The 144,179-nt window shown below is 40.5% G+C and overlaps 1 pseudogene; it reads left to right on the top strand.

Moving 5' to 3' along the window:
* The first annotated feature begins 25,838 nt into the window (after positions 1 to 25,838).
* Positions 25,839 to 121,076, top strand: LOC116537871 (annotated as a pseudogene).
* Positions 121,077 to 144,179: the final 23,103 nt, after the last annotated feature.

The following is a 144,179-nucleotide window of genomic DNA, read 5'->3' as shown; positions in this document are numbered from 1 at the left end:
GTATTAGCACAGAAACAGTCTGAAAAGACACTAAAAACACTAATAACAGTGGTTCCTGAGATTAGGGAACTGGGAAGGGGCTAAAGGTAGAAAAGGAGAATTTTGACTTGTTTATATATTTTATTTTATCTTAGAATGGAATCTTAGAACTATTCAAAACATTAAATTAAAAAATAGATGTGACTGCAGCCAATAAAAGTAACCTTAGCATTGCCTCCCCATATAAATAATACCCCATTCTTTCTGTTTTTTCTATCACACCCCAGTGCTGAGTTCCTGAAAAATGATCATCAACAGTGGTGGGGAGATAGCAGATAACAGGGATCCTGCCATTTGCCTTGAAGGTCAGACTCCCATCCACCTGACACCCCTCAGCAGCTGTCTGCCAGCTCCCTCAAAACCATCCCTGCACTCCTCTTCATTAAACTCCTGCCCTCATCAACAGCGTAAGTGGGTGATTTCAAAGCAAACCCTAAGCCCACTGAACTCTCAAAGGAAGTGGAGGACTCTGAAGGCCACGCTCAGCTAAATGTTTTTGCTTCTTGCCTCTCTCCTCTTTAATTACAGTATAATTTGCATTTATATGATTTCATTCTGCCATTGGGTTGTGAATAGCATTGATGATGATCCACATTCCTTAACTTCCCATCATAGCTGGAGAGCAGGAGGATGACTGCCATCTCAGATAAAATTCTATCCAATTAAACAGTTCATTGGATATGTCATGGTTTGAGGTTCTCATTATCCTCTGTGTGCATGTCTCATGGATATTTCTTTATACCCATCATCGTAATAAGGTCTTAGTGTATATGCTCCCCCACTGAGTGACTATAATGACATTGACTTGAAAATGGATCTCCTTAGACTTGCATGAGAAGCTGAGCTTTTCCATTTAACTGACTCGTTCTGGACTTTATTTTTCCAGGTCTTTTGTCTAAATGGTATCAGATGCTCCACATGATGAAACATGTCATAGACACTGACAAAATAATGTTGGATCCCTAACAGGGTTCATCTACTGAGGGCAAATATGTATAAAGTTTTCTCCAATCAACACCCCAGCACATGCTCCTTGCTCTGGATGGTGTGGCTTATTTGGCAGCTGTGGTTCACCTGGCCAGATCCCCTGTTTGAAAATACAATGTCAGCAATTAAAAGCACATGTAGCCTGTGTAAGTGTTCACCCATCTGAGGTGATTTTAGAGACCATGGCTGCCCCAAAGCCATGCCCTACTCTGCTTCCAGGTACCTACCCAAAATATTGATCAAGTAACCAGGAATACAGCCTGGTTATTTGAAAATATCAAAGGCTTTGAGCAAGATGGGTCTGAGTGGGAACTCTGGCTCTACCACTTACAGGGGCATAAGGCAAGTTCACCAGAGTTTCACTGTCCACATCTGTAAAGTGGAAACAATAATGTTGACCTGGTTACTTTGTCATGAAAATTAACTGGAATAATTTCATCAATTATTGATGAGTCTCAACAAATGACCATTCCAATCCTTCTTCTGTTTTCCTTAGCAGAGCATTCAAGGGCCCTCTGGACTTTTTCAGCCTCACCTCCCAGCATCTCTCCAACCATACCCAAAATTACTCAGCATTCCACTAAAAACATTTACTTCAGTTCTCTTGATTTTGTTCAAATTTTTCCTTCTTGAAATGTTCTTCCTCTCTCTCTTTCTCTATCTGGGAAATAGCATATCATCCACAAACCACAGCTCAGAAAAAACCTCTCACACAGCACAGTCCTCCTCCCCGCACACTCCATACGTGGCTACGTGGCCTGTCTGCAGCATTTGCACAGCTGATCACCCTGCTGTCCCACCTCCTTCGACATGCCTTCACTTGGCTTCCTGGACACCAGGTGCCCTTGGTGTCCTCCTACCTCACGAACTGTTTTGCTGATTCCTCATCTACCTGACCTCTTAGCTCTGGCCCACCCCATGGTTCAGTTCTTGGACCATTTCACTTCTCTAATGGAACTGAATCCTTTAATGATCTGATCTGATCTCATGGCTTTCATGTCATCTGCATGCAGATGATGACTCACAAAATTATGTCAACCTTTACCCTCTTACCTAAACTCCACACTCAACGTATCGAACTGCCTGCTCAGCATCTCTACTTGGAAACTTAATAGGAATCTCAAAATTTAACAGGTTCAAAATCAGCTCCCCAAAACCCTGCTTCTCCCAAAGTCTTTCCCACCACAGTTAGTGGTAACTCCATGTCTCCAACTGCTCAGGCCAAACATCTCTAGTCACTCTGAATTCCTCTTTCATATCCCATCACCAAGCCCTGCCATTTCTGCCTCCAAATCCAACCCCCCTCACCACCTCCAGTGCTATCACCCACATGGAGCTACCATCATCTCCCCCTGGATTATCACAAGGGCCTCCTCTCTGTTCTACCCACTTCCTCCTCTGCTCCCCTGCACTGCAGCCTGTCAGCCAGGGAAATTCTAGTAAACGTAAGTCAAATCATATCCTTCCTCTGTTGAAAACACTCCATGGGCTTCTCATCATGCTCAGGATTAAAGCCAATGTCATTTCAGTCACTTCTGCCCTGACCTCATCTCCTGCCAGTCTCCTGCACCCTCTCACACCAGGCACATTGGACTGCTCGACACTTCTCACACAGCCCAGGGACACACCCACCTCAGGGCCTTTGCACCTGCTATTCCCTATTCTTCAGGATGTGCACATGGCTTCTTCACTACCTTAGGTATCCACTCAAATGTCCCCTTCTTACTAATACCTTCTCTAATGACACTTTTTAAAACTGTAATTCTTTCAGACACCAAGAGCCCTCTGCCTCTCCTACATCTTATTTTCTATATTTAGCTTGTTTTGCTCATGTTTGTCCCCTCACCCCTAACTCTCACCAGCATATCAGCAAGAGAAGACAAAGATTTTGTCAACTTCGTTCCTACCATATGTAATAGTGCTTAGAACAGTATCGGGCAAAGAGAAGGGCCTCATTACATATTTTTAGAATAAATGAATCTAGACAATATTGAGGGGGTCACTTTTTAGTTTAGAAAAGGAAGACTATAAGGAAATTCATCAAAATACCAGGTACAAAATTCATCTAAATACCAACGGTAGTTACCGCTGTGTGTTCTGGTTACTGGTGCAATTTTAGTTTTTTCTCAACTCTTTTTGTGATTTCCAAGTTTGTGTTTGATTTTTGTTGTTGCTGTTGTTTACCATTTAGCACATTTAATGTTATAATGAAATGTTTTAAAATAATACGTATACCTATAAAAAGGGAAAATTAACAAATTTTAAAATGTTTATTTAAAACTGAGTCTATAGCCACAACTCTGACAAAGAGAGAGGGAAATAAGTACCAAAGAGACCTCTTCCGCAGTGGCTGACTGGATCCTGTGCCTTCAGAGCCCTCTAACAGGCCCGCCTACATCAGCCACTCACCCCACCCCGTTGCGCTCTACCCTAATAAATGTGAACTGCAAGTGCACCAGTGCCAGAAACCACACAGAACCACCCCCACTTTATTCCTGAGCCACCTTTGTTTCCTCCACTTTCAGCCTGACTCCTGATTTCTATTCAGGCTCTCTTTCACACCCCTCCCCTGTGCCACAGTCTTTGCATTGACTTTGACTTTGCCTCAGACACTGGTCTCTGGTTCTTTCTACACCAGACCACAGTAAGAAGTCTACTCCAACTACGGGTCCCCCCATGTTAGCCCTCTGGTCCTTGTTGGGGAGGGGAAGATTTAATCTATAGGTGAGATTATGACAGGTAGCTTGAGCCAGATTCTCTGGGGACCCTCATAAATGAGCTGCTTAGGGAAAAAAATTGTGACTGCAGCTTTCTTAAACTTCCTCCTCCAAACACTTATGTCTCATCTTTAAACTTGGGGTCCCAGGCAAAAGGATTACCACAAGAAAGTATTGCTTCAGGAGGAATTCTGGGGAGGAGATGAAATGTTTGTGAGGATTAGACCTGTCTCATGCATTAGAGCCCATCAACCCTGAGGTTACCCCTCTCCCTGGACTAAATGGTACTTTAATAATAATTGTAAGTGTTATTATTATTATTATTATTATTATTATTATTGAGACAGAGTCTCCCTCTGTCTCCCAGGCTGGAGTACAGTGGTACAATCTCAGCTCACTGCAACCTCTGCCTGCCAAGTTCAAGCCATTCTCCTGCCTCTGCCTCCCAAACAGCTGGGACTACAGGCATGCACCACCATGCCTGGCTAATTTTTTTTTTATTTTTAGTAGATACAGGGTTTCACCATGTTGGCCAGGCTGGCTTCAAACTCCTAACCTCATGATCTGCCCACCTCAGCCTCCCAAAGTGCTGAGATTACAGACATGAGTCACCATGCCTCGCTTCAATTATTTTTAATTAGGATAAAATGAAAGTTTTCAAAACCTGTCAACCTAGTCTCCTAGGTGACAGAGTCTGGCCAAAAGGTTTCACATGCCTTTTAATTCTATCAAATACAAGATTCAAGCAATATCTTGTTATAACTTGCATTCTTCCCAACCATTTCCCTAAATAGTAGAATATTTCCTGATCTAAAAGCTTTTAACCTGATCTGATATTTCTCTCTCAGTGTCTGAAGCCAAAGGCAAAGACAAGCAAACTGTCCCAGGAAAAGGAGGGACTTGAATGTCATGACCCTTTGTACTACTTTGCTGGGCAAAACTTTGGGGTTCAGTTTTTAAAGCAAACTCCAATTGCAACTTCTTTTTGACTTATTTGGGAGTCAAAGGAAGAAATTTCTCCTTAATTTCAGTTTGTTTCTGCAGAGCAAATATTGTGTGTCTTCAGTAAAAGCCAAATTTCTTTTCATATAAACTACATATGTATCAAAAGATTAAATAAATGGGATTGCTAAACAAAAGAGGCTTTAAATAAGAATACGAGAATAATGTTCCCCCTCCCCCAGTGCAAACCATTTAAGGTAGGGTACATGGTTTTGGCTTACCTACTTAAAAACAGGTATCACCATCCTGGCCAACATGGTGAAACCCCGTCTCTACTAAAAAAAATACAAAAATTAACTCAAAAATCTATAGTCCAAAATCTCATTAAAGAAAATAAGTCCCTCCCACCTATGACCCAGGAGGCGGAGATTGCAGTGAGCCAAGATTGTGCCACTGCACTCCAGCCTGGTGTCTGGCAGCAGAACAAGACTCTGTCTCAAAAAAAGAAAAAAACAAGATCTCATTCAAGGACTCAACTAGAGACCCTATATGACATTAATGATAGCCCTTAGTCACTTCAGACACCAATCAATATTTCTGCCTCAGCATACATCATATTTTAGGCAAAAATTTCCTTTTTTCAAAGTATCTTGCAGTAAATAGCTTACAATCGTATGTTCACCCAAAATTAGAAATTTGCTCATAGATGATAAAGGAGGTCATTTCTGGTCCTTTTTTTGTAGAAACCAAGATCCTTTTTTGTAGAAATTAGGATCCTTCTCTGTGGTACTGTATTAGTCCATTTTCACACTGCTGATAACCAAGACATATCTGAGACTGGGCAATTTACAAAAGAAAGAGGATTATTGGGCATACAGTTCTATGTGGCTAAGAAGGCCTCATAATCATGGCAGAAGGTGAAAGGCAAGGTGGAGTAAGTCACGTCTTACATGGATGGTGGCAGGCGAAAAGAGAGAGCTTTGGCCGAGAAACTCCCATTTATAAAACCATCAGATCTCGTGAAACCCATTCACTATCACAAGAACCACAAGGGAAAGACCCATCCCCATGATTCAATCATCTTCCACTTGGTCCCTCCCACAACATGTGGGAATTATGGGAGCTACAAGATGAGATTTGGGTGAAGACACAGAGACAAACCATATCATTCCACCCTCGGCCCCTCCCAAATCTCATATCTGCACATTTCAAAACTAATCATGCCTTCCCAACAGTCCCCAAAATCTCAACTCATTTTAGCATTAACTCAAAAATCTACAGTCCAAAATCTCATTCAAGAAAATAAGTCCCTCTCACCTATGAGCCAGTAAAATCAAAAGCAAGTTGGTTACTTCCTATATACAACGGGGGTACAGGTATTGGGTAAATACAGCCATTCCAAAAGGGGGAAATTGGTCAAAACAATGGGGCTACAGGCCCCATGCAAGTCTGAAATCAGTGGTGCAGTCAAATCGTAAAGCTCCGAAATAACCTCCTTTGTCTCACATCCAGGTCACACTGATGCAAGAGGTAGGTTCCCATAGTCTTGGGCAGCTCCAGCCCTGGGGCTTTGCAGGGTACAGCCTCCCTCCCAGCTGTTTTCATGGCTGGCATTGAATGTCTGTGGCTTTTCCAGGTGCACAGCGCAAGCTGTCAGTGAATCTACCATTCTGGGGTCTGAAAAATGGTGGCCCTCTTCTCACAGCTCCACTAGGTGGTACTCCAGCAGGGACTCTGTCAGAGGCTCCAACCCACATTTGCCTTCTGCATTGCCCTACCAGAGGTTCCCCATGAGTGCCCCACCCCTGCAGCAAGCTTCTTCCTGGGCTCCCAGGCATTGCCATTCATCCTCTGAAATCTATGTGGAGGTTCCCAAACCTCAATTCTTGACTTCTGTGCACCTCCGTGCTCAACACCACATGGAAGATGCCAAGGCTTGGGACTTGCCCCCTCTGAAGCCGTGGCCAGGACTGTATCTTGGCCTCTTTTAGTCACAGGTGGAGCAGCCGGGATGCAGGGCGCCAAATCCCTAGACTGCACACAGAACAGGGACCCTCAGCCCAGCTCATGAAACCATGTTTTCCTCCTAGGCCTCCAGGCCTGCGATGGGAGGGCCTGCCCTGAAAACCTGTCACATGTCCTAGAGACATGTTCCCCATTGTCTTGGGATTAACATTATGCTCCTCGTTACTTATACAAATTTCTGCAGCCAGCTTGAATTCTCCTCAGAAAATGGGATTTGCTTTTCTATCACATTGTCAGGCTGCAAATTTTCCAAACTGTTATGCTGTGCTTCCCTCATAAGATTCAATGGGTTTAGCAGCATCCAAATTACCTCTTGAATGCTTTGATTCTTAAAAATTTCTTCCACCAGATACCCTAAATCATCTCTCTCAAGTTCAAAATTTTACAAAATTCTAGGGCAGGGGCAAAATGCCAATAGTCTCTTTGCTAAACCATAATAAGAGTCACCTTTGCTCCGGTTCTTAACAAGTTTCTCCATCTGAGACCAACTCAGCCTGGACCTTATTGTTCATATCACTGTCAGCATTTTGGTCAAAGCCATTCAACAATCTCTAGGAAGTTCCAAACTTTCCCACATTTTCCTGTCTTCTTCTGAGCCCTCCAAACTGTTCCAACCTCTGCCTGTTACTCAGTTCCAAAGTTGCTCTCACATTTTTGGGTATCTTTCAGCAGCACCCCACTCTACTGGTACCAATTTGCTGTATCAGTTTGTTTTCATGCTGCTGATAAATACATACCTGAGACTGGGCAATTTACAAAAGAAAGAGGTTTCTTGGACTTAACAGTTTCTTGCGGCTGGCAAGGCCTCGCAATCATGGCAGAAGGTAAAAGGCAAGGAGGAGCAAGTCATGTCTTAATGGATAGTGACAGCAAAAAGAGAGAGCTTGTGCAGAGAAACTCCTGTTTTTAAAACCATCATGATCTCATGAGACCCATTCACTATCACGAGAACAGCACAGGAAAGACCCGCCCCCATGATTCAATCATCTCCCACCTGGCCCCACCTATAACACATGGGAATTATGGGAGCTGCAAGATGAGATTGAGGTGGGGACACAGAGCCAACCATATCAGGTACACTGTAGTCAAGATCCGACCCACCAGCATGTTCTATTCACTTGTGTAAAATCATGAATAAAAGTATTCAATTCTTAGGCAGCATACTCCAAAGTCATAGCAACATTTCTAAGAATATAGTTGTTTAAAAATTCTAGTGCTAGTCAAAATGAAGTAAGCCTATTTCAACTTTTCTCCCACTGGTTACACCTAGAAACTAGACAAAATACAAAAAGCAAATACTTGCTGACTCTAAAAAAGTAACAATAGTGGGTAGATTAGGGAAAGGAGGGAACATAAAGAGTGATTTATTTCAAGTAATGTGTTTCCTAGTTTTTTCATTCTTTCATCTTCTGAATTTGACCCAATGGTGGACCACTGAAGAACTATGCTGCAGACAGGGATTTCTAAATACTGAGAAAATCAGCAAGGCATGCATGGTAGCTCACACCTGTAATTTCAGCACTTTAGGATTATAAGGCAGTCAGATTGCTTGAGCCCAGGAGTTCAAGACAAGCCTGGGCAACATGGTGATACCCCGTCTCTATAAAAAATATTTAAAAATTAGGCAGGTATGATGGCATGTACCTGTAGTCCCAGCTATAGGATGCTGAGGTGGGAGGATCACCTAAGCCCAGGAGGTCAAGGCTTCAATGAGCTGTGATTGCTCCACTGTACTCCAGCCTGGGCAACCGAGCGAGGCCCAGTTTCAAAAAATAAATTAATTAATACTGAGAAGATTAGGGCAGAGGATCTGGAAAAAGGAACCCTGTGAGCTAAAGAATGTGGATAAAATCTTAAAGATAAGATAGCTGGAGAAAGGGATCCCCTAATTCTGCCACAAGTTCCAAGATAATTTCTAAGCTGTGCTTACACAAGATAAACAAAATGCATCATAGCAAAAACTTTGAAATCTAAAATACAATATCCACAACCCATGTCTCAGAATGGCACATGCATGGACTTCACCCCTAAACAGTATAATAAAACTAGGCTAGCATTGGAACCACTGCCCACAGATGGCAAGAGAGAACTTGTGCTTTAAACTTAATCAATTGATTATCTGCTAAAACAATAAAATTAACATTCTCCAGCAAATTAATGGGACAGAGATTTTTTACACAATGTTTAAAATGTTCAGAATAAAATTTAAAAGGACTCAATTTTTTTGTTTGTTTGTTTTTGAGATGGAGTCTCGCTCTGTTGTCCAGGCTGGAGTGCAGTGGTGTGATCTCTGCTCACTACAACCTCCACCTCCCGGGTTCAAGCAATTCACCTGCCTCAGCCTCCAAGTGTCTGGGATTAAAGGCATGCACCACAAATCCTGACTAATTTTTTTTTTTTTTTTTTGAGACGGAGTTTTGTTCATGTTACCCAGGCTGGAGTGCAATGGCGCGATCTCGGCTCACCACAACCTCCGCCTCCTGGGTTCAGGCAATTCTCCTGCCTCAGCCTCCTGAGTAGCTGGGATTACAGGCACGCGCCACCATGCCCAGCTAATTTTTTGTATTTTTAGTAGAGACGGGGTTTCACCATGTTGACCAGGATGGTCTCGATCTCTTGACCTCGTGATCCACCCGCCTCGGCCTCCCAAAGTGCTGGGATTACAGGCATGAGCCACCGCGCCCGGCCTAATTTTTATATTTTTAGTAGAGGTGGAGTTTTGCCATGTTGGCCAGTCTGGTCTCAAAATCCTGACCTCAAGTGATCTGACTGGCTTGGCCCCCCAAAGTACTGGGATTACAGGCCTGAGCCACTGCACCTGGCCCAAAAGTACTCAATATTTAAAGAACCAGTACAATCTGATCGACTTTCAAGGAAAAATATTCAACCAATGTCAATTCTAAGATAAAATATATTTTGGAATCATCAAATACTTCAAAGAGCTGTTATAAACAGGCGTCATCAAGCAAGGACAAACACCGTTTAAATGGATGAAAGGTAAACAATTTCATCCAGAGAAATTAAAAAAAAATTAAGTGACATTTGGGAACTGAAAAAGAGAATATGAACATGTAAAATATATAATTCACTGAATGGGCTCAATAGCTCAATAGTATGGAGATGTCAGAGGAAAGAAATAGCAAGCTTGTAAACATATCAGTACAAATTATCTATTTTAAACAACAGGAGACTTTAAAAAGTAAATACAGCCTCAGGAACCTATGGAATAATAGCAAAAGGTCTGACATTTGTGACTGATATTGGAGTACCAAAATTAGAAGAGAAGCTTGATTCAGAAAATGTTTTGAAGAAATAATGACCAAAAACTTACTAAATTTTCTGAAAAATGTGGAAACGAACCTCTATGAATGGACACAGAATAGAAAGGTATTTATGTTCCAATGAATGCTCACCAAAGTAAATCCACTGCAGAGGATGCTCTTCATAACATAAACAAGGCAGAATGTTCTATGGATACAAATCACCCCAATATGTGTTTGGCAGATCATGTACAAAGTGGGCATGGTGGCAGGGCATCAGCTATACATGGGCTTAACAACATAGATTTCCCCTCACCAAGGCGGACTTTACTACTGCTATTACCAAGTCTCCAACTTGCCTACAGCAGAGCCCAACCCAGCATCCCAAAATGCCCAAGGTGGACTAGGCAGACACCTACCCACAAGTTGATTATAATACATCCATTTCATCATGGAGGGGAAAACAATATGTCCTCACTTGACGAGGCATTACTTTTAGATATGAATTTGTTTTATTTAACTATGCTTCTCCCAGCACAGCATTCCATAGAATTGCAAAATGCTGCATCATCATAGTGGTTTTCTATACACATTGATTCTGATCAAGGAACTCTCTTCACAGCAAAAGAAGTATAACCATGGGCTCATGCCTATGGTATTGCATGCCTTATCACTCTAAAATAGCAGAACTGATAGAATGATGAAGTGATATGCTAAAGATTGAGTTACAGAACCAGCTGGCAGACAATACCATGAATTGATAGGTTCTATGATACAGGATGAAGTACACAGTTTGCATTGGTGACAAATCTATGGTGCTGCTTCACTCATTACCAAAATACAGCAATCCAGGAATCAAAGGGTAGAAGTGAAAATGGTTCTTCTCACTATAATACCTAAATTACACTAGCATACTTTTAATTCCTGTCTCCACCACCATTAGTTCTGATGGTTTGAAGATCTTTGTTCCTTAGAACAAAGGAATGCTTTCACCAAGGCACACAATAATGGTTCTGTTGGATTGGAGGTTGAGACAAGTCACATGGTCATTTGGGCTCCTCATGATGTTGGAATAATTGATACTGATTACTAAGGGTTAGGTTACTGCCACTAAATGAGAGCACAGAGGACTATGTCTAAAACAAAGAGGATTCTCTGGGCTGGCTCTTAGTACTTCCCTGATTAATAGCGAAAAATCAATGGAAAACTACAGAAGACCAAAAATGACAAGACCACTAAATACTTAGGCCCTTCAGCAACAAAGGTTTCAGTCACTCCAAGTCATAAAGAACACATACTGGCTGAGGTTTTCTAAAAGCAAAGGAAACATAGACATTAAAAGAAATACATTATAAATGCCAGCTACGGACTTGTTATTAATTATAAAAACAGAGACTGTAGAGCTGTGCATACTTTTTTCCTTGCTTATTTTTGCGTGTGCTCTGACTCTCTCCTAGTTCCTCTTATTATTTTTACAAGTATTAGTGGAGATGGCTAATTATACAACATGAAGATAACAATGTTCAGAGAAGGTCATGATTGAATTTGATGAGATGGATACAAGAGCTATCTTCCAATGTTTCCTGGAACTGTATTATCTCCTCATATTGCTCAGATGAGATCGGGTGCATCCAGGGTGGTATGGCTGTAGACTCCTCGTGTTGATAAAAGAGTGAGAGAATCTTTGTTTGTACGAAGTATAGTTGAATCGTTTCAGGTGAATATGCATAGCAACCTTACTAACGATAGTAAAAAATGAGGAACAGTCTGGCATGGTGACTCACACCTGTGAGCCCAGCACTTTGGGATCCTGAGAAGGGTGGATCACCTGAGGTCAGGAGTTCGAGACAAGCCTGACCAACATGGTGAAACCCCCATCTCTACTAAAAATACAAATATTAGCCAAGTATGGTGCCATACACCCATAGTCCCAGCAACTCAGGAGGCTAAGGCAGAAGGATTGCTTGAACCCAGGAGGAAGAAGCTGCAGTGTGCCAAGACTGCACCTCTGCACCCCAGCTTGGGCAACAGGGCAAGATTCCATCTCAAAAAAATATGAGGAACAACCTAAATATTCATCAGTAAATATAATGTGGTACGTTCATACAATAAAATACTACCTGATATGGTTTGGATCTGTGTCCCCACCAAACCTCCTGTTAAACTGTAATCCTCGTGTTGGAGGTGGGGCCTGGTGGAAGATGATTGGATCTTGGGACTGAAGTTCTCATGAATGGTTTGGGGTCATCCCCTTGGTGCTGTTCTTGTGATAGTGAGGGAGTGAGTTATCATGAGATCTAGTTGTTTAAAAGTGTGTAGCACCTCCCCCTCTCTCTTCTTCCTGCTCCTGCCATGTAAGATGCCTTGCTCATCCTTTGCTGTCTACCATGATTAAAAGCCCCCCTGAGGCCTCCCCAGAAGCAGATGTCACTAAGCTTCCTGTACAGCCTGAAGAACCATGAGCCAATTAAACATCTTTTCTTTATAAATTACCCAGTCTAGGTATTTATTTATAGCAGTGTGAGAACAGCCTAATACTTTACCTAATAATATAAAGGAATGGCTTGGGACTTGCACTTCCAGGAGATGGAGTAGATGTACTTTTCCCTATTGCTTCCTCTAAATACAACTTAAAGCACCCTACATTTTATACAGAAGATAAATATAAGAAGACTGAAAGTGCAAATAAGAAAACAGACAAGCTAGGAAGCTCAGCACCCAAGGTGTCAGAGGTGAAGTCAGAGAAGACCTAAGGAAGCGTTACCTGTGTTACATAAATGAGCCAAATATGACCTCTTGTTTACGACTTGTTGACGACTTCACAGTAGGCTGTTTACGACCTCACAGTAGGCTGAGATGAATTCGCTCAAAAGCTGACTAGTATCAAACTCAAATTTTACAAATCCAGCTCAAATAAGCAGCCATTTAGAGCCTGTCTGCTTTGCATAGCCTATGAAACTACACCAAACATCTACTAATCATAGATAAGATAAATCCAGCAGTGATAAATATCCCAAGCCTGTGCTACTTTTCTCTCTGACCCAAAGATTCTTAATCAGTTATATGTGTTAAGTTCCCTCTCTGATCCACCTCTCTCCTTCTCTGACAAGACCCAGAGAAGATAAAGCCAACAAAATCCACACCTACGAACTTTATACTCAAACCGTGGAAAACTAAAGACAAACAAAACATCTTAAAAGCCCCACAACTATTAAGGAAATTGAATTAATAATTTTTTAAACCCACCAACAGAAACTTCCCAGGCCAAGAAAGCTTCACTGGTAATTCTATCCAACATTTAAAGAAGAATTAATGCCCATTCTATACAATCTTTTTCCGGAAAATAAGAGTGGATACTTTTTTGTTCATTTTATGAAGCTACTATTACCTGGATTCTAAAACATAACAAAAACAGCACAAAAAAAAGGAAAGATCAAAATTCCTGATAAACACAGAAATAAAAATTCTCAACAAAATATTAGCAAATAGAATCTAGCAATATATGAAAAATATTATATACCGTGGCCAAGTAGAGATTATACTAAGGATGTAAATCTGCTTCAGTATTCAAAAATCAATCAATGTAATCCACCATTTGAACAGACTAAAGAAGAAAAATCACATGCATATATAAATTGATGCAAAGAGATTATTTTATATAATTCACACCTATTACTGATATTTTTTAAAAATCTCCCAGCAAAGAATAGAGGAAAACATTCTTAACTCGATAAAGAGCATCTATCAAAACATCTTAGAGTTAACATTATACTTAATGATGAATAACTGGATGATTTTTCTTAATATTTGGAGCAAAATATCACTTTTATTCAGTATAAAAGTTCTAGCCAGTGCAACAAAGTAAGTAAAAGAAATAAAAGATACACAAAATAGAAAGGAAGAAATTGGGGGGCTGGGCCAAGATACCCAAATAGGAACAGCTCCAGGGTGCAGTTCCCAGTGAGAATGACGCAGAAGGCTAGTGACCTCTGCATTTCTAACTGAGGTACCAGGTTCATTTCAATGGTACTGGTTGGACAGTGGGTGTAGCCCAAAGAGGGCAAACTGAGGCAGGGTGGGGTGCTTCCTTATCCAGGAAGTGCAACTGGCCAGAGGTTCTGGGGCTTTTCCCCTCCAGCACTCCAGTTCAGATACTGCACTTCTCCCATGGCCTTTGCAACCCACAGACTAGGAGATCCCCACAGGGCTGAAAAGCACCATTACTAGCACAGATCTGTGCAGCAGCTCCACCTGGTGCTGCAGGTTGTCAGCAAAGATCTGGGCAGACATTTTGACTAGCACCAAGAACGCCTATGGAACAGTTTCCCACTCCTCAGAAAGAGGGGGAGCTGAAAGCAGGCAGACACATATTGGCTTGGTGAGACCCACCCCGACAAAGATCAGCAAACTGAAGCCCTCTTGCTTGAAAGTTTTGCAGCGAGCACATCAGTTCAAGCTCAACCTGCGACGATCAAATTCAGCGGGGGAGAGGGCGTCTGCCATTGCTGAGGTGGTTCTAATTTTACCTGTGTAAACAAAAGCCAGAGGAAGCTTACATAGCAGCTGGACTGAGTCTGTGGCAGACCAGCAATGCCTCTGCAGGAAAACAAGGGACAGACTGCCTCCTCAAGTGGCTCCTTGACCCCTGTATAACCAAAAAGTTGCCTCATACAGGAGAGCTCTTGTTGACACCTGGTGGGTACCTTTCTGTTATGAAGCTACCAGAGGAAAGATCAGGCAGCAATTCTTGCTGTTCTACAGCCCCCGTGGATGATTCCTAGGCAAGCTAGTTCTGGAGGGGACCTCCAGCCATCTGACAGCAGAGGGGCCTGATTGTTAGAAGGAAAACTAAAGAACATAAAGAAATACCTTCAACATCAACAGAAAGGATGTTCACTCAGAGACCCTATCCGAAATCACCAACTTCAAAAATAAAAAGCAGATAAATCCACGAAGATAGGAAGAAATCAGCACAAAAAGGATGAAATCATCAAAGACTAGAATGCCTCTCCTCCTCCAAGGGATTACAACTTCTCAACAGCAAGAGAAGAAAACTGGATGGCGAATGAGTTTGACAAATTGACAGAAGCAGGCTTCAGAAAGTGAGTAATAACAAACTTCTCTGAGCTAAAGGAACATGTCCTAACCCAATGCAAAGAAACTAAAAACCTTGAAAAAGGGGCTAGATGAAATGCTAACTAAAATAGCCCACTTAGAGAAGAACATAAACAATTTGATGGAGCTGAAAAACACATCGCAAGAACTTCACAAAGCATACACAAGTTTCAATAGCCAAATCGATCAAGCAGAAGAAAGGATATCAGAGAATGAAGATCAATTCAATGAAATAAAACAAGAAGGCAAGATTAGAGAAAAAAGAGTGAAAAGAAATGAACAAACCCTCCAAGAAATATGGGATTATGTGAAAAGACCTAATCTATGCTTGATTGGTGTACCTGAATGTGATGGGGAGAATGAATCCAAGCTGAAAAACACTCTTCAGGATATTATCCAGGAGAACTTCCCCAACCTAGCAAGGCAGGCCAACATTCAAATCCAGAAAATACAGAGAACACCACAAAGATATTCCTCAAGAAGAACAACCCCAAGGCACATAATTATCCGATTCACCAGGGTTGAAATGAAGGGAAAAAATGCTACGGGCAGCCAGAGAGAAAGGACAGGTTACCCAAAAAGGGAAGCCCATGAGACTAACAGCAAATATCTTGGCAGGTACCCTACAAGCCGGAAGAGAGTAGGGGCCAATATTCAACATTCTTAAAGAAAAGAATTTTCAATCCAGAATTTCATATCCAGTCAATAAGCTTCATAAGCAAAGGAGAAATAAAATCCTTTATGGACAAGCAACTGCTCAGAGATTTTTGTCACCACCAGGCCTGCCTTATAAGAGCTCCTGAAAGAAGCACTAAACATGGAAAGGAACAATCAGTACCAGCCACTGCAAAAACACACCAAACTGTAAAGACCATCAGCACCATGAAGAAACTGCATCATCAACTAATGGACAAAACAACCAGCTAGGATCAAAATGGCAGGATCAAATGCACACATAACAACATTAACCACAAATGTAAATGGGTTAAATGCTCCAGTCAAAAGACACAGACACACAAATTGGATAAAGAGTCAAGACCCATTGGTGTGCTGTATTCAGGAAACCCATCTCATGTGCAAAGATACACATGGGCTCAAAATAAATGGATGGAGGAAGATATACCAAGCAAATGGAAAGAAAAAAAAAAAAAAGCAGGGGTTGCGATCCTAGTCTCTGGTAAAACAGACTTTAAACCAACAAACATCAAAAGAGACAAAGAAAGGCATTGCATAATGGTAAAGGAATCAATGCAACAAGAAGAGCTAATGATCCTAAATATATATGCACCCAATACAGGAGCACCCAAAGCATCAAAAGCTAGTTCTTAATGACCTACAAAGAGACTTATATTCCCTCACAATAATAGTGTGAGACTTTAACACCCCACTGTCAATATTAGACAGGTCAACAAGACAGCAAATTAAGAAGGATATCCAGGACTTGAATTCAGATCTGGACCAAGCAGACCTAATAGACATCTACAGAACTCTCCAAACCCCAATCCGCAGAACATACATTCTTCTCAGCACCACATCACACTTACTCTAAAATTGACCACATAATTGGAAGTAAATCACTCCTCAGCAAATGTAAAAGAAAGGAAATTATAACAAATAGTCTCTCAGACCACAGTGCAACCAAATTAAAACTCAGGATTAAGAAACTCACTAAAAACCACACAACTACATGGAAACTGGACAACCTGCTCCCGAATGACTACTGGATAAATAATGAAGTGAAGGTAGAAATAAAGATGTTCTTTTAAACCAATGAGAACGAAGACACAATGTACCAGAATCTCTGGGAAACTATTTATTTATTTATTTATCTATTTATTTATTTTAAGACAGAGTTTCACCATATTGGCCAGGCTGGTCTTGAAATCCTGACCTCAGGTGATCCACCCACCTTGGCCTCCCAAAGTGCTGGGATTACAGGCGTGAGCTACCGCACCCAGCCCTCTGGGAAACATTTAAAGCAATGTCTAGAAGGAAATTTACAGCACTAAATGCACACATAAGAAGCAAGGAAAGATCTAAAATTGACAACCTAATGTCACAATTAAAAGAACTAGAGGAGCAAGATCAAAAAAGTTCAAAAGCTAGCAGAAGACAAGAAATAACTAAGATCAGAGTAGAACTGAAGAAGATTGAGAAAGAAAAGACTCTTAAACAAATCAATAAATGCAGGAGTTGGTTTATTTGAAAAGATCAACAAAATAGCTAGACCACTAGCCAGATTAACAAAGAAGAAAAGAGAGAAGAATCAGATAAATGCAATAAAAAATGATAAAGGGGATATCACCATCAATCCCACTGACATACAAACTACCATCCGCAATTACTACAAACACCTCTCTGCAAATAAACCAGTAAATCTAGAAGAAATGGACAAACTCCTGGACACTTACACCCACCCAAGACTAAATCAGGAAGAAACTGAATCCCTGAATAGACCAATAACAAGGTCTGAAATTGAGGCAGCAATTAATAGCCTACCAACCAAAAAACGTCCAGGACCAGATGAGTTCACAACTAAATTCTACCAGAGGTAAAAAGAGAAGCTAGTACTATTCCTTCTGAAACTATTCCAAACAATAGAAAAAGAGGGAATTCTCCCTAACTCATTTTATGAGATCAACATCATCCTAATACCAAAACCATATTGGATATAATACCAATATCCATGGTGAACATTGATGCAAAAATCTTCAATACAATACTGGCAAACCGAATCCAACAGCACATCAAAAAGCTTAACCATCATGATCAAGTAGGCTTTATCACTGACATGCAAGGCTTGTTCAACATACACAAATCCATAAATGTAATCCATCACATAAACAGAACCAAAGACAGAAACCACATGATTATCTCAATAGATGCAGAGAGGGCCTTCAACAAAATTCAACAGCCCTTTATGCTAACAACTCTCAATAAACTAGGTATCTATGGAATGTATCTCAAAATAATACAAGCTATCTAGGGCAAACCCACAGCCGATATCATACTAAATGGTCAAAAACTGGAAGCATTCCCTTTGAAAATAGGCACAAGACCAGGATGCCCTCTCATGACTCCTATTCAACATAGTATTGGAGGTTCTGGCCAGGGCAATCAGGAAAGAAAAAGAAATAAAGTGTATTCAATTAGGAAAAGATAAGGTCAAATTGTCTCTATTTGCAGACAACATGATTGTATATTTAGAAGACCCCATCGTCTCAGCACAAAATGTCCTTAAGCTGATAAGCAACTTCAGCGAAGTCTCAGGATACAAAATAAATGTGCAAACATCACAAGCATTCCTATACACCAATAGCAGACAAACAGAGAGCCAAATCATGAGGGAACTCCCATTCAAAATTGCTACAAAGAGAATAAAATACCTAGGAATACAACTAACAAGGGATGTGAAGGACCTCTTCAAGGAGAACTAAAAACCACTGCTCAAGGAAATAAGAGAGAATACAAACAGATGGAAAAACATTCCATGCCCATGGTTAGGAAGAATCAATTTTGTGAAAATGGCCATACTGCCCAATGTAATTTATAGATTCAATGCTATCCCATCAAGCTACCATTGGCTATCTTCACAGAATTGGATAAAAACACCTGGAACTGTATATGAAACCAAAAACAGAGCCCACATAGCCAAGACAATCCTAAGTTTGAAAACAACAACAACAAAAAAAAAAAACTAAGCTGAAGGCATCATGCTACCTGACTTCAAACTATACTACAAGTCTACGGTAATCAAAACAGCATGGTACTGATATTAAATTAGAGATATAGACCAATGGAACAGAACAGAGGTCTCAGAAATAATGCCACACATCTACAACCATCTGATCTTTGACAAAACTGACAAAAACAAGAAATGGGGAAAGGATTCCCTATTTAATAAATGATGTTGGGAAAACTGGCTAGTCATATGCAAAAAGCCAAAACTGGATCCCTTTCTTACACCTTATACAAAAGTTAACTCCAGATGGATTAAAAATTTAAACATAAGACCTAACACCATAAAAACCCTAGAAAAAAACCTAGGCATTACCATTCAGGACATAGGCATGGGCAAGGACTTCATGACTAAAACACCAAAGGCAATGGCAACAAAAGCCAAAATAGACAAATGGTATATAATTAAACTTAAGAGCTTTTGCACAGCACACGCACACACACACACATACACACACACACACAAACTATTATTAGAGTGAACTGGCAACAACATAATGGGAAAATTTCTTGCAATATACCCATCTGACAAAGGCATACAGAATCTACAAAGAACTTAAACAAATCTACAAGAAAAAAACAAACTACCCCATCAAAAAGTGGGCAAAGCATATGAACAGATATTTCTCAAAAGAAGACATTTAAGCAGCCAACAAACATATGAAAATAAGCTCATTATCACTGGTCATTAGAGAAATGCAAATTGATACCACACTGAGATACTATCTCATGCCAGTTAGAATGGTGATCATTAAAAAATCAGAAGACAACAGATGCTGGAGAGGATGTGGAGAGAAATAGTAACACTTTTACACTGTTGGTGGGAGTATAAATTAGTTCAACCATTGTGGAAGACAGTGTCGCATTTCCTTAAGGATCTAGAAATAGAAATACCATTTGACGCAGCAATCCCATTACTGGGTATAGGCCCAAAGGATTATAAATCATTCTATTCTAAAGACACATGCACACTTATGACTATTGCAGCACTGTTCACAGTAGCAAAGGCTTGAAACCAACCCAAATGCCCATCAATGATAGACTGGATAAAGAAAATGTGGCACATATACACCATGGAATACTATGCAGCCATAAAAAAGGATGAGTTCATGTCCTTTGCAGGAACATGGATGAAGTTGGAAACCATCATTCTCAGCAAACTGACATAAGAACAGAAAACCAAACACCTCATGTTCCCACCCATAAGTAGGTGTTGAACAATGAGAACACATGGACACAGGGAGGGGAATATCACACATTAGGGCATGTTGAGGGGTGGGAAACTCGGGGTGGGATGGCAGGGGGTGGGGGCACTGGGGAGGGATAGCATTAGGAGAAATATCTAATGTAGGTGACAGGGTGATGGATGCAGCAAACCACCATAGCACGTGTATACCTTTGTAACAAACCTGTACATTCCGCACATGTACCCCAGAACTTAAAAGTACAATAAATATAAAATAAAACTAAAAATGGACATGGAATAGTTGTAAACAGATATTGTAAACTCTAGGGCAATAACTTAAGATACAAAAAGGGAAGTAAACTGACGTGCTAAAAAGAAAAAAAATTGGAATTATACAAAATGTTTAATTAACTCTTTTCTTATTTAGGAAAAAAAACCGTGCAGCAGCTCATTGCCAGTTCTCGTTTTATTTGATATAAACATGCTCTTTGAGGCTGAAGCAAATATGACTGATTTTCAATGTGAAAATAAAATATAAAAACTGTTCATGTAGTTATTTCTGAATAGAACTTCTATCAGTCTAAATTATCAGAACCATCTATTTCAGAAAAATCAGATTTATCAAATCAATCTTTGACCAATAATTGTTCAAAAACAATATTGACATCATGCATAGGAATGCAACATCTTCCAGGATCGGACATTGTCAATAATAGAGAATTACTACCTTTTATAAATGGAAATATCACTACTAAAACCAGAGTGCTATAAAGAGAATAATGTCTTTTGTTTCCAAAGTTGATACACTACAATGATGCAAAAATAATAATAAAGTGAGATATTTTAAGGCAAGGTTATCAGGTTAAATGCTGCATCCACAAGCACCACCACCAAGTATTCTCGGGGCAAATGGGAAAAGGATTAAAACTACAAAATACAGGAAGACAGTGAAAGACAAAAATAAGAGTAAAGTAGGACAACAAATAGAAAACAGTAACAAGTATGTTAGATATTAATCCAACTAATCAGTAATGATTTTTAACGTCAATTGTTTAAATGCACCAATCAAAAGACAGAGATTGTCATTTTGGATCAAAAAACAAGACCAAAGTATATGTTCTCTGCAAGAAACTTACTTGAAATGTAAATAAACATATAGATTAAAAGTAAATGGATGGCTGGGCACAGTGGCTCATGCCTGTAATCCCACCACTTTTAGAGGCTGAGATAGGAGGATCGCTTTAGTGCAGGAATTTGAGAACACCCTGGAAAACATGGCAAGACCTTGTCTCTACAAAAAAATGAGCTGGATGTGGTAGTGTGCACCTGTGGTCCAAGCTGCTCTCAAGTCAGAGGCAGGAGGATCACTTGAACCCAGGAGTTTAAGGCTGCCATGAGCTATGATTGCTCTACTGTACTCCAGCCTGCATGACAGAGTGAGATGCTGTCTCAAACAAAAAGAGAAAGAAAAAGTAAATGGATGAAGAAATATATACCATGCTAACACTAATCAGAAGAAAGCTAAATTAATTTCAGACAGTGAACTTCAGAGAAAGGAAAATAATCCGGGATAAAAAGAGGCATTGCATAATGATAAAGGGTCAATTATTCAAGAAGATATAACAATTCTCAGTATGTATGACCTAACAACAGAACATCAAAATATGTGAGGCAAAACTGATAGAACTGCAAGCCTAAACTGATGAATCCATTATTATTAGCTATTTTAACACCCCTGTATCAGGAATGGTCAGGACCAGGCACAGTAGCTCACACTAGCACTTTGGGAGGCCAAGATGAGAAGATTGCTTGAGCCCAGGAGTTTGAGACCAACTTAGGCAATACAGCAAGACCCCATCTCTAAAAAAATTTAAAACTTAGCTAGCCATGGTGTTGTGCACCTATAATTACAGCTACTCAGCAGGCTGAAATGGAAGGATCACTTGCGCCCAGGAGGTCAAGGCTGCAGTGAACTGTGATTGCACCACTGCACTCCAGCCTGGATGACAGAGCGAGATCTTGTCTCAAAAACATTGAAAAAGAAGACTGGGTGCAGTGATTCATGCCTGTAATCCCAGCACTTTGGGAGGATGAGGTGGGTGGATCGTGAGGTGAGGAGTTCAAGACCAGTCTGGCCAACATAATGAAACCCTATCTCTATTAAAAATACAAAAATTAGTTGGGTGTGCTGGCATGCACCTATAATCCCAGCTACTCAGGAGGCTGAGACAGGAGAACTGCTTGAACCTGGGAGGCAGAAGTTGCAGTGAGCTGAGATCATACCACTGCACTCCAGCCTGGATGACAGAGCAACACCTTTTATTGGAAAAAAAAAAAAAAGAAATGGTCAGATTCAGCAGGTGAAAAATTAGTGAGGACATAATTGAACTCAACTACACAATTAGTTAATTGTATATAGTGGATACCTATAGACTATTTTATCCAACAATATCAGAAGCACGTTCTTCCAAGTTCATATGGAACATTCAAGATAGACTATATTCTAGACCATATAGCACACTTCAACAAATTTTTAAAAATAAAAATTATACAATGTCTGTCCTTTGGCCACAATGGAATTGAATAAGAAATCAATAACAGAAATATATTTTAGAATGTAAAATATTAAATACTAAAATATTTGGAGATTAAATAACACACTTCTAAATAACACATGGCGCAAATAAGAGATCAAGAGAAATTTTAAAATATTTTTAACTAAATGAAAAACATTTATCAAAATTTCTGAAATGTTGCAAAGCAGTGCTTAAAAAGAATTTACAGCTTTTTTTTTAGATGGAGTTTCACTCTTATCACCCAGCTGGAGTGCAATCGCACTAATCTCAGCTCACTGCAACCTCTGCTTCCTGGATTCAAGCCATTCTCCTGCTTCAGCCTCCTGAGTAGCTGGAATTACAGGTGTGCGCCACCATGCCCGGCTAATTTTTGTATTTTTTGTAGAGACAGATTTTCACCATGTTGTCCAGGCTGGTCTCAAACTCCTGGCTTCAGGTGATACACCCACCTCAGCCTCCCAAAGTGCTGAGATTATAGGCATGAGCCACCACACCCGTCATTGATTGCATATATTAAAAGAGTAAAGATCTAAAATTAATCATTAAAGCTTCCACCTTAAGAAAGTACAAAGAAAGGACAAATTAAATTTAAAGTAAGGAAAAGAAAAGAAATAATACAAATTAGAGCATAAATCAATAGAATTGAAAACAGAATTCCAATAGAAAAGATCAATAAAATTGATAAGCCTCCAGTCAGGCTAACTAAGGAACTAAAGAAAGAACAAAATTATTCATATCACAAATGAAAAAGGGACAACACTACAGATCCTGTGGAAATTAAAAAGATAAGCAAGAAATACTATGCACAACTCCATGCCCACAAATTTGATTACCTAGATGAAATAAACCAATTTCTTGAAAAACGCAATCTACCAAAACTCACACAAGTAGAAACAGACAATTCAAATAGGCCTATATCTACTGAAGAAATTGAATCAATAATTAATAAGCTTTCAAAACATCAAGTACCAAGCCCAGATGTGTTCACTTGTGAATCCTCCCAAACATTTAAGAAATATCTTATACCAATTATTTACAATCTCTTCCAGAAGATAGAAAGAAAAGGGAATGCTTTCTAACTCATTTGATGGGTCCAGTATTACCATAATACCAAAACCAGAAAAGGTATGGTTTTGGTATTATGGTAATACTGGACAAATGACAGATCAATATCTCTTATGAAAATAGATGCAATAATCCTCAACAAAATATTAATAAATTAAATCCAACAATGTGTAAAAACAATTATATACCACGACCAAGTTGTATTTATCCCAAGTATGCAAAGGTATTTCAAGCCTCAAAAATCAATTAATGTATTCTATCACATGAATAGACTAAAAAAGAAAAGTCACATGAACATATGAATAAATGCAAAAAAAGCATTTCACACAATCCAACACTCATCCATGGTTAAAAAGAAAAACCTTCAGTAAACTAGGAACAGAGGAGAACTTCCTCAATTGATAAAGAGTACCTACAAAAATCCACAGTCAATTTCAAACTTAATGGAGAGAAACTGGAAGCTTCCCCACTAAGATGAAAAACAAGTCAGGGTTGTCCCCTGTCACCACTGATTTTCAGCATTGTACTAGAAGTACTAGCTAATGCAATAAGACAAGAAGAGAAAGAAAAGGTATACAGATGAGGAAAATAGAAAACATTCTTTGGTCACAGATGACATGATTGTCTATGCAGAATAGCCAAAAGAATCAACACCAAATACCCCTAAATATAATAAGTAATTATAGTAACGTTGCAGGATATGAGGTTAATACACAAAAGTCAATCACTTTTCCACATCCCAGCAATGAACAAGTGTAACTTAAAATTTAAAACATTATTATTATTTACATTGGCACCCCCAAAATTGAAATACTTAGGTATAAATCTAACAAAATATAAACAAGATCTATGTAACAGAAACTATAAATCTCTATTGAGTGAAAGTAAACAATAAATAAATGTAAATATATTTCATGTTCACAAATAGGAAGACTCCATATTGTTGTATTAGTAAGTTCAGGCTACTGTAACAAATTATCATAGACTGGGTGGCTAAAACAACATATATTGCTCACAATTTTGGAGGCTGGGAAGTCCAAGATCAAGGTGTCAGGAGACCCAGCGTCTGATGAGAGCCCACTTTCTGGTTTGCAGATTGATGTCTTCTGCTTGTATCCTCATGTGCTGGAGAGCAGAGACAGGAAGCAATCACTCATGTTTCTTCTTATAAGGGCACTAATCCCACTTCTGAAGGCTCCACCCTCAGATCTAATTACCTCCCAAAGTCTCCACCTTCTAAAATTATCACATTGGGGTTAGGATTTCAACATACAAATTCTGGGGGCACATAACCAATCCAAAAAAATTATCAAGATGTCTGTTCTTCCCAACTTGATCTATAGATTCGGTGCAATCCCAATAAAAATCCAAGTGAGTTATTTTGTAAACATTGACAAAGTGATTCTGAAGTTTATATAGAGAGGCAAAAAACAAAACAAAACAACAACAACAAAAAAAAAACAGAATAGCCACACAATATTGAAAAAGAACGAAGCTGAAGAACTGAAACTACCCAACATCAATACTTTTTGTAAAGCCAACAGTAATCAAGACAGTGTAGAACTGGTAAAAGAATAGAAAAATAGATCAATGGAGCAAAACAGAGAGCCCAGAAATAAGTCCACATAGTCAACTGATCTTTGACAAAGGAACAAAGGAAATACAAGAAAAAAAATTGTCTTCCCAACAAACTGTATTGCTGCAAATGGACATCCACATGCAAACAAATATTAATCCAGACACAGAGCTTACATCCTTCACAAAAGTTAACTCAAAATAGATCACAGACTTAAATGTAAAACACAAAACGATAAAACCCCTAGAGAATAATGTACAAGAATCTTCAATGAGGCATTATTTATAATACTGAAATATTTAAGGCAAACTAAATGAATAAACGTAAGTATTCATAAAGTACTGTACAATGATGAAAATTATGTTAATAATATTGAAAGACATATTTAAATGCTTAAGATATATTAAGTGGAAAATACACATTATAAAAGAATAATTATAGACTGTCCAATTTTAAAAAACAAATATCTGGGGGATCGATCCAATATGGCTGTTTAGGAACAGCTCAGGATTGCAGCTCCCAGTGAAAGCGCAGAGGGTGAGTGGACGCCGCATTTTTTATTGCCCACAGACTAGGAAATTCCCAGGCAGAGGAGCTCCATGGGTTGCCGGCATGGCTGTTTCAGCCAGCGCAGCTGTGCCCATCGGCACAGCTGCTTTGCCTCGCATGGCTGCTTTGTCGGTGCCCAGAGCAGCGGTTCTCCATACAAAATACACCAGTCCGGGTGCCCTTTTGGCTGGCGATTGGAGTCACAGGAAGTCGCCCATTCGTCTGTTTAAAAAGGGGACAGAGCAGGGAACCAGGACAGTAGATTCCAGGGCAAATAAAGCACCACGAATCTCAGTACCGCTGTTTAAGCCAGCGCAGTGGGTCAATGCATGGGAAAAAACACAGACCCCGGTACCTCTTCAACAGGCGACTGCAACACCAACTTAAAAAAAAAAAAAAAAAAAAAAAAGGCTCTGAGACAGGGAGCCAGGCGATCAGGCTCCGCTGGTCCCACCCCACAAAAGAACAACAATCAGAAACTCTCTGGATTGAGAGTTTCACAACAAAGCGCAGATGAACCCGGGATGGTCCAGCTCTGTGGGGGAGGGGCGTCCGCCATTACCGAGGCAGCCAGCCACGACGGAGGTAGTCGACCAATGCTGAGGCAGCCCGCCACGGCAGAGAGACTCCGCCTTAATAGAGGCAGGCCACCATTAGCCAGGCAGTTCTAACTACACCCATATAAACAGGACTGCAGGGAAGTTCACACGGCAGCTGGGCGGAGCCCACAGCAGCACAGCAAAGCCTTTATGGGCAGACAATGACTAGGCTGCCTCCTTGCTGGGCAGGGCAGCTCTCAAGGAAAAAAAAAAGGCAGCAGCATAACGGAAACTCATAAAGCCCTAAATCCCTGGGACAGAGCACCTGGGAACAAAAAGCGGTTTATGAGTTCTTCTGCAGCAGGCCTAAACGTACCTGCCCAGCAGCTTTGAATGAACAAAGGAACTCATAGCTCAGCATTTGAGCTCCTATAAAGAAGAGACTGTCTCCTCAAGCAGCTCCCTGACCCCTGTATATCCAAACAGCCACCTCATAAAGGAGAGATCAGATTGACACTTGGCAGGTATCCTTCTGGGACAAAGATAGGAGAAGAAGAAAACTGGTAACAACTCTTACTGTTCAGCAGCTGCTGCAGGTGATCCCCAGGCAAGCAGGGCCTGGAGTGGACCTCAGCAGAGGGGCCAGACTGTCAGAAGGAAAACCAAGAAACAGAAATAACCTCATCATCAACGAACAGAACGTCCACTCAGAGACCCAATCTGAAAGCCAGCAACTACAAAGATGCCAGGTGGATAAATCCATAAAGATGGGAAGAAACCAGCACAAAAAGGATGAAAACACCCGAAACCAGAACACCTCTCCTCCTACAAGGGATCACAACTCCTCACCAGCAAGGGAACAAGGTTGGAGGGAGAGCGAGTGTGATGAAATGACAGAATCAGACTTCAGAAGGTGGGTAGTAAGAAACTTCTGTGAACTTAAAGAACATGTTCTAACCAAATGCAAAGAAACTAAGAACCTTGAAAAAAGATTTGACGAGATGCTAACAAGAATGGACAAAATAGAAAGGAATATAAGTGAATTGATGGAGCTGAAAAACACAACACGAGAACTTTGGGAAGCATGCACAAGTATCAACAGCCGAATTGACCAAGCAGAAGAAAGGATATCAGAAGTCGAAGATCAACTCAATGAAATAAAACGGGAAGACAAGAATAGAGAAAAAAGGGTAAAAAGGAATGAACAAAGTCTCCAAGATGTGGGATTATGTGAAAAGACCTAATCTACGTTTGATAGGCGTACCTGAAAGCGACGAAGAGAATGAATCCAAGCTGGAAAATACTCTTCAGGATGTTATCCAGGAAAACTTCCCCAACCTAGCAAGGCAGACAAATATTCAAGTCCAGGAAATACAGAGAACACCACAAAGACATTCATCAAGAAGAGCAACCCCAAGGCACATAATCCTCAGATTCACCAGGGTAGAAATGAAGGAGAAAATACTAAGGGCAGCCAGAGAGAAAGGTCGGGTTACCCACACAGGGAAGCCCATCAGACTCACAGCAGATCTCTCAGCAGAAACCCTACAAGCCAGAAGAGAGTGGGGGCCAATATTCAACATTCTTAAAGAAAAGAACATTCAACCCAGAATCTCCTATCCAGCCAAACTAAGCTTCATAAGTGAAGGAAAAATAAAATCCTTTGTGAACATACAAGTACTCAGAGATTTCATCACCACCAGGCCAGCTTTACAAGAGCTCCTGAAAGAGGCTCTACACATATAAAACAATAACCAGCACCAGCCACTCCACAAACATGCCAAATGGTAAAGAGAATCAACACAATGAAGAATCTACATCAATTAATGGGCAAAACAGCCAGCTAGTACCAAAATGGCAGTATCAAATTCACACATAACAATATTAACCCTAAATGTAAATGGACTAAATGCCCCAATCAAAAGACACAGACTGGCAAATTGGATAAAAAGCCAAAACCCATCGGTGTGCTGTTTCCAGGAAACCCATCTCACATGCAAGGATACACAAAGGCTCAAAATAAAGGGATGGAGGAAGATTTACCAAGCAAATGGAGAGCAAAAAAAAGCAGGAGTTGCAATTCTCATCTCTGATAAATTAGACTTCAAAGCAACAAAGATCAAAAGAGACAAAGAAGGACATTACATAATGGTAAAAGGATCAATGCAACAAGAAGAGCTAATGATCCTAAATATATACGCACGAAATACAGGAGCACCCAGATACATAAGGCAGGCTCTTAATGACTTACAAAGAGAGTTAGACTCCCACGCAATTATAGTGGGGGACTTTAACACCCCATTGTCAATATTAGACAGATCAACCAGACAGAAAATTAACAAGGATATCCAGGACTTGAACTCAGACCTAGACCAAGCAAACCTAATAGACATTTACAGAACTCTCCACCCCAAATCCACAGAATATACATTCTTCTCAGCACCACATCACACGTACCCTAAAATTGACCACATAATTTGGAGTAAATCACTCCTCAGCAAATGCAAAAGAACGGAAATCATAACAGTCTCTCAGACCACAGCGCAATCAAGTTAGAACTCAGAACTCAAAAACTAACCCAGAACTGCACAGCTTCACGGAAACTGAACAACTTGCTCTTGAATGTTGACTGGATAAACAATGAAATGAAGACAGAAATAAAGATGTTCTTCCAAACCAACGAGAATGAAGACACAACATACCAGAATCTCTGGGACACATTTAAAGCAGTCTCTAGAGGAAAATATATAGCAATAAGTGCCCACATGACAAGCAAGGAGAGATGAAAAATTGACACCCTATCATCAAAAATGAAAGAGCTAGAGGAGCAACATCAAAAAAACTCAAAGTCCAGCAGAAGACAAGAAATAGCTAAGATCAGAGCAGAACTAAAGGAGATAGAGACACAAAAAAACCCTTCAAAAAATCAATAAATCCAGGAGCTGGTTTTTTGAAAAGATCAACAAAATAGACAGACCACTAGCCAGATTAATAAAAAAGAATAGAGAGAATAACCAAATTGATATAATAAAAAATGATAAAGGGGATATCACCACAGATTCCACAGAAATTCAAGCCATCATCAGAGATTATTACAAACAACTCTATGTACATAAAATAGTAAACCTGGAAGAAATGAATAAATTCCTGGACACTTGCCTCCTCCCAAGCCTAAACCAGGAAGAAGCTGAAACCCTGAACAGACCCATAACAAGGTCTGAAGTTGAGGCAGCAATTAAGAGCTTACCACCCAAAAAAAGCCCAGGTCCAGACGGGTTCACAGCCGAATTCTACCAGACATATAAAGAGGAGCTGGTACCATTCCTTCTGAAACTATTCCAAACAATACAAAAAGAGGGAATTCTTCAAAAATCATTTTATGAGACCAACATCATCCTGATTCCAAAACCCGGCAGAGACTCGACAAGAAAAGAAAACTTCAGACCAATATCCATGATGAACATAGATGCAAAAATCTTCAATAAAATACTGACAAGCGGATTGCAACAGCACATCAAAAAGCTTATCCACCATGATCAAGGAGGCTTCATCCCGGGGATGCAAGGCTGGTTCAACATACACAAGTCTATAAATGTAATTCACCACATAAATAGAACCAAAGACAAAAACCACGATTATCTCAATTGATGCAGAGAATGCCTTTGACAAAATTCAACAGCCCTTTATGCTAAAAACCCTCAATAAGCTAGGTATTGACGGAACGTATCTCAAAATAATAAAAGCTATTTACGACAAACCAACAGCCAATATCATACTGAATGGGCAAAAACTGGAAGCATTCCCCTTGAAATGTGGCACCAGACAAGGATGCCCTCTCTCACCACTGCTATTCCATATAGTATTAGAAGTTCTAGCCAGAGCAATTGGGCAAGAAAAAGAAATAAAGAGTATTCAAATAGGAAAGGAGGAAGTCAAATTGTCTCTATTTGCAGACAAAATGATTGTATATCTAGAAGACCCCATCGTCTCAGCCCAAAATCTCCTGAAACTGATAAGGAACTTCAGCAAAGTCTCAGGATACAAAATCAGTGTGCAAAAATCACATGCATTCCTATACACCAATAACAGACTTAAAGAGAGCCAAATCAAGAACAAACTTCCATTCACAATTGCCACAAAGAGAATAAAATACCTAGGAATACAACTAACAAGGAACGTAAAGGACCTCTTCAAGGAGAACTACAAGCCACTGCTCAACGAAATAAGAGAGGACACAAACAGATGGAGAAACATTCCATGTTTATGGTTAGGAAGAATCAATATCATGAAAATGGCCATACCGCCCAAAGTAATTTACAGATTCAATGCTATCCCCATCAAGCTACCAATGACCTTCTTCAAAGAACTGGAAAAAACCACCTTAAACTTCATATGGAACCAAAAGAGAGCCCGCATAGCCAAGTCAATTCTAAGCAAAAAGAACAAAGCGGGAGGCATCACACTACCGGACTTCAAACTATACTACAAGGCTACAGTAATCAAAACAGCATGGTACTGGTACCAAAGCAGAGATATAGACCAATGGAACAGAACAGAGGTCTCAGAGGCAACACAACAGATCTACAACCATCTGGTCTTTGACAAACCAGACAAAAACAAGCAATGGGGAAAGGATTCCCTGCTTAATAAATGGTGTTGGGAAAACTGGCTAGCCAAGTGCAGAAAGCAGAAACTGGACCCCTTCCTGACACCTTACACTAAAATTAACTCCAGATGGATTAAAGACTTAAACATAAGACCGAACACCATAAAAACCCTAGAAGAAAAATCTAGGCAAAACCATTCAGGACATAGGTGTAGGCAAGGACTTCCATGACCAAAACACCAAAAGCATTGACAACAAAAGCCAAAATAGACAAATGGGACCTAATCAAACTCCACAGCTTCTGCACAGCAAAAGAAACAGTCATTAGAGTGAATCGGCAACCAACAGAATGGGAAAAAATTTTTGCAGTTTACCCATCTGACAAAGGGCTGATATCCAGAATTTACAAAGAACTAAAACAGATTTACAAGAAAACAACTAACAAGCCCATTCAAAAGTGGGCAAAGGATATGAACAGATACTTTATAAAAGATGACATACATGAGGCCAACAAACATATGAAAAAATGCTCATCATCACTGGTCATCAGAGAAATGCAAATCAAAACAACATTGAGATACCATCTCATGCCAGTTAGAATGGCGATCATTAAAAAATCTGGAGACAACAGATGCTGGAGAGGATGTGGAGAAATAGGGACACTTCTGCACTGTTGGTGGGAGTGTAAATTAGTTTAACCATTGTGGAAGACAGTGTGGCGATTCCTCAAGGACCTAGAAACAGAAATTCCATTTGACCCAGCAATCCCATTACTGGGTGTATATCCAAAGGATTACAAATCGTTCTACTATGAGGACACGTGCACACGAATGTTCATTGCAGCACTGTTTACAATAGCAAAGACCTGGAACCAACCCAAATGCCCATCGATGATACACCGGACAGGGAAAATGTGGCACATATACACCATGGAATATGCAGCTATCAAAAACAATGAGTTTGGATCCTTTGTAGGGACATGAATGAACTTGGAAACCATCATTCTTAGCAAACTGACAAGAGCAGAACATCAAACACCGCATGTTCTCACTCATAGGCGGGTGTTGAACAATGAGAACACATGGACACAGGGAGGAGAGCACTACACACTGGGGAGGAGACCACTGTCCCAGCACTTGCCATTAACTAGCGATTAACCTCCAGTTGTTTGGTTGGAAAATGGGGCCTTGATCCCACAGAGAGCTGACTTTATGTGAATACTCCTGGTCTGTCCTCCCTATGCAGCCAGCGCTGGGATCGAAGTGGAGACCGCCGCAGTGTGTGAACGTCGCCTCCCTGGGAGGGCTCAGTGTGTTTATCTTGGGCTGAAGGTGAATTATGATTTAGGGGAATGCCACTTTATAATGTCATTTTCTTCTTTTCACGTAAATTAAGTTCCTGGTGTGCATGGGAATGCATGTGTCTTTATTCCTAAGGGGAGCTGGAGAATTGTCTGGGAAGTGTTCTGCAAATAAAAAGCTCTCCAGAAAAAAAAAAAAAAAATATATATATATATATATATATATATATATATATTATTTTTACAGACCTAGTATCTTTGATCTTTGTAGGAATCATGTTAGAGATTGCAAATGATTTGTATTTTTCTATATTACCTAAATTTAGTAAAATATTATAAACTCTATTTTAGAAAATAATTACATAGGAGAAAATCTAGGTATGACCTTGAGTTTCATAATAACTTGTTAGATACAACACCAAAAGCACAATCCATAAAAGAAAGAATTGATAAGCTGGACTTCATTAAAATTAAAAATGTTTTGTGAAAGGTAGTAACTTCTGGGTTGTCAGATCGTTGACATGGAAAGGGGCGGTAACTCCCAGTTGTTAGAATGAGAAGACAACAAATTGGGAGAAAATATTTGCTAAACAAATACCTGATAAAGAACTGTAATTCCAAATATGCAAATTATACAATGAGCCAAAGACCTTAACAAACACCTCACCAAAGAAAATATACAGATGTCAAACAAGCATACTGCAGAGAGGATTCACATTGTTATGTCATAATGGAAATGCAAATTAAAGCAACAATGACATACCACTACACACCTATTAAACTGGCCAAATCCAGAACACTGACAACAACAAATGCTGATGAGAACACAAACAAACTCACTTATTGCTGGTGGGAATGCAAAATGGTACAACCACTCTGGAAGACAGTTTGGCAGTTTCTGCTAAGTAAATATACTCTCACCATATGATTCAGCAGTGGTTCTCCTTGGTATTTATCCAAAAGAATTGAAAACATGTCTACACAAAAACTTGCATATGAATGCTTACAGCAGTTTTATTCATAAATGACACAACTTGCAAGCAATCAAGATATCCTTCAGTAGGAGAGTAGATGAATAAACTATGGTACTTCTAGACAATAAAATGTTATTCAGCACTAAAAAGAAATAAGCTATCCAAAAAAAAAAGAATAAAAATTGTTCTCTAGTGGGAAAACAAGCATAAAACATAATAATAATAAAAGAAATAAGGTAAGCCATGAAAAGATCTGGAGGAAACTTAAATGCATATTATTAAGTGAAAAAAAGTCAATCTGAAAAGGCTACATACTCTATGATTCCAACTATATAACATCATAGAAAAGCAAAATTATGGAGATAATGAAATGGTCAGTAGTTGCCAGGGGTTTGAAGTAGGGGAGAGAAAGGGATGAACTGGCAGAACACAGAAGTTTTTCAGGGAAGCGAAGCTACTCTGTATGATGCTATAATGGTAAAGTCCAAACCCATAGAATATACTGATACAGGATAGGTGAACCCCAAACTGGGGCTTAGCCCACGAGGGTTCTTGGCTTTGCCCAGGAAAGAATTCAAGGGCAAGCTGGTGATAGGTTAGGAAAAAAACCAGCTTTATTGAAGCAGCAGTGTTACAGCACTGGCAGTGTTACAGCTCTGTGACTGCTCCTACAAAGCAGGGATATTCCATAGGTAGTGTACAGAGGGTAGCAGCTCAGGGAGCTATGCAATCATATTTATATCTACTTTTAATTACATTGTAGACTGAGAAGTGATTTATGCAAAAATTTCTAGGAAAAGGGCAGTAACTTCTGGGTTGTCAAGTCATTGCCATGGAAAGGGGCAGTAAGTAACTCCCAGATGTTGCCATGACAATGGCAAACTAATATGGCATACCAGTGAGCATGTCTTCTGGAAAGCTGCTTTTGCCCAGTCCCTGTTTTAGCTAGTCCCCAATTTGGTCCAGTCTCCAAACCTCTCCTCTGGAGTCAAGTCCCACCTTCTACTTCCATACAACACCAAGAATAAACCCTAAAGTAAATTCCAAACTTTGTGTGATAATGAGGTAACAATATAGCTTCTTCAGTTGTAGCAAATGTACCACTCTGGTGGGGGTTGTTAATGATGGGGGAGGCTGTGCACGTCGATGGGGGCAGGCGGGCGTATGGGAAATTGACCATCTGCTCAATTTCGCTGTGAATCTAAAACTGCTCTAAAAAATAAAGTCTATTTTCTGAAAAGAGGCAGTGAGTGTGATGAAAGTGAATGTGGCTAGAAAAGAGCAACTGAGCGGTTTCCTTCCTTGCAGTGATTGGCTGTACCATTGTCCGTATCCTGGTTGTCATAGTGTGCCGTATTTTTACAAGATGTACTCATTGGAGGAAACTGGGTAAAATGTACACAAGGGCTCTTTGTATTATTTCTTACAACAGTATTTGAATCTAAAATTATGTCAAAATGAAAATTTTAATTTAAAAAAAGGAATGGACTACTAATGCTATGAATACGCTTAATGTGAGTGAATCTCTAAATCATCACGCTGAGTGAAAGAAGCCAAGCACAAAACAATACATAATGGATGATTCCGTTTTCATAAAATGCAACTTATTTAAGTTTTGGAAAATACAAACCATTTACAATGACAAAAAAAAAAAAAAAAAAAAAAGACAGTGGTTGTGTGGGCCCGGGGGTAAGGTGGAATGGAATGCAAAGAGGCAAAAAAATAATCCAAGCAGTTTTGTATGCTTTAAATAGCTGTGGTTTATGTCACAGAAATTATTTCTCAATAAAGTTGATAAGCAAAAGAAATAACTTCATGGTCCAGAAACTAAGGTCTGCAGGTAATGACATTATATATAACTGTAAAGCCCTCAGCCCAGTCAGAGAGAACTTGTTATGGTTCACCGGTATTCCGCAGAAGCTTTAAGAGGCAATAAAGTAATTAATCAACAAACTTTTTTTATTTTTATTTTAATTTTTAGTTCTGGGGCACACAAGAAGGACATTCAGGTTTGTTATATAGTTAGACATGCAATTTAAGTATTGATAGGTGGTTTGCTGCACCTATCGACCCATCACCTAGGTATGAAGCTCAGCATGCATTAATTATTTTTCCCAATGCTCTCCCTCCCCAAAAGCAACACCCCCAGCAGGGCCAAGTATGTGTTGTTCCCCTCCCTGTGTCCATGTGTTCTGACCGTTCAGCTCCCACTTATAAGTGAGAACATGCAGGGTTTGGTTTTCTGTTCCTGAATTAGTTTGCTGAGGGTAATAGCTTCCAACTTCATCCATGTCCCTGCAAAGGACATGATCTCATTCCTTTTTATGGCTACATAGTATTTCAGGTGTATATGTACCACATTTTCTTTATCCAGTCTTTTATTGATGGGCATTTGAGTTGGTTCCACATCTTTGCTATTGTGAATAGTGTCGCAGTGAACATACGTGTACACATATCTTTGTAATAAAATAATTTATATTCCTTTGGGTATGTACCCAGTAGCGGGATTACTGGGTCAAATAATATTTCTGGTTGTAGATGTTAGAGGAATCTCCACACTGTCTTTCACGATGGTTGAATTTCACTTCCACCAACAGTGTAAAGCACTCCTATTTATCTCTGACAAACATTTTAAAATTCCCTTTACATACAAAAAACACACATGGAGCTCTATACAGTAAAGAATACAGCACAGTCCTTGGAGACATGTAAACCATCTGATTGGAGAGACGCAGCACACGTGAGGAATGGAGACTCTGCCAGACAGGGAACAAGTATGACCCCAAAACCAGCCAGGGAGGAGAGAGAAGCAGGAGCAGGAGCCCAGAGGCAGGCCCAGGGAGGACAGGAGAAGTGAGCTAGAGGTGGTTGCCATTTGCAGACAGAAAAGTAAAAAGTGAAGATTCCTCCTTCCCGTTAATATGAGGATCATCACATGTGCCATCCTCACCTCTACCTAAAACATCAGTCGTATGTGCTTCCTCCTTCAGCCCATACCCAGTCAGATATGGAGTCCTGGAAGATCCCCCCATTCTGACGTCTCTGGCACCTCTCTCATTCTTCCTCTTCTCACTGCCACTTCCCCAGATCATAGCCTTGTTGTGTGCCTGAACCATGGCAGAGTCTCCTACCCTGTCTCCTTAGCACTAGGTCCTCACGTTTCTGTGCATAATGACGGTTTTAGGTTGGGCTTCCTAGAAGCAGAACCTAAGGTAGTGATTCTGGCTCAAGTGATTTACTGGAGAATACCCTTAAAGAAGGGAGATAAGAAAAGAAGGGACTGTGTGGAAGAGGAAAAAATCTAAGCCAAACTGTGGTCTGAATTTGATCCATCAGGTAAGTTCAGGGGCACTAATTGTACCAAAACTGGTCCCACTTTGAGATCAGGTAAATTACCTTCCTGTGACTATCAGCCATCATTGACTGGGTGGTCGGTTGGGGGTGAGACATGGCATTTATCAGGCAGGGCAGCTCAATGTGTCCAATAACAATGTTTTGTTTTGTTTGTTTTAAAGGACAACTCTGAGCCATTTGCAGCAAAAACTCACAGCAGCTGGGAGGTGGAGACACCAACATAAAAAAGGGATTTGGGAAGGACACCAACAACATCCACTACAATGACCCTCCCAACAAACATATCTGATTGTATCACATCTTTGATAAAAACTGTCAGATGATTCCAACTGCACTGAGCTGGGGTAGGAGGTGCATAGGCCAAATTCTCTCCATCTAAATGTAAGACCACCAGACAATCAGATCCAAGTCAAATCAACTTTCCTAATGTCTCTCTGCCCCTCCCACTTACTCCTTCTTTCCTTCTCATCCACAGGGATGAAGCAGGCTACTGAGTAGAAGCAATCATCCAGATAATTCCCTTTCCTAATTCATTTATTTTAGAGTGTTAGAGGTAGCATGTTCCAGATTGCCTGTTATGGGTTGATCAAACAAAGCTGACAAGAGCGTCCCCTCCTCTGTCACTTTGGCTCTGAAGATGCTGTCACTGAGGCCCTGTTTTCTTGCCTCCAGCTCTGAGGAGCTTGGAGAAGGTGACCTGGCACGTGAGTAGACTGTCAGGCTGCCAAGCGTGAGATCCCAGCCCAATGCTCTTTTATCCCACGTTTAATTGGGCTTTTTCATGATCACAGTCTTCTTAGCAGAGTGAGAGTTAATGCAGTCTGTGGAAATTAGAAGGTGCTGTCAGTTCTGTCTCTGGGGGTCTCAGGACCATGTCAACATGCTAATCTCAGACAAAGCCACAGCCTCAAATGGGGATGTCAGACTAGAAACAGAGACAGGGTCAACCAAGCAGAGCTACCATAAAGACGACAGCATATACACACAAAAGTGTCTGTGCCCTGTGTCAGGAGGAAAGACCTATCCCCAGGGAGTGACAGAGTGGGCCACTTGGCCCAGCACCCCTAGTATCAGATGCCCACTGCCCAAACTGTAACAAGCACAGCTTCCCTTTCATAGAGTGTGTTTCATGAATTCTTATGCCACACCATGCCGACAGTATTGTTATCTCCATTCACAGGACACAAACCTGAGACTTGAAGAGATGAAGTCTCCTGCCCAAAGCTGCATCCATAGGAGCTGGAGAGATGAAGCCCCCTGCCAGGCTCCACAGGACCTAAGATTCAAATTCAAACCCATTTTTCCCTCCTAAACACTAAACTCCAGAGAAAAGAAAACATGACAGAAGATACAGGAAGACCTAGATGAGAAAGACTAGGTTTATGTGGTTCTCCTTAGCTCCGGTGAGAAAGCATTGAAACAGTTTGGATGCCGCCATTCCTGCCCTTTCCATGTTGTTCTTCAGGAAGGGTAGAAGAGAAAGGGGCCTCTTTGTGGAGCTTCAGGGTACAGAGAAGGAAGTTCAGAAGGGGGCCATAGAGGGCAAAATGTACCTTGTGATATTATTCATAGGGTGGAAAACAGCAGAGCCGAGCAGATAGGCTGGCTAGCAGAAGAAATGCAGGGAGCCAAGAGGGGGTGCCAGGTGGAAAGGAGCTTTGAAAGAAAGGCAGGAGTCTGATGGCATCCAGAATCTTTGAAGGGGGAGACATTTACCACTGTTATTTTTCCGTCACTTAGCACAGTACGTAGTATCCAGAATACAGTATAAATGAACACATTAACAGAAAGTGTTGGAAATATAGATAAAGGCATGGCAGCCATAAGTCATCCTGCTCAGAGCCAAACTCACTTATTACACCACTGACAGGAGAAAATTCTACTCCAAACAGGGCAGAATCAGGCTGTCACTCCCCGAAACCATCAGGGCTGTTCTCAGTCAGAGCCTAGGCCAGCTGCTGGGCGTCCAGTAGGCTGGCTCCTACCTCCCTTAATGAGGTGTGATTGCTAAAGGGAAGCAGCTAATTGCATAATGTTTTATGAATCCTTTCTCCATGAAATATTAATTGTGAGGCTTCACAAATACAAAGATCTGTCTGCTTTTTAATGGCGTGGGCTGTGGTCTCTCCAAATGAATAGTTGAGAGTTTCCTGTTGAGGGACCAAGATGACAAGCATGATACCAGATCTTGTCAAAGGAAGAGAAGCTGACAGCCCAAAATACACCAGCATGTCAAAAATGTCTCCCTCAGTTGGCTGCTCTGCCCAGAAGTCAGGAATATATACATCAAATGTTTTATTTTATCCAACTATACCTGTGATTCTCAAACTTTAATGTACTTATGAATCACCAGGGGATTCTGTTCAAATGCAGATGCTAACTCAGCAGGTCTGGGCGGAGGGCACAGATTCTGCTTTTCTGACAAGCCAAGGCCACACTAGCAGTAGCAAGAAAATCTGCCTTGTGGGATCCCCTGCTCTCCTTTGTGGTTCTGTAAACATGATCTTTGTCCTATAGTTAGAAAGTTCATAACTTTCTAACGCTTTCAGGTTCTACTCCTTCAGGAAGTCAAAGCTTGTTCCTGTTCATTACTGTTTGGAACAATTCTTCTTCTCTAGTGCAGGCTAGAGCTGCCTTTTAGATTAAGGAGGGACTTTGTAGTCTTGTCCTGAGATATACCCCCTACCCTAAGTGCATTTTCTCATTAGGGGTTTGGGGACAGGGAAGAGAAATGGGGAAGGTGAAGGCTTGTGATCAAAAATCTTAAACAGAAAAACAATAGAAATAACATGTTTTCCAGGATCAGCCTTTCTCAAATTGATAAGGGGAAACACGTTGGTCTTAGGGAATGCTCAACTTGCCTGGGAGCCTTCCCTTTACTCGGTGCTTTCACCCTGCTCCTCCCAGCAGAGGCTGCCCTGCACCAAACCCCCACAGAGCCACCAGATGGTCACAAGGGTGTATTCTGCACAACTTTGGAGTACCATGGTCTGAATCAACATAGCAGCCCTGCTTCACCCTCCTGGTGAAGCCTATGCTCCCCTAACACTCACCCTTGTAAAAACCAAAGAGCAAAATTAGTAACAGAATAAGAGCACTAAACTGTATTTCTCAGCTCAGGTTTTGCACGCATAAAAAACAGCAGACACTTCAGCCTCCCTTCACAGCACCCAGCAAGGGTGTCTCACGCATGTGGATGAATAGTCTTCTCAGTCCGCCAGAGTCAGTCGTGTTGTTCCTCTCTGTTGTTCCCACAGTGCTCCCTGCAAACACAGAGCACAGCAGTCCCCCGCGTTCACTGGAACTGCAATGGAGGTTTTGACTGACACTGTAACCCGGGCACAGACCTGCCAGGAAGAGGTCAAAGGACAATCAAGAGTGCAGATCCTGGGGTATTCCTCAATCACTTCAACCAGAAATTTCTTCTCAAAAGATGCAATGCTTTCCGTGTGTGTGTGTGTGTGTGTGTCCATGTACGTATATATTATATACATACACAGTTCACCCTTGAACAACATGGGTTCAAATTGCATGGGTCCACTTATACTCGAATATTTTTTAACAAGTTACACTTGTGCGCCCGCCTATCCTGCCTCCCCTTCCACTTCCTCATCTCTTCATCAACAAAATATGTGTTGACTGTTCTTTGTGGTTTGTTTGTTTTTGTTTTTGTGAGACAGAGTCTCACTCTGTCACCTAGACTGGAGTGCAGTGGCGCCATCTCAGCTCACTGCAATCTCCACCTCCCAGGTTCAAGAGATTCTCCTGCTTCAACCTCCCAAGTAGCTAGGACTACAGGTGCACACCACCACTCCCAACTAGTTTTTGTATTTTTAGTAGAGACAGGGTTTTGCCATGTTGGCCAGGCTGGTCTTGAACTCCTGAGCTCAAGTGATCTGCCCACCTCAGCCTCCCAAAGTGGTGGGATTACAAGTGTGAGCCACCATGCCCAGCTGTTAATTGACTGTTGATGTTATCAGTAAGGCTTCTGGTCAACAGTAGGCAATTAGTAGCTGAGCTTTGGGGGAGTCAAAACAGATTTTCAACAGTGCAGGGCATTGGTACCCCTAATTCCCACATACTTCAAGGATCAACTGTATATGTATGCCCACACAGACATATATACATATATATTTGGTTAATGTTCATCTCCATGACTAGATGGCAAACTCTAAAAGAGCAAGACTACTTTTCTTTGGTACATTATTGTTATTCAGCACCAAGCACATTGCCTGACACAGGACAGGTGCTTAACCAATTCTTGAGTGAATAAACAGACAAGTGAATTTGTTGAATAAGTAACTTTCCACATTCAGCAAGTCTCACCTACTCTGAACCTCTGTTTTTCCTTAACCAGAAAGAGATCAGAGTTTCTACTTCAGATGGTTGCCAGGAAGCTAACTTCTGTCTATAAAAATGTCTAGCATGAGACTTTGTACTGAGTAGACTTTCAAAAAATATTTGTTTTCCTGTTATCTATATAATGATAGTAAAGTGACATTAATTGCAAATCTTACATATTGTTTATTAAATGCTGACTAGAACCAAAACAAGCAGTACTTTCTCTTAGTCTGCACAATTCAGCAAGTGTCACCTCCTCTGCGATGCCTTCCCCAGCCACTGCCCCATTCTTAGGCACCATTATTTTCACATCCTCAGTGATACCTGGGAGCTTGATGAGCACCTCTGCTACAGCACTTACCTATACCCAGATCTTCATGACTAGGAACTCCCTGAGGACAGGGCCTTGCCCTTTGTATCTCTGCAGGCCCCATAACTTGAGTAAATGAATGGATGACTAGATAAATAGTCTCATGCCTCTTCTCTGCTCTCTTTTCTACTAACTTTTCAGGTTGAGAAACATGCTTACTCATTTTGAGTGAGGGTTTTGATATCCTACAGTCCTGAACTTGAACCTAGGACCAAATCATTCCTATTTAAGTGACTTTAGACAGTTTCTTAACCACTCTACACCACCACTTTCTTATATGTAATGTGGGATGAATAACACCTCTTAGAGAGGCTTGGGAAATTCAGTTTGATAATGGATAAGTGGTAAAAAACAATGTTGGTCACTTACTAAATACTCCATCATATGTAAAAACAATATTTTTACCTCAAATACTAATGCATACTAAGATGTGAATGGTAACTGAGTTGTCATTTTGCTTTTACTCCCAGAGTATTTATGAAGTTCACCTAAGCTATCCTGATGTGTTTATCCTGAATTAAATGTTTGCCTTAATCTTTAAAAATAACCCAAGAATAGTAAAATTAAAGACATTTAAAGTATTTTGGAACTCAGTGACCTTGGGGAAACATTCATGAATGTCACTAACACTTTTTATGCTGCCGATAGTGTTAATGTACCCCTCCACAAGTGTTGTGAAAGCCCATACTTCACCAGCACAGAAGGAGTTGAGCAGGGCTGAAGGATGGATACAAAGATTCAGGCAATGGGATTCTCACCTTCAAGGATGTTTAAGGGAAAATATAAGACCACCACCAATAGAGTCATTTCACATCCCAGGCATACTGACCCAGCCACTTGCCTAGCCACTTCCCCCTCTGAGCTCCCACAGTGCTAGTACATACATCAATTACAGCATATGTTTAAAATTAATTTTTAAAATGAATTAGCCAGCCTGGTGAGGTGGCTCATGCCTGTAATTCCAGCACTTTGGGAGGCTGAGACAAGCAGATCACCTGAGGTCAGGAGTTTGAGACCAGCCTGGCCAACATGGTGAAACCCCTAGTCTCTACTAAAAATACAAAAATTAACCGGGTGTGGTCCCAGCTATCTGGGAGGCTGAGGCAGGAGAATTGCTTGAACCTAGAAGGCAAAGGTTGCAGTGAGCCAATGTCATGCCATTGCACTCCAGCCTGGGCAACAAGAGCAAAACTCCATCTCAAAAAAAAAAAAAGGAAAAGAAAAAGAAACTGTATTAGCCTACACTTATCTTAGCACTTACCCGGTGCCAAGCACTATTCTAAAAACTTCAAATGTTTTAACTCTTTAACCTTTTCACCAATTAATATATTATGAATATACTTTATTTTATAGATGGGAGAACTGCAGCACAGAGAGATTAGGTAGCTTCCCAAGACTGCACAGTTAGCAAATGATACTGTCAGGATGCAAGCGCTCACCACTGCACCATCCTGCCTTGCCTACACAGCTGTGACTCCTGATCAATGTTGATGACAATGGTGATGATAATATTAATAACACATAACAAACTCCTCATAGGCAACAAGTCTTAATGGAGACTTTTAGATGTTCTCAGCATTGAAAAGATAATGATGTCTCCATCTCCAGCCATCATTAAAATTAAAAATGACAGTACTTAATGAAAATAAATCACAAACATTTCATGTATACTGAAATTAAAATCGCTTTTCTCCAGATGCTATGATTGCAAAATTCTGGAGGAGTTTCTCCAAGCTGAATCTTTTGCAACATTTTCCACACTACTGTTTGGCTAATGACCTAAATATTTGTTTTATCTAAGATGCCTCTCATCCCTGAGGACAGGAGTCTACTTTTTAGGGTCCAGGAAAGGCTCTCACATATTCCTTCTCTATAAAGGTTTGTTGGATGGATGCTTAACTATTTCTTTCTCTATTTGGCTTACCAGATAAAATTCAGACTTCCTAATTAAATTAGAATTTCAGGTAAACAATGAATAATCTTTTATTATGTGTTCTGTGTAATATTTAACTGGGTATCCTGTATTTGTATTAGCTAAATATGGCAACTCTATCCTCTAGTTATAAGAGGAATTCGGAGAAGGGAGAGAAAGTGTGGCTTGGAACAGAAAAAAAAAAAGGCTGTCACAGAAGGCAGAGAAACCAACTCAAGAAGGGAACGTGAAATACATGCTAATGCACTCCCTGGAATTGTGCAACCCAACGGCCTAGCAGATGGAGGACACTCCTAGCAGGAGAGCCAGCATCACTAAAGGCCTAGAGGCTGAAGTGAGGTGGTAGAGTAAAAGACAGTGAGAAGGACAGCTGCCCAGATGTATATAATCCAATATTTCCCAACATTTTCCATTTCCTCAACAGTCATATCCCTCCGTGCTCTCATGACTGTTGAGACTTTATGCATTCAGGTCCCTCTGCCTGGAACTCCTCCCCCTCCTCTCTGCCTAGCTACCTCCTTGTGAACTAGAGTTCTGGCATTTCAGTGACTCGCCTCTACACCAAATCCTTATGTGTTGATCTTAACAAACCTTTAAATGCTTGTGTGTCTTTCCTATAACCTTCCAGCATGTGTCCACTGGTAGTTAAAGGAAGTTGAAGATGAATTTGTGATCAATACATTTGGCCATCCTTTGGGGTCCTGCCCACCTATGTGAAGTCCCCTGACCCCGTGTGTGCCTTGTAGAGCTGTAGTCAGAAGTGATCTACTTGGGGGATAACCCTGTTCTCCAGACATGAAACAGAGCAATGGGCTTCAGTATCATCCTGGGAATTCTTCTTCAAAAATGTCTCCTCCCGTGTGGATTTAATAAGCCCAAGATCTGATTCACCCAGGTAAATGCTATCCTGAAGCATTCTAACTGAGCTATTTTTAAATTCATGCCCACTTCCTTCAAGAGGCCCTTCTTGCTACCCCACAGTCATACCTCCAATCCAAGCTGGTCTCTCTCTCACTTCATCCCTTCTCTCCATCCATAACTTCATTACCTCCTCCCCATCCCCATACTCAGCTGAGGACCCAGCTGCTCACTTCACTGAGAAACATGAAGCTATCAGAGGAGAACTCCTTCACTGCACACCCCAAAGCCACTCACCCACCTGCCTTCCTGTTGCAGGAATGAGCTATCCCTACTCCTGTCCACTTGGCTGTGGGTTTTCACACCTCTCACCTGCTAAGGCCATCATCTGTTCAGTTGTCGCCCTTTCTGGCATCATTGCTTTCCCTCTCTACTAAATCATACCCATAAACATGTTGTTTTTCTCTCATCTAGGAAATGTTCTCCCTTGACTCTTCTTTCCCTACCAACTACAGGCTCATTTCTCTGCCCCTCTTTATGCCAAAACTCCTCGGAAGAGGTGACTCCATAGCCATTCTCCACTTCCCCTCCTCTCTTCCTCTCTGGGCCCATTCTATCAGCCTTTGGACCCACCACTCCATCAAACCTGCTGTGGCGGGGTTATGAATGACCTCCGGTCTTTGCATCTTTGACCTCTCAGCAGCATTTGACAGAAGTGAAATGCTTGCTTGGCTCTCAGGGCAGCACACACTGCCTATTTTTTCTACTTCTCTGGCTGCACCCTGTCAGCCTTCTTTGCAGGATCCTTGCATCTCCCCAACTTCTAAGCAAGGAGGCCCCTCGGCCTCACCCCTCAGCCCTCATCTATTCTGTCTCTAGACTCCTCGACCTGGTGATCAATCTGTCTCATGGCTTTAAATGGCAACTCCCAAACTCTCTCTTGAAATCCAGGCTTGTATGATGATCTGCCTACATGAAATCTCTACTTGAATGATAGCCAGGCATAACAAACTTAACATATTTTTGCTCCTCAAAACCTGTTTTTTTTGAAGTTTTTCCCATCTCAGTTAATGACAAATCTGTTTTATGAGTGACTTAGAACATATCCTTTGACTTGACATCATTAACCCCTTTCTTCTCTCACACCCACATCCAAATCATCAGCAAACCTATCCATTCCACCTTTTAAGTATATTCAGAATCCAGCTTCTCATGCTTCAGGAATCTGATGCTTCCAGCCTAGCACGCCAGCACTATCTCTTGCGTGGACCATCACAATAGCCTCCTTATTGACCTCCTTCGTTACTGATCTTGCTGTTCTACTGTCATATCTCAACACAGCAGCCAAAGGACCCTCTTAAATGTAAACCTTGCCATGGGGACCGAAACTCCACAGTCTTATCCACTTCTGCGCTCCTCCTTGAGCTCTCACCACCTGGCCTTTCTGCAGTTCCTTGAACATACCCAGATCACTTCTTCCAAGGAACCTTTGCTCTAGTTGTGCCCTTTGCCTAGGATGCTGCTCCCCTCCCCAGAAAGCCACATCTCACTCTTTCAATTCATAAGTTCTTGCTCTAAGGTCACCTCAGCAGAGAAACCCAGACCACCCTATTGAAGATAGTGCATACTCACACATACATGCAAGAACATATATTCTATCACCTTACTCTGCTATTTTTTTCCATAGCACCCAACATATTATCTACTTTTGTTTATTTATTTATTCTCTGCCCGTCCCTACTAGAATGTAAGCTCCATGACAGAAAGTGTTTTGCCTATTTGGCTCACAGCTGAATCGCCACAGCCCAGAACACTGTTTGGATAATAGGACTTCTCAAGGAATATTTCTTGATTAAACAAATATATTAATTGCTTGTATAGTTGGCAGTGGCAGCCAAAGTCAGCCAAGAACCTTAAAGTGCCTGACAGCTTCTCAGAGCAAACAGAGTTACCCTCAACAGGCTTGGGAAGGATTCAGAACATCTCCACTGATACTTCTGGTCTCAGCTTGTATGTCATTTCTTTTCTGACACCCTCCTCCCCTCAATAAGATAAGAAACTTCTCTGTGAGAAAGAGAAGATTCTATGCTCACATTTATTGCAATTTCTTCTTAAGTGTCCTCCTTATAGGTCTGCACATTTTCTGAGGATACACATGGAATTCTCAATAATTCCTGTTGAATGAATAAATGAATGAAGTTGAGTGAGCAGTGTATGGTCACTAAGCTGTAACTAGGGTGGTGCTGAGCTTGGCGTCAAGGAAGAGGATGAATTAAAAGGAGAAGCACTGGGCTAATACATTTATAATATCATTTCATAATAAGAAAGAAGGAAGAGGAAAGGGAGGTGGAAGCTTGGTTTTATCTCCCTGACAAATGTTGGCAAACTAACTTCGGTCCTAGCTGTGTCTACACACATACAACCTAGCTGGCACAATCTAGTCAAATGACTACTGGCGTAGCGTATAGGACCTGCCTGTCCAGCTCTATTGCATTATTCACTTTTCACCCTCCATTGTAATGAGTTCCCATGGGAATTCTCTTCCTCCAGGAAAGGTGCTCCCAAAGAGGAATGGAATTGATTCTGATATCAGATGGAGCCTGGAAGAGTGAATAAATGCACAGTAAGAGACTCTTGCCTGTTCTGTGGCTCTGTTAGCTACTTCCAAGCCTATTTTCTTATGTTCATTCACTGCTTATCTAACCTCTTTTTTCTCATGCAGTCTATACCCCACATTGGGAAATGTACCCTGCCCCACCTCTTTAAAGCCTTCCCACCAATAAGATTCAACACAGGCCCAACTGCTATAGGCACTTTACTCCGGCCAGCACATATCTTGTCTTTCTCTCACCTTGTGGGCATTTATTTTGAAATACATTCTATGAATACTTTCTTAGTACATTCTGTTGGTATGTATATAGTAAATGCTAGATAAACAATAGCTATTAGCATCAAAATCATGTTGTTAGAATTAGTATTCTGACAAACAGTAGGCTCATCAAGAGTAGGGATCATAAGTTTTCTTCCTTTTACATACCCTACAGAACTTACCCCAGGGCTGTACAGGTACTAAGTGTCCAGAAAAAAATTCTCTAAATGTTTATTGTCTATAAAAGTTATTGTTGTAGAATGAAACCAAGGAGCCACAGAAATGGTTTCCCTGTTGCAAGAGCTATCTCAAAGATGTCTTTAAAATGCTGTCCATTGCCCTGGCCCTATCTGAGGAGCACTGGTTTATTCCAGGAGAGATGTTGTAATGGATGGAAGGTATGTTTCTGCTGAGTTAGGGGTTATCATGTTCCCTGCATTGAGGCACCAGATTGATGGGATATGCCTCTATGATTTATAATACACTAATCTCACTGGAGAGCAAAGCACAATTAATCTTAGAATCTTGCAGCTTGCACTTAACAACTTTCGAACCTTCCCTATGTACTCAGCCTGCATAGCAAATGTCTGTGCCTCCCCCAGACACTAGGACAACTGGGCACTGAGAACATAAAAACACCCTTCTCTGCAATAGGATGCTATGGCAAATGTTTTCTTCAGACTTTCTATTATATTTATGAGAAAAGAAATTAGGGATATTTTAAATTACAGTCACAATGTTACAAGTCCAATAATATCATTAAACATATATAAAATCAAAACTAAATAAACACTTGATGTGTCAGAAATGTAAGTATTCAGCTTCCTTTCCTAATCAGAGTGCTGCTGAGATCCAAGAAGCAGCAGATCCCCAAGCAACTAAAACAGATATTACAAGGTCTGAGCACTGATTATTATCCATTTGTAGGAGAGTCCCTCAGAGCATATTTGCTTTTACTTTACATATAATTCCAGCAATCTTTGTTGTCTAAATTCTGAGCCTTCACTAAATTCAAACAGGGACTACAATAAGCAAGCACAGTAACAGCAATAATAAAGTGTGACCAGGGAAAACCTACTCACAAGGAAAAAGAAAGAAAAAAAACTATGTGTGACCAAAAAAAAAAAAAAAATGATGCTTCACAGCCTCTTCATATGAAAGTCAAAACCCTCCACCCCTTCAATGGAATAACCATATTTAAGTGCAATATGGTCATAATAACCCCTATTCTCCTACCTTCCACACACGGTCTTTTCCTTAAGCACCAAGAAAGCAAGAAATATGTTAATGTTTAGGATTTTCCTCTAAAATGGTTCAAGTGGAAAAGTCTGGTACTTAAAGTTTTAACTCAGGGCGAGCTAAAATAATTTAACTTTCTGCATAGCCCTAAAGTCATGTGGGGTTTGTTTATTTTTGTAATCTGTAATCTATTTTAAGTGGGGGAAGAACTCTTCTAAGAACTCTCAAACCCCAATTATTCAGTATTTCACAACAGTAAAAACCCAATATGACAGATAACCTTAATATCATCCTAGGGGCTTCTGGTATGTACATGGCTATGGCTGTGCATATCAGCTTATTTACCCATTTTCTCTATAAAAACACATGAAAGGAGCAAAAAGAAATGAAAAAAAAAATCCAGAAACTGTATTTTCAGTGAAATAAGAAGAAAAATATGGTCTACAACCTCCAAAATATGCTTAAGAATTTATTTTTTTTTTAAAAATAAAGCAACTGAAATCAAACAGAAACCACACGGAAAGAAAAAGAAAGGAAGTAAGAGAACTTAGTGATGGCAGAGCTGAAAAGCTGGGTTGGGCGGGAACTCCTAAAGGCAAGTGGCTCACCCTGACCTGCATAAATTACATTTGCAATTATCCTATTTGCAGTAAGGTACAGGAGCTGAAGGAAGCAGAACCCGCAGGTGGAGCCCCTGGAGTTCAGAAAAGCAGAGGAGGAAGGGATACAGATAAACCATATTTCCAGCAACCAGTCTTTTTCATGAACAGCAAGAAAGAGAGTGCTTTGAGCTGAGATACACTCCATCAGAAACCATATTTAAATAGCTGGAACTAAAACTTTAAGTTAATGATAAGTGGTTTTTTAAATGAACTAACATAGTCTATATACAAAGTAACTGTTAGCTGAAAATTCAAAAAGAGCTACAAAATTTACCAAAATATGTACAACATTTATTTCAAAAAATGCTGCTAAAAGCAAATATACACACACACACACACACACACACACACACACACACACATACACGCACGCGCGCGCACACACACACACATTAACATTTTGCCATGAATTTTTTTAAATAATAATGTTGCCATTTCTTTAAAAGAATAGCACAAAATAAAAATGCCAGGATTCAGGAAATTTGTAGCAAGAAAATAGAAGGAAATTAACCGTGAACCAACAAAACTCTAGTAAAAAGTAGAAAACCATCAGAGAAATAAAGACAAAACTGGAAAGTATATAAGGTAGCCTATATACTGTAGAAAGACAGTGATGGATATTAAGGACAGATAAAGAAATACAATCAAAAGAAAATGAAATAAAGATAGAATTAAAGTGAATTAGAGAGGAAATGACAGCTACAATAAGCAAAGGGGAGCCAACATAATTAGAGAAGAAAACAGAAACCATGAAACAGAGTTGATTCTACATTTTTTTGTTTTGTTTATCTGTTTGTTTTGTTCTGTTTTGTTTTGTTTTGTTTTGAGACAGGGTCTCTCTCTGTCACCCAGGCTGGAGTGCAGTAGTGTGAGCTCAGCTCACTGCAACCCCCATCTCCCTGGTTCAAGCAATCCTCCCACCTCAGCTAAGTAGCTGGGGCTATAGACATGCCCCACCATGCCCCACTAATTTTTGTATTTTTTATAGAGACAGGGTTTTGCCATGTTGACCAGGCTGGCCTCAAACTCCTGGGCTCAACTGATCTGCCCTCCTTGACTTCCCAAAGTGCTGGGATTATAGGCATGAGCCACCATGCCCAGTAGACTCTACATATTAAAAGGGCATAACATGGGCCAGAGAAAATTGAATCAGAATAGTCAACAATGAGACATATCAAGTGAAGCTGGAGACGAACAGAAAGAGAGAGAGAGAGAGAGAGAGCACGCGCACAGGGAAGAGAGAGAGTGAGGGTGGGAGGGATGAAAGAAGGGAGCAAGAGAAAGAATTCTCTCTGGGAATTGAAGCCAGTGCAGTGGTGGCACATGCCTGTAATCCCAGCTAACTAAATGGATGAGATGGGAGGATCGCCTGAGCCCAGGAGTTTGAAGCTGCAGTGAACTGTAATGGTGCCACTATACTCCAGCCTTGGCAATGAAGCAAGACCCTGTCTCATGAAAACAAAAAAAAAAAAGGGTGAGAGAGAGAAGAAGGAAGGGAGGGAGGGAGGGAGGGAGGGAGGGATGGAGGGATGGAGGGATGGAGGGAGAGAGGGACTGATTTTCTTTGAGCATCCAAACAAAGAGATAAGCCATTAAATAAGGAAAAGATTCAAACATGTCTTATATTTTTCCAAAGCAGCATTCAAAATAAGAAGATTATGTAATTTACATCCACAAGATAGCCCCCAGAAAAGAGACTTGTGAGGCAAGGATTTTGTAGTCAGCAAAAAAAATTTCATTTCAAAAGCAAACTAACAATTGTGAAATGTCTGAGCTTAAGAAATATGGTCCCATGATCCTTTCCTGGAGAATCTGTAAGAGGTCAAACAATAGCCAACCAGGAGACAATAGTAGAAACAAACTATAGCAAAATAAGAGGTGGTGAGTACTGTATACCACAACTGCAAAATTAAGATTAAACGAAGCTGGAGATTGGGATGACAGATAGAACGTAAATGTTACATGCTCTGACAATGTATACATGACATTACTAATGAAAAATGGAAAAGGGTAGAGAAGATGAGTAGGTTTGCAGATTATTATAGGAGAAGCAAGAGATAAGATCTGAGTCAAAGCTGTCACACCAAGTGAGAAGTATATGTAAACATCTTTAAAAAAGATATTGGTAAACACTAAGGTAACTAAAATTGGGTGGTGGAAAGAGAGGTAAGGTTAGCAAAATAAAGCACATTCGTTGTACAATTATTCATACCAAAGAATTAGTCAACACTGTCTAGAAAAAGAGCACTAGCAATATTATACAAAGTTATAAATATTGTCATGAGAACAAAAATATAAAACTTTCTAAATATCAGAACTGCACTTGTTTTCAAAGGCAAAGAAAACTCATTATGTAAATAACGGCTTGCTAAAACACAGTAAAAGAGAAAACATAAAATATTATGCCATACTGTGATCAAATATATCTGTTATCTTAACAACTGTAAATGGGCTTTATGTACCTATTATAAATATATTTCAGGTTAAATCACAAACCAAAACTAAACTCTCAGATATATACAAGAGAAATGCAAAACATGAAGTAATTCAGAAAAGCTGTAAATAAAATAATGGGCAAAGGTAACAGGAAAATGCAAACAAATAGCAAAAATAAATAAATAAAAAGCAGAGGGCATGATTGAAATATCACACAAGGTTAAATTCAGAGCACACAGCATTAAACAATACAAAGGAAAAGCCTCTACAGGCAGACAGTGACTAGGCTGCCTCCTTGCTGGGCAGGACAGCTCTGAAGAAAAAAAAAAAAAAAAAAAATGAGAAGGCAGCAGCATAACTGAAACTTATAAAGCCCTAAATCCCTGGGACAGAGCACCTGGTAACAAAAAGCAGTTTATGAGTTACGCTGCAGCAGACCTAAACATACCCGCCCAGCAGCTCTGAATGAACAACAGAGCTCACAGCTCACCATTTGAGCTCCTATAAAGAAGAGGCCGTCTCCTCAAGCAGCTCCCTGACCCCTATATATCCAAAGAGCCACCTCATAAAGGAGAAATGAGATTGACACTAGGCGGGTATCCTTCTGGGACAAAGATAGCAGAACAAGAAAACGGGTAACAACCCTTACTGTTCAGCAGCTGCTGCAGGTGAACCACAGGCAAGCAGGGCCTGGAGTGAACCTCAGCAGACCTATAGCAGAGGGGCCAGACTGTCAGAAGGAAAACCAAGACACAGAAATAACCTCATCATCAACAAACAGAACGTCCACTCAGAGACCCAATATGAAAGCCAGCAACTACAAAGATGCCAGGTGGATAAATCCATAAAGATGGGAAGAAACCAGCACAAAAAGGATGAAAACACCCGAAGCCAGAACACCTCTCCTCCTACAAGGGATCACAACTCCTCACCAGCAAGGGAACAAGGTTGGAGGGAGAACGAGTGTTATGAAATGACAGAATCAGACTTCAGAAGGTGGGTAGTAAGAAACTTCTGTGAACTTAAAGAACATGTTCTAACCAAATGCAAAGAAACTAAGAACCTTGAAAAAAGATTTGACGAGATGCTAACAAGAATGGACAAAATAGAAAGGAATATAAGTGAATTGATGGAGCTGAAAAACGCAACACGAGAACTTCGCGAAGAATGCACAAGTATCAACAGCCGAATTGACCAAGCAGAGGAAAGGATATCAGAGGTCGAAGATCAACTCAATGAAATAAAACGGGAAAGCAAGACTGGAGAAAAAAGGGTAAAAAGGAATGAACAAAATCTCCAAGAAATGTGGGACTATGTGAAAAGACCTAATCTACGTTTGATAGGCGTACCTGAATGCGACGAAGAGAATGAATCGAAGCTGGAAAATACTCTTCAGGATATTATCCAGGAAAACTTCCCCAACCTAGCAAGGCAGACAAATATTCAAGTCCAGGAAATACAGAGAACACCACAAAGATATTCATCAAGAAGAGCACCCCAAGGCACATAATCGTCAGATTCACCAGGGTCGAAATGAAGGAGAAAATACTAAGGGCAGCCAGAGAGAAAGGTCGGGTTACCCACAAAGGGAAGCCCATCAGACTCACAGCAGATCTCTCAGCAGAAACCCTACAAGCCAGAAGAGAGTGGGGGCCAATATTCAACATTCTTAAAGAAAAGAACTTTCAACCCAGAATCTCCTATCCAGCCAAACTAAGCTTCATAAGTGAAGGAAAAACAAAATCCTTTGGGAACATGCAAGTACTCAGAGATTTCGTCACCACCAGGCCAGCTCTACAAGAGCTCCTGAAAAAGGCTCTACACATATAAAGGAACAACAAGTACCTGCTCAACTAAAGGGCAAAACACCCAGCTAGCACCAAAATGGCAGTATCAAATTTGTACATAACAATATTAACCCTAAATGTAAATGACTAAATGCCCCAATCAAAAGACACAGACTGGCAAATTGGATAAAAAGCCAAAACCTATCAGTGTGCTCTATCCAGGAAACCCATCTCACATGCAAGGATACACAAAGGCTCAAAATAAAGGGATGGAGGAAGATTTACCAAGCAAATGGAGAGCAAAAAAAAGCAGGAGTTGCAATTCTCATCTCTGATAAATTAGACTTCAAAGCAACAAAGATCAAAAGAGACAAAGAAGGACATTACATAATGGTAAAAGGATCAATGCAACAAGAAGAGCCAATGATCCTAAATACATACGCACCCAATACAGGAGCACCCAGATATATAAGGCAAGTTCTTAATGACTTACAAAGAGAGTTAGACTCCCACACAATAATAGTGGGAGACTTTAACACCCCATTGTCAATATTAGACAGATCAACCAGACAGAAAATTAACAAGGATATCCAGGACTTGAACTCAGACCTGGACCAAGCAAACCTAATAGACATTTACAGAACTCTCCACTCCAAATCCACAGAATATACATTCTTCTCAGCACCACATCACACCTACTCTAAAATTGACCACATAATTGGGAGCAAATCATTCCTCAGCAAATGCAAAAGAACGGAAATCATAACAAACAATCTCTCAGACCACAGTGCAATCAAGTTAGAACTCAGAACTCAAAAACTAACCCAGAAGCGCACAGCTTCATGGAAACTGAACAACTTGCTCTTGAATGTTGACTGGATAAACAATGAAATGAAGACAGAAATAAAGATGTTCTTCCAAACCAACGAGAATGAAGACACAACATACCAGAATCTCTGGGACACATTTAAAGCAGCCTCTAGAGGAAAATATATAGCAATAAGTGCCCACATGAGAAGCAAGGAGAGATCAAAAATTGACACCCTATCGTCAAAACTGAAAGAGCTAGAGAAGCAAGATCAAAAAACCTCAAAGTCTAGCAGAAGACAAGAAATAGCTAAGATCAGAGCAGAACTGAAGGAGATAGAGACACAAAAAAACCCTTCAAAAAAATCAATAAATCCAGGAGCTGGTTTTTTGAAAAGATCAACAAAATAGACAGACCACCAGCCAGATTAATAAAAAAGAAAAGAGAGAATAACCAAATAGATGCAATAAAAAACAATAAAGGGGATATCACCACAGATTCCACAGAAATTCAAACCATCATCAGAGATTATTACAAACAACTCTATGAACATAAACTAATAAAACTGGAAGAAATGGATAAATTCCTGGACACTTGCCTCCTCCCAAGCCTAAACCAGGAAGAAGCCGAAACCCTGAACAGACCCATAACAAGGTCTGAAGTTGAGGCAGCAATTAAGAGCTTACCATCAAAAAAAAGCCCAGGTCCAGACGGGTTCACAGCCGAATTCTACCAGACATACAAAGAGGAGCTGGTACCATTCCTTCTGAAACTATTCCAAACAATATAAAAAGAGGGAATTCTTACCAAATCATTTTATGAGACCAACATCATCCTGATTCCAAAACCCGGCAGAGACTCGACAAGAAAAGAAAACTTCAGGCCAATATCCATGATGAACATAGATGCAAAAATCTTCAATAAAATACTGACAAGCGGATTGCAACAGCACATCAAAAAGCTTATCCACCATGATCAAATAGGCTTCATCCCGGGGATGCAAGGCTGGTTCAACATACGCAAGTCTATAAACGTAATTCACCACCTAAACAGAACCAAAGACAAAAACCACGATTATTTCAATTGATGCAGAGAAGGCCTTTGACAAAATTCAACAGCCCTTTATGCTAAAAACCCTCAATAAGCTAGGTATTGACGGAACGTATCTCAAAATAATAAAAGCTATTTATGACAAACCAACAGCCAACATCATACTGAATGGGCAAAAACTGGAAGCATTCCCCTTGAAATGTGGCACCAGACAAGGATGCCCTCTCTCACCACTGCTATTCAATATAGTATTAGAAGTTCTACCCAGAGCAATCAGGCAAGAAAAAGAAATAAAGGGCATTCAAATAGGAAAGGAGGAAGTCAAATTGTCTCTATTTGCAGACGACATGATTGTATATCTAGAAGACACCATCGTCTCAGCCCCAAATCTCCTGAAACTGATAAGCAACTTCAGCAAAGTCTCAGGATACAAAATCAATGTGCAAAAATCACATGCATTCCTATACACCAATAACAGACTTAAAGAGAGCCAAATCAAGAACAAACTTCCATTCACAATTGCCACAAAGAGAATAAAATACCTAGGAATACAACTAACAAGGAACGTAAAGGACCTCTTCAAGGAGAACTACAAGCCACTGCTCAACGAAATAAGAGAGGACACAAACAGATGGAGAAACATTCCATGTTCATGGTTAGGAAAAATCAATATCATGAAAATGGCCATACTGCCCAAAGTAATTTACAGATTCAATTCTATCCCCATCAAGCTACCAATGACCTTCTTCGCAGAACTGGAAAAAATCACCTTAAACTTCATATGGAACCAAAACAGAGCCCGCATAGCCAAGTCAATTCTAAGCAAAAAGAACAAAGCGGGAAGCATCACACTACCGAACTTCAAACTATACTACAAGGCTACAGTAATCAAAACAGCATGGTACTGGTACCAAAACAGAGATATAGACCAATGGAACAGAACAGAGGTCTCAGAGGCAACACAACAGATCTACAACCATCTGATCTTTGACAAACCAGACAAAAACAAGCAATGGGGAAAGGATTCCCTGTTCAATAAATGGTGTTCGGAAAGATGGCTAGCCATATGCAGAAAGCAGAAACTGGACCCCTTCCTGACACCTTACACTAAAATTAACTCCAGATGGATTAAAGACTTAAACATAAAACCTAATGCCATAAAAACCCTAGAAGAAAATCTAGGCAAAACCATTCAGGACATAGGTGTAGGCAAGGACTTCTTGACCAAAACACCAAAAGCATTGACAACAAAAGCCAAAATAGACAAATGGGACCTAATCACACTCCACAGCTTCTGCATGGCAAAAGAAACAGTCATTAGAGTGAATCGGCAACCAACAGAATGGGAAAAAATTTTTGCAGTTTACCCATCTGACAAAGGGCTGATATCCAGAATTTACAAAGAACTAAAGCAGATTTACAAGAAAAAAACTAACAAGCCCATTCAAAAGTGGGCAAAGGATATGAACAGACACTTTACAAAAGAAGACATACACGAAGCCAACAAACATATGAAAAAATGCTCATCATCACTGGTCATCAGAGAAATGCGAATCAAAACAATATTGAGATACCATCTCATGCCAGTTAGAATGGCGATCATTAAAAAATCTGGAGACAACAGATGCTGGAGAAGATGTGGAGAAATAGGAACAATTTTGCACTGTTGGTGGGAGTGTAAATTAGTTCAACCATTGTGGAAGACAGTGTGGCAATTCCTCAAGGACCTAGAAATAGAAATTCCATTTGACCCTGCAATCCCATTACTGGGTATATATCCAAAGGATTACAAATCGTTCTACTATAAGGACACGTGCACACGAATGTTCATTGCAGCACTGTTTACAATAGCAAAGACCTGGAACCAACCCAAATGCCCATCGACGATAGACTGGATAGGGAAAATGTGGCACATATACACCATGGAATATTATGCAGCCATCAAAAACGATGAGTTTGGGTCCTTTGTAGGGACATGGATGAACCTGTAAACCATCATTCTCAGCAAACTGACAGAAGAGCAGAAGATCAAACACTGCATGTTCTCACTCATAGGCGGGTGTTGAACAATGAGAACACACGGACACAGGGAGGGGAGCACTACACACTGGGGTCAGTTGGGGGGAAATAGGGGAGGGACGGTGGGGGGTGGGGAGCTGGGGAGAGATAGCAAGGGGAGAAATGCCAGATGTAGGTGATGGGGAGGAAGGCAGCAAATCACACTGCCACGTGTGTACCTATGCAACAATTTTGCATGTTCTTCACATGTACCCCAAAACCTAAAATGCAATAAAATAAATAAATGGGGGAAAAAAAACAATACAAAGGGCAATTTTTATAAGGCAAAAGGGTGCAACTCTCAATGAATATAAGTAGTTCTATATACCTATGCAACAAGACATAGAAGTAACGGTCAAAAAACAGTAATTCTAACAGGTATAAAGAGAAATCCCTTTTTAAAAAACAGATTGGCAGTAGGGAGATTTTAATTCCTCTCTCCCAATCTATGACAGATAAAGTAGATAAAATTATTAAGTCAGGGCATAGATTATCTAAATAAAATAGATATGCAGTAGATTTTATTGATATCTGTTAAGCACTCTGCCCTGAAATGCTGTTGGAATACACGTAAAAACAGTAATTTAAGTCACAAAGGAAATTGCACCAGATTTTAACACATAGAAATGAACAAACAATACGATAGAACTAGAAATAACAAAATCAGAAAACAAGAGATTGAGATTTTTTAAATTAACTCTTAATCCCTCGTTCAAAGAGGGAATTAATGCTCATTTTGTTTCTAAAAAACAAAATGTAAAAAATCTTTAAGGCTGGGTGCAGTGGCTCACACCTGTAATCCCAGCACTTTGGGAGGCCGTGAAGGGCAGATCACCTGAGGTTAGGCGTTCAAGACCAGCCTGGCCAATCTGGTGAAACCCCATCTCTACTAAAAATACAAAAATTAGCTGGGCGTAGTGGCATGCAACTGTAGTCCCAGCTACACAGGATGCTGAAGCAGGGGAATCGCTTGAACCTGGGAGGCAGAGGTTGCAGTGACCCGAGATAGCGCCACTTTACTCCAGCCTATTGTCAAACCAAGACTCCAACTAAAAAAAAAAAAAAAAACCTTTACATATCAGCACCTATGGGATAGAATAAAACAGTACTCAGAAGTATATTCAAATATTTAAATTTGTATGCAAATAAAATATTTAAAAGTCAAAATATATAAATTAAGGATCTCACTTAGATACTTTGAAAATGAAAAATAAAATAAATATAAAAAAGCAAAAAGGTGAGATTAATAGAAATAAGCTAAAATTAAATTTATAAAGAAGGCCAGGTACAGTGGCTGAAGCATGTAATTTCAGCACTTTGGAAGGCCAAGGAAGGAGGATTGCTTGAGTCTAGAATATAGTAAGACTCCATTTTTATAAAAAATAAAATAAAATAATTTTTAAAATGAAACCAAAAAACCAGATCCAAGAAATAAATTCAAAAGCTATATATTTTGACACTACTCACATTATATATAAAAATTAACATTAAAGACTTACATGCAAGAGCTAAAACTATTAAAGAATTTGAAGAAAACAAAGGAATAAATCTTCATGACCTTGAATTCGGCAATGATTTCTTCATTATGACACCAAAAGCACAAGCAACAAAGAAAAGATAGATTAGTTGGATGCCACCAAAATTTAAAAGTTTTGTACTTTAAAGAACTGTCTGTGGGAGTGTAAATTAGTTCAACCATTGTGGAAGACAGTGTGGTGATTTCTCAAGGACCTAGAAATAGAAATTGCATTTGACCCAGAAATCCCATTACTGGGTATATACCCAAATGTTTATAAATTGTTCTATTATAACGACACATGCCCATGTATGTTCATTGTGGCACTGTTTACAATAGCAAAGAACTAGAACCAACCCAAATGCCCATTAATGACAGGCTGGACAAACAAAATGTGGCACATATGGCCAGGCATGGTGGCTCATGCCTGTAATCCCAGCATTTTGAGAGGCCAAGGCAGGCAGATCACAAGATCAAGAGATCAAGACCAACCCCATCTTTACTAAAAATGCAAAAATTAGCTGGCCATGGTGGTGGGTGTCTGTAGTCCCAGCTACTCGGGAGGGAGGCCGAGGCAGGAGAATCACTCGAACCCAGGAGGCATCTGGGCAACAGAGCAAGACTCCATCTCAAAAAAAAAAAAAAAAAAAAAAAAAGAAAGAAAGAAAAGGAAATGTGGCACATATACACCATGGAATACTATACAGCCATAAAAAAGGATGAGTTCATGTCTTTGGAGGGACATGGGTGAATCTGGAAATCATCATTCTCAGCAAACTGACACAAGAACAGAAAACAAAACACCACATGTTCTCACTCATAGGCAGGTATTGAACAATGAGAACAGACAGGCACAGGGAAGGGAACATCACACACTGGGGTCTGCTGGGGGGTGGGGGGCTAGGGGAGGGACAGCAGGAGGTGGGGTGGTTGGGGAGGGATAACATTGGGAGAAATGCCTGATGTAGGTGATGGGGGGTGGATGGAGGCAGCAAAGCACCATGGCATGTGTGTACCTATGCAACAATCTTGCAAGATCTGCACATGTACACCAGAACTTAAAGTAAATTTTTAAAAAAAACAAAAACAAAAACACCGTTCTCCAATTCCTGGGCCACAGACTGGTACTGGTCCTTGGCCTGTTAGGAACTGGGGCACACAACAGGAGGTAAGTAGTCAACAAGTGAACATTACTGCCTGAGTTCCCACTGGTTCTACCTCCTGTCACATCAACAGCATCATTAGATTCTCACAGAAGCACAAACCCTATTGTGAACTGCACATTCAATGGATCTAGGTTGTGTGCTCCTTATGAGAATCTAATACCTGATGATCTGTCACTGTCTTCCATTCCCCGAGATAGGACTGTCTAACTGCAGGAAAACAAGCTCAGGGCTCCCATTGATTCTACATTATGATGAATTGTATTATTATTTCATTATATGTTACAAAGTAATATAATAAAGTGCACAATAAATTTTTTAAAAAACACTATCAAGAAAGTGAAAAGATAGCTCACAGAATGGGAGAAAAGCTTTGCAAATCATATATCTGGTAAGAGACTTGTATATAGAACATATATATTCACATATATATTGAATATATATGTGAATATATATATGTGAATACATATGTGAATATATATATGTGTGTATATATATTTGTACTTAAATGTGATATACTTACGTGAATATATATGTATATGTATATATATACATATAAGTATATATATATACACACATAAGTATATGTATATACATAAGTATATGTTTATATATACACATACAGACACATATATATTCACATAAGTATATTCACATTCAAGTACGCGTATATATATTTACTTAAAACTCAACAACAAAAAGACAAATAACCGAATTTTAAAATGGGCAAAGGGTATGAACAGACAGTAATCTAAAGAAGATATACCAATGGTCAATAAGCACAAGAAAATATACTCAACATTATTAGCCATCAGAGAAAGTCAAATGTAAACCACAATGAGATAATCACTTCGCACTCACTAAACAGCAAAAATTAAAAGACAAATAATTACAAAGTGATGATAAAGATATGGAGAAATTAGAACCCCCATACACACAAATGTGAAATTATATAACTACTTTGAAAAACAGTTAAAGGTTAAAGGTTTATCTTCACAGAATTGGGAAAAAACACCTTAAACTTCATATGAAATCAAAAAAGAATGCATATACTGAAGACAATCCAAAGCAAAAAAACAAAACAAAACAAAACTGGAGACATCACACTAGCTGACTTCAAACTATACTGCAAGGCTACGGTAATCAAAACTGCATGGTAATGGTACCAAAACAGAGATATAGACTAATGGAATAGAACAGAAGCCTCAGAAATAATGCCACACATCTACAACCATCTGATCTTTGACAAATCTGACAAAAACAAGCAATGGGGAAAGGATTCCCTATTTAGTAAATGATGTTGGCAAAACTGGCTAGACATATGCAGAAAGCTGAAACTGGATCCCTTCCTACACCTTATACAAAAATTAACTCCAGATGGATTAAAGATTTAAACCTAAGACCCAACACCATAAAAACCCTAGAAGAAAACCTAGGCAATATCACTCAGGACATAGGCATGGTCAAGGACTTCATGACTAAAACACCAAAAGCAGCAGCAACAAAAGCCAAAATAGGCAAATGGGATCTAATTAAACTAAAGAGCTTCTGCACTATCATTAGCGTGAACCAGCAGCAACAGAATGGAAAAATTTTTACAATCTATCCATCTGACAAAGGGCCAATATCCAGAATCTACAAAGAACTTAAGCAAATTTACAAGAAAAAAAAAAAAAAACATCCAAAAGTGGGTGGGTGAACAATATGAACAGACACTTCTCAAAAGAAGACATTTATGCAACCAACAAACATATGAAAAAAAGCTCATCATCACTGGTCATTAGATAAATGCAAGTCAAAACCACATTGAGATACCATCTCGTGCCAGTTAGAATGGCAATCATTAAAAAATCTGGAGACAGATGCTGGAGAGGATTTGGAGAAACAGGAGTGCACACATATGCTTACTGCGGCACTGTTTACAATAGCAAAGACTTGGAACCAACCCAAATGCCCACCAATGATAGAGTGGATTAAAAAAATGTGGTACATATACACCATGGAATACTATGCAGCCATAAAAAAAAAGAATGAGTTCATGTCCTTTGCAGGGACACGGGTAAAGCTGAAAACCATCACTCAGCAAACTGACGCAAGAACGGAAAACCAAACATCACATTTTCTCACTCATAAATGGGTTTTGAACAATGAGAACACATGGACACAGGGAGGGGAACATCACACATCAGGGCCTATTAGGGGATTGGGGGCTAAGGGAGGTACAGCAGGGTGTGGGGGGATAGGGGAGGGACAGCATTAGGAGAAACACCTAATGCAGATGACGGGGTGATGGATGCAGTAAACCACTATGGCACGTGTATACCTATGTAACAAATCTGCATTTTCTGCACATGTACCCCAGAACTTAAAGTATAATTTTAAAAATGTTTTAAGTAAAGAAAAAAAAAAGTTAAAGGTTTAGTCAGTTAAAGTCAAAAGGGTAAAGTCACCACATGATCAGGAATTCCACTCCTAGGTATATGTATACAAAAGAATAAAAAACATACATATGTTCATATACCAGCTTGTACACAAATATTCATTGCAGCTTTATTCAAACTAGCCAAAAAGTGGAAGCAACCAAACAACAACCATTTATCAACTGATAAATGGATTAACAGAATGTGGCATAGTCATATAATGCAATAGTATTGGACAATAAAAAGAAACTAATTCCAGTACTGATATATACTGATACATGGAGAAACCTTGAAAACATTAAAGTGAAAAAGCTAGTCATAAAAGACCACATATTATGTGATTCCACTCATATGAAATGTCCAGAATAGACAAATCCATACAGACAGAAAGCAGATTTGTGGTTGCCTGGGGATGAGGGACTTGAGGGAAAATGGGTAGTCACTGCTAATGGTAATGGGTTTGTTTTTGTGTGTCTGCACAGTGAGAAAAATGTTCTAAAACAGATTATCATGACAGTTGCACAACTCGGTGAATATACTGAAAACCCTGAATTGCAGACTTTGAATGAATGAATTATTTGGTATATGAATTATATCTCAGTGAAGCTGTCACTAAAAAGAACAATAGTATGGAGCTTGGAAGTAGAATACTGTGGCATTATTTTCCAGCCCAATAAGACTACTTTTTTTTTCTTTTCTTTGAGACAGAGTCTCACTCTGTTACCCAGGCTGGAGTGATGAAGCGCTATCTCAGCTCACTGCATCCTCCACCTCCTGGATTCCAGCAATTCTCATGTCTCGGCCTCTTGAGTAGCTGAGACTATAGGAATGTGCCACCACAGCTGGCTAATTTTTTTGTATTGCAGTAGAGATGGTGTCTCACTATGTTGCCCAGGCTGGTCTCGAACTCCTGAGCTCAGGCAATCCTCCCACCTCAGACTCCCAACATGCTGGGATTACAGGCATAAGCCACGGCCCACAGCCTTCAATGAGACTTCTTTTAGATGCTTTGTAAATTGTTTCAAGTCAACAAAACATTACAAAAATAGTGGAATCACTAACATTGGCTAACATTCTATCAGCCAGGTAGAGATTTAATAAAGGAATGTGAGAAGTCAGGGGAATGGGAACAACTATTTTTAGCCTGATGATGAACATGGGATATTATTGTACAACTTACATTGCTCTCCAAAACTTTGGAAGTATCCCCACTTCCAAGCTCCATACTGTTGTTATTTTTAGTGACAGCCTCATTCAGATATAATTCATATACCAAAGAACTCACTCATTCAAAGTATACAGCTCAGGGTTTTGAGTATATTCACAGAGTTGTGTAACCGTCACGATAGTTATCTTACATTCTCAATTACTTGACTCTAACATTAAAATAATTTTGGTGCCCTGTCACAGTAACTGGCCCAATAACTGAGCTTAGATTTGACACTGTCTGGAGATAATCCTCAGAGAATGTGATTGAAAATTCACTCAACAATCAAGTTAAAATCATTGGAGGACAAAGATGGTGGAATTTAGTCACCAGTCAGGAGGCCTGGGTGAACCCACATCAAGTATTGTTTTCAAGAAATGACCTCCTTTGGTGGAAAAGCTTTGTTAATCAAGCTTGGGAGAAAGAACAAAAAGAGAGAGGGAGGGGTGGAGAGAAAACCATCTCACCCAGACGTGTAGGTGTTCCAGCAAGACGGGCAACACAGCGTGTTTTCCTGTCTCTGACCTCCCCGCTGTGCCCTACCCCAGCCCCAGCCCCTCTTCACTGCTCCCTTCCCCCTGCTGCTTCTGAATATTCACCTACTGGTTGGCGGCTGGGGAAAAAAAAGTAAAATGTCCCTTTCTACAGCATTTGCATTTTCCCAGATGTCTTTGAAAGACACCAAAGTTTTGGAGAGCCAGAGTAATGAATTCCCAATATACATTTCCAACCCCTTGGCCAACAGTTGGGAGAAGACGGTTCCTAAGCCTGTGTCTCATGCCCAGATTATCACTCAGAGGCCCCATGCCCTCTTCCTTCTCCCTGGGCTGGGCTCAGTAAATTCACAAAATGTTTGGCCAATGCTGTGTGCATGTCTGTTACCTGTTCCCTGAGGAAGGGGAACACATCTTTCATCTCTATATTCCTAGTACCAAGAACAGAGGTCTTAACAATTGCCTTATAAATGCATGTGTTAGTTAATGCATGCAAGTTTTAGGTCACTGGAGGTTTTTTGTGCTTCATGCTCAAGAGTCATTTACTGGATCTCAGGGAAGTATGGTAGCCAAAGTGCAGGGCTGCTATTCAGGCGGTGCACTGCGGGCCATCCAGCCTGTTGATGAGATAGAGAAAGGCCTGGAGCCCAGCTCTCCTAATGTCCAGTGTAAAGCTTTTCCCATGTCACTGTGCCATTTGCCCAGGTGACAAAGATCAAATGAAATGTAGAAACAGGACACGGTGCAACAGGTCAGAGGGGGCCAAGAGATCCTTCCGTGAGCCAACAACTTCTACAGGGAGCCAGTGAGCACCTGCCTGAGCCCTGGCTCCAGCCCTTTTTGAGGAACTCTCCCTTATGCAAGTCACATCCCCTCCCTAAACCTCAGTTTCTCCATCTGTACAACGTGTGTATAGGAACAGAGGATCTCAGAGATTTCTATCTGTTCTAATTGTTTCTAATACAGAGACTGACCAGAAAAAAGCAATTATAATCAACAGGACCACCTCTCATTAGCCCCTGTAGATAATTCAAAATGCTTGGTGCAAGTGGTTGGCTAGGTAAGATACTACAGGGGAACCTACTTAGCAAAAAGAAGAGAGAAATGTGTCACTGGTTGGCACTGCCTGATGCCATATCATTTTTGTCACAAATGCAAAAGAATAAGGGAGGAAAAGTTGCATTCAGTTAACTATAAAGCTGCTTGCCCCTGACTGCACAACTATCCATTCCTGGGAGGTATGCTGCAGAGGAGCTCACGCCAACACAGCAGGCCAGGACCTTGGTGGTAAGGTAAATTCAAGGATTAATTCTAATCGAGGGTTCTTTGAATACACATCACCTGTCAAAACTGAGAGTCTGCCCTGCGGTCAGAAAAAGGGAAAAGGCCCTGCAAACCTACTTGAGTAACTCCTGGAGATACCATGGTCCACCACAATCAGGAATTCCTCCATCATTTTTAGAGGCAATTGGCCACCGGACACTGAGTCATTCCACACATCTCCTCCTAGCTCTGCCCAGGATCTCCACAGACAATTAAAGATGTCCCAAGCACAGGAACCCCAAATCCTCTGGGCCTATGGAGATAGATGGGGCCACAGAAGGAGGAATGCTTCAAAGTTCACTGGCTCCTGTCTCCCCCTAGCCTACTCACACCCAAACCCCAGCGAAGTTACCCTTGAGTGGGTCTGGTGCTCTCAGGGGCTGTAGTCTACATGTTCTCCAACATCAGGTAGCCGAACACAGGCACGTGTCACTGCTGCCCCGCAGGCATCCACCAGACACATGCTAGCTACCCACCAGCTAGCATAGCACAAGCAGGGAAACCAAGGGTCCAGCTCATGACTGATTGCTGCTTTTCTTAAATTCATTCTGGCTAATTTCTCCATTATGCACATGGGCAGAGTGCAACCCACAACAAATGGATCTTAACTAGATACTCTTCTCAAGCTCACATGTCATGGGATTCCACAGTCAGTCCCCTTCCAGTGCCAAGTCTACCCAACCAGGGCTTTCATGATTTTGCTGTCCTCTTCCTATGTCGTATCCAGTGGGGAATGGCAGAAGGGAAACAATAGGACAAAGAGACGTGGACACCATGGATATGGCATTACGCAGGACTCCTGAGGCCCGCAGGACTCCTGCACCTGCAGGACTTCAGGAGTACGTTCCTGGTGCTGACTCTTACATCCATTGACCTAGTCCCTCACACCTCTCTGAACCTCCACTTCCTTGTTGGTAACTGATAAATGATACCACACTGCATCTGCCCATTGTGAGGATGACATGAGATAATATATGTTAAGTCCTTAGGAGTCAGATTATGGAAAACCTCATGTTCTAGATGTGTGCTGACCGTGGAAACGTAATGCAAGCCATATATGTAATTCTAGATTTTCTGATAATCATGTGTAATGGTTAATTTTATGTGTCAACTTGGCTGCGTTAAGGGATACCCAGATAGCTGCTGAAACATTATTTCTGGGAGTGTCTGTGAGAGTGTTTCCAGAAGAAATTAGCAGTTGAATCAGTAGACCGAGTAAAAACGATACATCCTCACCAATGTGGGCAGCATCACCCAATTCACAGAAGGCCCAGAGAGAACAAAAGAGGCAAAGGAATAATTCATTCCCTCTTCTGGAGCTGGGACATCCATCTTCTTCTGCCAGACATCAGAACTCCGGGCTAAGAGGCCTTCAGATGCTGGAACTTACACGAGCAGCCCCCAGTTTCTTAGGCCTTTGAGCTTGGATTGAGATACCATTGACTCTCCTGCTTCCCGGGCTTTCGGATTTGGACCGAATTACTCCACCAGCTTCCCTGGTGCTTCAGCTTACAGATGGTGTATCATGAGACTTCTCCAACCCCATAATCATGTAAGACAATTCCACCAAAATAAATCCCCCAATAAATCTATATCTATCGATCGATCCTATTGATTCTGTTTCTCTGGAAAACCTTTATACACCATGTTAAATTTTTAATTAAAAACTATTAATTTTAATAATATTTTCTTTAACCCAATATATAAATTATGATTTTGACATGCAATTAAATAAAATCGAAATTTTTTTCTCTTTTGTGCTAGCTCTTAGAAATCCTGTATTTATTGTACACTTGCCAAACATCTCAATTCAGACTGGCCACATTTCAGACACTCAGTAGCCACTTGTGACTAGAGGCTGTTGTATTAGACAGCTTTATACTAAAGTTGGACTTCATTCTGTGAACAATGGGGAGCCATGATGGATTTTTTCCCAGAGGAGTGAAATGTACAACAAGGCAGTTTAAGAAGCATTCCTCTGGCCTTGGGCTAGGGGCAGAGCCGTTCTGCCTCAGTGGTCCAATCACTAGACCGAGAGACAGTAGCTCTATTTTCTGTCTCCCTGGCACCTACACAGGGCCTGACAGAGAGTCCTTGGTAATATGATTGGATGAAACAATCAATCAACAAATCAGCAGACACTGCCTGAATCTGTAAGGCAAGTTAAAGTGAAGGGTCAAGAGGAGTCTGAAGCTCAGAGCCCGCGATAGGGGAAGAAAGACAAGGTGGAAGGAAGGGAAATAAACAGGCTGGATGAGGAACCCAGAGTAGAGGGCAGGATGACTTTCAATTTAGACCTGTAGTGCTAACTCAGACCTCCTCATGACAGGAGGCCACTGAGACTAAATGACTGGTATAGGAAGAATGCAGAACTGGAGCTCAGAAGATGTAAGTCACTCAGCAATCTCCAAGTAGCTGGGAGGCACCAGGCATGCTCTGAGTCACAGAGAATGAAGCAGACATAGTGAAGTAATGAGATTGAAAGTGAAGTTTTAAATGCATGTGACAGCTAGAGAAAAAATGCAAATTCACATGAACACTCTAGGCCTCAGACATTTGGACTGGCTGGGAGGGGGCAGCTGAAGATGGGAAAGACCGTTTGGAGAAGCTGTGAGGAGCCAGGCTTTAAATGGCCCCATATTTGCTGAAGCAGCACAGCATCCTCGACCAGCAGAGCCCTGGTCAAACAGTGTGCACTTCATTACCCAGTTGCATTCTCGGGGGATCTGGGGGTGAGACTGCTCAGCAAAAGCAGCTGCTTTCACTTTAAACAGTTTTAGATCAAAGCCTGTGGCATGCAAGCTCTCTGTGTGACACTATTAATGAAGAAGAAAGCCTCCCAGGAGCTCAAGAAAATAAAAATAATGAAAATAAAAGGCTTTGACTCTTACAAAAAAGCCTTGCTGTTCAATATTTGCAACATCTAAGAGAAAAAGGGTCGAGGACAGGAAAGATCAGGACAATGAGTGAAAGGAGAATGGCCATTCCAAGATTCAAGCATGCTCAGGGAGCCACCGACGACAGGCACCATGGCCTTCCAACTCAAACTAACAATTTCCTAAATTATGCAGCCCAGCTGCTCACGCTAACTCCAGAAATCCTCCTTGGGGAAAAGCAGAAGGAAACTGCATATTGCCATGACTAAGAGATAAAAGGTGCACGTTCTCATGACCACAAAGATGGACCTCAAAGAAGTTCTGTGGACATTCTCTCCTTTGAGTCTCATAAGAACATCTTAAATCAAACCGGTTAAACATCACTAACCGGATTGGACAGGTGAGAAAATGGAGGCTCAGAGGGGTTAAATAACTTGCTCAAAGGCAACATATTTGTTCTGCTGCAAGTGAAGTAAACCAAGCCCCCAGAAAGAAGAAATAAATTAACAGGCATAATCAGGAAAAGCAGGGAGGACTGGGCTTAAGAGCAACTGAACTTCGGGATTCTAACACCATCAGGACTTCCTCATTCTCTGCCTCTTGTTTCTGCTTTTCTGGCTTTGGTATCTCAGGCCAGCTGCCTCAGAAGCTCCAAGCTAAAAGCCTTTGTATTAGTGTGTTTTCACATAGCTATAAAAAACTACCCTAGACTGGGTAATTTATAAAGAAAAGAGTTTAATTGACTTGCAGTTCTGCATGGCTAGGAGGCCTCAGGAAACTAACAACTGTGGTGGAAGGGGAAGCAGGCACCTCTTACATGGGGCAGGCGAGGAGAGAAGCCCAGGGAAACTGCCATTTATAAAACCATCAGATCTAGTGAGAACTCACTAACTATCCTGAGAACATCATGGGGGAACCTGCCCCTATAATCCAATCACTTTCTTCCCTTGGCATGTGGGGATTACAATTTGAGATGAGATTTGGATAAAGACACAGAATCAAACCATATCACCCTTATAGCCTCTCAAATAGCAGGAAAAGAAAGTCTTTTCTGCCAGCTCCAGGTAGCAAAACCTTGGAGAACATTCTAGTTGGCCAGACTGGGCTACCACTGTGGCTATAGGCATGGGAAACCATCACCACCACTGGCCCTGCCTGGGTCAACAGGCTTCATCTCCCACCTGAATATGTCTCCAGACTAAATAAGAGGAAAGGGGACCAGGCAACCAAAAACAGTAGCCTCTATAGTCACTGTTAGGAAGGCCACGACAAACAGACCGGGAGGCAGACCTTCCAACTTGCACCTCATCCATTATTACTGTCTCAACGAGTGCATGTATATTGCAGTAGGTACCTAGCAAGGACCGAAACAGATGTGGTTCCTGCAATTATATCACAAAATGTAATGAGAGGCAGAAGATAAACCGGTAAAGAGACAGAATAATAACTGCTAATTGTAACAAGTGCCATGAAGGAAGGCAAGAGGGTGAAGTGATAAAATTAGGCAGCTATTCAAATGGGATGTTTAGAAAAGCTCAGAAGAGGAGGCATTTAGGATCTAAGACTGAAAAGAAGCCAGCCAAAGAGAGTGAGGGGAAAGCTGTTCCGGGCTCAGTGATGGAGCTCTGTGTGCAGAGGCCTTGAAATAGGAAAGACCCTGGCCCCATGTGGGTAAATAAACAGAAAAATAGGATGCAACATAGCAGTGAGAAGGGAGTGGGAAGATCAGCATGTGAGGAGTGGCCAAGGTCCAATCACGCCATGCATGGCATGCCCGGGAAAGGAGCTGACATTTTACTCTAAGGCAATGCAAAGCCACCTGCAGATCCTTAAGCTTCAGAGTACTATGAAATTATTTGTATTTTTTAACATTTATATGTGGAGAATAATTTGGAGGGGAACAAGAGTGGGAAGAGAGAGACTGGATAAGAGGCTGTGATTGCTGTAATCCAGCAGGAGTTGATGTGGCTAAGACTACAGTAGTGGCTGTGGAAGTGGAAAGACTGGGAAGATGAGAAGTACATTCAGCAGGAGGAAAGAGACAGGGCTTGTAGAATCAGATGCTTGGTTTGAGGGAGAGAAAAGAATAAGAGAGGACTCTCTGTACTAAGCAGGTGGCTGAATGGTGAGGTCATTTCCTGAGAGAGAGAACATTAAAGTTAAACAGTTTGAATAGGGAAGAGATGGAGATCTCAGCCTGGGATAACTAATTCTGAATTGACTGTGAGATATGAAAGTGGTAAGCATATATTTGCATCTTAAAATTTGGAGATCATCCAAACTTTGAGCTGGACACAGAAATTTAGAAGATATCAAAATATAAATGATACTCAAAGCTGAAGGCATCAATGAGATTACTTACGGAGTAACTATGGAGAGAAATAAGAGTAAGGCCTACGGCTGAATTATAAGAAACTGCAAAACACAAAGGTAAAAGAGGAGAACCAACAGAAGAGACTGAAGATAATCAGAGTGAGAGAGAAGGGAAACAAAGAGAGAATGATTCCATGGAGATCAAAGAGGACTGTGTCTCACAGAAGAGGAAATAGCTATGTCAAACTTCTGAGAAGTCAAGAACGATGAGAACAGAGGAGCGCCATTGAACTTGTCAATACAGAAGCCCTTGAGAACTTTACCAAAAGCAATTTCAATAGAGGATAGGAATGACACCCAGACAGAAGTGGGTTGGAGAAGAAGCAAGGAGTGTAGAGAATAAAGACAGCGTGTGACACACCCTTTCCAGTTTTGTGAGAGAAGCAGAGAAGTGAAATGGTAGCTGGAAAAACTTGGGGATTGAGAAAACTTTGTAAAGAACTGGAGATAGTTATAAAGACGCCATTACTGTGTCGGCTATGTAAACTGGATGACTGTAGTAAGCTCTCAGTTGAACGGTATTCCCAGGATTTAAAATGTTCATTCTGTGGGACTAGATGTTTCCCAAGGTTCCTTCTGTATCTGTCCTTCTAAAATTCTACAAGTACTCTTTTTCCAAAAGTCAGAAAGAAAATATCCAGGACTGATATTCAAGCAGCTCCTCCTCCCTGTCTTCTCAATTCATTTGATCATTAATTTATTCATTCATTTCCCTAGAAGGTGAGTGCCACAAAGGCAGGATTTTTGTTGTATGTAGATAGGCACATAGCAGGTGGTCAATAAATGTTCAACTAATTAACAAGTGGACAGAGTCAATCAGTAGGCATAGAGTACCTACACATGGGGAGCTCTCTCAAATCCACTCAACAAACATTGAGCACCCAACAAATGCCAGGCTCTATGCTAAGCACACCTCAGTCAGCGCCTCCTTAAAGCAGAAAAAATCAGAATTGCTTCTACCTGCTTCACAAGACCATTATGAGAATCAGATGGGAAATATAGGCTTCAAAGAAAGCTTTGCAACTAGCAGGGGGTGTAACAAAGATTTTGCAAATACCATAGTACCTTAGAAAGATAAAATGTTATTAATAAACATGGCTCTGCCCTCAAAGAGTTTGTAGTGAAATTCATGAGAAAAAAAAAACATGAGAGGAATACAATCGCTGTTTCGTGGGTACCTAAGTAAGCGTCAGGCAATGGAATGCTTTCCATGCCTTCTCTCACCCCACCATTATACCCACACCTGAGATGGGTAGCAACACCTTCATCATGTAGATGCAGAGACCAGTGTCTGACGGTTTAAATCATTCAGCTAGTAGGAGACAAAAGTGGATGAAAAGTTAAGTTTGTTTCCAAAACTCTTACTCTTTCTAAAATATTTTCTTTCACACAAAATTAAATCTTAGGAAGCATTTAAAGCCATTGTCCCTGAATACTAGCAATGAGTAGGTCAGGGAAGCAGGAACTATCATTTACTGCATGCTTACAGGACACTAAACTCTCTATTATATCATTTAATTCTTATTCGTGACATAAGGCCTGTACCCATTTTGTACACTAACACAAATTTCAACTGAGGTCTCCAATTCACTGATATTAACTAAAGCTGGCTTCGGCCGCACCTGTTATTTTGTGGAAAAAACCAATGCTATTTTCAAGATTTTGGGAAATTCCCAGGGAGTTCATGTTCTTGAGGTAAATTCTAGTTCCAAACACACTCACCTCACCACACGCCGTGCTCACAGCGGATCTCCCCCTTCTGCTGGGCACGAGTGCAGATCTAAGACGCAGAGCCTTTGATTTCGCACAGAGACCACTCGCACAAGGCATTAAAAAGCATATGGTAGGCTTTGCATTATATTTTGGGAGACAGAATAACTTTACATCCCAGCAAAGTAAACAGCGTCAGATTGACTAGCAGACAACCTTGCCCACATATCCTTTGTTAGGTAGCCTCTGGGAGTTTCTCACCGTGAATTTTGCTGCAGACACTCCAGCCTCTCCTGAAGACGCTCCTCACAGGTGAATCCCCCTCGTGAGCACTTAGGAATTGCCTATCTAGAAGGACTTATTTTAAATCCTGTCCCTTCCACATCCATAAGAATCCTGCGGGTTTACAGGGTTCTTACATGACCCAGGTGACTGGTCAAGGTGTGACCATCTAAGCCATGTTCAGCCAGTGAGGCCCCACCCTGGGCATTTTGGAATCGGGACCAGAGAAGCAACTGGATCAGCCCCTTTCTGACGGCATTCAGCACCTCTAGTGATTGATACATTTCAGCTGAATAACAGGTGCTGCTTAAGCCAACTTAAGCAGCTGCTTAAGCATCAGCTGAAATGTGTCAGTCTCTAGAGGTGCTGAATGCCTTGCTTCAGCAGGAAAAGAAAGCAGTTTTCAGAAAGAGAATGAAACATATTTACAAAAAGTAGCCAAGAGGAGAAAAAATAAGAGATGAAAAAAGATAGTCATGACAGTACCCATGAGACTCATTTTGGAGTTCCCAGAGCCCAGACACATCCCTGTTCTTCAGCTCCATGTCTTTGGCTGTCACCTTCTAGCAACAGGAACACTGAAAGATTTGAAATGTGATCTTCCTTTTCTTCTCTGCCACTCTTTGTATGTAAATGAAAGCAATAGAGAATTATCTCCCTCCACCACATGAATTATGTCAATCGTGTTAGAAGATAGAATCAGTTTACTCTGAGTGAAGAACTCAGCTAACACAGACAACCCCTGCCAGTTCCGACAGAAGCAAGGACACCCTATAATGCTTTCTACCAGGCATCCTACACAGCCCCAGCAAGAGTGAGATGTCAGGGTTCTCCCCATCACCCTCATGCCCACATAGAGTATGGCTCACACTGCTGGCTTAGCTGGTGGGGCGGACACTGCTCAGGAACCCTTGTCTGTCATTTCACAATGCACAAAGGGGAATGGAGTATCAAGGAATTTAAAGAACTTGCCAAAGTCAAGCAGGTAAGAAAAGGTAGAATTTGAAACTGGGTATGCTTGTGTTTCATTAACATGATGGTGGGACAGAAGTGCAGACCCAAGAAAGCAGGGCCGCGGGATGCGAACGGGAGAAACCCATCTACCGGGGGTCTACAGAGCTTTGCCTTTTCCGTATTGTTATTTCTTCTCTCCTTCCTCCTTTATTCTTCTCCCACAATCCCTTCCTTTCTCTTCATTCCTTCTTCTCCAACCCTTCTGAGCTCCAAGACTCCAACTGGCATGGAGAAACCCAAGTGGCTCCACTCTGACTACTGACCGTCTCCCAGAGGCCAGTCAAGAGACCCTGAGCCCTAGCCCCAGAAAACAAGACAAATTTGTAGAGAGGACACTGTCATCTACTAAGACAGGCACAGCAGAGAGAATTCCAAGCGAAAAAAACAAAGGAGGCTGAAGAGAGGACTACACGTTGCTCACCACAGTCCTCGAATGGCCTTTCCTGACCTTCTCTGGACTCCCTCTCTTCTCATTCTTTGAAAAGGAGAGGCTAAGAAGGTACATCACAGTCTTCTACCTATCAAAGCAAAAGGGTTGTTCTTAGTCCTGCACACGTTAATCCCGGCTTCTGTCCCCCTGATTTTCACAGGAACAATCTGTGTGACCTTTGGAAAGTCATTTTTAAAAAAGACAAAATGTCGTATCACTCTATGGAATATGATCCAAATCTCATAAAATATGTGTGTATAAATGGCTGCTTGCACAAAGGAAAAAAGCAGGATGAAATACATCAAAATGTTCTATAGGGGAAAATTTCAAGTAATTTTTTTCTTTATATTCTCTTCTATTTACACTGTTCATACAATGAACATGTATTCCTTTTGTAATTAGAAAATTCCTTACTGAGTTTCCCTGGGCTGTCGTCTCCTAGGGTATTAAGTGTGGATTGCACCTGCTTTGCTTCCGTCATAGTGCTATTTGGGGAATAAATGAGATAAGGCCAAAAACTGCGTGATCCATATCACCAGCTGACGTTACCAATATGGGCATGTTTCTTTCATTTTTCCTGTTAGTCACTTGAGCAGCTGTAAGCTCTTGTTATTAAGCAGTTGAGTATCTACCACCTTGAGGCCTCACCCTTATAGCACTATAGAACGGGTTCAACCCAACTCACAGTAGCTTACACAAATGGGTATGTATTTCCCTTCCATACAGGAAATCCAGCATTAGACAGTCTAGGGCTGGAATGTGGCAAAAGGATGTTCTCAAAAATCCAGGCTCCTGTCTCACCATCCTTAGTATATGATTCATTCTTGTGGTTACAGGAAGGCTGCTGCACCTCTAGGCAGGAAGAAGAGGGAAGAGCAAAGGGCAAAGAGATTTTGTCTTTTAATTTGGAATGTGAATTCTACCTACATCCTATTGGCCAGAACCAGATCACGTGACCACCTCCAGTTGCAAGGGAAGCTGGGAAGTTGAGTAAGTTCATTTTCTACCCTCTATCGTACAGAAGCCAAGGAAGGAAGAACCTGTGAATGACTTTTGGTTAACCCAGCCCTCAGTCTACCACACCACTGGAGCTTATTTAACCTGAAGGGTTCAGTTCCACCTGAAGGCCAGGTGGAGTGTGAATTGGAAAGTCTGTCCTCTCCATAGAAACACCCAGTTTTCATCTGTCATTGAGTGTGTTGCTGCCTTCCAGGATTGCTGTTAACAACTAGTCCCAAACAGCCAGCTGACTCCTTGTCCCCAGCAGAGGTGGTGATCTTATTGTTCCCCCGTCCCTATACAGGCCTTAAGACTCTCATGGTTGGTTCATGTTGCGGTCATTTAAGTTACACTGTGATGTACAGCCATTATTCCTCAACCATAACTTTAGTGGAAAGGTGGCTGCGTCATAAAGGGCTTCTCATCTCATTCTCATCTTGTGTCAGAAATTGCTTCTCCACGATCCCTTATCCCCTAATTTTGAGCCTGGGTTATGAGTCCAGACTTCCCAGAGAATACCTCTTTTCTCACTAGAAGAGTTCAGACTAGGTCATTCCAATCCTTTAGAGAAGGCCTAGTACAGCTGAACCTTTAGATGATGGCAGTCACTCTCAATGCCTTTCCCACAGAAGACTCCCTGGCCCCTATGAAAATTTGTATGCCTTTTCTCCCAAACGATCTCAGATCACAAAAACCATTGCTAGGACTTGTCTCCATCAGGCCACACAAGGCCCTATTATACTCTTTCACCACTGGGGAAATGACACTTAACCAGAAGGGCCGATTCCAACAGCTCTTCCTGAACATAAATGTGCCCCACTGTAATTTGTTGTGAACACCTAGATGGAGAAACAACTATTCTAAAAATATGTGTGTTCCATAAGATGAGGCACCTACCTTATGCTTACAAAAGTGATTTAAGATGGAAGGAAACCAGCCGGACACGGTGGCTCAGCCTGTAATCCCAGCACTTTGGGAGGCCGAGGTGGGTGGATCACAAGGTCAGGAGTTCAAGACCAACCTGGCCAAGATGGTGAAAACCTCTCTCTACTAAAAATACAAAAATTAGTCAGGTGTGGTGGCAGGTGCCTATAATCCCAACTACTCAGAAGGCTGAGGCAGAATTGCTTGAACCTGGGAAGCAGAGGTTGCAGTGAGCCAAGATCATGCCACTGCACTTCAGCCTGGGCTACAGAGCAAAATTCCATCTCAATAATTATAAGAAGAAGATGGAAGGAAACCAAAGACTTCCAGGTCTACAGTATGGTGGACTCTTGTGAGCCATCTTCAAGGAATGGGCAAGGAATGTGGGCAATTAAATCACAAATATTCTTTTACATCCTCAGCTGAATCACAAAAAAGAGTGGGAAATCTCCAGGATCCAGAAATACAGAGGAACTGAAAACCAGAGAGGCAAATATGTTAACCATCTTATGGCTGCTCTGGTTTTTGTTTGTTCATTCGTTTACTTTTTTATTGGGGTATAATTAGCATATAATAAAACACACAATACTTAATGAATTTTTACATATACCTACAACCATGTAATTGTCACCCAGTTCAGAATATAGAATATTTCCAGAACTGCAGAAGGCTCCCTCACGCCACCCTTCAGTCAATAACTTCCCTCAAGAGTAACAAACTTTCCTGACTCAACATCAAAGATTAGTTTTGCCTGTTCTAGAACTCCATAGAAATGTAGTCACACAGTGGATATTCTTTTTTTCTGGATTATTTTACTCAATATTATCTGTGACATTCATTCATGTTTTTACATGTGTTAGCAATTTGTTCTTTTTTGTCACTATGCAGTATTCCATTGTAAATTATATATCACTATTTATCAACTCCACTATTGATGGGCATTTAGGTTGTTTCCAGGTTGGAACTATTATGAGTAAAGCAGCTATGAACATTTCATATATGTTTTCTGGTAGATATATGCAAGGCATGGGTTTTCATGCTTATCCAAGGACACTGGGATGAGACCAGCCTAAGCAAAGTAGAAAAATGAAGCTTCAAACTCCCACATGAAACCAGACCACCAAAGAACTGTACTCTTGGTAATAGTGTAGACTAGGAAAGAAATCCACAAGTACAGGGAGAAAAAGAAGACATCTATCCATCCCTGTCTGAGATCTGAGTGGGAAAAAAATTCTCCCTTGGAAATCTATAATCACAGCCTCATACCTCACAGCTCTGGAGTTAAAATTTACACAATCAGCTTCGGTTTTTTTGGGTCCAGAAAACCCAAAGTGGATGAATTAACACAGAAACTTGCTACAAGCCAAATGACAACCTGAGTCCCCTGACAGAAACAAATAAAAAAACCATTGCAGAAGGACACAGTTTCATCCGCCATTGTATATGAGCCCAACAGATAAATGTCCACTGAAGCAAATGAGCAACGAATCCACCTTGAGTGAGAAGCAGCAAACATGTACAATTTAAACAGAAAAAAAGGATGCTTGCACTCACAAAAGTTTCAGATAATAGGATAACATAATAGGAATTGAGAATAAATGTATTTAAAATAGTAACCCAAACTAAAGGAATTGAGACTTTAAAGAGAACGACAAGTCACTATGGGGTGGAAGCAGGAAATTTTTTTTTAATTTAAAATTTAGCCATTTATGCTAAACACCATTAAATTGCACACTTTAAGTAGATTATGGTATGTAATTACATCTCAATAAAGCGTATTTGAAAAATTCAGACGTTTAAATCATATTTCAAAACTTAAAAGGTTTAGCAAGGCTGGGTGCGGAGGCTCACGCCTGTAATCTCAGCACTCTGGGAGACCGAGGTGGGCAGATCATGAGATCGGGAGTTTGAGACAAGCCTGAACAACATGGTGAAACCCCTTCTCTACTAACAGCACAAAAATTAGCCAGGCCTAGTGGCATGTGCCTGTAATCCCAGCTACTCCGGAGGCTGAGGCAGGAGAATGGCTTCAACCAGGGATCCAGAAGAGGGATGAGCTGAGATCACTCTACTGCGCTCCAGCCTGGGCAACAGAGTGAGACTTCTGTTTAAAAAAAAAAAAAAAAAAAGGCTTAGCAAAATAGTACTAGACAAAGAGAAAAGAAAAATCATTTACTGGAAGATGGACTTGAGAAAATTCCACAGATTCAACACAAAGAAATAATGAGATATGAAAATATGAAAGGGCGTTTATGGGAGCTGAGGATTAAATGCTAATGTCCACTTATATGTAGCAGAATTTCCGGAGACAACACAAATGAAGGAGGCAATATTTGTTTTTTTTTTTTTGTTTTGTTTTGGTTTTTTTTTTTGTTTTATAGAAAGACTCAACAATTTTACTCCATTCAACACACATTTATGTCACACTTTACATCTATTTATACTGTGACTCTATTAACAAATTATTTAAGCCAGAGATATTTTTAATATTTTTGTCCTGTAACCTTCATACCAGAGTTTAAAGTAATTCATGCACCACCACGTCAGGTATCATTAATATTTTATCCATGTTTCTCCACATAGGCTTCAGTAATGGTATAATTTAATTTCAATATTTATTTTATATATGATTAATTATCATAGTATTATAAAAAATTTATAATTTTGTTTTGAAATATTAATATTTTCTTATGTTCATATGGCTGTATTATGGCGTTTATATTTTATGTAACAATAGCACCAATATATTAATAGCATAAAGAACTTTAGTGTCTTTTAAATACTTATTAAAACGTGCCATTTTCATTTGCCTTTTGTTAGTTATTCTAATGCATTTTCTGATTTAAAAAGGGCAGATGGTAATTTTTAAAACAAATGATTGTTAAATGTGTAAATCATGTTAATATTATTAGTAACTATAGAAATACTAATTAAAACTATAATATACCTTTCCAATTTGCCATTGTGTCACTAAATATGTTGTAATTTACTCCATGCAGTTTTATCTGTGGACAATATACTTTTCAATGTTGCCTGTTCTTTGCCTTTATATAAATGTAAATTTACCCAAAGTTTTCATCTGTGACTTGCTTTTCTGCATTCATAATTTATCTTTTATGTTGCTTTGCATACCTGTATTGTCCATTTTCACTGCTTCATAGTGTAGATATGCATCAATTTATAAATTAATTCCATAGCTAGTTAATATTTGTGAATGTCAATAATCTCATATCTTTACCAACTATAGGAGGCAATATTTGAAGTAATAATGGCTGATAATTTTCCAGAACTGATGAGAACATGGCTTCTCAGGTTTAAAAAGAAAAATCTTAAAGAATTCATTGTATTCCAATGAATACAAAGAAAATAAATCTAAATAAATCTAAACCTAGACACATCATAGAGAAAAACTACAGAGTACCCAAGACATAGAGAAGATCTTATAAGCAACTAGAGATAAAGGACAAATTTCCAACAAATAATAACAATTACGCTGATGCAAACTGCACAATAACAGAGTTTTTTACAAAACAGCAATTAGACTGGTATACACTTCTTGGCAACATCAATGATAATCAGAAGACTATGGGAAAATATCTTCAGAATGCTGTGAGAATACGATTGTCAACTTACAACATTATAGTCAGCTAACCTTGTATTTCACAGTGAGGTTATCTCAAGCAAATAAGAACTAAGTTTACTACTTCAGACCCAACTTGAGAAAATTTTGAAAAACTAATAAAGACGAAGCAAAGAAAGAAGACACTAAAAGCAATAATGCTTATTATATTTTTTCCATATATTTATAATGTTTTATATTTAAGGTGAAGTTTGTGGGGGTGTGTGTGTGTGTGTGTGTGTTTACAGGAAGAGAACAACAGTGTAAGAGTGTGTAAGAGTGTTCTATACATGAAATGTACAATGATTAATTAATATTATCCATTTGGGAAACCTGTCCCCTTCCAGGCCAGGCACTGATGATAAAACACATAATGGCAAAGAGGTGTGGATTTGGAGACAATAAGCAGACACTTGGGTGTAGCAAGGAAGAATTAGTAACAAGCTGAGTAATTTCACGATATGGAGAAACAAAAACAGGCAAGAATAGGGAAGAGCCAAGTACCCCTAAGAAGGAGCTGGGGTATAGGGTGAACGGGACAGGACCCAGGTAGACTGAGGCATAATTCATAATTCCCCCCTCACAGGATGAAGATAACACAGAAACCTACTACACTCAAGAGATAACAGACAGGTGTCAGGGACAGAAATCGGGGATGAAGTTGATTGGATATTCTTACTGAGGCATCAAAATCAGTTCTGTTTTTACTGAGGCATCTGAGACTCTAATCGTTGGCTGAAAATCAGCCAAATCCTTGATATGCTGACCTGGTATCCTTTCCCAAATCCCAAAACAGAGGTAAGGCAGCATACCGGGAGTTAAGAGCTTGCACCGGTGTGCTGGGATGAAACTAGGACAAGGTAGATTCAAAAGACCAGAACTTACATCTCCCTTAATAACAAAATCATATCATCTAAGAGAAAACTATGGAACCATCTCCTAGGATCCAGAAGTACTTTAAAACTTAAGATGTTACCTATAAAATAAAAAGGAAACTGAATGTTCAAGTTGTATACAGAAAGGTTTTGGTTGGCTGATTGGTTAGATTGGTTAACAGAGGTGAAGGTAAAAGCACCTAACGGTTCATTTTGCCCACTGTCCAGATAGAGCCGATTTATCAAGACAGGTGAATTGCTATAGAGAAAGAGTTTAATTCTAACAGACCTGGCTAAATGGGAAACTGGAGTTTTGTCACTAAAATCAATCTCCCTGAAAATGCAGAGACTGGGATTTCTTAAGGATAATTTGGCAGGTAAGGAGCCAGGGAGTGGAAAGTACTGATTGGTTGGGCCTGAGATGAAATCACAGGTGGTCAGAGTGGTTCTTCTTGTTCTTCTGTCTTCTGTTCCTGGGTGAGATTGCAGAACTGGCTGAGCCAGATGGTCTGTCTGGGTGGTGTCAGCTGGCACACCAGAATGCAGGGTCTGAAAAATATCTCCAGCACCAGTCATAGATTTTACAATAGTAATGCTATCCCTAGGAGCAACTGGGGAGGTTCGGAATCTTGTGACCGCTAGCTGCATGATTCCTAACCCATAATTTCTAATTTTGTGGCTAATTTGTTAGTCTTAAAAAGACAGCCTGGTCCCCAGGCAAGAAATGGCTTTCTTTCAGGAAAGGGCTGTTATCGTCTTTGTTTCAAAGTTAAACTATAAGCTAAATTCCTCCCAAAGTTAGTCGGCCTACACGCAGGAATGAACAAGCGCAGCTCGGAGGTTGGACGCAAGATGGAGGCAGTCACTGTCATAATTTTCTCACTGTTATAATTTTTGCAAAAGCAGTTTCAAAGGTACTAAGTAAGCTAGAGATAACCATCCTCTGGTGTGTATTTTGGTGCAAAATTTTTTGTGTTTATTATTTTCATGTGTTACAGATTCTGTCCTTACACATCTAAATGATAGCCCTTTATAGAGATGTTTAAGTGTGAAAAAATTTTTTAATTGTGGAATATAATACAACTTGATAAGAATATGAGATACTCATAGTTTGTTGATTATGAGTCATCAGAAATTGAGCTGTTGAGATATTAACTCAAAATGAACTTTTTAAAATTATTTACCTGCCTCTCTGTGTTTTCCAAACCATAAAATCCCTATAATCCCAGTTTTTGAAATGAGCAGCTATAGTTCGTGATTTCCTTATAAATTTCAATAAAATTAAAAGTGCTTTTATTGTTTTCTACATCTGAACACAATGTGGAGCTTCTAAAAATATTTCTGATGTGGTTTGGCTGTGTCCCCATCCAAATCTCATCTTGAATTTTAGCTCCCATAATTCCCACTTGTTGTGGGAGGGACCCAGTGGGAGTGATTAAATCTGATTGTTTCATAAAGGAGAGCTCCCCTACACAAGCTCTCTTTTTGCCTGCTGCCATGTAAGACATGGCTTTGATTCTCCTTATCTCCTGCCATGATTGTGAGGCCTCCCCAGCCATGTGGAACTCTGAGTCAATTAAACTTCTTTCCTTTATAAATTGCCCAGTTTCAGGTATGTCTTTATTCGCAGCATGAGAACAAACTAACACGATTTCTTTCTTGTTACTATTATACTGTCTAAATCAGGCTAGATTTGAATTTGTTAGCATAGCTCTAGATCAAGCAACGTCAAACATGAGATCATTTCTTGTATCTCTACTCCATCTTGTGTGATTAGGCAAAGGTCACCAGTAGAAGGGAGTCCTCTAAGCATCTGGATCAACTTTGTGTGAAGGTGGAAGCAGTAGACAAGTTGCCAGGGTGAGAAGTTTCTGCAGATACCCTTCAAACCTCTCCACATATCCTCTCTCTCCCACTGCTGATGGCTTCCTCTACACCAGGATGTCTTTCCTTCTGCAATTAGAGAAGGCAGGTTACTTAAATTCATGTGTTAAATTATTCATAGAGAGCAAATTGTGATGGAGGTGTGGGAGGAAGAATTGAATACTCAATTTGTACAGTCTCCAAATAAGGTACGTGCATTAATTGTCTTCTTTCAGTCTCACAAGCCTATAAGGTAGCAGTGTTGATGTTCCCATTTTACAAAGACCCTGGAACTTAGAAATGCTAAGTGACTCCCTCTAAGTGCTAGGGCTGGTAGAGTAGGGATTTGAAGCCAAGCAGCATGAATCCAGTTTTAATGCTCTTAGCCACTGTGCTAGGATCTTGATTCCTGGTTTGAAACCATGCCCTACCCAAATAGTAAATGCAAACCGGTCCAGTCCAGGCTGAGAGTGCCTGTGCTGAAAAGATGCAAGATAAGCATGCTGGGGCTGATTGATAGGGCTTTCTCAATTGCCTTTTTCTACATTCTGTGTCTGCTTCCATACTTGTGACCCCCAACCCTGGGAAATGCTTTTCATGCCCATTCATCAGGTGTGATCATATAATATCATTCAAATTTACAATTATTGAAGTCACCTAGCAATTTACAATTGCTTTGTCTGCCTAGCTTGAGTTTACTCATAAACAGCTCTTCCTCATTCTACTCAGATGCCCTGTAAGGCCCCCTTCCTTGCCCTACAGAGCAGAAAGTAATGATATTAGTGTATGTTACAGTCTGACATTTGTGTTCTCTGAAATTCCTATTTTGAAATGCTAACCACCAAGGTGATTGTATTAGGGGTGGGGTGTCTTAGTTCATTTTGTGCTGCTATCACAGAATGCCTGAGACTGAATAATTTATAAAGAACAGAAATTTATCTCTCACAATTTTGGAGACTGAGATATCCAAAATTCAGGGGATAGCAGATTCTGTGTCTGGTAAGGGCTTGCTCTTTGCTCCAAAGATGGCATCTTGTCACTGTACCGCCTCATGGCAGAAGGGTGAACACTGTGTTCTCACATGGCAGAAGGAATGAAGGCCTAGGCCATTCCCTGAAGTCTTTTTTTTTTTTCTGAGACAAAATTTCACTCTTTTTGCCCAGGCTGGAATGCAATGGCACAATCTCGGCTCACCACAACCTCCGCCTCCCAGGTTCAAGTGATTCTCTTGTTTCAGCCTCCTGAGTAGCTGGGATTATAGACATGTGCCACCACATCCAACTACTTTTGTGGGGTTTTTTGGGGAGGAGGGTTTGGTGGTTTTTTTTAGTAGGGACGGGGTTTCTCCATGTTGGTCAGGTTGATCTCGAACACCCAACCTCATTAATCCACCCACCTCAGCCTCCCAAAGTGCTGGGATTACAGGAGTGAGCCACCTTGCCCAGACCCCTGAAGTCTTCATAAGGGCATTAATTCCATTCATGAGGACAGGGCCCTCATGACTTAATCACTTCCCCCAAGTGCCCCACCTCCTAATACCATCATCTTGGGGTTTACGTTCCAATATATAAATTTTGGAGGGACACATACATTCAACTCACAGCAACTGATATTATCCACTTCACCTCCACTAGGATAATTGTAATAAAAATGTCAGATAATAACAAATGTTGGAAACGATGTGGAAAATCAGAATCCTCATTTATTGCTAGTAGGAACATAAAAATGGCACAGCCACTTTGGAAAACAGTGTGGCAGTGTGTCAAAAGTTAAAAATAGAGTTATTTGATTCAAAAATTCCCCTTCTAGGTATATTATATCCAAAAGAAATAAAAACATATATGTCCACAAAAAAACTTGAATGCATGTGTTCAGGGCATTATTTATAATAGCTAAAAAGTGGGAACAATCCAAATGTCCATCAAGTGATGAGTGGATAAAGGTGGTATATTCATAGGATGGAAATGTATTTGGTCATAAAAAACAATGAAATACTCATGCTACAACATGAGTGAATCTTCAAAACATTAGGCAAAGTAAAAGAAGCCAGTCACAAAAGACCACTTATGATTTCATTTATATGAAATGTTCAGAATAGGTAAATCTATAAAGATAGAAAGCAGAATAGTACTTGCCTAGGGCTAGAGAGATTGGAAAATGACACAGCTACAGGGTACAGTGTTTCTTTGGGAAATGATTAGAATGTTGCAAAATTTATTGTGATGATGGTTGCAGACTTCTGTGAACATGGTAAAAACCACTGACTTGTACACTTTAAATGGGTGAATTGTATGGTATGTGAATTATATTTCAATGAAGCCACTAATTAAAAAAAAAAAAAAAAAGGTGACATAATGGAAGACAACATCCAGGCAAAAACAAAAATGAGTTCAGTGGATAGATTGATCTGGCCTGGAGCAGTGGTTCTCATTCAGGGGTGTACCTGCTCCTGAGCACCATGAGGTAGCCCCTGGGAGGTCCCAGTACAGAGTGTCCTGACCACATGTGGCGTGCACAGCCTTGCAGGAGGTCTGCTTTCAGGATCGGGAAACCAGACTCAGAGACTAGGAGGCAGGAGGATGTGAGGGAAGGAAGCTGAGCGTTAGCGCCAGACATACACAGGCCTGAAAAAGCTGCTGTGCATGGCAAGTCAGTTTCTACATCTGAGCTCCAGTTCTACTGTCTACAGTCCCGTCACTCAAAGCGTGCTCCTGACCAACAAGATCAAGCTGTTAGATTTGCAGAATCTTAGGCCACACCCCGGAACTACAGAATCAGAATCTGTGTTTTGTGGAAGTATAGCAAGCACTGACTTACACAGTGGAAATAACAACACTTTTTTCAAAAGAACTTTGTGAGGATTCTTAACAGTAATGACTGCCATTTACCTGATACTATGTGCTAGATACTAGGATAATCTAGAACAGAGGCCTAGCTTAGTGACTGCACATAGTAAGTGCTGTGTCTAACTTTTTGTGTTCCCCCAAAATTCACCTGTTAAACCTAAACCCCAAGGTGATGGAGGTGTGGCCTTTAGAATTGATTAAGTCATAAGAGTGAAGCCTTATGAATGGGATTAGTGTCCCTATAAAAGAGGCCCCAAAGAGCTGCCCATGCCTATCCACTATGAGAGGTCATGGCAAAAAGGCACCATCTATAAACCAAGAAACAGGCCCTCACCGAATATCAAGTTTGCCAGTGCCTTGACCTTGGGCTTCTCAGCCTCCAAATATTCAAGAAATACATTTCGGTGATTTTGATTTTTTATTTTTATTTTTTGTAGAGATAGGGTCTTGCTTTGTTGCCCAAGCTGGTCTTGAACACCTGGCTTCAAGTTATCCTCCCATCTCAGCCTCCCAAAGTGCTGAGATTACAGGAATAAGGCACCATGCCTGGCCTAAACTTCTGTTATTTATAAGCTTTCTAGTCTGTAGAATTTTGTTACAGCAGCTCAAATGGACTAAGACAATAAATCTTCAATATGTGGCAGTTATTGTTTAAAAGAGCCTGACTCAGGAGGAAGAAGGAGTCTGAATGTTGGAATCTGACACGACCAATCCTCACACTGACTCTGCCCCTCTGTAACACTGAGCTCTTGAGCAAGTTATTTAATCCCCCTGAGCCTTGACTTGCTGTGTAAACTGGGCTTACCTCATAGGGTGGTTGTGAAACTTAAGTGAGAAATCATGTGTCCCATAGCTGCCCTGTACCTGGCAACACAGAGGAGTCCAGCAAATAGCTGGACATTTTCTCTTCTCCCTACAACCAGACCTAGAAGGACTTTGTTGTAGAAGAGATCCAGCTGTCTTGAATCATTCTCAACCTTGCAGCTGGCCCTACCTCTCCATATTATTCATTCATGTATCTACTGACAAAATTCTTTCTGAGCATCTACCATAGGCCAAACACAATGCTATGTGAACAGACACTGCAGCTGCGGTTTCCGACTCATGAAACTCAACCTGGCCTTAATAAAATAGGCCTGTTTACCCACCTGCACTGAGAGCTGTAAAAACAAAGCACATTGTCTCTCAGCAGCCATCTGAAACAATTAGTCTAGATTCTCAGCCCTAATGTGCTTCCACACTGTGAAAAAGTACTTTTTCAAGGGGGGAAGAAGGCATAAATTAGTATGATAATGTAATTAAAATGCATTTTCCTTCCACTTATTTAAATTACTCTTTTTTACATCTTAAGAAAGTGCATCCTTCCCTAGAAGTAGTTAAAAGATTCAAAATGATTGTTAAGATAAAGAAAGAAATGCCCCAAACAGAAAACACAAATACCCTACCCTGCAAGTCAAGGAGAGCTGCCCTCCCCCCAATGATGATCGCCATGTCTACAAAAGATTCTGGACTTTGGGGCTCCACAGAGACCCTTGGATGAGATTTCCCAGGACCAGGTCACTAGCCCTCTCGGTAAACACTCCTTTGTTTGTTCATTCTCTCAAAATTTTCTTCTGTGCCTGGCACTAGGAACACTGAAATGGATAGTGGTATTGTTTGAATATCTGTGCCTCTCCAAATCTCATGTTGAAATATAATCCCCAGTACTAGAGGTGAGGTCTAGAGGAGGTATCTGGATCATGAGGGCACATCCCTTATGAATGGCTTGGCACCATTCCCGTGGTGATGAGTGAGTTCATGCAAGATCTGATCTGGTTGTTTAAAAGTTTGTGGCACCTCCTGCTCTCTTCTCCTGCTCCCCTTTTGCCCTCCACCATGATTGCAAGCTTCCTGAGGCCTTCCCAGAAGCAGATGTCGGTGCCATGCTTTCTGTACAGCCTGAAGAACTGTAAGCCAATTAGACTGCTTTTCTTTATAAATTACCAAGCCTCTTCGATAAAACTCAACATCTCTTCCTGTTAAAAACTCTCAATAAACTAGTATTGAAGGAGCATAATAATAATAGCTTTCTATGACAAACCTACAGCCAACATCACGCTGAATGCACTAATGCTGGAAGCACTCCCCTTGAAAACTAGCACAAGACAAGGATGCCCACTTTCACCACTCCTATTTAACACAATATTGGAAGTTCTGGCCATGGCAATCAGGCAAGAGAAAGAAATAAAGGTACATTCAAATAGGAAGACATAAAGTCAAACTATCTCTGTTTGCAGATGACATGATCCTATATCTAGGAAACCCCATCATCTCACCCAAAAGCTTCTTAAGCTGATAAGCAACTTCAGCAAAGTCTCAGTATATAAAATCAATGTGTAAAAATCGCTAGCATTCCTATACACCAACAGACGTCAAGCCAAGAATCAAGTCATGAACGAACTCCCATTCACAATTGCCACAAAAAGAATGAAGTACCTAGAAATACAGCTAACAAGGGAGGTGAAGGAGCTATACAAAAAGAACTACAAACTACTGCTCAAAGAAATCAGAGGTGACACAAATGAAAAAACATTTCATGCTCATGAATAGGAAGAATTAATATCATTACAATGGCCATACTGCCCAAAGCAATGTATAGATTCAATGCTATTCCCATTAAGCTACCATTGACATTATTCACAGAACTAGAGCAAACTATTTTAAAATTCAGATAGAACCAAAAAGGAGCCCGAATAGCCAAGCCAATCCTAAGCAAAAAGAACAAAGCTGGAGGGCTACAGTAACCAAAACAACATGGTACTGGTACAAGAACAAACACATAGACCAGTGGAACAGAATAGAGAACCCGGAAATAAACCTGTTTACCTACAGTCATCTGATCGACGACCAACCTAACAAAAGCAATGGAAAAAGGACTCCCTATTCAATCAATAGTGCTGGGATAAATGGCTAGCCATATACACAGACAGGACACAGTCCCTGCCCTCAAGGGGACTGACTGTCTAGTAAGAAGCCAGTCAAGCAAAAAAAGAGTAGGATCACAGAGTCACCAGTGTTCTAACAGGGACACACACAGAGAGAGGGCCCCACCGAGCCTGGCAGGGGGGCAGTAGCAGGGTGGGTTCCTCATAAGTGACCTTTTAGCTGAATCCAAGGATGAGAAAGAATAGCCAGATGGGGGAGGGGATAAGGGACTGTCCAGGCAGAGGGGTCAGAAGGGACAACGGAATGGATGTGTGGGAGACTGTGAAGAGGAGAGAGGCATTAAGCCACCTGAGAAGACTAGCGGCAGGAAGTTTGATGGGGCTAGGGTGTAGGGACTTTGTCCTGAGGGCCTTAAGAAACCGGAATGAGCCCCCAGGGAGCAGAGGTGGAGGGCCTAGTAGCCTAGTAGCCTTCATTTTTTCATTCTGACAAAATGAAGCCAGACATTCAACCTGCGAAGGACACAGTGGCAAGCCCCATTCCCTCCTCTGGAAAGCACTAATACTGGTATCCTGAGTTATTGGTTTTCTGTCGCCACCTGCTGGCAAATTTTAAATTTGGTTCAATCAAATATTCAAAGAAACTACAAAACAGAATTGCAGGTAACTTCCTTAAAGTTACAAAAGAGCAAATTAGAGTAATGCTTACTATTAAAAAGAACATTATTAGAGTTTCACTCAATAACAGGAGAGGAGAGCCTCACCTGGGACTCCTGGATTCAAAGCAAAGCTCTACTACTTATCTGAAAATAATTTCACTTATCTTACCTTGGGTTTTAATGTCTATAAAGTGAGAGAACATTTTCTCAACTCACAGTTGTTGAGGGGAATCAAAGACATCAAGAGTGTAAAGAGACTGGTATGTGGTGGAAATCCAACAGGACTTGGGGCTAAGGTGGTATAAAACCAGCCTTGCACATGACCTATCGCCAGCTCCTGCAACAACTCCACTTCCTATACTGGGAGCTTCACTTACTCCTTTAGGTCTGAGACCTCAGGGGATGACACAGCTCCACACATGACTCCATTGTGTACATGTACATTTTCTTTACTCATTAATCTGCTGATGGACACTTAGGTTGCCTCCAAATCTTGGCTATTGTGAATAGTGCTGCAACAAAATGGGAATGCAGCTATCTCTTTGATACACTGATTTCTTTTCTTTTGGGTATATGCCTAGCAGTGGAATTACTGGATCATACGGTAGCTCTATTTTTATTTTTTTGAGGAGTTTCCAAACTGTCTCCATAGTGGTTGTACTAATTTACATTCTCACCATCAGTTTTTGAGGGTTCCTCTTCACCAGCAATTGTTACTGCCTATCTTTTGGATAAAGGCCATTTTAACTGAGGTAAGATGATATCTCATTGTAGTTTTGACTTGCATTTCTCTGATGATCAGTGATGTTGAGCACCTTTACATATACCTGTTTGCCATTTTTATGCCTTGAGAAATGTCTATATGGGTATTTTGCCTATTTTTAATTGAATTATTATATTTTGTCCTATAGTGTTGTTCAAACTCTTTATATATTTTGGTTATCAACCCATTGTTGGATGGGTGGTTCACAAATATTTTCTTCAATTCTGTGAGTTGCCTCTTCACTTGTTTCCTTTGCTGTGCAGAAGCTTTTTAACTAGAAGTGATCTCGTTTGTCCATTTTTGCTTTGGATGCTTATGATTGTGGTGTATTATACAAGCAATCGTTTCCCAGTTCAATGTGCCGGAGTTTCTCTAGTGTTTTCCCTCTATGATGTCATAGTTTCAGGTCTTATATTTATAAGTCTTTTGTACATTTTTATTTGATTTTTGTATATGGTGATAGAGGTCTAGTTTTGGTCTTTTGTATATGGCTATCTGGTTTTCCCAGCACCGTTTATTGAAGACACTGTCCTTTCCCCAATGTATGTTCTTGGCAACTTTGTTGAAAATGAGTCAATTGGAGATGTATGGATTTGTTTCTGGGCTATCTATTCTGTTCCATTGGTCTATGTGTCTATCTTTATGCCAATACCATGCTGTTTTGGTTACTATAGCTCTGTAGTATAATTTGAAGTCAGGTAATATGATTTCTACAGTTTTTTTCTTTTTGCTCAAACTAGCTGTGGCTATTCTGGGTTTTTTGTGATTCTATATAAATTTTAAGATGTTTTTTTCTATTTCTGTGGACACTGTTGTTGGTAGTTTGATAAGGATTGCATTGAATCTGCAGGTTGTTTTGGATAGTGTGGATATTTTAACAATGTTAACTCTCCCAATCCATGAACATAGAATATATTTCCATTTTTTGTGTCCTCCTCAATTTCTTCAATCAACATTTTATAGTTTTTATTGCAGAGATCTTTCACTTCTTTGATTAATTCCTAATTTTAAAGTATTTGTAGGTATTGTGAATGGGATTACTTTCTTAATTTCTTTTTCAGCTTGTTTGGTGTTGACATATAGAAATGCTACTCATTTTTGAGTTTTCCACCAAGATGACCAAATAGGAACAACTCCAGTCCACAGTTCCCAGCAAGAGCAATCCAGAAGGAGAGTGATCTTCCCATTTCCAACCAAGATACCAGGTTCATCTCATTGGGACTGGTTAGACGGTGGGAGTAGCCCAAGGAGAGCAAACCTAAGCAGGGTGGGGCATTGCCTCACCCAGGAAGGGCAAGGGGCTGGAGAACTCCCCCTCTGAGCCAAAGGAAGCCATTAGGGACTTTTCCAAACACTCCAGCACTCTGGCTCAGATACTGCACTTTTCCCACAGTCTTCACAGATTCCCTCTGGTGCCTACAACAACAACACCTGGGTTTCCAGCACAAAACTGGGTGGCTGTGGTAGCCACAGCAAATTTTTCTCCATGCCCCAGTGGCACCTGAAATGCTAGCAAGACAAAACTGCTCATTCCCCTGACACTTGCCTGTGTAAACAAAGTCACTGGGAAGTTTACATAGCAAGCAGGTGGAGCCCACAGCAGTTCAGCAAAGCCTCTACAGGCAGATTATGACTAAACTCCCTTCTTGCTGGGCAGGGCATCTCTGAAAAAAGGCAGTAGCCTGTCAGGGACTTATAAATAGAGCTCCCACCATCCTGGGACAGAGCACCTGGGAAAAGGGACAGTGTGGGTCTTGCTTCAGCAGACTTAAACATCCCTGCCCAGCACCTCTGAAGGGACCAATGGAGCTCCCAGCACAGCAGCACCTGAGCTCTGATAATGAACAGACAGGCTGCTCAAGTGGCTCCCTGACCCCTGTTTATCCTAATAGACACCTCACGCAGGAGAGCTCTCGATGACATCTAGCAGTAGCCTTCTGGGACAGGCTATCAGAGAAAGGAACAGACAGCAGTCTTTGCTATTCTTCAGCCTCCACAGGTAATTCCCAGGTATGCAAGGTCTGGAGTGGACCTCCAGCAGACCTCCAGCAGAAGGGCCTGATTGTTAGAAGGAAAACTAAAAAATAGAAGGAAATAGCTTCAACATCAACAGAAAGGACGTTTACTCAGAGATCCCATCCAAAAATCACCAACTTCAAAGACCAAAGGTAGTTAAATCCACAAAGATGGGAAGAAAACAGCACAAAAAGGCTGAAATCACCAAAAACCAGAACGCCTCTTCTCCTCCAAGGGATCACAACTCCTCACCAGCAAGGGAACAAAACTGGATAGAGAATGAGTTTGACAAGACAGAAGCAGGCTTCAGAAGGTGGGTAAGAACAAACTTCTCCGAACTAAAGGAGCATGTTCTAACCCAATGCAAGGAAACTAAGAACCTTGAAAAAAATGTTAGACAAAATGCTAACTAGAATAACCAACCTAGAGAAGAACATAAATGACTTGATGGAGCTGAAAAACACAGCACAAGAACTTCATGAAGCAGACACAAGTTTCAATAGCCAAATTGACTAAGTAGAAAAAAGAATATCAGAGATTGAAGATCAACTCAATGAAATAAAACAAGGAGGCAAGATTAGAGAAAAAGGAGTAAAAAGAAATGAACAAAGCCTCCAAGAAATATGGGATTATGTGAAAAGACCTAATCTACGTGTACCTGAATGTGATGGAGAGAATGAATCCAAGCTGGAAAACACTCTTCAGGATATTATCCAGGAGAACTTCCCCAACCTAGCAAGGCAGGCCAATATTCAAATTCCAGGAAATACAGAGAACACCACAAAGATATTCCTCAAGAAGAGCAACCCCAAGGCACATAATCGTCAGATTCACCAGGGTTGCAATGAAGGAAAAAATGCTAAGGGCAGCCAGAGAGAAAGGTCAGGTTACCCACAAAAGGAAGCCCATCAGACTGACAGCAGATCTCTCAGCAGAAACCCTACAAGCCAGAAGAGAGTGGGGGCCAATATTCAACATCCTTAAAGAAAAGAATTTTCAACATAGAATTTCATGTCCAGCCAAACTAAGCTTCATAAGTGAAGGAGAAATAAAATCCTTTACAAACAAGCAATTGCTCAGAGATTTCATCACCAACAGGCCTGTCTTACAAAAGCTCCTGAAAGAAGCACTAAACATAGAAAGGAACAACCAGTACCAGCAACTCCAGAAACGTACCAAATGGTAAAATGCATCAACACAATGAAGAAACTGCATCAACTAATGGGCAAAACAACCAGCTAGCATCAAAATGGCAGGACTAAATTCACACATAACATTATTAACCTTAAATGTAAATGAGCTTAATGACCCAATCAAAAGACATAGATTGGCAAATTGGATAAAAAGTCAAACCCCATCGGTGTGCTGTATCAGGAAACCCATCTCACATGCAAGGATACACATAGGCTCAAAATAAACGGATGGAGGAATATTTACCAAGCAAACGGAGAGCAAAAAAAAAAAAAGCAGGAGTTGCAATCCTAGTCTCTGATAAAATAGACTTTAAATCAACAAGGATCAAAAGAGACAAGGGCATTACATAATGGTAAAAGGATCAAGGCAATAAGAAGAGCTAATGATCCTAAATACATACGCACCCAAAACAGGAGCACCCAGATACATAAAGCAAGTTCTTCAAGACCTGCAAAGAGACTTAGACTCCCACACAATAATAGTGGGAGGCTTTAACACTCACTGTCAATATTAGGTAGATCAATGAGACAGAAAATTAACAAGAAAATACAGAACTCGAAGTCAGGTCTGGACCAAGAAGACCTAATAGATATCTACAGAAATCTCCACCCCAAATCCACAGAATACACATTCTTCTCAGCACAACATTGCACTTACTATAAAATTGACCACATAATTGGAAGTAAATCACTCCTCAGCAAATGCAAAAGAATGGAAATCATAACAAACAGTCTCTCAGACCACAGTGCATCAAATTAGAGCTCAGGATTAAGAAACTAACTCAAAACCGCACAACTACATGGAAACTGAACAACCTGCTCCTGAATGGCTACTGAATAAATAATGAAATGAAAACAGAAATAAAGATGTTCTTTGAAACCAATGAGAACAAAGACACAATGTATCAGGATCTCTGTGACACATTTAAAGCAGTATCTACAGGGAAATTTATAGCACTAAATGCCCACATGAGAAAATAGGAAAGATCTAAAATCAACCCCTAACATCACAATTAAAAGAACTACATGAGCAAGATCAAACAAACTCAAAAGCTAGCAGAAGACAGGAAGTTACTAAGATCAGAGCAGAACTGAAGGAGATTGAGAGACAGAAAAACCCTTCAAAAAATCAATAAAGCCAGGAGCTTGTTTTTTGAAAAGATCAACAAAATGGACTGCTACCCTGACTAATAAAAAAGAAGAGAGAGAAGAATCAAATAAATACAATAAAAATGATAAAGAGGATCACCACCGATTACACAGAAATACAAACTAGCATCAGAGATTACTACAAATACTTCTATGCACATAAACAAGTAAATCAAGAAGAAATGGATAAATTCCTAGACACTTACACCCGCCCAAGACTAAACCACAAAGAAGTTGAATCTCTTAATAGACCAATAACAAGGTCTGAAGTTGAGGCAGCAATTAATAGCCTACCAACCAAAAAACGTCCAGGACCAGACAGGTTCACAGCCAAATTCTACTAGACATACAAAGAGGAGCTGGTACCATTCCTTCTGAAACTATTCCAAACAATACAAAAACAGGAACCCACCCTAACTCATTCTATGAGACCAACATCAGCCTGATACCAGAACCTGGCAGATACACAACTAAAAATGAAAATTTCAGGCCAATATCTATGATGAACATTGATGCAAAAATCTTCAAGACAATACTGGCAAACCAAATCCAACAGCACATCAGAAAGCTTATCCATCACGATCAAGTAGGCTTCATCCTGGGGATGCAAGGCTTGTTCAACATATGCAAATCTATAAATGTAATCCATCACATAAACAGAATCAAAGACAAAAACCACATGATCATCTCAATAAGTGCAGAGAAGGCCTTTGACAAAATTCAACAGCCCTTTATGCTAAAAACTCTCAATATACTAGGTACTGATGGAACATATCTCAAAATAATAAAAGCTATTTACAACAAACCCACAGTGAATATCATACTAAACGGGCAAAACCTGGAAGCATTCCCTTTGAAAACAGGCACAAGAGCAGAATGCCCTTTCTCAGCACTCCTATTCAACATAGCATTGAAAGATCTGGCCAGGGCAATCAGGCAAGAAAAAGAAATAAAGGGTATTCAATTAGGAAGGGAGGAAGTCAAATTGTCTCTATTTTCAGATGACATGATTGTGTATTTAGAAAACCCCACAGTCTCAGCCCAAAATCTTCTTAAGCTGATAAGCAACTTCAGAAAAGTCTTGGGATACAAAATCAATGTGCAAAAATCGCAAGCATTCCTATACACCAATAACAAACAGAGAGTCAAATCATGAGTGAACTCCCATTCACAATTGCTACAAAGAGAATAAAATACCTAGGAATACAACTAACAAGTTCTCTTCAAGGAGAACTAAAAACCACTGCTCAAGGAAATAAGAGAGGGCACAAACACATGGAAAAACATTCCATGCTCACGGTTAGGAAGAATCAATATTGTGCAAATGGCCATACTGCCCAAAGTAATTTATAAATTCAATGCTATCCTCATCAAGCTAGCATTGACTTTCTTCACAGAATTGGAAAGAAACACCTTGAACTTCATATGAAACAAAAAGAGAACCAGCATAGCCAAGACAATTCTAAGCAAAAAAAAAAAAAAAAAAAAAAAAAAAAAACCTAAGCTGGAGGCATCACACTTCCTGACTTCAAACTATACTACAAGGCCACAGTAATCAAAACAGCATGGTACTGGTTCAAAAACAGAGATATAGACCAATGGAACAGAACAGAGGCCTCAGAAGTAATGCCACACATCTACAACCATCTAATTTTTGACAAACCTGACAAAAACAAGCAATGGGGAAAGGATTCCCTATTTAATAAATGGTGTTGGGAAAACTAGCCAGACATATCCAGAAAGTTGAAACTGGATCCCTTCCTTACACTTTATACAAAAATTAACTCCAGATCAATTAAAGATTTAAACATAAGACCTAACACCATAAAAACCTTAGAAGAAAACCTAGGCAATACCATTACAAAGTCCTTCCTACTCTTGTCTCCCCTTTCCATAAGCAGAGGATTCTCTCCCTGTGGCTACCACTGCCCCAGGCACATGAAGAGTACTGCCTGGCTATGCCAATGTTCACTCAAGACCCAAAGTTTCTTCACTCAGCTTGTGGTAAATGCTGCCAGGCTTGGGACTCTCTCTTTAGGGCAGTGGGCTTCCCTCTGGTCCAGGACAGGTCCAGAAAAGCCATGCAAGAGCCACGGCCTGGAATCAGGGACCCCCAAAGCCTGCTTGTTGCTCTACCCCCACTATGGCAGAGCTAGTATCTAAGCTGCAAGACAAAGTCCCCTTTACTCTTCCCTTTTCTTTTCTGAGACAGAAGAAGTCTCCCTGTATCCACTCAGCTAGGAATGCACTGGGTCACACCTGAAGCCAGCATATCTCTGAGTGTCACCCAACGCCCATGGTAAGTACTGCCTGACTACCACTGCTGATTATTCAGGGCCCAAGGGCTCTTTAGTCAGTAGGTGATAAATCCTGCCAGGACTGAGTCCTTCCCTTCAAGACAGTGGACTTCGTTCTGGCCCACAGTGTATCTAGAAATGTCATCTAGGAGCTAGAACGTGGAATGAGGGCCTCAGAACTGCCTAGTGCCCATGCTACTGTGGCTGAGCTGGTATCCAAGTTACAAGACAAAGTCCTCTACTCTTTCCTCTCCTCTCCGAAAGCAGAAGGAAGGAGTTCTTCCTGGAGCTATAAGCTACACTGCCTGGGTTTGGAAGATGGGGTGACACAGGCCCTCCCTTGTGTCAGCTTGAGATACTCAGCTGGTGTCTCAGTAGGTTACATGCCCTCCAAGTCCAGTGATTCCAACAGTAGCAGTGTCAGGACATGCCCAGGAATGGTAGTCCCCATGACCTAGACTGCCTTTCAAGTTCATTTAGGACTCCAATGCATTTTAGCCCGTGGTGGCTAGGCTTGGCAGAACTCAGATTCCAACCAATGGGATGGGTAATTCCCCTCTCTCTAAGGTTTATCTAAATATTCCCTCCATGGGCACTGGCTGAGTTCTGCCCAGTGTTGCTTTCTGCAACAGGGCAGCACTGAGTTCCAATGCAAAGTCCCACAGTCACAGCACTCTCCCTCCCCCAACCACACAGATTATCTCTCCATGCCACACAGCCACTGCTGGGGGAAGAGGGAAGGATGGTATATGTGCTTTAAAACATATTTTCTACCCTCTTCAATACCTTTTTCCTTAATATGATGTCAAAACCAGGTACTGTGATCACTTATCTGATTTTTGGTTCTTATGAAAGTACTTTTTGTGTGAATAATTGTTCATTTGGTATTTTTGCAGGGAGGACAAAGGGTGGAGGCTTTTACTCAGCCATCTTACTTGTGATTGAATAAGTCTTTAATATTTTATAGAGGTGTTAATAAGAGACCATCTTCACTTCACTGGACCCCAATTTCCCCCTCTGTGAAAAGGGGACAACATACAGCTCATATGACAAGTTATGTGAAGTTGGCTTCACAGTCCTAGCATGCAAAAGACCTTCAAATACAGAAGTTATTAAGGTAATTATGATAGATAACCTACCTTATTGCAAAACAACTTCAAGCATTGGATTAAGGAAGGAGGCTTTATATACCATTTTGGTCTCTTCCAGCCAAAGATTTGGTTCCATTATTATAAGTCATCTTGTAGATTTGGGAGTGGAGCACAAGACAGGTAAGGTTTTATTTATTTTTTATTATACTTTAAATTCTGGGGTACATGTTCAGAATGTGCAGCGAAGGCCTTATATTGACAAGAAAAGAGTCAAATGTGGGAGGCCTTGCTAGGAAGGCCCATATAGAGATCTATGACACTGGGTCCTCTGGAGAAGGAGGGAACTAGAGTTCCCAGAGGAAGGGAAGGGAATCCTGAAAGGAAATGTAGAATGGAAGCTGCTCTTATCAGTCAATATCATTTCACCAAAACACATCAGCCAGAGCCTCAGTAATGATACAACTGCCATCGGCCTTCCTTATGTCTATCCCTGTGCTAAACACGCTCTGCTTAATCAACCATTCTAGCTTAATGATCTCAACCACCCTATGAGTAGTTACTGTTACTCCCATTTTACAGATGAGAAACTGGGTTTGGAGGGGTGAAGTTGCTGGTCACCCTGCCTGGTAAGCTACGGAACCAGAATTTCAACCCCACCTACCTCCAGAGCCTGTGTACTGTCTACCGCATCACTCTGCTACAAAATTCCATTTATTCTTTCTTCAAAACGCCCTGAGAAGTTGTCTTTCCTCTCCATCTTCTGGTGTTCTGAGCTTGCCACGTCACAGTTGTTTTTCAGCCTCCGGATTTATAATCCCGCCCCAAAAATCCACACCACACCACCATACTGCTTTCTGCCACTGCCACTGCCGACCCCAGGTCAGTACTACCCAACAGAACTTTCTGCAATTATAGAAATGTTCTAAATCTGTCTGTCCAACATGCTAGCCACTAGCCACACAAGGCTACTAAGCACTTGAAGTATGGCTATTGTGACTGAGTAACTGAATTTTTAATTGCATTTCTTTTAACTAATTTAAATTAAAATAGACACATGTAGAAAGTGGCTGCCATATTGGATAGCGTGGTGCTAGACATTCAAGATGTACCCTGGACAGAGTGAGACTGCATAGCCTGGTTAACCACCAGGAACCCAAAAAGGTTGGTTTACACTCTTTCTCAACCTATACTTTCTCAAAGTATAGAAAGCTACAGGGCACCCTGGCTTGGCAGTCCTTTTTGGATAAGCATATCTGTCTTTGGTTGCGCATTTCCCATGCCCTAGACTCTGATTGCATTTGACCTATATTTTATTTAAACCTCACAACATCCCTGCAATCCCCGAATTATCACTTTCATTCATTCATATTGTCAACAAACATGTATTGAGCACCTACTATGTATCGGACACTATGTCCAATACTGATGATATTGGGATTAATGAGACAGAGCCCTCAGAGTTTACATTTTACAAATAAAAGGGATGAGGCTGAGTGCAGTTAAGTAATTCACTCTCTATCACATTGCTGAAACTAGAATCCAGGCTGCCTGACTCCCCACTTCTTGGTTCCTCCGACTTCCCAGGCTGAAACTCAAAGCAAAGTTCAAAGATTCTCCCTGTGAAGAAGAGGTGATCCAAAAAGAAAGCAAATGATGAATTTTAGCAGGGGTAAATATAAAGACCTATACTTAGGTCTCCAAGAATAAAATAAGGTAGGGAGTAGCTTTTATGGATATATATGTGTGTGTGTGCGCACGTGTGTGTGTGTGTGTACCTGGAAAGGGGTTGACTGTTCATAAATTCATTGTGAAGGACAGTGTCATGATGACAGATGCTATGTGGAAGCAGGTGTTGAGTCCAGTATTTACAAAGATCCCTAACTCTTCTCTGGACTAGTAAGGCCACGTGTAGAAACTGGAACATGTTAAGATAAGCACTAACAAGCATGACTAAAATAGTGACCCTTGAGAAACAAACAAATGTCCAGGGGACAGAAAATTTTTTAAAAGGAGAGAGAGAGAACATCCCACTGCTACACACAACATGGATGAATCTCAGACATAATGTTGAATGAGGAAGGCCAGAAACAAAACATTACATAACATGTGATGAGATTTATATAAAATGTGAGAACAGATAAAGCCACTCTGGTAATAAAAATGAGAAGAGTGGTCACCTCTGGCAGAAGTGGTGTGGATAATGCCAGAAGAGAGTACCAAGGGGCTGCCAAGGAGCTCAATGGAGGTGTTCACATTGAGACAGTTCATTGAGCTGTACACAAAATATTGTGTGCTTTACTGTATATATGTGGTAATTCAATATAACAGTTCATGAAAATGATAATGGTGATAATATTGTCAGATAAATAAAAACAGTGATGATTTATTGCCCAAAAAAAATCTTGCAAAAGGAATTTTCAAAGGATGCACTTTAGGAAGAAGGGAAGTAATCCCGAAAGAAAAGCATGGTATGGTTAAAAGGAATGATGAGCAAAGAAATCAGGAAATATATGGGTACATCTAAACAAGCATCAGTTGTGTAAAAGAATAATAATAACTTTGAATTCGTGTGGTTAACATAACAATAATAAAAAGATGTAAAATACTGAACAAAAATAGACAAATGAAATATAAGCTGAATGAAGATAATGTTGAAGTAAGCTAAGATTTAGGAGAAAATGAGATACTGTTTAACTTCAGGCTTGTTATATTAATAACAAGGTTTAAAAAACACTAATAACAGCTGGGCATGGTGACACATGCCTGTAATCCCAGCACTTTGGGAGGCCAAGATGGGTGGATCACAAGGTCAAGAGATTAAGACCATCCTGGCCAACATGGTGAAACCCCATGTCTACGAAAAATACAAAAATTAGCTGGGTGTGGTGGCGTACGCCTGTAGTCCCAGCTACTCAGGAGGCTGAGGCAGGAGAATCACTTGAACCCAGGAGGCGGAGGTTGCAGTGGGCCAAGATTGTACAACTGCACTCCAGCCTGGGGACAGGGCGGGGCTCCACCTTAAACATACACACATACACACTAATAACAACAAGGACCTGTTCCTCACTTATATAACCAGAAATGATCATGAGCCAGTGAACAGAATGGTGGAGTCTGCTGAAGCAATGGAAAATCACAGCCCCTGCCTCATTCCCAAAATGAGATACTTCTCAAATCAGAGCTCATCTACAAAAGCAGAAACCAGGTTCCACTGATGAGGAACCTTGCATCAAAGCAGCATTTCTTTCTATTATTATCCTTCAGTGACCACCAGGCACTTTCCAGAGCAGCTGTGCACTGGGGTAAGGGTATACGCAGATCTTTTGAGTGCTATTGCATACAAGTTGTGAAGTGACAATGATACCAAGGAAGTGCCACTCTAAAGACTTAAAGGATACATATGTCCCTTTTAATTTATTGCGGTAATCCCTGAAAAACCAGATTGGGTCATAGTAGATGATAGACTACTGTAAACTTAACTACAGGGCAACCACATTCGTAGCTGCTGTGCAAGAGATGATACCTTTATTAGAACAGATGAACATAGCCTCTGGTACCTCCCACAAATTGCTTATTTATTACAGAAAGTAAAATAGTAACTTCACATGGAGAAAACTACTGGACACCATCTTAACCAAGTGATCAAAGTTAGCATCCCAAATCATCATCAGTTTACTCTTACCACTATGCACTTCGAAGCAAATGATATCACTTATGTAGTACTTTTACCAAAAAAATGCATAAACCAAATCTGTCCATGGGGAAACATGAGAAAAATTCAAGATGAGCAACTTTTACAAAATAACTATCTTGTACTCTCCAAGACATAAATGTTGTGAAAGACCAAGAAATCTCTGAGGAACTATTCCAGATGGAAGGAAATCTAAGGGCTAAGAGTGATGACAACTAAATTCAATCTTCAATTGCATTTTGAACCAGAAGCAACAATGCTATGGAAAGCATTATTGAATAACCAGCAAAAATGAAATGTGGACTATAATGTCAAATCGTTTAATGCTTAAACATCAAATTTCTTTAATTCATTAATTATACTATGGTTGTATAAAAGAGTTATCTTGTTCTTAGGAAATAAGTGCTGAAGTACTAAGGTTTGAAGGGGCATAATGTCTCTAACTTATTCTCAAATGATTCAGGAAGAGAAAGGAAATATAGATAGATATACTTCACATATATGTGAATATGATGGACATATCCTTCTCCTCATCAAACTTTTACAAATGCATATCCATTATTGATTCTTGTCTTCATCAACCATCGTTATGATGGTTGTAAAATAATGATTTTCTCATACCTTCATTCCTTCATATATATATATATTTCAGACACACATATATACACACATTTCACATATATGACATAAGATGAATGATAAAGCAAATATGGCAAAATATTAACAAGGGTGAATCTGGTTAAAGATATACAGGAATTATTTATTATGATTCTTATAATTTTTCTGTAAGTTTGAAATTACTTCAATATAAAAATTTAAATAAGCTTTAAGAATAAAGGGATAAGAAAATATTGTAGGGCCAGGCACAGTGGCTCATGCCTGTAATCCCAGCACTTTGGGAGGACGAGGCAGGCAGATTACTTGAGGTCAGGACTTGGAGAACAGCCTGGCCAACACGACAAAACCTCATCTCTACTAAAAATACAAAAATTAGCCAGGCATGTTGGCGGGCGCCTCTAATCCCAGCTACTCAGGATGCTGAGGCAGGAGAATCACTTGAACCCGAGGCAGAGGTTGCAGTGAGCCAAGACTGCGATATTGCACTCCAGCCTGGGCCACAGGGCAGGACTCAATCTCAAAAAAAAAATCAGCCAGGCGTGGTGGTGCACATCTGTAGTCCTGCCTCCTTGGGAGACTGAGGCAGGAGAATCGCTTGAACCCAGGGGACAGAGGTGGCAACGAGCCAAGATCATGCCATTGCACTCCAGCCTGGGCAACAGAGCGATATTCTATCTCAAAAAAAAAGAAAGAAAAGAAAAGGAAAAAAGAAAATATTGTGAACAATATTGTATCAGTAATTTTAAAACATAAAAAAAAAAAAAAAAAAAAAAACATATTCCCAGAAAACTAACTTGATAAAACTGCAATCACCTGATGGATTCTTTGTGCATGCTGCACAGACAGGGCTAATTCATTGAGACAGTCATATTGCAATAAAGAGTTTAATAATCACAGGGCTAGCCAAAAGGAAGAACAGAAGCTTATCACTCAAATCAGCCCTTCTTGAAAGCTCAGAGGCTAGGGTTTTTCAAGGATAGTTTGGCAGGGAGGGGGCTAGGAAATGGGGAATGCTGATTGGTTAGATTAAAACTCTTCTTGCACTGAGTCAGTTCCTGGGTGGGACCACAAGACCAGATGAGCAGTTTCTTGGTGCATTATTGGTCCACATAGCACATCAACTGGCCCATCAGACTGCAGGGTCTAGAAAACACCAATCTTAAGTTTTAACAATAGTGATGTTATCTATAGGAGCAACTGGGGAAGTGAGAAATCTTGTGAACTCCAGAGCAGTAAATGATTATAGAAAGGCAGGCTAGGGAATAAATGACTTTGTTATCATTTAACTACGCCTACATTTTAGCAGAATTCAGACCCCTCCCATAATCCAAAGCTGTGGCTTTTTACTATTCTTACAAAGATGGTTTTGGTCCACAAGCAAGGAGGGTATTAGTTTCATGAAGAGACTGTTATCATCTTTGTTTCAAAGTTAACAAAGGCAGTCAGCTTGTGAGATTAAAAGGAAGATGGAGTTAGCTATATCATATTTCTCACTCATAATTTTTGCAAAGGTAGTTTCAAAATTGCTCAGCAAGAAAACTTAAATAGATTTATAATCATTAAAGACATTGTGTAAAATTAAATCGTTTAAAACATTTTAAAATCTTTCGAAAAATTAAACATCAGGCTAAAGCAGACAGACATGCAGGTGAATTCTACCAAACTTCTAAGAAACAGATACTTCAAACTCCCAGCTTTATTCTTTCAAGCAATCATAATCTTGATACCAAGGCATAAAAGGATAAAATAAGAAAAATTACAGGCCCATCTCCCTCATTAACATAGATACAAAAATCATAAAATATTGGCAAACTGAATGCAACAATCTGTGAAAAATATAATGTATTAATTATCAAGTTGAGTTTATCCTGGGAATTCAAAGTATGTTTACTGTTAATCCATTAATAAAATTAATTTAATTAACATATAGAAAAAATATTATACATATTTTCCTACATTTTTAAAAATAAAAGAACATTTTTTATATAATAAAGCATCCCAGCCAAGTGCAGTGGCTCTGATACAGTTTGGCTGTGTCCCCACCCAAATTTCATCTTGAATTCCCACATGTTATCTGACTCATGAGGCAGATGTTTCCTGTGCTATTCTCATGATAGTGAATAAGTCTCACAAGATCTAATGATTTTATTTTATTATTATTATTATTATTATTTTTGAGATGGAGTCTCTCTCTGTTGCCCAGGCTGGAGTGCAGTGGCACAATATTGGCTCACTCCAACCTCTGCCTCCCGGGTTCAAGTCATTTTCCTGCCTTAGCCTCCCAAGTAGCTGGGATTATAGGCACATGCCACCACTCCAAGCTAATTTTGTATTTTAGTAGAGATGGGATTTCACCATGTTGGCCAGGCTGGTCTCAAACTCCTGATCTCAGGCGATCCACCCACCTCTGCCTCACAAACTGCTGGGTCTACAGGTGTGAGCCACCATGCCCAGCCGGATCTGATGGTTTTAAAAAGGGGAGTTTCCCTGCACAAGCTCTCTTCTCTTATCTGCCACCGTGTGAGAAATGTCTTTTACCTTCCACCATAATTGTGAGGCCTCCCCAGACACGTGGAACTGTAAGTCCAATAAACTTCTTTCCTTTGTAAATTGTCCAGTCTCAGGTATGTCTTTATCAGTAGCATGAAAACAGACTAGTACAGTAAATGGGTACCAGTAGAGTGGGGCACTGCTGAAAAGATACTCAAAAATGTGGAAGGAACTTTGGAACTGGGTAACAGGCAGAGGTTGGAATGGTTTGGAGGGCTCAGAAGAAGACAAGAAAATGTGGGAAAGTTTGGAACTTCCTAGAGACTTGCTGAATGGCTTTGTCCAAAATCCTGATAGCAGTATGGACAATAAAATCCAGGCTGAGGTGGTCTTAGGCGAAGATGAGGAACTTGTTGGGAACTGGAGCAAACGTGATTGTTGTCATTTAACTATACCCTTTCAGCAAAGAGACTGGCAGCATTTCACCCCTGCTCTAGAGATTTGTGGAACTTTGAACTTGAGAGAGATGATTTAGGGTATGCAATAGAAAAGAAAATCTTATTTTCTGAAGAGAAATTGAAGCCAGTTGCAGAAATTTGCATAAGTAACAAGGAGCCCAATGTTAATCCCCAGGACAATGGGGAAAATGTCTTCAGGGAACATCAAGGACCTGGAAGCCTAGGAGGAAAAAGTGGTTTTCTGGGATGGACCCAGGATACTCTTGCTACAGCCTAGGGACTTGGTGCCCTGTGTCCCAGCTGCTCCAGCCATGGCTGAAAGGGGCCAACATAGAGCTTACTTAGGTCATGGCTTTAGAGGGTGCAAGCCTCAAGCCTTGGCAGCTTCCATGAGGTGCTGAGCCTGCCTGTGCACGGAAGTCAAAAATTAGGATTTGGGAATCTCCACCTAGATTTCAAAGGATATATGAAAATGCCTAGATGTTCAGGCAGAAGTTTGCCACAGGGCTGGGATGCTCATGGAGAACCCCTGCTAGGGCAGTGCAGAAGGGAAATGTGAGGTCAGAGTCCCAACACAGAGTCCCCACTGGGGCACTGCCTAGTAGAGCTGTGAGAAGAAGGCCACTGTCGTCCAGACCCCAGAATGGCAGATTCACTAAGAGCTTGCACCATGAACCTGGAAAAGCTGAAGACGCTCAATGCCAATCCGTAAAAGCAGCCAGGAGGGAGGCTGTACCCTGCAAAGCCATTGGGCAGAGCAAGCCATGACCATGGGAACCCACCTCTTGCATCAGTGTGACCTGGATGTGAGACATGGAGTCAAAGGAGATCATTTTGGAACTTTAAGATTTGACTACCCTTCTGGATTTTGGAATTGCATGGGGCCTGTAGACCCTTTGTTTTGGCCAATTTCTCCCATTGGGAATGGCTGTATTTACCCAATGTCTGTATCCCCCATTGTATCTAGGAAGTAACTAACTTGCTTTTGATTTTACAGGCTCATAAGTGGAAGGGATTTGCCTTGTCTCAGATGAGACTTTGGACTGTGAACTTTTGACTAATGCTGAAATGAGTTAAGACTCTGCAGGACTGTTGGAAGGCATGGCCGGTTTTGAAATTTGAGGACATGAGATTTGGGAGGGGCCAGGGGCAGAATGATATGGTTTGGCTGTGTCTCCATCCAAATCTCACCTTGACTTCCCATGTGTTATGGGAGGCACTCGGTGGGAGGTAACTGAATCATGGGGGCAGGTCTTTCCCATGATGGTCTCAGGATAGTAAATAAGTCTCATGAAATTTCATGGTTTTAAAAAGGGGAGTTTCCCTGCACAACCTCTCTTCTTTTGTCTGCCACCATGTGAGACGTGCCTTTCACCTTCCACTATGATTATGAGGCCTCCCCAGCCACATCAAATTGTAAGTCCAATAAGCCTCTTTCCTTTGTAAATGGCCCAGTCTCAGGTATGTCTTTATCAGCAGCATGAGAACAGACTAATACAAGCTCACACCTATAATACCAGCACTTTGGGAGGCCAAGGTGGGCAGATCACTTGACCTCAGGAGTTCAAGACCAGCCTGAGCAACATGGCAATACCCCAACTCTACAAAAATAGAAAAATTAGCTGGATGTGGTGGCATGCACCTGTAGTCCCAGCTACTCAGGAGGCTGAGGCAGGAGGATCACTTGAACCATGGAGGTTGCAGTGAGCCAAGATCTGGCCACTGCTTTTGAGGCTGGGCAACAGAGCAAGGCTCTGTCATAAGAAAAAAAGAGAAAAAAATAATTCAGCTGGCCTTTGTCCCTGGTTCCTGAGAGATAGCTTCTAAACCTTCAAAATTTCCAGAGTAATAAGACTATCTTTGTTATTCATAGTGTGCCCCCTAAGATCACCCCTGAGCTTGTACTAACCAGATGACACATGGTGAGCCACTAGTTTATACTAAGTTGGCTTAACATGGGGGCTAGCCATGCCAAAAGACCAACCATGTGATTAAAAGGTTAGCACTTTGAACCAGATATAAGCCTGACCTCCAGGGAAGGGAGGGGGAAATAGAGATTAAGTTCAGTTGCCTGGCCAAGGATTCAATCAATCATGCCTACATAATGAAACCCCCCCAAAAAAAGCTCTGGACACAGAATTCAGTTGTGCTTCCCTGACTGGCAATCTTTTGTGCGTATTGTTATACATCAACATGCCGGGAGGGTGACATTTTGACTCCACAGAGGAAGGATATTGGAAGCTTGATATTTGGGACCCTTCCAGACTTTGCCCTGCATGATTCTTCTTTTGGCTATTTCTGATTTGTATCCTTTTTGCTATAATAAAACTATAATTGTTAAGTATAACATTTTTCTGAGTTCTGTGAGTCACTGTAGCAAATTACCAAACCTGAGGAGTTAGTGAGCACTCCTAAATTTGTAGCCAGTTGATCAGAAATTAGGGTGGCCCTGGAAACCCCGTAGCCCGCGGCTAGTGTCTGAAGTGAAGAAAGCCTGGTGGAGGACTTTACTTTTATCTGATAAAATTTGGTCTAACTCTGGGCAGGTAGCATCAGAAATTACTGAAGCAATGAACAATCAAACCAAAAACTAATAATAAGTGATCATATAAAAGAGGAGGAAAAGAACAGATGGTCTGGAACAGGGTGGAACTTACACCTCCCTGAATATATCTTGTTTTAGGGCTTGACTTTGAAATCATGCAATTGTTTTTAGATAATCAAAATGAAAAATGGAATTAAGATAAAAAGCAATCCCTAAAAATTAAAAACTGAAACAAAGGGACCTAACACTATATCAAGTTAGTACCATAACCACACAGAAAATTATTTCAAGTAACTTTAAATACAGTATTTTGATAGTACATCCATAGAAGGGATCATAAGGTCAAAACAAATGAAAAGGAATCAAAACTATATTCAGTGGTCATGTGGCCAGTTGCAATATTGGTGTTGTTCTTTCAAATAAAAGATGTAGAAGCAACAGGCACACCCCTAGCCCCAAGATTATGCTTTCTAAAACCATTATTCTTTAAAGAAAACCAAAGCTCTTCGGACAAATGATTAGCCCCACATATGAGGAAGGAAACATACAGGAACCTAGTACATCTTGTCACAATAGAAATCAAAGAAGTTGTCAAAGACTACTGGGGCCCATTAATAGCATATTGGAGCCAACTTGAAGCACCCACTGGCCAAAGATGGGATCAAGTGAGCCTCAAAAATAATGATGATTGTGACAGACTGAAACATACCAAATATGTACAAATATATTTTTAACACATACAATATATAAAAATTTATTGATTCATAATGATAGTTTTATAAAGCCATCAATGGATATCTTTGGAGGTTGCTTATTAGCAACCTCCAAAGGGTACCATCTTATTCTGAAATGAGATACAAAAGAATCAATCGTTTATCCTGCCTTTCCTATTCAGACTATATTTTGGGGTAACCAAATAATTGATGAAAGTTCTTTGTAGAAGAATCACAGCTAATAAGTATAAGAAGAGTTAAGGATTTAGAAAAATCACTATTTTGCAACATCTAATGAAATCATAGATACAGATAATAATTGTCAATGGCTTCCAAAGCAGTGGGTGAAAGGTGGATGGAAGACTTTATAATGGAGGGATCAAATTAAAACCACCTGAACCAGCTGATCAGTATTAAGATCACTGAAAGAAAAACAAAACAAAACAAAACAAAACAAAAAACAAATTTCACATGCTTCCTAATGTGATTCAATTGGAAATACACAACACCACCCATACAGTAATTTTGCCAAATAAATAAATATTTAAAAATTTTACAGCCGGGTGCAGTGGCATGTTCCTGGAGTCCCACCTACTTGGGAGGCTAAGGAGGTAGGATCACTTCAGCCTAGGCTTTTGAGGCTGGCCTGAGAAAAATAGTGAGAGATACCTGCCTCAAAAAAAAAAAAGAAAAAAAAATCGCTGGAAAATGTAAATCTAATCAAATCTACAGTTCTAATTGCTCATTTCAGAAAAAAAAGGGAATGGATGTAAAATCACAGTTTAAAAATTAACTCAAACATAAAAGGCAAAAAATTCTATAGTTCAAATGACTCAGTTTCTCATCAAATAAGTAGTAATATTTCAATATTAGATTATTAGGAAATCATAAATAGTTATAATAGATTAATATTATTATTACTATTTGGAGGGTGTTAACATGGTGTGATTATGGGTATTGTGGATACGCTTCTGAAAAGTCCTTATCTGTTAGAGGTACACACTAGTATATTTAGAGATTAAATAATAAGGTGCCTGGAAACTACTTTCAAATACTCCCCCCAAAAAAAGTATGGGGAAGAGGTGATACAAGAATGGCAGAAAATTGATAATTAGTGAAGTTGGGTGATGGATTATGAGGACTCATTATAACATTCTCTCTAGTTCTGTGTATGTTTGAAAATCTCTGTAATAATAAGTAAAAGATAAACATATGATCATCTTAATTGATGCAGAAAAATGTATTTGATCATGTTCAACATTCGTTCATAATTCATTCATAATTGCCATTCTCAGCAAACTGGAAATAGAAAGGAATTTATTTAAACTGATAAAGTGTGCTATCAAAATCTACAGTTAACATTACAGTTAATAATGAAACAGAAGTTCCTTTTTTTGAATCAGGAATAAAACAAGGATTTTATCCCTAATATTACTATTTCTCAGCTACACTGAATTAGAGGACTTAGTACAAGCCAAGAAAAAGAAACAGGGGTGGGAAGGAAGAAAGAGTTCATTTTCTCAGATAAAAGCATTGTCTATATAGAAAACCCAAAGTAACTGTAAAAAATTAGAATTGTTAGCTCTGGCATACAGATCTGCCACAACCTCAATTATTGCCTCCTCAGAAGAAAGAATTCAACCAAGAGACGTGAGGCAGAGGAAGAGACTGAAGCAAGTTTTAGAGCAGTAGTGAAAGTTAATGAAAAGGTTTTAGAGCAGGAACAAAAGGCAGTAAAGTACACTTGGAAGTGGGACCCAGCAGGCAACTTGAGAGATTTAAGTGCTCTGTTTGACCTTTGACTTGGGGTTTTATACATTGTCATGCTTCTGAGTGGTTGTCTCTTCTCCCGATTCTTCCCTTGGGATGAGCTGTCCACAGGCATAGTAGTCTGCCAGCACTTGGGAGGGGCCCCATGCACGTTTTACTGAAGTTGTACACGTGCTCATTTGAGGCTGTTTGTTTTGCCATCCCTTCTGCTGGGGGTACCCCATAGTAAGCATTGCACTGGGAGTTCAGGCATTGGACAGGATAGTATTGATTAGCAATGAGAGCAGCAAGCAAGGAGACCTACAAATAAAGAAAAAAGAGGGCAGGGAAAGTCTGAGCCATGAAGACCACATTTATATATACATTTTTTTGTTTGTTTGTTTGTTTTCTTATTTCAATAGTTTTTGGGGAACAGGTGATGTTTGGTTTCATGGAAAACTTATTTTGTGGCGATTTCTGAGATTTTGGTATACCCATCACCCAAGCAGTGCACACTGTATCCAATGTGTAGTCTTTTATCCCTCATCCCCCTCTGACCCTTCTCCTTGAGTTACCATTCTTTACGCCTTTGCATCCTCATAACTTAGCTCCCACTTATAAGTGAGAATAAAAAATGTTTGGTTTTCCATTCCTGAGTTACTTTATTTGGAATAATGATGTCTAATTCCAGCCAAGTTCTTGCCAGTGCCATTATTTCATTCCTTTTTATGGCTGAGTAGTATTCCATGGAATATATACCACATTTTCTTTAACCACTCATTGACTGATTGGCATTTAGGCTGGTTCCATACTTTTGCAACCACAAATTGTGCTGCTGTAAACATATGTATGCAAGTCTTCTCATTTAATGATTTACTTTCCTCTGGGTAGATACCCAGTAATAGGCTGGATCAAGCAGTAGTTCTACTTTTAGCTCTTTAAGGAACTCCTACACTGTTTTCCATAGTACTTGTACTAGCTTACAGTCCCACAAGCAGGGTAAAAGTGTTCCCTTTTTACTATATCCACACCAACATTTGTTTTTTATTTTTTATTTTTTAATTATGGCCATTCTTGAAGGGATAAGGTGGTATCTCATCGTGGTTTTGGTTTGCATTTCCCTGATAATTAGTGATGTTGAGCAGTTTTTCATATGACCATTAGCCATTTGTATACTTCTTTTGGGAAGTGTCTACTCATGCTGGTGCAGTGGTTCACGCCTATAATCCCAGCACTTTAGGAGGGAGGCGAAGGCGACCAGATCACCTGAGGTCAGGAGTTCAAGACCAGCCTGGCCAACATGGCAAAACCCTGTCTCTACTAAAAATACAAAAATTAGCTGGGCATCGTGGCATGTGCCTGTAATCGCAGCTACTCAGGAGGCTAAGGCAGGAGAAATCATTTATTGTTTGAGCCCAGGGGGCAGAGGTTACGGTGAGCCAAGGTCATGCCATTGCACTCCAGCCTAGGCAACAAGAGCGAGACTCCATCTCAAAAAAAAAAAAGAGAGACAGAAAATTGTCTATTCATGCCTTTGCCTAATTTTTGACAAAATTATTTGCTTTTTCTTGCTGATTTGTTTGAGTTCTTTGTAGATTCTTGATATTAGTCTTTTGTTGGATGCATAGTTTGTGAATATTGTCTCCTGCTCTGTGGGTTGTCTGTTTATTCTGCTGATTCTTTCTTTTGCTGTGCAGAAGCTTTTTAGTTTAATTACGTGCCACCTATTTATCTTTGTTTTTGTTGCATTTGCTTTTGGGTTATTGGTTATGAACTCTTTGCCTAAACCAATGTTTAGAAGAGCTTTTTTCTATGTTATGTTCTAGAATTTTTATGATTTCAGGTTCTATATTTAAGTATTTAATCCATCTTGAGTTGATTTTTGTATAAGGTGAGAGATGAGGACCCAGTTTCATTCTTCTACATGTGGCTTGCCAATTATACCAGCACCATTTGTTGAATAAGATATCCTTTCCCCACTTTATGTTTTTGTTTGCTTTGCTGAAGAGCAGTTGATTGTAAATATTTGGCTTTATTTCTGGATTCTCTATTCTGTTCCACTGGTCTACATGCCTATTTTTATACCAATGTCATGCTGTTTTGGCAGTGATAGGCTTGTAGTATAGTTTAAAGTTCAGTAATGTGATGCCACCAGATTTGTTCTTTTTCCTTAGTCTTGTTTTGGCTTCATGTGAATTTCAGGATTGTTTTTTCTAGCTCTGTGAAGAATGATGATGGTATTTTGATTGGAATTGCATTGAATTTGTAGATTGCTTTCAGCAGTATGGCCATTTCTACAATATTGATTCTACTCATCCATGTGCATGGGATGTGTTTCCATTTGTTTGTGTCATCTATGATTTCTTTCAGCAGTGTTTTGTAGTTTTTCTTGTAGAGATCTTTTACCTCCTTGGTTAGTTATATTCCTAAGTTTGTTTTTAATTTGTTTTGTTTCTTTTGCAGCTATTGTAAAAGGGGTTGAGTTCTTGATTTGATTCTCATCTTGGTTGGTGGTGGTGTATTACAGTGCTACTGATTTCTGTGCATTGGTTTTGTATACTGAAACTTTACTGAATTCATTTATCAGATCTAGGAGCTTTTTGGATGGGTCGTTAGTGTTTTTTAGGTATACAATCCTATCATCAGTGAACAACAACAGTTTGCCTTCCCCTTTACCAACTTAAATGCCCTTTATTTCCTTCTTTTGTATGATTGCTCTGGCTAGGACTTCCAGTACACTGTTGAATAGCAGTGATGAAAGTGAGAATCCTTGTCTTGTTTTCAGAGGGAATGCTTTCAATTTCTCCCCATTCAGTATAATGTTGGTTGTGGGTTTGTCATAGATGGCTTTTATTACCTTGAGGTATATTCCTTCTATGCCAATTTCATTGAGGGTTTTAATCATAAAGGGATACTGAATTTTGTCAGATGTTTTTTCTGCATCTATTGGGATGCTTACATGATTTTTGTTTTTAATTCTGTTTATGTGATGTATCACATTTATTGATTTGTGTATGTTAAAGCATACTCGCGTCCTTGGTATAAAACCCACTGATTATGGTATATTATCTTTTTGATATGCTGCTGGATTTGGTTAGCTAGTATTTTGTTGAGGATTTTTACATCTTTGTTCATCAGGAATATTGGTCTGTATTTTTCTCTTTTTTTTTTATGTCCTTTCCTGGTTTGGGTATAAGGTGATACTGGCTTCATAGAATGATTTAGGGAGGATTCTCTCTTTCTCTATCTTGCAGAACAGTTTCAGTAGGATTGGTACCAATTCTTCCTTGAATTCCTGATAGAATTCAGTTGTGAATCCATCTGGTCCTGAACTTTTTGGCAATTGTTTTTATTACTGTTTCAGTCTCACTACTTTTATTTGGTCTGTTCAGAGTTTATATTTCTTCCTGACTTAATTTAGGATGGTTGAATATTTGTATCACAAAGCAGTTTCACAGATAGCTTTCTTCTAGGTTTCACTGCCAGATATTCAGTTTCTCAATATAGGCTGCAGTGGAGTTTGAAATATCTCTTTTTAGATTCTACACAAAAAGTGTTTCTAAACTGCTGAACCAAAACATAAGTTAAACTCTCCAAGATGACATCACAAAGCAGTTTCACCAGTAGGTTTCCATTAGTTTTTATCATGAGATATTTGTTTCTTCACCATAGGCTTCCATTCAGTCTGAAATGTCCCTTTCTAGATTCTACACGAGGTGTGTTTCTAAACTGCTGAATCAAAACACAGGTTCAACTCTCTGAGATGAATGCACACATAACAAAGCAGTTTCACAGACAGCTTGCTTCAAGGTTTGATCGCCAGATATTCAGTTTTCCACCATAGGCCACAGTGGAGTTTGAAATATCTCTTTTTAGATTCTACACAAAAAGTGTTTCTAAACTGCTGAATCAAAACATAAGTTAAACTCTCGAAGATAAATGCACACATTGCAAAGCAGTTTCACCAATAGCTTTCCATTAGTTTTTATCATGAGATATTTGTTTCTTCACCATAGGTTTCCATTCAGTCTGAAATGTCCCTTTCTAAATTCTGTAGAAGTAATTCCTAGTTTGTGCATATAAAAGTGTTCATAGTAGCCTTTTGTATTTCTGTGTTATCAGTTGTAGTATGTCCTGTTTTGTTTCTAATTGAGCTTATTTGGAACTTATCTCTTCTTTTCTTGGCTAATCTCACTAATGGTCAATTTCATTTATCTTTTCAAAGAATCAGCTTTTTGTTTTACATATCTTTTGTATTTTTTTGTTTGAATTTCATTTAGTTCTGCTCTGATCTTTGTTTCTTTCCTTTCGTCTGCTGGGTTTGGGTTTGGTTTGTTCTTGTTTCTCTAGTTCCTTGAGGAGTGACCTTAGATTGTCTATTCATGCTCTTTCAGACTTTTTGATGTAGGAATTTAATGTTATAAACTTTCCTTTTAGCAATGCTTTGGCTGTATCTCAGAGATTTGATAACTTGTGTCACTGTTATCATTCAGTTCAAAGAATGTTTTAATTTCTATCTTGATTTTATTGTTGAACCAAAGATCATTCAGGAGAAGATTATTTAATTTCCATGTGTTTTTATAGTTTTGAGGGTTCCTTTTGGAGTTTATTTCCAGTTTTATTCCACTGTGGTCTGAAAGAGTACTTGATATAATTCTGATTTTCTTAAATTTATTGAGACTTCTTTTGTGGCCTATCACATGGCCTATCTTGGAGAATGTTTCATATGCTGATAAAAATAATGTATAATCTGCAGGAGTTGGTTAGAATGCTCTGTAAATATCTGTTAAGTCCATTTGTTCCAGGATATAGTTTAAGTCCACTGTTTCTTATTGGCCTTCTGTCTTGATGACCTGTTTAGTGCTGTAAGTGAAATATTTAAGCCCCCCACTATGATTGTGTTGCTATCTCATTTCTTAGGTCTAGTAATAATTGTTTTATAAATTTGGGAGCTCCAGTGTTAGGGGTATATATGTTTAAGATTGTGATATTTTCCTGTTAGACTGATCTTTTTATTATTATGTAATGTCCCTCTTTGTGTTTTTTTAACTGTTGTTACTTTAAATTCTGTTTTATCTGATATAGGAAGAGCTACTCCAGCTCACTTTTAGTTTCCATTTGCATGTGATATCTTTTTCTATCCTTTTACCTTAAGTTTTTGTGAGTCCTTATGTGTTATGTGAGTTTCCTGAAGATAGCAGATATTTAGTTGGTGAATTTTTTATCCATTCTGCCATTCTGCATATTTTAAGTGGAGAATTCAATGTTAATATTGAGATGTGAGGTACTATTTTATTCATCATGCTAGTTGTTGGCTGATGAGTTTTTTTCATTGTGTTATTGTCTATTGTTTTTGTTTTTCTTGTGAGATTTATGTGTTAAGAAGTTTCTATTTTGGTGTATTTTGAAGTTTTGTTTCAATATTTAGAACTCCTTTTACCATTTCTTGTAGTGCTGGGTTGGTGGTGGTGAATTCTCTTAGCATTGGTTTGTCTGAAAAAAACTTTCTCTCTCCTTCATTTATGAAGCTTAGTTTTGCTGGATACAAAATTCTTAGCTGGCCATTATTTTGTTTGAGGTGGCTAAAGATAGGATCCCAATCTCCAAGCTTCTAGGGTTTCTGCTGAGAAATCTGCTGTTAATCTGATAAGATTTCCTTTACAGGTTACCTGATGCTTTTGCCTCACAGCTCTTAACTTCTTTCCTTTGTCTTGACTTTAGATAATCTGATGACTATGTGTCTACACGATGATCTTGTTGCAATGAATTTCCCAGGTGTTCTTTGAACTTCTTGTATCTGAATGTCTAGATCTCTGGTGAGTCCAGGGAAGTTTCCCTCAATTATTCCCTCGAATATGTTTTCTGAACTTTTAGATTTCTCTTCTTCCTCAGGAATATTCAATTATTCTTAGGTTTGGCCATTTAACATAATCCCAAATTTCTTGGAGGCTTTGCTCATTTCTTTATTCTTTTTTCTTTGTCTTTGTCTGACTGTCTAATTTGAAAGCCTTGTCTTTGAGCTCTGAAGTTCTTTCGTCTACTTGTTCTAGTCTGTTGTTGACAGTTTCCAGTGCATTTTGTATTTCTCTAAGTGTGTCTTTCATTTCCATATGTTCTGATTGTTTCTTCTTTATGATATCTGTTTCTCTGGAAAATTCCTTACCAATATCCTGTAATTTTTTTTTTAATTCTTTAAGTTGGTTTTCACCTTTCTCTGGTATATCCTTGAGTAGCTTAATGATCAGCTTTCAGAATTTTTTATCTGGCAATTCAGAGATTTCTTCCTGACTTGGATCAATTTCTAGTGAGCTAGTGTGATCTTTCGGGGGTTTTATAGAACCTAGTTTTGTCATTTTACCAGAATTACTTTTCTGGTTCCTTCTCATTTGGGTAGACTATTTTGGTGGAAAAATCTGGAACTCACAGCCTGATGTTCAGATTCTTTTGTCCCATGGGATGATCCGTTGATGTGTTGCTCTCCCCCTTCTCCTTGGGATGGGGCTTCCTGAGAGCCATACTGCAGTGATTGTTATTGCTCTTCTGGGTCTAGTCACCCAGTAGGGTTACCAGGCTCTGGGCTAGTGCTGGGGAATGTCTGCAAAGAGCCCTGTGATGTGATCCATCTTCAGGTCTCTGACCATGGATACCAGCACCTGCTCTGGTGGAGGTAGTAGGGGAATGAAGCAGACTCAGTGAGAGTCCTTGGTTGTAGATATGTTCAATGTGCTAGCTTTCTCAAATACTGGTTATGCTATCATGAAATTGTCCCATGGACAGACTCAGGACCTCTGGTTAGCCACGATGTTGCAGAAAATGAATTGGCTGTCATTTTCTCATTCCTTTGAGCAGGGTTATTCTGTTATGAGTTGCGGTAATGCCCTGAATCCGTTGGCCGCCAGCCAAGAGGTAGCAATTTCAAGAGTGCACCAGCTACAATAATAGGAGGGGGATATAAGCTTGCCCTAAGTTGGCCAGTGTAAGCATTCAGGTTTCTCATGCAAGGGGCAGGGCCATAAAGTTCCCAAGAATTTATGTCTTCTGTGATTGGCTACCAGGGTAGGTAGAGAAAGATCATCAGGTAGGGGCAGGGTCAGGCACATCTGACTCAGACTCTGCTTTGGCAGGGCTTGCTGCAGCCACTACAGAGAATGGCGTGGTGGAGAAGGGTGGTTCTTAGGCCAATGGGGTATGTTTCAAAGCAGATTATGGCTGCCTCTGTCACTAGGGAAGTGGCAGAAAGCCGGTAGCAATAGGCCTCACAGAGCCGAGATGCAGTGAGCAAGGCCAGTCTCACTCTTGCCATGCCCTGCTAACAGTGGCAAGTGCAGGCAGCCTGCACACCTTAAGGCGTTTTTCCCTTGCCAGTTGAGTGTTCCTACAGGAAGGTCATATACCAGTTAAACTCCACCATTTTACCTCTTAGTGCACATGCTTGAACCCACCTGCACAACTCCTGAGACCTTACCAGGAAGCTGCTGATCACCAGTTTTAGGTGTTTTCTATTTATTGGGAGATTGCCTTTTCCTGGAGCTGGCTGTGACCAATTATTATTTTAGAAAGACAGTTTAACAACCATCTGACCATTGCCTGATGGTTGCCTGACATTCCTGGTTATGGGATGGGGGCATCTCTTGGCCTGCTTTTGCCTGCCTAATTTTCTTTCTAGAATCACTAAGAGTTTATCAAGGAAATAATAAAGATAACAATCAGAATGGTATTTACCCTCAGTGGTGGGCGTGCAGAAGAGGATTCCAATGGGTAGGAGACTGGTAGTGTGGAGAAAGCATATTATTCCATATACCTTGCCGTGTTGGGGGGGGGTTGGTTTGTATGATATACTACCTAATTTTAAAAAGCAACTAAAAAAAGATTCTTTGTTTCTGGAATTTCTAGAGAATAAAGCATATGGAAACATCTGTTTGGTATACTGAAGACATAATGCTTGCTTTGACTGGGAAAATCACAATAACTTGTTCTTGAATGTCACTTGCCATTTTCAAAAGTATCACCAGGTTGTTGTCAAATGGTAGTGTGAACTTGGAGTTGCCAAATATTCAGATCTTTACAAGAAAAGCTAGATATAAAAATTATTACATGTATGCAAGTAATTTATTTGGAAACTGTAAATGAATCAAACAATAAAAGAATACAAATGATACAGCAAATGAATCAAACAAAAGCCATCCATTTGTAAGCTGCCAGGCTATGACCTCCATTCTAGACTCATAGTTTCTTGGAGGCAGTCTTAGACCTCGAATGAGCAGGGTCATTCCTTTGAGATAGGACACGAGCTCTTCAGCATATTCCACAACTCCCTGTTCTTCTCACATCCTGCGATCTTCATTATTCTATATTTTCTGCCTGGCCCCAGGAGATGGCTGTTTGTAAACCAACCCCTCTTCCATACTCTATGACATCGATTGGAATCCATCTGCATTTCTCTAAATTCACCATCAGAGGGCAGGCATGGAAAATAAAAGATGAAAAACCATAGATTTTGCAACTACTGGTACTTTCAGAGAAAGGAATTCAGGGATGAACTATAAAAGTCATTTTGTATTTTTCCGAGTTTAGAAGTATTCTGCAAACATAAAGTATGAGAGTGGGAGTGTTCATGCTTTGCTATAGCTGACCTCTATAAGATTCTCCTCTAAGAATCAGAGCTTGGCATTGCTTAGGGGCCTAGCTCAGGACAACCAAGAACACGGCTTATTTCAGAAATTCTTAAAAATAAGAGATTCCATATGCTCTCTCATAGTCACACTTTTCTGCTGAACACATCTGTCAAAGGCAATCTCTTTGGTGAGAGGCTAAGGAGCAGAGCAGGGATAAGCCAGACTCTGCCAGTGGGCAGTGGGCAATCACAGTGTGCAGTGGCTGGAAAATGTTTAGCAACCACCTCTCAAAACAAGCAAACGAAACAGCTCTGACTTGTAGCATTTGCCAATTTTTATGGTGCAAATACTCGTTCCTTGGCCAACTTTAAGCTGCCAATATGGTGTCACTGAAGAAACACACAGTTGGGAATGCACACAATGGGCTCTTGCCAGCCACCACAAGCCCGCTTCACCACACCACTGACTCCCAGCCCCCAGCTTCATTTCAAAGTTACTGTCAAAGCAGGCCCATCCCTAATACCTGTAGGGTTTCGAATATGGGTACAAATGGTGACCCACATACTCCATGTCTAGCTGTCTAAGGCATAAATCAAACTAACAAACTGTTCACTAAAATACGTCTTATCCTGTCACCTTGACAAATATACCTTCATAACTACCTAGAAGGCCAGGTTTAAATTTAGAATTCTATGCCTGAACATGGCTACATAGAAGAAGCCATCTCTGGCCCTTCATCTCAGGCTAACTCCACTTCTCTTCCCACCCTCCGCACACACAAGTCCTAACCCTTGCTGCCAAGCTCTAACCACACCCTGTGCAAACATCTGCCCCTTGGCCATTTCTTAGGCCTGGGTATGAGCAGTACAGGAGAATAGGCTAAGGGAGAAGGCCACACTCACCTAAAAGTGGACTGGTGGTTATTTGAGAAGGGAATTACAAGTGCCTCCAAGTGCCTGAAGCAGGGAGATGGGGGTTAGGCTCCAAGTGGGCATGGCCTCGTTGTTCTGGGGATTCCTCATTCTATGGGGAGCGCAAAGCCAGACCAAGACCAACAGGGGCCTTTTAAAGTACAGGATTCAGGGTAGAGCACTTTCTCTCCTACTCCTGAGAGTGACTACTGTGCAAAAGTCTCTCCTCTATCATGATCTTCTGATAAACATCCCTTGAGGCTCCTGAAATACCAATCACTCAGACAGAGTATGCACTGGGTACTACAGTGTGCTGGTTCTGAGCTAAGAGTAAAGGAAGGAAAAGATTCTTTCTGCCTCAACAGTTCTTTTTCTTTTCTTTTTTCTTTTTTTTTTTTTTTGAGATGGAATCTCACTCTGTCACCCAGACTGGAGTGCATTGGCGTAATCTTGGCTCACTGCAGCCTCTGCCTACCGGGTTCAGGTGATTCTCCTGCATCAGCCTCCTAAGTAGCTGGGATTACAGGCACCCACCACCATGCCTGGCTAATTTTTGTATTTTTAGTAGAGACAGGTTTCACCATGTTAGCCAGGCTGGTCTCAAACCCCTAACCTCAGGTGATCCACCTGCCTCAGCCTCCCAAAACTGGGAATACAGGCACGAGCCACCGCGCTCGGGCTCTGCCTCAACATTTCCAAAAGGTTAGTCCATTATATTTGGGTCTTCACTTGTACTTTAGAGCAGGGGTCAGCAAACCAGGACCCACAGGCCAAATCCTGCCCACCTGTGTTTGTACAGCCATGACTTTAGGATGGTTTATACATTTTGAAAGGGCTAATCAAAAAAATCAAAAGAAGTATAATATTTCTGGATATGAGAAAATTATACAAATTCTAATTTTATTGTCCATAAAGAAAATTGTATTGAAACACAGCCCTGTTGGTTTACATATTGTCTCTGGCTACAATGGTTGACTGGTTGTGATGGAGAATCTGTGGTCCACAAAGCCTAAAATATTTACTCTCTAACCCATGAGAAAGTTTCCCAACCTGTACTTTAGAGTTAAGTTTCCTTCCTATGATTATACAAAGAAGCTTGGTGGTATGTAGTGTAAGAAGGATGTGAGCCCCTGAGAAGGAAAGCCTAGGAGAGGACAAGGAAAGGTGGAAACCAGAATTTGGGACTGGACAAATTGCAGAACTTTGCCTCCTGAGAAAAGGGCCTGGGCATGTAAGGACAGAAAGAGGAAGGAAAAATGGGCTTGGGACCCTGTCACACTTTATCAACACACAGGCCAGTCTTTGCCTTCGTTTCCCCCATTAATCCCATAAATAGTCTCCATTTGATTAGAACTTTAAATCTCCACTGAGGAAATCACCATAGTGCCTTTGCTGCATAATTAATTAACTTTGGGGTTGAATGGCATTGGGGGCTCATCATTAAAACATCTAGAGCAGCTCTGCCTAGTATAAAGATAATGAGAGCCAGCTAAATATGTCTACATTTTCTAATAGCTTCATTTTCAACAGTAAATAGAAACTGGCAATATAAATGAAGTATTTTACTTACTCCAATATATCCAAAATATTATCATTTCAATATGTAATCAATATAAAAATGACCGAAATTAGCCTATATTCTTTTTTTTACACTAAGTCTTTAAACCTGGTAAATACTTTATACTTACAGCACATCTGTTTGGAAAATCTCACGCTAAATTTTCACCAGTAATACTTGATCTGTATTCATATTTCCTAAAAGTAATGGTTGAAAAAGTAGATTACAGACCCTTTTCACAAGATGGTGCAGAAAGCGAAGAAGGAAACTCCTGCCCCTCCTAAAGCTGAAGCCAAAGCGAAGACTTTGAAAAGCAAGAAGGCAGTGTTGAAAGCTGTCCACAGCCACAAAAAAAAACAAGATCCGCACGTCACCCACCTTCCGGCCACCCAAGCCACTGCCACTCCAGAGGCAGCCCAATATCCTCAGAAGAGCGCCCCCAGGAGAAACAAGCTTGACCACTATGCTATCATCAAGTTTCCTCTTATTGAGTCCACCATGAGGAATACAGAAGACAACACACCTGAGATCATTTGGATGTTAACGCCCGCAAGCACCAGATCAAACAGGCTGTGTGACACTGATACAGCCATAGTCAACACCCTGATTCAGCCTGAAGGAGAGAAGAAGACATATGTTCGACTGGCTCCTGATTACAATGGTTTGGATGTTGTCAACAAAATTGGAATTATCTAAACTGAGCCCAGCTGGCTCATTCTAAATATATGTATATCTTTTGACCAGAAAAAAAAAAAAAAAGAAAAAGTAGATTACATACTCAAAATATTCTAAACATACTTAAGTGTTTTCTAATATTGAATGAAGTTTCAGTTTTTAAATGTAAATTTAAATTCATTATCATTAATATTAAATAAAATTTAAAATTCAGTTTAGTTGTTAAAGCCACATGCCGTTAGTGACTACCGTATTAGACAGAGTGTCTCTAGATAAATTCATGGAAACTGAACCTCCAAGCATTGTTCTCTTTTACTACGTTCTGTCAACAACAGGACACTAATTAATATTTACAGGGCACTTATTCTCTGCCTTTAAGCTCTTCAAGTCACAAGGAACGGGCATAAGAATAGACATACACAGTCATGTGTCACTTAGCAATAAGAATCCCTTCTGAGAAATGTGTTGTTAGATGACTTTGTCATTGTGCAAACATCATAGAGTATATTTCCACAAACCTAGATGGTATAGCCTACTAAATACCTAGGCTATATGGTATAGCATATTATTCCAGGGATACAAACCTGCACAGCAAGTTATCCTGCTGAATACGGCAGACAATTACAGTACAATGGTAAGCATTTGTGTATAAAAACATATCTAAACTTGGAAAAGATAAGGGAAAAATACAGTACAAAAGATTTTAAAAGTGTGACACCTGGATAGGGCACGTACCATGAATGAAGTTTGCAGGACTGGAGTTGCTCTGGGTGAGTCAGTGAGTGACTAATGAGTGAATATGAAGGCCTACAACATTACTGTATATTATTGTAGACTCTATAAAGATTGTACACTTAGGCTATTCTAAATTTATTAAAAACATTTTTCTGCCGGGCACGGTGGCTCAAGCCTGTAATCCCAGCACTTTGGGAGGCCGAGGCGGGTGGATCACGAGGTCAAGAGATCGAGACCATCCCGGTCAACATGGTGAAACCCCGTCTCTACTAAAAATACAAAAAATTAGCTGGGCATGGTGGCGCGTGCTTGTAATCCCAGCTACTCAGGAGGCTGAGGCAGGAGAATTGCCTGAACCCAGGAGGCGGAGGTTGTGGTGAGCCGAGATCGCACCATTGCACTCCAGCCTGGGTAACAAGAGCGAAACTCCGTCCCAAAAAAAAAAAAAAAAAACATTTTTCTTTCTTCAATAATAAATTAACCCTAGCTTACTGTAACTTTTTTACTTTATAAGCTTTTTTTTTTTTTAGAGACAAGGTTTCACCATGTTAGCCAGGATGGTCTCGATCTCCTGACCTTGTGATCTGCCCACCTCAGCCTCCCAAAGTGCTGGGATTGCAGGTGTGAGCCACCATGCCCGGCCAACTTTTTAATTCTTTTTTAACTTTTTGACTCTGGTCATAACAGTTTAAAATGCAAACAAATTGTATAGCCATACAAAAATATTTTTCTTTCTTTATATCTTTACTCTATAAGCACTTTTTTTTTAACTTTTTAATCTTTTTGTTAAAAAATAAGACAAACAAACCCACTAGTCTGGGCCTACAGAAGGTCAGGATCATCAATACCATGGTCTTCTACCTCCACATCTTGTCCCACAGGAAGGTCTTCAGGGGCAACAACATGCATGGAGCTGTCACCTATAATAAGAATGCCTTCTTCTGGCTGAGCATGGTGGCTCGCACCTGTAATCCCAGCACTTTAGGAGGCTGAGGACAGCAGATCACTTGAGGTCAGGAGTTTGAGACCAGCCTGGCCAATATGGTGAAACCCTGTCTCTACTAAAAACACAAAAAAATTAGCTAGGTGCAGTGGTGCACGCCTGCGATCCTAGCTACTCTGGAGGCTAAGGTGGGAGAATCGCTTGAACCAGGGAGGTGGAGGTTGCAATGAGCTGAGATCGCACCACTGCACACCAGTCTGAGTGACAGAGTGAGAATCTGTCTCAAAATAAATAAATAAATAGAATGCCTTCTTCCATAATATCTCCTGAAGGGCTTGTATGAGACTGTTTTACAGTTAAAATTTTTTATTAGTAGAAAAATCACATTCTAAAATAACAGTAAAAATTGTAGTAAAGTAAATACATAACCCAGTAACAGCCATTTTTGTCATCAAGTATTATGTCCTGTGCATAATTTTATGTGCTACACTTTTATAGGACTGGCAGAGCAGCCACAAAGATGTGAGCAGTTCATTGTGCTACAATGTTAGGATGGCTACCGGGTCACTAGGCAATAGGAAATTTTCAGCTCCATTATAATCTTATGGAACCACTGTGGTATGTACGGTCCATTGTTGACTGAAACATCACTGTGTGGCATAAGACTTATATACCTCATCAAGCTAAGAAGTTTACTTTTTAATCTAAGAACAACGGGAACTCAAATTACCAGAATCAGGTAAATCTGGTTTACGCTTCAAAAGGATCACTCTGGGTGGAGTAAGGAAGGGAATGAGGCAAGACTGTAAGCAGAGAGGCTGGTTAAGTGGCTCTGGCAGTCATCCAGGCTCACTGTAACTTCTTTACTTTATAAACGTTTTAATTGTTTTAACTTTTTGACTCTTTTGTAATTGCACTTAGTTTAAAACACAAACACCTTATATAACCATACAAAAATATTTTCTTTCTTTATATCTTTATAAGCTTTTTTTTTTTTTTACCTTTTTGTTAAAAAATACGACACAAACAATAGGGTGGAGACAGTGGCGATGGTGAAAACTGGGTAACTAAAATCTACTTGGGAAGTAGAGAACACAATACTTGCATAGAGAAGCAGAAGTGAGAGAAAAATCAAAGATGAACTCTGAGGTCTTTTCCATGAGCCTGTGGTAGTTCCATTTGCTGAGATGGGGAAGACAGAAGGCAAGCAGGCTGGAGTGGGAGCAGGAGGGAATCAAAAGTTTAGTTAAGAGAACGTCAAGTTTGAGGCACTGAATGGTCACCTCTGGTAGGCAGCTGCATATTCAAACCTGAGGCTCAGCCAGGAGGTTGAGGTTGGAGATGTCAGTTTGGGAGTTTGAGGGACAATTTTGTAGGTCAAGTTGCCTGGGCTAGAGTCCCCAGTTAATTAATTATTAATCTAGTTGTTGCTGTGAAAATACTTTATTGCCATGACTAAAGCTCATAATCAGCTGACTTTAAGTAAGGGAGATTATCCTGATTCAATCAATTGCAAGACCTTAGACGTGGAACTAAGGCTTCCCTAAGAAAAAGTTTTGCCTATGAATGGCAGTTCGCCCCATGCCTAAGAATTGTTCTTCCTGACAGCCTGCGCTATGTAAGAATCACATAAGAAATGCCTTGCAATAAATCTCTTAATATGTATTCTTCCTTGCTCTTTCTCTGGTTGAACTCTGTCTGATATAGGAGTCCTCACTAAATACATAATACAGATGACATCTTATGCCAGGCTTGTCCAGCTTGGTCTGAGGGCTGCATGCCACCCAGAACGGCTTTGAATGCAGCCCAAAACAAATTCATAAATTTTCGTAAAACATTATGGGATTTTTTTTGCAATTTTTTTTAGCTCATCAGCTATTATCACTAGTGTTAGTGTGTCCTACTTGCAGCCCAAGACTATTCTTCTTCCAGTGTGTTCCAGAGAAGCCAAAAGATTGGACGCTCCTGTCTTATACCGTGAGACTGTGAGATCTCCCAGAAAAGAAAACAGAAGGACCAAGGACAGAGCCCAGATGCGCCAACACTTACAGGTCAGTTAAAAGAGAAAAAGAAACTGAGAAGGAATAGCCAATGGTGTGGGAGAAAACCCTTCTGAGTGTTTATTAGGTTTGGCAATACAAAAGTCATTGGCAAACTTAGCAAGAGTGACCATTTCTGTAGAATAGCAAGACCAGAAGCCATACCCCTCACATGCCTTCATCTTTGAATCTTCACGGCAACCCTTAAAGCTAAGTTATCATTAACCTCCTGCACTGTTCAATATTATGAGTGGTGTTGAAGGCTGAAGCTCTGGAGCCCTGAGTGCCCAAGTTCAAACCTTGTCCCCTCTGCCTACTGACTGTGTTACCTGGCACATTATTTAACCAGTCTGTACACCAGTTTCTCACCTGTAAAATGAAGATACTGATAAACCCTCCTTCATGTCATTGCTTTGAGAACTGTATGACTTACACATAAAGCCCATAGAAAGCTCCCTACATAGTAACTATCTACCTTATAACTCCCCTTGTACAGATGAAGGAACTGAGGCTCTCAGAGCTATCTGTAGATTCCAAACTCATAGCAAGGGCAGAAAGATGTCAACCTGTTGTTCTCTAGGACTTCACACCCTTAGTTAGAATTCAAAGCATCATTCCCAGGCAGGGGGCAGCGGCTCAGAATCAGGTTCCTTTGAGAGAGAGAAGTTTCTTCCAGAGTATAAGTAAGCCAAGCGAGCATCAGGATCCAATTAACAAGTAGGACCCTTCTGGTACTTTTGGTCCCTCACGTTCCCAGAGACTGAGATGGTCATTTGCAGATGATATACATACACCTTAACCGTATAATACGAACAGCACATTAAGTAGACAAAAAACTAAACACCTACATACAGTAACCTAGGGGTTTGTCTCATGTTTCTGAACATGGTTATCATCTTCCCAACCTATTCATTCAACTTGTCTAAGTTCTGACTGTCAATCTAAGCAAGAGAGAGGCTCTCTAAAAGACGAGGTATTTATTTGGGAACAGAGAATTGCAATAGGAATCTGCATGCCATGATAAACTATGCCTGTATTCAGGGAGGGAAAGGAAGACAAAGATTTTTAAAGAATGAGAAGGATTACATAATTGCTTTGAAATGATTATCTTTGGCTACAAAGATCAATAACAAGGTTGAAAGCAGTCAGGTTAGACAGGCAGTTACTGGGCAGACCTCTTTGTAGGAGATTTCGCAGAATGGCCCTTGTGCCAGGTTGTGGTTATTGTAGTCTTTTCCGACAGTTTCTGTTATAGGCATACAAGCATGAAAACCCTCACTTCATGGCTTTCCCCAGCTATATTTGTTAGAGCTTTCTTAACAGGACTGACTCCATTTTGATTCTGAAAACTTTCACACCACATTTCTCTTCAGCCTGGCAATGTCTTGCCTTTATCAAGGTTATTCATTCTTTGTGAATGTTCCAATTATTTCCAGGATACTAAAAAATAAACTACAGCAGGCAAACATAATTACTATGAATAAACTCTTTAGGGAAGCAATAGGATGTTCTATATCCAGAATCAAAATCATGTTTGCCTATTGTGTTTACATCAAGCTAAATCATGTTTACCTTTTACCTATCAAATTCCATTTCTGGGAATTTATTGTGAGAAAATAATTCGAGAGAAGAAAAGGAAGTAATAAGCATAAAGATGTGTTATTCAGTTAGATTTTCATATCTCTGCAGCAATTTGAAAATTATTTTCTCTCTAATGTAAAATTTTTTTAATCTCAAACTATGTCTGGACTCATCACATAACAGAAACTATACAAAAAAATATGCATGCAAAGTGAAAGGAAATAACAAAGAACATTGTTTTGGGCCATCTTCTCTCAACGGTAGCTTTGTTACCTTAGATGAGAACTTCATCTCTCTAAAACCCAGTTTTCTCATCCGTAATATGAATTTAATACTAATCAATATCCATTAAGCATTTTTATTTGTTTTGAGACAGAGACTTGCTCTGTCACCAGGCTAGAGTGCAGTGGCATGATCTCAGCTCACTGAGACCTCCACCTCCCAGGTTCAAGCAATTCTCCTGCCTCAGCCTTCCGAGTAGCTGGGACTACAGGCACACACCACCACGCCCAGCTAATTTTTGTATTTTTAGTAGAGACGAGGTTTCATCATGTTGGCCAAGATGGTCTGGATCTCTTGACCTTGTGATCTGCCTGCCTTGGCCTCCCAAAGTGCTGGGATTACAGGTGTGCACCACCTCACTTGGCCCCATTAAGCATTTTCTATGTGCCAGGCACTATGTGTGCCAAGTGTTTTACAGCCCTAATTTCGTTTAATCCTTCAGTGATCCTGTAAACGACTCTTGCCTTCTTTTTCCAGATAAGGAAATTAAAGCTCAGAAACATGAAGTGACATATCCAAGATCACACAGTAAAGAGGAAGCCAGGTGCAGTGGCTCACACTTATAATCCTAGCACTTTGGGAGGCCAAGGCAGGCGGATCACCTGAGGTCAGGAGTTCAAGGCCAGCCTGGTCAACACGGTGAAACCCCATTTCTACCCAAAATACAAAAAATTAGCCAGGCATGGTGGTTCATGCCTGTAATCCCAGCTACTAGGGAGGCTGAGGCAGGAGAATCGTCTGAACTCAGGAGATGGAGGTTGCAGTGAGTCAAGATAGTGCCACTGCACTCCAGTCTGGGTGACAGAGTGAGACCCTGTCTCAAATAAATAAATAAATAAACAAATAAATAAATAGAAACCATATTCATGCAATTAGGAAAACAGAAACCACTCTAGATATTTTAAACAAAGAGAAATGCAGACCAGGAATTGGTTATAAAGGTGTTGGAAGGAGAAAAAGAAAAAAAAGTCTCCAAACGATTAGCAATTACAGAAAGTCACTACTAACCCTGGGACTGAAGAAGAGGGAAAATTGCGTCACCCGGGGCCCAAAAACATTGTGCCTCTGCGGCCGCCATACCCAGGCGTCTGCACCCGTGGGTCACAGCCTTTGCCTCCATGGCCCCACTGCGGACTCCAGCCCAGGAGTCCCCACCCCCATCCTGTGACTCCTAAAGGCATTACCAGAAACTGAGAATAAATGGCTTCTGCCTTTCTCTCACCTGCCAGTCTCCCATCAGTGCCTCCTGTTGGAAGAGTCTAACAGAACAAGCTGGAAAGGATTCTGGGAAATGTAGTTTGCAGGGTTTCAGCCTAGAGGAATATAGATGGGCAAGCTGATTGGGGACAGACATATCTAACCCATAGGCCTTTAGACAAAAGTGATCGGAAAGAAAAAAGGAGCAGCAACGTGGGGGGAAAAATGAAGTTTTGAAACTCACACGATTACTGTAAACATTTATTACCTTCTATCCAGTCATTGGTTGACCTGCCCATTACTAATCCATGGGATTATGTGGGGCTGTATCACCTCCTATTCCACATGGGAGGACAAACCACCCAAACACATCAATCCCTATTTCCTGTCCCCTTGAGCTGTGATTGGTTCACTGGCAGGTATGTGATCCAAACAGGACTATTCACAGCCAGTTTTAGGAAATGCTGGGGATAAAAAGTATCTCTTACTTTAAGAGATTATGAGCCATAAGAATCCTATAAGCCTGAAGCTGCTGGATCATACTCCTGCCGTGGAAAGAGTGCCTAATTGGGAAAATAATGTCAGCTTTTTTAGCCACTGTTTCAACTACGCGTTAGTGTTGGACCTCAAATAAATTAAAAACCCTAAAACAGCTGCTTCTGCTTCTCTCTAAAATTTTATCCTCAAAACTTTCTCATGTGAAATGTTGCTAATGCAGTTCCCCTCAATCTAATCCTACACAGTGGAATTTTTCTTCACCCTAAATGCAGATTCAACAAGTTCAGTGATTTCCTTGCATAACCTTCTAGAGTTTCACTCAAGAGCTGCCCTCACAATATGGGTCCCTGCACTGTGACCCTACAATTATGTGCTTTGGGAACATCTGTAAATAATTACTTTGGATGGGGTTCAAGCAACCTTCTACTGAGTCCTGTTGTATACAGAAAGGTGTCTGTGTGATGTTCCAGTATGTTTGTTTGCTTAGTGATAACAGGGGTCACCAAAGCCTGAATCAAACCTAAAAACCACAGCCTCTCGCCCAACCACTAGATGAAAATTAGGACACCTTGTATGCAACCAAATATTTTTGGAGTATCCTATGTCTGCAGTTTTTGATATGGTATTTATATAAGTGGAACTCTTTCTGTTGCAGGTAACAAAAACCCAAATCAAACCAGTTTAAGCACAAAGGGGAATTTGTTATCCTTTGTAAATGAACATTGGAGGAAATCCTCAGGTGTGCTTAGATTCAGGTGGTCAACTTCCCCTAGCAGGAGTCTGTCTCAGTCTGTCTCTCTCTCTCTCTCTTTCACCTCTTAGAAGCCCCTATCTTCTTTTCTTCTTTATTCCTGAAGTCACCGTGTTGCAGTTTTGTTCGAGCATCTCAGGCAAGTGCGGGCCTGGTATTTGGTCAGAGCACACCCACAGGTGATGTGCCATTCAGGAATTTATTCTTCAAGCAAGAGGTGAAAAAAATGCAAGGGACATAGGTGGTGGCCTACCAAGGATGGCGCCATAGGAGCCATCTGCCCCAGCAGGAAGGGAACTTTTATCACTGACATTGTTTAGAATCACTTGCATTGATGATAATAAAAGGCAGGCTGACTTTTGGTTAGGTTTATTGTTTTTTAAAGTTATCCACAGGCAATGCTCTCTTAATTCCTGCATTCAGTCTGTTGTTCCCACTACCGTGTTTTTGACTGCACCACGATATACAGGAGTCCCTCCTCTCCCTCAGTACACCTACTGGAAGAGATTATCATCAACCACTGCTTTACCTACCACCTCCTGGCTAGTGGCTTCTGAACCTCTCTCTTCCTTGGTGGGATCATGCAGCTCTCTAAAGCACGTTTCCATTTAAACATCCCACTATGTCTGATAATGGACTCTACCTCAGCCTCTCCCACTGTGATTCAGATCTCAGAAGATGCCTCTATATAACAAGCCATGAAGAGAGCTGTCAGGAATGTGTGAGATGCATCCTCATCTTTAAAACAAGTCAAAGGGCCTCCCTCAAACTGCTCCTTTTAGGGGCTTTTCAGAGACAAGGCTCTCTGCTGAACATGCTATGGGGCTGACTGAATGTGACCTGGCATTGACATCAAGTTATTTATTCACAAAACCCCTTTGCAAATATCCAAGACACATGGAGCTTAAAGTTTCCCCCACTGCTTCTCTGACAAGAAAATGAACAGAACATAAGTCGTGTTCCTCACTTCTCGCCCTTTGTTCCTGCCTAGACTCTTGCCTTCCTGCTAATATGCAATATCCAGGCCTGGAGGATTCATTAAAGAATGCCTGCAGAGTTTCCCTAGAGGCCTCCTATGTATAGCTGGGAGGCCCTGAGGCCCACCTGGGGCAGTTGAGGCAGGGCTTGGAGGTAGGAAAGCACCATGGTGTTCAATTATATCTGAAATCTATCTCCATCCTGACCCCTAGATACCAGAATTTCAATAGAATTATTTTAGATTTGTTTCCACAGTTCCCCACCTCCAACCCACAACCCTGACAAGGGTACTTTGTGCATGATATTAATTAAAATATCTGCCAGATGCCCAACAGTTTCTTTCATATTTACACACTGGCCTATTCCTTCCAACTACACTTTGAAAATCAGAGGTTATTTCCCCCCCTTTAGAGAACAGGAAATAAGTCTCAAAAAGATTTGTAAGACTTGGATGAGATCCCACAGCTGGTGACTGGGGGAATTAGGACCCAAAGGTGGATCCGGTACTCCAAGATCTCATGCTATCCTCATGGGCAAGGAGCACTGTCACCGCCCTGCACACAGCTATTCCATTCACAAACGCCTCCCCAACCGGCCTGTCCCAGTAATCAAATTACCACCCCTGGAGAACCATCGTTTTGAGTAACAGAGTTGAGTTGTTATACACTGGCTGGTATGAATTCATTTATCAGATTATCTCCTGAGATTACAGAACCAGGGATGTGGGCCTCTTGCTGGGAAGAAAAGGAAGACAGAGGCAGCCAGCCATGCATGGAAAGAGGAGACTTGCAAAGAGCACCCCAATGAGGGCTGAGCCCCTTAGGGCATAGGAATTCCTGCAACAGTACAAGGACCAGCAAAAGAACAGTATGTTTACCTTCTGGCTTGTCTAAATCTCTACCCTCAAAGAGAGTCAAAATTAGGTGCAGGCATGACCCCCCACCCCTGCTCTGTCTGCATTTACCCACCTGCAATCTTAAGGCCAACTGTGCTCAGTGGAAGGACAAACTTGAGGAAGGACAAAAGAGATCATGTATAAAATTGTAACTTACACTGGTGTTCTTCCCTAAAGCCACTGGCCCATCTGATTCTGTCATGATTCTAGAGAAACATCAGCTCTAACCATGTTTTTGGCCATTCATTTATTCCTCTATATATGCCCTGGGCATTCCAGGCTGGCTTCACCATCCAAACCCTCCAGGCCATCACTGACTTCCCAGCTCCAGTTCCCTAGTGCTCGGACAGCCCTAGCCTCTTCCTAAAATACCAAACTCCTTGGTTAATTTGACCATAGATTAAAGTTGCTTAACCTAGGACCCACTGACTCTTGGAAGCAATCAGTGGAACATTTGCACATTTTTATTTATGACAATGAGGTTTTCTGGGAACAGCACCTTCCTTGGTTTCATCAATTACCCACAAAGTGACCAATTGCTTAAGTCATTACCACAGAAGTGTTGCAATATTATTCTTCTGCAGGGGCTTCCAACAATACACAGTGTACAACAGAATGCAACCCTTCAAGTTTGCAATGATGGGTACTATAAAAGGAATGGGTGCATAAATAAACCAACTCTTTAGTTTTGACCTTATAATAAGTTCATTTTTAAAATAAGGATTAATTTTATTCACATTTGGTAACAAGAAGTTGGAGCTGTCAACACAGACGTTTATACATGTCATGAAAACCCTAAAATAGCCGTTGTAGCCAGCCACTAGATTCCATAAAACCAATGCCTTAATGGAACCATTCTTCCCTTATTGCAAAAATAGCCTCCACATTGATAAACATGTTGTCACTGTGGCAAAGAAATGTAGGGTTTTTTTAATAGTAACACTGCTGTTTTGTAGGAAGAACTGTTTATATTTTCAGATTAATATTAGATTGGTCTATTTTAAGTAGAATTTTGAAGTGTGAGAGCCTGTTTTTCTCTGCAGAAGTAAGATTAATCCACAGTTTTAAAGAAATGAATCCAATCTGGTGTGATAGCTTTCCTGCTGTGTGCTAGCCACACTGAGGGTTTTAGCAGTTAATTTGGAATCCCAGCAAAATCATAGCAAGCAAAATAACATTCAACACTTTATATGTAGAGAAAATTGTGATATTATCTGTACTTAATTTTGCTTTGCCCGTGTCTCTTCACTTTTCTTTCTTCCCTGATTGTTTTTGGAGCTCAGAGCAGGGAATCTACTCTTGGCCAGCTTCCCAAAAGTGCTTGATATCCTGAATAACCATCAAGTAATTATTGAGTGACTACTATACACCTTGATTTGCATTGGGTGGGTTATTAGAGGTACTTTAGGAAAGACAGTACTTATCTCCAGGGAATTGGTGACACACATGAAATAAATAGAAAGCAATGTAATTTAATATCTAATTAAGTACTAAATTGTGAAGTGTTGACTCAAAGGGCTATTTAAATCTAGAGAACAGAGATGGTTTGATTCTTGGGACAGATTTGAAGTAAAGGTAAAAATTAGGTTAGATATTGAAAGAAGATGGTGATGATAACAGTAAAACCAGTACCATTAACAGAAAATGAATAAAGTACCAATTTTTACAACCTACTATATGGCAGCAACCACTCTGCATGAATAATCTCATTTATTCTCCAGAACAACCCATTTCACAGATGAGGGAACAAGCTCAGAGAGGTTAACAACCTTGGCCAATGAGGAATCAGATTTGTCTGCAACATAAACACATCATGTTATTTCCAGTACGCTACACACACCACCTCCCCAAGATGTGGACAACAGCACTCTTCCTCTTCTCTTGATGAAAATTGTCTTAATAATTTGGAATTGTAAAACTAAATAAAATTCAAGAAGAGCAATACCCTGGCTGCACCTAGACTTGCAAATGGTATACTTGGTTTGTTAGTTGAGTTGGGGAAGATTGGTTCATTCATTTGGTTCAAAGTGTGCCCTAAATCCCCTAAGGAGTGGAGTGAGAAGTAGGGGAATAGAAAGAAAACCAGAAACTAGAAACAAAATTGGGAGGTCAAAAGGAAAGTCCTCACTCCCAAAGTAGGAAGAGGCAAGGAAATGTTCAGCTTTCTAAGAGACCTGATCCTATGCTAAGAACTCCAGGTAAAGAAAAGGGGCCCACAGTGACATCACATGGATGCCTGGAAAGCCAAGTTTACATGCCATTATACATAGGATCACAGGTCATACAGTCTAGTTTCACTATAGGGTATGTGATACCCAGCCTCCAAGATGGCCCCAGTGACCCCCACTTCCTGGATTCAGACTTAGGTTATAAAAGACTTCTAAGGCTTTTGCTCGCTCTCGTTCTCACTCTCCCCTCCTCTCGCTCTCTCTCTCTCTCTCTCTCTCTCTCTTCCTCTTATCTCTCACACTAGCAGAAACCAGCCAGCTACCATGTTATAAGCAGCCCTATGAAGAGGCCACGTGGTAAGAAACTGAAGCTTGTCAACAACCACAGGCGGGAGCTTAGAAGGAGATTCTCCAACCTGAGCTAATTCTTAAGACAACTGGCACAGGTTTCACCTTAAATACAACCTCATGAGAGACCCTGAGCCAGAACAACCCAGCTAAGCTGCTCCCGAATTTCTGACCTCAGAAATTGTAGGAGATACTAAGTGTTTGTTGTATTAACCTGCTAAATTTTTTACTTGATCTTAGTAAGCTAATACAGGGTAGGATGGGCCTAAACAATCGGAGAGGAGAGCTGCTCTCGACAAACATAGCTCAATGGAAGAAAATGAGCTATGTGAGTCTCTTTCTCATGCTCCTGTTTCATGCTTCTACAGAGGCTATTCCTTCTGTCTGGGGCATCTTCCTCTGCCTATCTACCTGTCTGCCTTGCCGGTGTGGCCTCAAACATTATGTCCTGTAGAAGTCTCCTCTGATCTCTCCTCAGCTGGGTAGTTCCTCTGTCTTCTAGGATCCCTCTGCTCCTCCCCACACCAGGCTTTCTTTTATCACAGTCATGATTTCTTAGGACCCGTTTACTTGTCTGTCCACCCCACAAAACTGAGCAACACGAGGGCAGGGCTAATCCCAGCATCTAGCTAGGTACCTGGCATTTAGTAGGTGCCCAGCAAAATGCAGGTGGATTTTCAGGAGCTCAGAGCCAAGGAAAGCTCTTGGAGACAAAAAGTAACTGCAAAACAAAGGATGACTAGCTAGAAGAGTAAGAAGAGAATTTTGAAGCTATACAGAAAAGGAACTTCCCCTCAGAAAAGCCAGGGTCCAGCACAGGGATCAAGGCACGCAGGCCACCTGCCTCAGGACAGAAACACAATTCAGGCTGAGGAGGGTGATTTGGGGCCCATAGCCATATATGAGATCAGGAAGTTAGCTCTGGACAAGATGCAGCATCCAGCCAGGATGTTATGCCAACTCAATCGACCTTGACCTAGAAGCCAAGCTATATTTAATTAGGAGACAGACAGAGCTGCCATAAGGGAAAGGAGCCCGAGGCCCGGTGTGTGCTCAGCAGAGTCAGCTAGTCTAATCTGTGACTAGGCTTTGGTTAACCATAAACTAGGTTTCTAGAAGACACTCAGGTGTAAGGCAAGGGAGAAGGGGATCAGCGCGCAGGAGTTTTCCATTTGTTTCCTTTTTAAGATTTAATTTGGGAAAACTTGGTTCACACTCAGAGAAAAAGGGTATTTTTCACACCTTCATCAAGACACATGGAGAGGGAAGGAGAGGATCAAAATTCTCTTGGATTCTAGTACCTCCCTTTTTAACCTGGAACTGCACAAATACCCTAAGAAAACCAGATATATCGGGCCATTATCACCAGCAGAGGTCACAGCAGCAGCACATTAGTAGTCTGAAATCAAAGTTTGATGGTGAGTTTATCATGGTTGCATGGGTCAGTCCCAGGTAGGGAGACTGCCCAAATGGGATATGCCCTGTTATTATCAATCACTTCCTCCAGCAAGTCAACCTCCCCTCCCCAACACGATTAACCCAGCCCAACTCCAATCACCACCTGCAAACCTCAGAACTTATGGACATTTATATCCCTCACCAGGCTCCATTTGGAGAAAATACATTTGTATTTATACACTGTTTTAGCTAGAGCATTTGGGGAACAAGAGAATCCCAGTTGTAAATATTTTCCTGTTTGTCACTTGTTTTTTTACCTTGTACGTGGTATTTCTTTGCCATACAAGAAATTGTCATTTCTATAATCAGACTAATTAATCTTTTATTTTATGCTATCTAGGTTTTGTGTCATGTTTAAATAACCCTTCCTCATCCTAAAATTATATATTTTTAGAGTCTCTCATGTTTTCTTCTAAATTTTTTATGGGTTCATTTTAAAAGTCAACTTTACTAAGGTATAAATTACATGTAATAAAATGCTCCTGTTTCAAGTATACACTCCAGTGAGTTTTGACAAATATATATAGTCAAGTAATGCATTGTAAGTAAGAGCATTCCCATCTGCTTAACAAGACTCCATTCCTTGTCGGGCACTGTGGCTCATGCTTGTAATCCCAGCACTTTGGGAGGCTGAGGCAGGTGGATCACTTGAGGTCAGGAGCTGGAGACCAGGGTGGCCAACATGGAGAAACCCTGTCTCTACTAAAAATACAGAAATTAGCTGGGTGTGGTGGCGGATGTCTGTAATCCCAGCTACTCAGGAGGCTGAGGCTGGAGAATGGCTTGAATCCAGAGGCGGAGGTTGCAGTGAGCTGAGATTTGCGCCACTGCACTCCAGCCTGGGCGACAAAAGCAAAACTCCATCTCAAAAAAATGAAAACAAGTCTCCATCCCTATATACTCAATCCCCACCCAAACCTCACTGCCAGGCAACCGTGGATCTGCTTTCTCTCCTTTTAGATTCCTTTTGCTTATTCTAGAATGTCTTGCAGAATTGTACAATATATGTTTTGTATCTGCCTTCTTTCACTAAACCTAATGTCTGTGAGGTTCATCTGTGTTATTGTATGTATCGTCTTTCTTTCTTATTGTTGAGTAGTATTTCACTGTACGGATACACTACAATTTAGTTGTCCCTTCACTTGTTGGATGTTTCCCAGTTTGGGATTATTATGAATAAATCTACTTGGCTTCACTTTGTTTTGTTTCTTTTTTTTTTTTTTCTGATGGCTTACTTTTTTAATAGACTTTATTTTTTAGGGCACTTTTAGGTTCACAGCATAACTGATGAGAAAGTAGAGTTCCCACATACGTCCCACCCCCACATGTATATAGCTACCCCACTATCAACATTCTTCCTGCACCACAGTTGAATATTTGTTAAAATCTGTGATCCTTTAGTGACATATTATTGTCACTCAGAGTTCATAGTTTGCATTGGGATTTACTCTTGGTGTTGTAAATTCTATGGATTTTGACAAATATATAATGACATGTAGCCACCATTATAGATTCATACAGAACAGATTCACTGCCTTAAAAATCCTCTCTGCTCTTGCAAAACAAACGACCAACAGAGTAAATAGACAACCTACAAAACAGGAGAGGATATCTGCAAACTATGCATCCAACAAAGGTCTAATATCCAGAATCTATGAGGAACTTGAATCAACAAAGAAACAAACAAACAAAAAATCTCACTAAAAACTGAGCAAAGGAGATGAACAGACACTTGTGAAAAGAAGACATACAAGCTGCCACCAAACATATGAAAAAATGCTCAGCATTGCTAATCATCAGAGAGATGCAAATCAAAACCACAAAGAGACACCCCACCCCAGTCAGAATGGCTGCTATTAAAAAGTCAACAAATAACAGATGTTGGCAAGGTTGCAGAGAAAAGGTAGTGCTTATACACTGTTGCTGAGAACATAAACTAGTTGAGCCACTGTGGAAAGCAGTTTGGAGACTTCTTAAAGAACCTAAAACAGAACCACCATTTGGCCCAGCAATCCCACTACTGGGTATAGACCCAAGGAAAATAATTTATTCTATCAAAAAGATACATGCACTTGTATGTTCATTGCAGTGCTATTTACAATATCAAAGACATGGAATCAACCCAAGTGCCTATCAAGAGTGGACTAGATAAAGAAAATGTGGTACATATACATCATGGCATAGTATGCACCCGTAAAAAAGAACAAAATCATGTCTTTTGCAGCAACATGGATGCAGCTGGAAGCAACTATTCTAAATAAATTCATACATAAACAAAACAAAATAATACATATTCTCACTTATAAATGGCAGCTAAACATTGGGGACACACTGACACAAAAACAGAACAATCAGCACTGGGGACTCCAAAAGGGGAGAGCGAGGGAGAAGAGCAAGTGTGGAAAACTACCTATGTTCACCATTAGGATGAACACCATTAGGATGACAGGATTAACAGAAGCCCAAGCCTCAGCATCACGCAATATATTCATGTAACAAATGTGTACGTGTACCCCCTGAATCTAAAATTCAAACAAAATTAAGTATCTAGCAGGACAGTGACTCATGCCTATAATCCCAGCACTTTGGGAGGCTGAGGCAGATAGATCACCTGAGGTCAGGAAATTCAAAACCAGCCTGGCCAACATAGTGAAACCTTGTCTCTACTAAAAATACATAAAATAAGCTGGGTGTGGCAGTGGGCACTTGTAATCCCAGCTACTAGGGAGGCTGAAGCAGGAGAATTGCTAGAACCTGGGAGGCAGAGGTTACAGTGAGCTGAGATAGCACCACTGTGTTCCAGGTTCGGGAACAAGAACAAAACTCCATCTCAAAAAAAGAAGAAGAAAGAAGAAAGGAAAGAAAGAAAGAGAGAGAGAGGGAGGGAGAGAGGGAGGGAGGGAGGGAAGGAAGGAAGGAAGGAAGGAAGGAAGGAAGGAAGGAAGGAAGGAAGGAAGGAAGGAAGGAGAGAGAGAAAGAAAAAAAAGAAAGAGAAGGAAAGAAAAAAGGAGGAGAAGGAGGAAGAGGAGAAGGAAAAGAAGGACAGGAAGGAAGAAGAAAGAAAGAAGAAAGACGAAGAAGAAGAAGAGGAAGAAGAAAAGAAGAAAAGGGAGGAGGAGGAGGAGGAGGAGGAGGGGGAGGAGGGATGGGGGGAGGAAAGAAGAAGAAAGAAGAAAAGAAAGAAATCAAGTATCTAAGAAACAATGTATCTCATCCATAAAAGAAATCCTGTGTTCTCTGCCCTCACCCTTTGTTCTCCCCAACTCCTAACAACTGCTGATCTTTTTACTGTCTTCATAGTTTTGCCTTTCCAAGAATGTCATATAGTTGGAATTACCTAGTATGCAGTCTTTTCAGATTGGCTTCTTTCCTTGTTTCTTCACGGCTTGATAGTGGATATATTTTCCTGCTGAATAATATTCCACTGTCTTAAAGTACCTCCATAGTTTATTTATCCATTCACCTACAGAAGAGCATCTTGGTCTTCCAAGTTTGGACAATTATGAATAAAGCTATTATAAACATCCATGCACAGGTTTTGTGTGGACATAATGTTGTAGTTCATTTGGATAAATATGACACGGCAGAAGTTTAGTTTAGTTTGTAGGAAACTGCCAAACTATCTTTCCAAGTGGCTGTGCAATTTTGCATTCCCACTAGCAGTGAACAAGAGTTCCTGTTGCTCCACATCCTCACCAGCATTTGGTGTTGTCAGTGTTGTCGGTTTTGGTCATCCTAATAGGTGTGTAGTGTAGTAATCATTGCTGATTTAGTTTGCAATTCCCTAATGACATGTGATGTTGAACATCTTTTCATATGTTTATTTGACATCTGTACATCTTCTTTAATGAGATGACCAGGTTTTTGCCCATTTTTAAAATCAGGTTGTTTTCTTATTGTTGAGTTGTAAGAGTTCTTTGAATATTTTAGATAACAGTCTTTTATCAGATGTTTTGTAAACAGTCTTTTACAAATATTTTGCCCTAGGCTGTGACTTGGTTTTTTGTTTGTTTGTTTGTTTTCTGAGATGAAGTCTTGCTCTGTGGTCCAGGCTGGAGTGCAGTGACTTGATCTCAGCTCACTGCAACCTCCACCTCCTGGGTTCAAGCAATTCTCTGCATCAGCCTCCCAAGTAGCTGGGATTACAAGTTCCTGCCACCATGCCCACCTAATTGTATTTTTAGTAGAGATGAGGTCTCACCATCTTGGCCAGGCTGGTCTTGAACTCCTGACTTCGTGATTCACCTGCCTTGGCCTCTCAAAGTTCTGGGATTATAGGCGTGAGCCACCGTGCCCAGCCTAACTTATCTTCTTATTCTCATGACTTGTCTTCACTTTTTTTAAAATCTTTGACCCACCTGGAAATTATTTCAATCTAAAGAATGAGTCCAGGTATTGTTTGGTTTCTATAGGTGTGCTAATCCAGTTATCTCAACAGGACTTATTGAATAATTTATTTTTCCCCCAGTGATTTAAAATGCCACTTTATGCTAAATTCTCATATGTACTTAGATCTAAAAAACATAATGCTTTTTAAAGTCTACATTTTGTGATTACTTAAAATAGAGGGCATCTATATATACCTAACATTTCTTCAAATCTGACAAGGTACATGAGCCATTTTCATGCATGTGTTCACCATATCCTGGAGTTTATTATAAACCATGGTTGTGTTACTGCATTGGGCTGGAATTTCCCCAAGGACTTATTGGGGACTCCATGAGAACAGAGACCACTAGCCTGGAAGCTCCTTTAACTTGTCTTCTCTCTTAAACTGACCACTCCCCAAGGGCAGGAACCAACTGCACCTATAAAAAGGCCTTCTCACAAAAAGATGTTCCTTCCCCCATTAGGTGAAAGGGCCCTTTTGCTTCTATGAAGATGAGAATGCCAAAGGCAGAGGCTGTGGCCATTGTACCATCTCCACAAACCACTGGATACCTGCCTGGAATACCGGCCATTCTCTCCTCCTTATTGATTGTCTCTCCATTTCTTAAAACTGTGTTCGTGGCCCTGGGGCCTTCTGAAAAGAAAGTGGCAATATGTGCTGTGGACCAAGTAAAAGTAACGACTACCTCTGTTTGGTGTCCAGAGCTGACATTCCTCCTGGCCAGCAGAAAACCACTTGGGGAGATAGGGTGGCATTCCCTGCAAAGCCAGGCATCTCAGGTTCACTTACCTCTTGGCCAGCGGAGTGGTCTAGGCAGGAAGAAAAGGTCTTCAGCTTTGTGACCTCTGTATGTCCCATTCCTCACCTTCTCCATAGCTGCTTTGCTTTTTCCTTGCCAGCTGCTGCCCTCCCTGACCTGGGCTTCTCTTTCCTTTTGAATGTTTTATTTTCCTTTTCATAAGAAACAAGTTTGCAGCTTTCCTTGAGATCAGAAGGATGGAGTTGAGCAGAGAGTCCTCTAGGTGGAGTAGCTACCTATGGAGAGACGAAGGGGATATGGATGAAACCCTCAAATCCCGTTCTTTGTCTCACTATAGATAACTACTCAGGAACCTGAATTGGGGAAGTTTCAGTGTTTTCAAGAAATCCACATGTCAAAGTTACTCACTGCTGGCCAGACTGTGTTAGCAAAAATTCATGATTACAATTTCATAAGGAATAAATTAATAAAATCTGCAATTAAATTTTCCCTTTTAGCAACTCTCTCTTTTTAAGGCCTGCAGGCTTGGGTCTCCACTGCTGAGCTTGCTCTGCAGGCAGATCTGAGACAGAGGCTCAGCTGCTCAGGTGAGATAGGGTAGCCGGCAGCCCTGCACTGAGCCCCACAATAAGCAGTGGAGGGAGGGACCAGGGCAGAGGACAGAAGGGCACTGAGGGATGTCAGGGAGGGGTTGGGAGGTTGGAGGGTGCATTTCCAGCTCTGATACTCATCACCACTTTCACTAGAGCCTCTGTTTCTTCATCTCTAAGATGATGATGGCAATTCCCTTTCACATGATTGTCATGAGGACGAAATGAAGCTGCATATAAAGCAAGTATCTGGCACATGGGGACTTGAATGGCACGTACTGTTCCAATCAGGCCATCCAAGACTCATTAGAGTAGCCTTCTTGTAGTCGTGGAAAGTGTTCATAGATTAGCACCTCATACTGCAATGATGTATTTGGTTGATAATTATATTTTTATAAAAGATGCCATGTATTTTCTTTTTGTTTGTTTTTGATTGGCTAAAACAGCAGAATGTGCCATGTACTTTCTTCCTCATCCCCACCCACTTACTCTCCCACTCATGATTGGCCTTCCTATCATCTAGCAGAAAATCTGTATTCCTCTATGAGTACTCTAAGCCACCACCTGCAATCACCCCTAACAGGTTTTGTTTCCTCTCTTGTCTGCCTCTTAGTCAGTTTCCATACAGTACCAGAATGATCTTCTGAAACTGAAAACTGGGTGCTCATACTACACTGCTTAAAACCTTCCAGGGAGTTTCTGCCTCACTTAAAATAAAGTGATCATGACCCACAGGTGCCTACATAAGCCAGCCCTGGCTGCCTTTCCAACACCATCTCCAGCCCGCCCTTTCCTTCTCACTCTGCCTGCCTTTGGTCCTGAACTCCCTCAGGGTCTTTGCGTTTGCTATTCCTAGGAATGCCCCTCATCCCTGTTATCAACTAAATGACATCCTCTCCAAACTCATATGTTCTAACCCCCGTATTCCAGGATGTGACTGTATTTGAAGATACGGCCTTTAAAGAGGTAGTTAAGGTAAAATGAGCTTATTAGGGTGGCCCCTAATCCAATATGACTGATGTCCTTATAAGAAGAGGAGACTGGAACACAGACACACTGACAGACAGCCATCTGGTGGGGGCCCAATGAGAAGGCATCCATCTGCAAGCTAAGGAGCAAGGCCTTAGAAGAAACCAAACCTCCCACAATATTCATCTTGGGTTTCTAGCTTCCAAAACTGTAAGAAAATTTCTGTTGTTGAAGCCACGTGACATGTGGTACAGCAAACTCATACCACCCGCCTCTTCACATGGCTGGCTCCTTCTCATCATTCTCTGTCTCAACATGAATGTCATATCCTCAGAGAGTCTATCCCTAACCACTCAGCCTGAACAATACCCTCCTCTCATTTTTTTTTTCCGTAAAATTGTTTACATTGTAAAATTATTTTACTTACTGACCGGTGTATTGTCTGTTTTACAATAGAATATAACTTCAGTGACAGCTGTCACCTTGTCTGTCTTGCTGCTCTGCTAGGACAGTACCTGGCACAGGGTGGGCATGTGGAAAATATTTCTTGGATGTCCATGTTGCCAAGCACCAATGAGGTTACAGAGACAAATATGAGATGGCTCCCAGCCTGGGACGGCACAGTGCCTGTTGTATGCCAGGAATCTTGGCACTCAGGAAGTACACGAGCCAGAGGTGTGGACAGAGCATGGTCTGGGGAGGTCAGCACAGAACTGCGGAAGCCTAAAGTGGGGGAGGGAGATTTTCCAGAGGGCGGCACATGTGAAAGCCCAGAAAAATGAAACAACTGTGTGAGTATGCAAAACACCAGCAGCTCAGCAGGCCTAGAGTAACCCGTGCTTGTTCAAGGCAGGAGGGTGGGAAGGAGAGATAGACAGAGACTTCCCAGTGAAAGGCTTGAGTGCCAAGCTAAGGGATTTGAACCTTCTTTTATCTACTCCCACCCTTCCTCTCCCTTATAAGTAGAAAAGTGAATAAATTCAACATACAATGTTTATCTCATACACTTATAAGTGAGATAATATGTAAAATCATCCACCAGCCGAGCACAGTGGCTCCCACCTGTAATCCCAGTACTTTGGGAGGCCGAGTTGAATAGATCACCAGGTCAAGAGATCGAGACCATCCTGGTCAAGATGGTGAAACCCCGTTTCTACTAAAAATACAAAAATTAGCTGAGTGTGGTGGCATGTGCCTATAGTCCCAACTACTCAGGAGGCTGAGGTGGGAGAATTGCTTGAACCCTTGAATCCGGGTGGTGGGGGCTGCAGTGAGCCAAGGTCACGCCACTGCACTCCAGCCTGGAAACAGAGACTATCAGCTATAACTTTATTATGTTAGTGGGTACTTTTGGGTTTATAGCATATATCTTTAAATTATCACAGTTTATCTTCAATTGATACTATACTTCACACATAGCAAAGAAACATACAATAGTATTTTTGCGTCATATTTTCCTGCTTCTTTGAACAGATGCCAGACATTATAAATTTTATTTTGTTGAGTACTGGGACATTTTTGTATTCAATAAAATACAAAATACATCCCTTTGGTCTGGGATGCATTAAATTGCACACAGTTTAATTCTTTCACATTTCTCTTTAAAGATTTATTAGGCAGAATTACAGCAGTGTTTACTCTAGGTCTAATTCTTACCTACTAGTGGGGCAACACCCTTCTCAGTACTCTACTTAATGCCCCACTAATTCTGAGATTTTTCATTCTAGCTGATAGGAATAGGCACTATTTCTGGCCCTGTGTGAATGCTACAAACTACTCTTCCAATTCTTTCAAGGGGATCTTTTCCTCCTTCAGGTAGTTTCCTCACATTCATGCACTCATCAGTACTCAGCCAAAAATGTCAAATAAAACTGTCAATATCCAGGGTTCTTGGTACTCTGACAAACAAATCCCAACAGCCTTGGTCTTTCTAGACTCTCAACTGCATGCCCTCAATCCAAGATGTGCGTTCCTGCCAGGTCTTCCTGGTTCCCGTCTTCCTGTACTATAGCTTAGAAACTCTCTCTAGGTAATAAGCTGTGGCAATTACTTGACTTGCTTTGTTTCCATCTCTCACGAATAATTGCCTTTCATTACCCAATGTCCAGTGTCAAAAACTATATGTGTAATGTGTATCTCCTGGGTGTTTTTGTTGTTGTGTTGTTTTGTTTGTTTGTTTGAGACAGGGTCTTGCCGTTGCCCAGGCTGGACTGCAGTGGCATGATCATGGCTCATGCATCCTCAAACACCTGGGCTCAAGCAATCCTCCCACCTCAGCCTCCCAAGAAACTGGGAGTACAGGTGTATACCACCATACCTGGCTAATTTTTTATTTTTTGTGGAGATGGAGGCTTACTATGTTGCCCAGCCTGGTCTCAAACTGCTGGGCTCAAGTGATCCTCCCATCTTGGTCTTCCAAAGTGCTGGGACTGGATTTTAATGTTATCTCTGATTCCTATCATTCTATCTTGTTTGGAAGTAAAAGCCTTACTCAGCCACAATTGTAGAAAAAAAAAAAAAAAAAAAAAAAACTGTGAAAACAATTTAAAGTATTTCCCAATCAATGACAGGATGAAAGACAAACTACTT

This window comes from Sapajus apella, unplaced genomic scaffold, assembly GCF_009761245.1.
Source record: "Sapajus apella isolate SASKATOON/1434 unplaced genomic scaffold, GSC_monkey_1.0 scaffold4, whole genome shotgun sequence".
NCBI classification, from domain to species: domain Eukaryota; kingdom Metazoa; phylum Chordata; class Mammalia; order Primates; family Cebidae; genus Sapajus; species Sapajus apella.
Note: the sequence above shows the minus strand (reverse complement) of the source record. Positions and strands in the feature narration are given on the sequence as shown.